Source organism: Myotis nattereri, assembly GCF_964212035.1.
Source record: "Myotis nattereri genome assembly, chromosome: 18".
Lineage (NCBI taxonomy): Eukaryota > Metazoa > Chordata > Mammalia > Chiroptera > Vespertilionidae > Myotis > Myotis nattereri.
Window position 1 is genome coordinate 34,145,723 of NC_138093.1, and position 111,819 is coordinate 34,257,541.

General features: G+C 45.9%; 3 protein-coding genes across 6 annotated transcripts; all 3 read left to right on the forward strand.

Annotated features, from left to right (window-relative positions):
• Positions 1-14,021: 14,021 nt before the first annotated feature.
• SLC41A1 (solute carrier family 41 member 1) lies at positions 14,022-37,413 on the forward strand. Its single transcript, XM_081112310.1, has 11 exons — positions 14,022-14,358; positions 16,009-17,038; positions 25,387-25,494; positions 26,559-26,630; positions 27,209-27,353; positions 27,510-27,656; positions 28,480-28,627; positions 29,925-30,004; positions 30,887-31,021; positions 31,316-31,464; positions 34,850-37,413. Exons 2-11 carry the CDS (start codon positions 16,664-16,666, stop codon positions 35,033-35,035), a joined length of 1,545 nt encoding a protein of 514 aa, XP_080968436.1. The 5' UTR covers positions 14,022-14,358; positions 16,009-16,663; the 3' UTR covers positions 35,036-37,413.
• An 11,027-nt stretch (positions 37,414-48,440) lies between these two features.
• Positions 48,441-55,607, forward strand: RAB29 (RAB29, member RAS oncogene family). The gene is made up of 5 exons (XM_081111828.1): positions 48,441-49,051; positions 51,604-51,675; positions 52,356-52,537; positions 53,308-53,429; positions 54,214-55,607. The coding sequence occupies exons 1-5, from the start codon at positions 48,928-48,930 to the stop codon at positions 54,323-54,325; spliced, it is 612 nt and encodes a 203-aa protein (XP_080967954.1). The 5' UTR covers positions 48,441-48,927; the 3' UTR covers positions 54,326-55,607.
• A 7,431-nt stretch (positions 55,608-63,038) lies between these two features.
• On the forward strand, positions 63,039-91,919 carry NUCKS1 (nuclear casein kinase and cyclin dependent kinase substrate 1). 4 transcript variants are annotated; one of them, XM_081112385.1, is made up of 7 exons: positions 63,039-63,428; positions 80,468-80,517; positions 83,185-83,290; positions 87,351-87,406; positions 87,792-87,944; positions 88,686-88,835; positions 90,855-91,919. In XM_081112385.1, the coding sequence occupies exons 1-7, from the start codon at positions 63,412-63,414 to the stop codon at positions 91,052-91,054; spliced, it is 732 nt and encodes a 243-aa protein (XP_080968511.1). In that variant the 5' UTR covers positions 63,039-63,411; the 3' UTR covers positions 91,055-91,919. The 4 variants fall into 4 exon arrangements, with proteins under 4 accessions (XP_080968511.1, XP_080968512.1, XP_080968510.1 ...); XM_081112386.1 differs by having other exon boundaries at positions 63,045-63,428; positions 88,689-88,835; XM_081112384.1 differs by lacking the exon at positions 63,039-63,428 and adding an exon at positions 64,026-64,577 and having other exon boundaries at positions 88,689-88,835.
• The last annotated feature ends 19,900 nt before the right edge of the window (positions 91,920-111,819 follow it).

Genomic DNA, 111,819 nt, shown 5'->3' on the forward strand with positions numbered 1-111,819 from the left:
TACTTAACAGCTCCACACTCCAGGCCTGACTTACCAAATGCAGATGTGAAAAGGCTTACCCAGGTTTTACCTGCTGAGAGTGCTTAATTTAGGGCATTCTTGCCAGGCTGCCTTCTCCGTGGCTTATCTGTTTCTTCATGCTGTAACTTCCTTTTCCTTTCCTTACCACACCCCCGGGCCCTTCTTGGATTATTTCACTGGCTCTTTGTCCTCTCTGGCCCCTGCATCTCTCCCTTTACCCTCCAATTTATTCTATATCTGGAGCAGAACTTAGTCAAATTGTGATACCATCATAATCACCACAACCGCTGGTCAAATCAAGTGTTCTAGGCAGCATCAACGGAGGCAGGGGGCTTTGGAGGAGCCCCAACCCTCCTGCTTCTGGAGCCTGGGGAAGAAAGTCTCTGTTCTTGGGTTTCTGCCAAGGGCTGCCCAGGCTTTGCTCCCTCCCCTGCCCTTTCCTGCCACCTGCTGCTGCTGCCCTACCTCAGGAAGCAGGCGAGTGTGGAAACATTTCCCTGGCACATCCTATGGGTTGAGCTGCTCAGGAAGGGCACTCATGGTCCAGCCTCTCAGAGAAGTCCGGGACCAGCAGGGCCCTGGCCCCGGGCATCAGGTCCTGGCTCTGACTTTTCAGGGGGAGTAGAGGGCAGGGGGGCAGGGGAGGCTGGCTTGTGGGGGCATGAGGAGGTGCAGGCTGCCTCCCATTAGGGGACGGCAGAGCTGTCTTCTGGAATCCAACCCTGAGCACATTTGAATCTGCTCAGTAGCTGCCGGGTGGGGGCCTTGGCGGGGGTGCGGGGGGGTGGGGGGGGTGGAATTTCTTGCCTCAAAGCTGGGAGCTGCGCTGTGCAGATCACAGGGGCTGGGGTCGCAGAGCGAGACACAAAGGGAGCTGGGACTTGAGAGACACACACACACACACCCCTCCCCCCCCCCCCCCGCCCCTGCTTTCCTTACCAGACAAGGACATTCCTGGGGTTTGACAGCAGTGGGCTCCTTTTTCCTCCTCACAACCCCTGATCCTCCTCCAGCCCCCATTCCTCACCTCCCTCCTGTGGATGCAGCTGTTTCTTGCAGCTTAAGCTTAATGGAAAGTGGCAAGAACAGGGCTGGGATTATTGGAGCTTCTTTGCTACTCGCCCTGATATTCACATTCCTTCCCTCACCCTCCCTTTTTCTGGCCAATTCCGTACTTATGCAGCCTTTGCTAGTGGGTGAGCTGAAGAACAAAAATAATCCTTCCCAGTGGTCCGGAGCTGTACAGAGAGCTTTCATGGTCCTTATCTCATCGGAGCCCCACAAACGCCCCGGGGGAAGAAGGTACCATTACCCCCTCATAGAGAGAAGGAGTTGGTTCTCAGAGAGGTTACATACCTGGCTGGGGGCTACACCTCTAACCCATGTCACCTGTCCCCAGACTCACCGTGACTCTGACCCTAAGTTACTGATGGAGCCTACTTCCCCTCCACGACCTTGTTTAATCCTGACAGCAACTCCAATGTGGTCTTACTCCTCCTTCACAGAGGAGGCACCGGAGACCCAGAGGTTAACTATTTGTCCAAGGTCATGCAGGTGTTAGGGGCGGAATCTATCTGAATCCAACTGGCGGTGCTAATAGCACCGAAAAGGAAACTGAGAAGTCCTCTGCCCAAGATCACACCATTCTTACGAGGCAGCCCCAGAATTCAAATGCAGGTCCGAAATCCCCAAGCCCTGTTTATTTTTTTCCAATTGCTCCACTGTCTGCCCCAAGAACCTGTGGTGTGTGACTCATTCATTCGGGTCCAGGGCGTTCTCAAGGACAAAAGCTGTCCTGCTGTTGGATTTAATTCTTCGCTCAAGCTGTGTTCCCCTGGCTGACCTCTCCCTATTCACACCTCTCCCTCTGTCTGCCACCATTTCCTGTCACCCCCTCCCCAGCTTCTGGGTTCAGCTCCTCTCCCTTCTCTGAGTTTGGGGACAGCCAGGTCTCTAATAACCCATGGGATGACTTGGAAAAGAATGAGCAGGGGGCCCTGTCCCCATCTGGTCTCACCACTCTCGTCCAGCATCAGAAAGGGTAGTCTTCTGAGCTCCTGGGGTGGGAAGGAAGGCCCTGGAGAGAAAACTGCTCCAATCCTGGGAGCACACAGGCATTGCTGCCCTGTGGCCCCTGAAGGCTTTTCTGAAGAGAGTGGCCTAAAGTGCTGGTTGGGCCGGGACAACATGAGCCCTAAGACTGAGCACGATGGGGCAAGGAACCTGGGTCTTTCATCTGCCCCTGCCCCCATTCATCTACTGCTCCCCAAATCCACCTTGGGTGGCTCTAGCAGATAATCACAGGTACATCAAGGACTTAGCTCACACTTATACTTACTTCCTAAGGTTGGAAGGAAGACAAAATATTCATAAGCAAAGAAAATGAGAAAGGAAAGGAGTAAAGTTTGGCTGAGTAAAGTTAATTTTGAACCTGGGTTGCTAGGAACTTGGCCATTCTAGATACAGTATTATTTTCTTCCGGAGTAGATAATAGAAAGAGACAGAGTCCCTACTGAAGAGCTGAACACTTCATCAATTTTTTTGAAAACTGAAATCTAATAAATATTTCATAAAACTATTCACAATTTTACTGTTCAATGTCCATGTAGTTGTGAATAAAGAGGATAAGTATGTTTCATGTATGTTATATCTAGACCCACAAATATAAAAAGAATAATATAAATTATTTAACACTACAAATGTCCCGCAGCTACCATGTACAATGTGCAAATACTATACTAATTCTTGAGTATCTCCAGTAATGGGAACTCAAAGAAGAGCAAGAAATGGGATGCCCAGCACTCCTGGGAAATACGCGGCATGCAGGAATCTATTGCGGTCATGGTGTCTGGGAGGAAGGATTTGACAAGTCCATTTTCTTTTCTCTTAGCTAAGCACTCTGACAACTCAGTTCCTCCCTCCACTCCAAAACCAGGTCTGTCTCCAAGTTCCCACTGACTCAATCCACAAAACTTCAGAGTGTTTAGATGTATTTTTTTTCTTCTGAAAGCATAGGGCAAGGTATATGGAGAAGTGTTTCTCTGGGGTAGTCTCAGGAGTATGTGTTTAGGGTGACCAGTTGTTCTGAGCCAGCACTGAGTGCTGAATCCCAGTGACAGAAACGCCCCTGAGTTTTTAATAGGTTTCGTTTTTTGTGATATATGGTACTTTCTAAAGCACGAAGCCCAGGGCAGGGGATTCTCTTGCCCAGGTCTAAGAGAGAAGATCTTATCTTATATACCCCACTAGAGGCCCGAAGCATGAAATTCGTGCAAGGGGCTCGGCCCTCACAGCCCCAGCTTCATCCAGAAGGTCACCGGGAAGGTCATCCAGAGGACATCCAGAAGGTCGTCAGCTGTTGGTCTAATTAGCATATTACGCTTTTATTATTATAAATGGTGCCTGGTCCAGGAAGTCAGGAAGGCCTCACAGATGTACACCTGAAACTAATATAATATTGAAGGTCAACTGTAATTGAAAAATAAATTTAAAAATAAAATTTAAAAATAATACCTGCCAAGTACAAGGCAGATAAAAATTACAATAAAAAATATAGTGGAAAGAACACAAACTTTGAGTTTACACAGAATTGAGTAAAATACCAATCCCAGCAGATATTTCATTTACCAAATGGAGAGTATAATAACTTGAGTAGATGATAAGAAGGGTTAACATTTTATGTAATGCCTGATACAAAGAAGGTTTTTAATAAATGACTATTATTATTGTTACTATGATTATTAAAATATAGAAGTTGAATATTTTCTCTGTATCTAACTTTTCCTTTAAAAGAACCTACGTTCTTTCCTCTTACAAAGTTATGCCAAAATTAGCTGTCAGTTACATAATTCAAAACTGAGTCTTAAGTCCTATTCTATGTAGAAACACTAGTACATATGAATTGCTACTTTAATAGATTTCCCAAATATGATTTTTGTTATGCAGATCGTTTAGGATTCATTGTGTCTGTTTTACCACATCCTATCACGTTTACAAAAATATATTTTTTTAATGCTTTCAGAGAGGAAGGGAGAGGGAGAGAGATAGAAACATCAATGATGAGAGAATCATTGATTGGCTGCCTCCTGCATGCTCCACACTGGGGATCAAGCCCACAACCCGGTCATGTGCCCTGACTGGGAATCGAACCGCAACCTCCTGGTTCATAGATCAACACTCAACCACTGAGCCGCGGGCCAGGCTCCTGTCACTTCTTTATTACACGTTCTGTGAGACAGCTTCCCTGTAGAGTGTCTTAACATGATACTGTCTATTGTTCTCTTGGCACCAATATATTATATACACATTTTTTAAATAAATAAATAATTTTTTTAAAGATTGAATAAGGCAAAGAGTTGGGGGAGGGAGGCTGCCAGATGAAGGGCATAGAATGTGCAGAGACAATGAGGCAAATGAGAGTGTGATATCTTCAGGAAACTAGAAGGAGACCTATTTGGGCCTTGTAAGTCAGCACTTAGTCTTAAGGACAATGGGAAAGAGAATAGTGAAGAGGTTGTTTTTTCCTTCTTTCCTTTCTTCCATCTTTCTGCCTCATTCTTCCTTCTTTCTAACACTCATACAGTGATTACTATATGCCAGGCACTGTTCTAAATGATATATATATATATAACTCGCATAATAAACTCATTTAATTCTAATAATTACCCTACAAAGTAGGCTGTTGCAATGTAACAGTTGAAAAATCAAGTCAGTGGACTGGAGAAAGGTTGGTGGATTAAAACATTATTTAGGTTAGTCACGGGGGAAATACAAATCAAAACTATAAAATACCATCCACTAGGTTGGCCATGATTTTTTTAAAAAGGGCAATGACAAGTGTTGGAATGTAAAATAGTGCAGTTGCAGCAAAAATAGTTTTTCCCCTCAAAAAGCTGAACGTAGAATTATATCACCTGGCAAATTCACAGTATATTCTCAAAAGAATTGAAAACAGGTAAAGTTTGTACAGAAATGCTCATAGCAACATTATTCACAGTTGACAAAAAGTGGAAACAAGGCAAATGTCCATGAGCAGATGAATGGATAAGCAAAATGTGGTGTATACATACTATAGGCCATTATTCAGCCCTAAAAACTGGTGAAGCCCTGATCCATGCTTCACCGTGGATGAGCCTTGAAAACAGTACGCTGAGTGAAAGAAGCCAGACACAAAAAGTCACAAACCAAACATTGCATGGTTCCATTATATGGAATGTTTAGAACAGGACAATCCATAGAGACAGAAAGCAGACTGGTGGTTGCCAGGAGCTAGGGAAAGGGAGGGATGGGGAATGACAGCCTAATGGGTAGGAGATTTCCTTTGGGGGTGATGACAGTGTCTTACAACTAAATAGAGGTGATGGTTGCACAACATTGTGAATATACTAAATGCCAATAGACTGTATGCTTTTAAATGTTTACTTTCATGTTATGTGAACTTTACTGCAATAAATAAAATCAAAAAAAGTTATTTAGGAGGCGGAGTCAATGGATGGCAATTGATGGCAATTGATCATTGGTGATTGATGTATAGTATGGTGGTCTGGTGGAGAAGTAGAAGAAGAAGTCAAAAATGACTCCCAGGTGGCTAACTTGAGCAAATGGAAGGTTGACTCCATTTACTGAGATGGGAAAGGCAGAAGAAGGAGCAGATAGCTAGGAGATGATGACCTCCATTTTGAATATAACAAATTGGAAGTGCTGAGACATTTAAGTCTGGAGTCAGAAAAAAAAAGTCCAAGACACAGATATTTGGGAGTCATCAACATAGCACCATAAATTGACACTATGAGAGTGAATCACACTCAATATCTAAGGGTTTGATCAAGGAAGAAGAACTAAATTTGTAAGTTTAAATTAACCATGTTAAAAAGATACATCTGGCCCAGTCCAAGTGGCTCAGTGGTTGAGCATCAACCTATAAACCAGGAGGTCATGGTTTGATTCCTGGCCAGGGCATGTGCCCAGGTTGTGGGCTCAATTCCCAGTAGGGGATGTGCAGGAAGCAGCCAATCAATGATTCTCTCTCATCATTGATGTTTCTGTCTCTCCCTCTCCCTTCCTCTCTGAAATCAATAAAAATATTTTTTTAAAGGTACATCTGATAAGGGGCTGTTATTCAAAACATACAAAAACTCTTAAAACTCAACAAGAAAATAATCTAATTTTAAAATGGGCCAAAGACCTTAACAGACACCTCACCAAACATATACAGATAACAAAAAAGCATATGAAAAGATGTTCCACATCATATGTCATCAGGCAAATGCAAATTAAAGCAATAATGTGATACTCTTACACACTTATTACAATGGCCAAAATCTGAAACACTGAAAACACCAAAATATAGCAAGGATGTGGAGCCACAGGAACTCTTACACATTGCTGGTTGAAATGCAGAATGGCACAGCCACTTTGGGTACTAAGAACTAAACACACCCTAGAGCCCCTTGATATTTACCCAAAGGCGTTGTAAGCTTACATTTACACATGAATAGCAGCCTTCTTCATAATTGCCAAAACTTGGAAGCAACGAAGACATCATTCAGTTAGTGAATAAAGTGTGGTACATCCAGGCAATGAATATTATTCAGCACTAAAAAGAAAGGAGCTATCAAGCCATGAAAAGACACGAAGGAGCCTTAAACGTAGATTGCTAAGTGAAGGAAGGCAATCTGAAAGGCTACATACTGTATGATTCTAACTGTATGACAGTCCAGAAAAGGCAAAACTATGGAGACAATAAAAAGATCTGTGACGGTGGGGGAGAAGGGTTATGAATAGGAGGAGCACAAAGGATTTTTAGGACAGTGAAAATACTCTGTATGATCTTATAATGATAAATATGTATATCATTATACATTTGTCCAAACCCACAGAATGCACAATATCAAGAGTGAACCCTAAGGTAAATTATGGACATTGGGTGGTTACAATATGTCAATGTTGGTTCACCCTTGGTGAAAAATGTACCACTCTTCTGAGTAATATTGACAATGGGGAGGCTATGCATGTATGGGGCAGGATAAATATGGGAAATCTCTGTATTATCCTTTCTGTATTATCCTCTCAATTTTTTAAAAATATGTGTTTTTATTGATTTTCTAGAGAGAGAGGAAGGGAGAGGGAGAGATTGAAACATCGATGACAGAGAACATCAACATCGATCAGCGGCCTCCTGCACACCCCCCGCTGGGGATCGAGCCTGCAACCTGGTCATGTGCCCTGACCAGAACTGAACTGGTGACCTCCTGGATCCTAGGTGGATGCTCAACCACTGCACCACACCAGCTGGGCCATCCTCTCGATTTCATTGTAAACCTGAAACTACACTACTAAAAAAAAATATTCTTAAAAGTTAGTATGTGTCAACAAATATCACAGAAATACAAGATATTTTAAAAATTAATATAAATTTAAAAATATGAAATCTCTGTGCTCAAGGATCTTGGAATCTAATTGGGAAAACAAAACTAACACATAAAACAATAAGCGCATGTACAATACCTCTCAAGATGTGTAACGTATTATGTCAAAAACCACCAATTCGCCTTTCACTTCTCTACATGCATCCAGCCACATGTTGAATCGGCTGCTGTTCCCTGAAAATGCCACATTCTCCCTTCTGTGCCTGCCATTTTGCTGTTTTATAGCCATTTCGCTGTTTTATGGCCAACCCAGTGAGTGAGAAGTGGCACCCCGTTGCGATTGTGACTTGCATTCTCTGCTGACTAACCTAAACGACTTAACTCTGACCTGTTATATTACAACAGCCTACTTCATAGGGTACAAATTGGGATGAAACAAGTTAATATGTAAATCCACACAGAAAGATTCGGTCGAAGCATCCCTATGTCATTGAAGAGTTCCGGTGCCTTCCCAGACAAAGTTCAGTGCTTCCTCCTATGGCAAAGGGATCCATTGCCTAAAGCGCCCCTGGAGGTTCCAGTACCAGCCATGGTTGAGAACCACCAGGTTGGGATCCCGGAGTCGTGTGGGGCACTAATTAAAACAGTGGGTTTGTCGGCCCAGCCCCAGATCTATGGAAACAGAATTTCCAGGAGAGAGGCCTGAAAATCTATATTCTAAAACAAGTACCCACAGGTGATTCCTATGACCAAGCCTGTTTAGGAAACCCCGATCTAGGGCAAATCAAAGGTCAGTAAACACAGGACAGTCTGAAACTAGATAATTTGGTTGCAAAACACAATTTTCTTGCAGCCTGACTCCGGAAAGATAAGCTTACCCATTTTTGGCTGATAACCCACGGCAGGGAGGCTGCTCCTGAGACCAGCTCCCCACTGGAATCCAGGAATCCATGGTGAGGTGTGGAGACTGCCCATCTGCCACCCTTTGCCGTTACAAGTGCCCTGACACTATGAAATCTAGACTTCGGTGTGAGTCCCAGAGACCCTGAGCTGCCCCTTCCATTAGTCGCTATTTGCGGCTCTTCCTTTTTGGTGAAATCATAATACTCCTACTAAGTGCAGGAAATGTTACAAATGCTATTTCACCACTAATCCTCACAGCATCTGTTGCTCAGAGACATAAGGAGCTTGTCCAAGGTCACACACCTTATACAGTGGGGCCTTGACTTAGAGTTTAATTCGTTCCAAGACCGAGCTCATTAAGGAGCTCGTTAACTCAAATTACTCTATCAATTCAATGCAAAAAATCGGCTGAGAGACAGCTGGTATCTCAAAAAACTCGTTAGTCGGGACTCTCGTAAGTCAAGGCCCCACTGTATTGGTGATTCAAACCCATGTGATTGCAAAGCTGTGGCACCTTCCATTCTGCCTCTCAAAACGTACTTCTCTACCTCCAGTTACAGTTCACCAGACTATTTGGCTTGTTGCTAAGCCTTCCTAGCCATATCCAGTAATTTCAGAACTGGAGCTCCACAATACCTGGGACCATTCTGCCTAGAGCAGGGGTGGGGAACGTGCAGGCCTGCGGGCGGTATAAGGCCAGAGCAATCATTTGGTCTGGCCCTGCCCAGGCCTTAGAGGTGAGTTAACTAAATGTTTGACCATTTAAAGCAGGTTAATTTTTAAGTTGGTAATTTTGTATGGCCCAAAAATGATGTTATAAATATCCAAATGGTCCTTGGCAGAAAAAAAGGTTCCCTACCTCTGGCCTAGAGGAATCCCAGGGAGAGAATCTGGGGGCCTTTGGGAAAGGGGAGTTCCATGAGACAGAAGCAAAGGGGATGATGCTAGCAGCTAGCTCTGAGCACAGATGGCCACACTTTCCCATTCCACCCCCGTCACTACATCCTCCTAGAACTGAATGAAGCTGGAAGAGGATATCACCTCAGCACTGGGTAGCAGGAAAGAAGTTGACCTCTGAGAGGGAGATAGCAGGGGAGGGGTTAGAGCCAGGGGAAAAATGGGAGGGGGTACCTGTCCCTAGCAGGAACAAAAGGCAGAAAAGTTTCCAGCCATTGCAGGCTAGTCTTATGACTCTACCATGCTGGCTAAGAGAGCCAGCGTTTACAGGGCTCCAGAAATTTATAATGTTTCGGGATGAGTATCTAGTTTGTCCACAGGGAAGCCATTGGTGGACAGAAGCTGACCCTGAAGGAAGGCCATGGGGCCTGGAGGACCTCAGGATGGAGGCTAAAAGAACTGTATGCTAGGAAAAGTGCCAAGCCAAGATGAAGAAGTCTGCCCCACGAGGTGCTTCCCTCACAGGCCTCTCCACAGGCCCCTGGCAGTGATCAACACCTCCCCTGCCCCAAATCTCCCACCTCCACCAGTAATCTCACATTCTAATTGAAAACATTGTGCTTGCACACAAAAGCCGTTTTATGGCACCTCATCTACACTGCTACCCCCAGCTCATCCTAGATAGAAAAGTGTGGAGCTACCACGAGCCCGGTTGTCTTCTGGAGGACGTGGAGAGGGATTCTGTGAGTTTCTTGGCGTGTTGCAAGGGAGAAATCTCTCTCCTATTGTGATGGGGGTCAGCCAGAGACTTCTGACCTGACATGGTACCAGCTATAGCTGAAGGAGGAGGAGAGGACAGTGACAAAAAAAACACTGTAGAATGCAACAGGCCTGGGAAAAGACTTCTTGGAAAAGAAGGGGCTGGCAGTGACTAATAGTCCTCCAGCTTCAGGATGGACATTACAGACCACGTGGAAGTTAAAACCAGATATGGTTAAAAAAAAAAAAAAAAAAGACTTCCCAATGGGGAGGTAGGAACCAAATGCTACAACTAACGTCACCTCCTCTGGAGAGGGGCGGGGGGAGGTATTTCTAAGGGGAAAAGAGCTCTTCGGCTAACAAGCCTTAAGAGAAGGCATGTCTTGAGGTAGGAGAAGGGCCTACATGAACTTTGAAGTTACTGTCACACGAAGGTCCACTATGATGCTCACTCTCACTGTCTCCTTGACACCACAACTCCCTCCACCCCAACTGAGTCTCTCCTTCTGAAGCACCTGGCTGGCTGGCTATCTGCTATTTCTGCTTTTTCGGGAGGGAAGAGCTGGGTGTCTTCCCCTTCTCAAGGTCACAGCTGTCTGGGCTGGAAGGAAATCTGCTCCTTCCCCCCCCCCCCCTTTTCTGGGTGTTTGACCCTAGGGATTAGCACAACACATGGCAAACTACCTAAATGAGTCTCATCTATCTCATCCATTCCGTGCCTTTATTGAGGACTACTAAATGTCAGAAGCTGGTAATACACTAGTGAGAACAATAGACATAAAGCATAGTCTTGTCCCAGTGGCCCTGAGGCTTCAGAAGACCCCAAAACGGAGGTCCTCTGTGTTTATACACTCATAGAAATATTTCCAATACCTATAACCAACAAAGGACTCATATTTTAAATATATGAAGAACTCCTTTCACATTTGTAATACCTTAACTAATAATAAAAAAAAAAAAGAACTCCTTCAAAGCAGTAAGACAGAAAACCTGAGAAAACTGACCCCCAAAATGGATAAAATACTTGAACAGATATCCAAGTGGCAAATAAATATATGAAAAGATGTTTAACGTCATTGGTTATCAGTTAAATGCAATTTAGACCACAATGAGATACCACTACACACCACCGTAATGGCTACAAATTTTTTTATCTTTTTAGCCTGACAATACAAAGTGTTGATGAGGATGTGGAGCAACTGGAACTCTAAGATACTACTGTCAGGAGTGTAAATTAACATGAGCACTTTGGGAAATTATTTGGTAGATTTACTAACACTTAAACATATGCCTACTCTATCACCCAATAAGTCTGTTCCTAGGTATATATCATAACAGAAATATAAGCATACATATACCAAAGGACACGAACACAATTGTTACAGCAGCACCCTATATAATAAAAGCCTAATATGCAAATTGTCCCCTCGGGTGGTCTTTCGACCAGGAGACCAACGGGGAGACTGGGAGTTCGGCCACTTGCTATGACATGCACTGACCACCAGGGGGCAGCACAGATCATGGTGGGCGTCAGCGATGTGGTGCTGGCAGCAGGTGGCAATGGAGGTGCTGCTGACCCCGATGGGCCCCAATGAGAGTGGGACCAGCGGGACTGTGGTGGGATGGTGGAGCAGGTGAGGGGGGCAGTGCCAGGCCAAGGCGAGGTGCCAGGCGGGGCTGTGGAGCTGTGAGGCTGGGGGTGCCAGCTGCGGCCCTATCTCCATAGACCACCCAGAGGGACCCCACCCGTGCACGAATTCATGCACCGGGCCTCTAGTTATTCATAAGAACCCAAACTGGGGACATCCCAAATGTCCATTAGTAGAATAACAGACGAATAAACTGTGGTATATTTACTTAATGACAAAATATACAGCGATGAAAATGAATTAGCTAATGCTGCCACAATGTTATGCATTAATTTTACAAACATAATAGTGAGAGAAGCCAGGCACAAAATAACACCGACTGAATGGTTTCATTTATATAAAGTTCAAAAGCACACAAAAGTAATCTATGGTGTTAGATGGGGATTACCTTTGGGAAGGAGGGTGGGGAGTGACTGGATATAATGGGATAGAAGGAGGGCTTCCAGGGTGCCAGTAAGATCTAATTCTGATCTGGGAGGCGGTTAGATGTGTATGTTCACTGTGTCATAACCTCTTGGCCTGTACACGAAGGCTTTGTGCACTTTCCCATGTCTGGTATACTTCAATTAATTCTTTTAAAAAATAACCCTAGCCGGTTTGATTCAGTGGATAGAGCATCAGCCCAAGGACTGATGAGTCTCAGGTTCGATTCCGGTCAAGGGCACGTAAGCAACCAATTGATGTGTCTCTCTCACATTGACATTTCTTTCTTTCTCCCCGCCCCCTTCTACTCTCTCTAAATATCAACGGTGAGGATTAACCAAAATAAATTTTAAAATTCTTTAAAAAAAGAAAACCCAGGAGACGGAACTGTTTTCAGTGTGTGTGTGGGGGGGGGGGGGGGATGGAAGGTGGGAAAGGAATGTGAGGGAAATCAAGATTACGTAGAGGTGGCTGAGCTGTGGCACCATTACAAGAGGGCATGAGGACGGTTGAAGGGAGAAGGGCAGGAATCGTCGCTAACACCTCACTGAAAAGTCTCCGGGTACATCAGCCCTAATTCCCCACCAACCCTACACCTCCTATTCAAAAACAGAACCTTTGGGGCAAAACCCAATGTTTCCCACTTCTATCTCCAGGCTGAGAGACCCAGTGTTTGAAGCCAAAAGTGCGGCTCTACGACTAGGTCCCGCGAAGACCGCAGGCCATTGGTGCGAATGTCCTAACAGCTAAACTGGAATGATCGCCAATACTGGAGTGGGAGGTTGTAGGTGTTGCTATCCTTGCCCAAAGGAATTACCTGGTGGCTGTGTTCTCTCTCGCTCTCTCTCCCTCTCTTTCTGAAAGGGATGCCAAAAGCGTCATACCCAGCCCTGCGTTCTCCTCCGCCCCCTCCCGCCCCGCACACCTCTACTCTAAGCCCCATCCAGAGGTCTGAAGTCACGCTCCCGTGGCCCCTGAGCCACTTTCCGGGAGGAAAAGGACAGGAAGGAACCACTGGTCACAGGTTCCACTGACCAGAGGGGAAAACCCGAGGGTGGCGGTTCCTTTTCGCAGGGTGGGGGGGGGGGGGGCACACCCCCTGCACAAAAACACCCCAGAGCACTGGTCCGGCATCTGCGTCGGAGAGGCGGAGCTGCCCCGGGGAGGAAGCGGCCCCAGGCTGGAGGGGAACACCCCTCTTTGATCCCACGAGGTGCGTCAGGGAAAGTTAGATTTCGTTTGGCCCGGGATGGAGACGCCTCTGCCCACGCTGCCACCGGGACCAGAGGAAGCCGGGCTCCGCTCCGCCCCGACCTCAGGTGGTGCGCGTGTGACCCCAGCCGAGAGCCTGACCTCTTTTCCCTCCCGCCCGCCCATCCCCACCCCTTTCAAGGCCGGGACTTTATTAAGGCCGGTTCCGTCCGGGCTGAGCCATCGGCTTAGAAGAAGGCGGGATCTGGCGGAAGCTCGCGGCGACCAGGCAGCCGGAGAGGAGCCGTGACCAAGAACGAGGTAGGGACGGTCCTCCCCGAGGACGGAGCGCGGGAGCTCCGCGGGAGTGTCCCCGTCTCCCCGCAGGCCGAAGCCCCGAGGAAGCGCTCGGGTAGCCAGAGCAGGCGCGCCCTGGGCGCACGCCTTTCGGGGGCGAGGGAGGCCCCGGGAGCGGTGGGCCGGCCCGAAGGAGATGGCACCGCGCGGCGATCGCCGGGCAGCGGGCACCGGGACCGTGGCCGAGGGGCGCAGGGACCCGCGCGAGCGCCGCGCGGCGGGGACCGCCCGCTCCCGGTTCCCGTCACCCGCGCCCCGGGTTCCCCGACGCCCCGCCTCCCGTTGCGCAGCGAAAGAGAGGGCCCGGGAGAGGCGGGGCCCGCCCCTCCTCCGTCCCTGATTGGTGGCTGCTGCTGTCCGTCCAGAATCTATTTTTGATGGAGTCGGGGGGGCCACCCAGGGTGCCCCAGATCACGTTTGCCACTAGCAGCCAACCAGTCGGGCCCGAGTCCGCGGGCCAAAAGCGATTGGGGGCGAGCGAGCTCGGCCTCACAGTCCCCCGTACGGCTGCCCCCCGCCCGAGCCCGAGGAGGTATATCCTGCCCCACCGGCCACCTCCCCTCGTGGAAGCGGAGCAGCGGCCTCGCTGTAGCGCAGAGGCGAGATGTAGCGAGCCGGGGGTCGCGGCTGGACGCTCGCCTTGGCTGGGAGTGTGGGGGGGCACGCCGGGGGCCGAGGAGGACGGCCGAGGAAGAGGAGTGATGAGAAGAGGGGGCACCCTGCCCTCCCCGAGACCACGGGCCCTTGCTGCCGCTCGCCAGGCGCCCCCCTTCCTCCTAAGCGAGGAGCAGGTCAGTCCCCTTGCGGGGTGGGGGGCGGAGGGCGGGAGTCCTGGCTCGCAGCGCATTTGCTGAGTCCGAATCGGGGAGAGGCGAGGGAGGACAGCCGTTTGCTTCTCCCCCTCCGTGGGTTTGGGGAACGGGGCTTTTGTGTCCCCTTCTCAGGGCATCCTGCTTCCGTTTTTGCTTCTTTCATCCCAGGGCCTAAGGCCTGTCCGGAGTCTCTTTACTGGAAGGAGTGGAGTTGGGGGCTGGCTTCTCTTCCTGCCCGGCTCCTTTCAGGTTAGGTGGCCTGCGTGGAAGACGGGACGAGGGAGGAGGGCCAAGTCTTAGCAGACTCAGAAAGTTTCCTGCCGCAGGAGCAGGGGACGCCCTCCTGCTCAGAGGTTTCCTCTCCGGTGAGGGTCTTTGAAAGGACCACAGCCTCGGTTAAAGGAGCCTGGGAAAGGGAGTCCTGACGGCTTGAGTTGACAGAGAGAAAACAATACTCATGGACCAGTTGCTGGAATTGACCCACCCTTTCCCAAGCCGGAGTTGACTAATTGTGTGTTTGGAATACTTAAGGACCTATTCTTCTGAACCTCGGGAAATTCTCTTTAAAAGTATTTTTTCACTTTGTAAAAGCTATTCTGGTGAAATGGAATAGGGTGGGATCAAGGCCTGGGACTCCTTTAGGGAAAAAAAAAAAAAAAAGTGGCTTCATTACAGCCAAAAAGACACACACTCGGGAGCAAGTACATTTTGGTTTATGCTGCTTTCTTTCTTGTTTTGCTTGGTTTTGTTGGGTTTTTTTAGTTGGTGCTTTTGTTTTTTAAGAATTCCACTATGTCCAACTCTCAGCAACCCTGGGGAACAGGGCGAACCGAGAGAATTGAAATGTGTGCATAACAACCAGTAGTTTTACCCTCTTTCTCTTCAAACTGCGATAACTCCCGTGTCCCTATCTGACAAGCTCACAGGGCCCAGAGCAGGGGGAGAGAAGCAGAGACAAGAGGCCTGGCTCCAAGTCAGCGTCTGAGCTTTTTGTAACACTGTTGACTCTCAAGGGCAGGAGTGGGGAGGCCTCTGGCTCTTGGCCTTGGGCTGGCAGGCTTGCCTCATTGCCCAGGGAGTCCTCCTATTTTTTTTTTTTCTCAGGGGCTCGGGCGCTTGGGAGTCTGGGGACCTTCGCTCAGTGATCAGATTCTCCCTGTTTAATGGCCCTGGGTGGCTGTCTTGTGATTGTAAACAATCATGTTCTACAGTGGGGTGTCTGTGTGGCAGAGAGTCTGTGCCTGAATGTGCAACTGACTCCCCTGGAAGACCACATCTAAATAACCCCAGGTTCTTCGTGAGCATCCAAGAAGGGGTGTCCCCCAGGACATCCCTGGCGCCCCCCCCCCCCCCCCGATTACTGAGAAGACAATGCAAGGTCCCCTGCACAGCGTCTTCCCCGTCCCAGGCTGCTCACCACTGTGGGTGAGCCCTGTGGAGCGGTGGGTTGCTGATTGGGAGGGTGGCGGGATGGTGCCTGCTGGGCCTCCAGATGTTGCCATGCAGGAATGGGTCATTTTAATGGCCAGAACAAACTCTTGGTCTTGTGCCTGCTTTTGTGCCTCCCAGTACGAGCTGCCCTTTGCTGGATCATAACATTCTCTTCTTCTTGTCTTCCTCCCACATAAGGTATTCCACGCAGTTTCTCGTGACTTGAAGGACCGGGGATTCTGGGAGGTGCCAGGTCTTCCCGGGAAGGAAGGAAATCGCTGGAAGAAAGGTGAAAGACGACAGGCACTGCCCCGGGACCAGCAGAACCTGAGAAGCTGTGGGAAGCTTAAGGACACCAGCCAGAGGCGTGGGAAGAAGCCGCAGCCCCAGACCCACGCTGCCTTCGGAAAGAACTGAACTCAAACCACTTTTCATGAAAGAAGGGCCGCCCCAGAGGTTACCCCACATTTGGCTGGGCTCTTCCACTCTGGACGTCCCCGCTCGGAGCAACCTGCTGCTGAGAACCAAAGAAGATAAGAGGCCTGATTCATTTCCCCCCAGCCCAGCGCTGGACAACAGGAGTCAGGCGTCTGCACCCCTAGTGGCTGGCTGCGGGGGCTGGTGAGGAGTTTCTGGTTCCCTCCAGCCTGCGGCTTCAGTGCTTGATGGGGCTGCCTGTTGGCCGATCAGCTTTTGCAGCACCTGGTAGGAGCGGCGAGCCGTGGGAGGAGGTCCTGCGGCACCCGAGCCTGGGTTCACCCCAGGACTAAGTTCTTTCCTGAGTTAGAGAGGGAGAGAGAAAGCGCAAAAGAAAAAGGAGAGAAGTTTCCCCTTCCTGTTTTCCCTTCCCGTCATGTCCTCTAAGTTGGAGCTGAAGGACATCCACCAGCTGAACGGGACTGGCCCTACCGCTTCGCCCTGCTCTTCCGATGGCCCCGGGCGAGAGCCCTTGGCCGGGACCTCCGAGTTCCTGGGGCCTGATGAGGCTGGGGTAGAGGTGGTGGTGATTGAGTCTCGGGCCAACGCCAAGGGGGTGCGGGAGGAGGACGCCCTGCTGGAGAACGGGAGCCAGAGCAATGAAAGTGACGACGTCAGCACAGACCGCGGCCCCGCACCACCCTCCCCGCTCAAGGAGACCTCCTTTTCCATTGGGCTGCAAGTGCTCTTTCCCTTCCTCCTGGCAGGCTTCGGGACTGTGGCTGCGGGCATGGTGCTGGACATCGTACAGGTAGGACCGGGGGAGGGCAGCTCTTGACCGTGAGTCCCGGGGCCACCTGTCCTCCTGAGAAACGGCCTCTTGGCGCTTTCTCTCCACCTCCAGTCGGAAGCAGTTGCTGCTTCCTAGAATACGGTTTCCTTTTGGATCAGAGCCTCAGTTTCTTCTTGGTCTAGTTACTACAGACGCCTCGAGGAAGCCCGGTAGCCCCAGGGAAGTGGTCAGGGCAGTGTTGCTTGACGGAAGCAGAACTGGTTCCAGAGCTCGGGCTTGGAAGAGGAGTGATGGAATGGGGCTGTTGCCTGCCATTCCTCCTGGGCATTCCTGCTAAGCCCGGCTCAGCAGGAGACATTTCCATGGGTCTCTACGCTTTCTTTTCCCTTCCCTTGAGGTTTCAAGGATACCCGTAGTAGAAAGCTCAGTTTCAAGTCTCCTTTCCATCCCCCTGCTGGGCAGGAATTTGCCTGGCTGCCAAGAGGGTCTCAAATGAAAAGGGAAGGTTCTTAAAGGCATTTTGTGTTGCTTATCTGCCTGTAACCTTGGCAGGATCTTGGGGCATGGGGTTGGGCACATGCTGTCAGTTGCATGGTTGGAGGGGGGTGGCGTGATAAGACATAGAAGTGCTAATTCTGTGACATAAATGGGGGTAAAATGTAACCAGGCTTGGGCAAAACTGTCTTTGCCCCTTATCTGTCTTCATGAACCTGCCTTGGACAAAGAACGCTCTTTTTTTTTTTCTTTATTGATTAAGGTATTACATATGTGTCCTTATCTCCCCATTGCCTCCCCACCCCCTAAAGAATGCTCTTTTTGAGGCTACTGGGTAGAATTATGGATAAGAATTGGTAGATCCTGGAAGAGCGAGGGATATGCTATATTAGTGTATTGTGGGTTAGGACTTACCCCAAACCTCCAGGTCCAAGAGATAGGTAATGTCTTCTTTCTAGATAAAAGTTTTTGAAGGACAATAAGGCACACAGAGCTTTCTGACGATGCCACATTTAACTAAATCAATCACTAGCAAATATTGCTGCTGAGTACTGGGCTTTGTCCTACGTATTCAGAGAAATACCAAATACTGCGGCTGAAGGAGATCTGGCCTTTGCTTTTGTTTTGTTTTTTAATATGTTTTTATTTATTTCAGAGAGGAAAGGAGAGAGAGAGAAACATCAGTGATGAGAGAGAATCATCCATCAGCTGCCTCCTGCACACCCCCTACTAGGGATCAAGCCCACAACCTGGGCGTGACTGAAATCAAACCCAGGACCCTTCAGTCCGCAGGCCGATGCTCTATCCACTGAGCAAAACCAGCTAGGGCTGCTCTTTAGGACCCATCAGTGTCTGTGACCGTGAAATCTCAGGAGGATATGGAGCTCAGCAGCCCTCTCCCGTGCCAAGCCAACCCTACAAATGACGCCTATGGTGATGTAGAGTCCTGCTGATGGGTCTCCCCATGCTCTTGTCCCAGGAAACTGAGGGTAGTTGGTTCTAGGTGGTTCCTTCTTTGACTTGAGCCCTTCAGGAGAACCCTGCACCTTCAGGGGCTAACAAGGAGGGTATTTATGTCATGCCAAAGTGCCTTGTACTGCCTCCTCACCCCAACCTGTTAACTTGAGAATTGTTCCCCATGCGGGTGAGGAAGCCAGCTTGGAGCTGGGAAGGTCAGCTTTGGATTCCCCCCAGGGGCTGCCCCTCCTCCTAGTGCGGTGAGAGTTGGGTAGCAGTTTCTCCACCTTTTCCAACCCTTTTCCTGTGTCCTTGGTTCTCCGTTTTTAGAGTTTTTGAGTTCTGATTTGGTATCTACAAAAGGGTCTAGAACCGGGGTCCAATGGTGAACTGGGAGAGGGTTGTCTTTATTTTCTAGATATTGGTATGGGGAGCATTTGCTGGGCTCCTCAAAATGCTAATCATCTCCATTTTGTAGATAGGGACGTATGGCTTAGAGCAGTTAGATAACTTGTCCTTGGTCATCTGACTCCGAGCCTGACCATTAACCTCTATGGCCTTCACCATGGCCATGATTCACCAGTTGATTTAAGAGTCTGGAAGGAGCCCTAATCGGTTTGGCTCAGTGGATAGAGCATCGGCCTGCGGACTGAAGGGTCCCAGGTTCGGTTCCGGTCAAGGGCATGTAGCTTGGTTTCAGGCACATCCCCAGTAGGAGGTGTGCAGGAGGCAGCTGATCGATATTTCTCGCTCATCGATGTTTCTAACTCTCTATCCCTCTCCCTTCCTCTCTGTAAAAAATCAATAAAATATATATTTTTTTAAAAAGAGTCTGGGAGGAGTCTGCTCTCTTTGTCTTCCCCTGAAAAACAGGGTGGACTGAAATCTGGAACAATTGGAGTTATATTCTAAAACAAGCAAGAACAAAAGTTCTTAGAGGGCCCCCTGCCTTCCCGTCCCACATACTCTGAGAGTTGCAGAGCTGGAAAAGGCTTCTGACATCTTGCCTCACCCCCACCCGACCCCCACAAGCCTGGGACATTGAGAGATCTAGGTAGGGAACCTCTGGAGCCTGCCCAACACACCCACGGAGGGCCGAATTTGTCCTTGGCGTGGCACCTCAGCTCGCTGCAGAATTAGGCCCAGTTGGTATGGATGACAATGGCTGGATTGTCCTAGTCGCCTTCCCCCAGCCTCCCTACCACAGCTGGGCTGGAGCAGGCCCTGCGGAGAGCTCAAGAGAGCATGGGAGAGAGTGGGTGCAAAAAGAAGAGGACATGAGACCGCAGGGAGATTCTTAATCCGTATCCAGGGGAGCGAGAGGGGGCACCTGACCATCGCAGATTCCGGAAGAGCAGGTGATGCCTAAGGATTCACACCTGTATTTCCCTTTCACAGGCTAAGATAGCCTTCAGTGGGGCCTCATCTGGGGGTTCCTAAAGACGGGGGCCATGGGGAGGAGGTGGCTGTAAAGTGTCCCCAGTGTCTCAGAGCCCATGTTGGTGCAGATGTTTCCTGGGCCCAGGGCCCCCCACCTTTCCCCACTGCTGGGGAAGACCCAGTCTCTTCCTCGAAGGCCCTTATCTGCCCTCCTCTCTACTCACTGTGTACAGCCAGCTCTGCTGTGAGATAGGGGCTGGCACACTGGCCAAAAGCAGGAAAAGGGTAAATGGACTGCTATTTGCTCCCACTTCCCACCGTGGCTGCATGTTCCTGCAGCACTTGGGAGCGAAACAGGACTGGGCCCAGTGCTGGAACTGAAGTGGATTGGGACATGGGAACCTCCCTGCTGCACAGGCCTTGGGCCCCACCCCCCAGCTTGGGCCTGGCTGCTGCAGGGCACCTCACTCCCTTGTTCCGTTAGCCTTTTGAGGAATGGGGGTGGCAGGAGGTGGTGTGCACACCTTCACTGGAATCCCCAGCTTTGTTAAGAGGTCCTTATTGTAACGTACTGCTCGCTCGCTGAGGACCCCAAGGAAAGGAGACCCCCTCCCCCAAGCACCGCCTTCTCTGGCTTCTCTACCTGCTGCGTATGTGGGAGCATCTACAAAGATGAGAGTGGATGGCAAGCATGGGCTTGGACGAGTGGATTGGGAAAGGCATTCTCTCCTGCCCGGCCTGTTCCCATGGTGGTGGGCACTCCTGGGCATGACACTCGGTTCCATCTCACTTGACCACCCCTTTCTCACAGTGTCCAGCTCTCTATCCTGGCATTGCCCTGAGGCCCTTCTTGGACAGCTAGAGGACACCTGCAGAGTTGTGTGTGTAGGTGGCTCAGACAGGTGAATACTGGGCTTACTCCCATCTGATCTGCAAGGGCAACTCCAGCCCTGCTTCCCAGAGTCTCCCCCAGCCCGTGCTTAGAGCTTATCTCTACCAATTTTAGTCTTAATGTTCTCACTCCTATTCTTCCTGGCTGTGACTTTCTTCCCCATTGCTACCCTCCAGGGGGGAGGAGGCTCAGGACAGAACACTCTAAGGCAGGCAGGGGGAGGGGAGGGGTGGAAGGACAGAGGAGAGGGACTGGCAGGGCCACTGAGGTGATTGCTCTGAATCAGGATTAGTTCTGAGTGTGGGACAGGCAGTCGCATCCCTCACCCCCAGAATATCAGGGACCCGTGAGCCCCACCTCCATAGGAAAGAACTGGAAAAGGAGTTGCATTTCTGAGAAGCAGTGAAATGTGTAGATCTCCCCCCCACCCCTCCGCAGTGGGGCCCTGCTTCCTGGAACGCACCCTTCTCCACCCCCAGCAGAGCAGGAAGGCGTGGGTGAAGGTTTGGCTGAAGGCTGGGCTGACAGGGCTGACGGGTTTGACTTCGTGGGCAGGCACTCCCAGCCAAGATGAACAGGATGGGCCTGAATTAGGCCCTGTCTGCCCTGCCACATACAGTACTATGGGCTCCCGACTGCTTCCAGGCTGCCCCACATCACCATCTCTTCCCAGAGCTCTGTGTGTGCGTGCCCTGAGCTGCGTCTTTGAGAGGGCTTTGTGGGTAAAGAAAGCAGGTGTGTAGGACTTGGCTGCTCTGACCCAAGGGCCAGCTTGGCTTCACCGGGCTGGGCTCAGGGTGCCTGAGGTTGCTGTATTCTGTGCGGATTAGGGGACTTGCATAGGGGCTGTTACTGTGGCTGCTTTTCTCCCCGCCTGCCTGTCTCTCCTCTTGGCACTATTAAAACCCTACATCTTCTCGGTCCTTGTGTAATTAAAAGGAGAGAGGTAGAGAGAGGGGGGGCATTTGGGGAATGCTGATAGTGGCTGCCAGGGGGACTTAGCTGAGCCTCATATATTATTTTTCTTAAATGATTATAAAGACAAACAATATTCCTTGGAAATGGTTCAGAAACTATTACTTGCAAACACTCAGAGCATTTCTTTCCGGGCTCTTTCCTCTTTCACCTGGCCAGTGCATATGCATTACATACACCTCTTGGAGAACAGAGCTGGGGGGGGGGGGGGGCGGGGTTGTTGAAGCTGTGCTTAGAGAGGCCTTTAAAAGCCCACAGTAGGCCACCCTCCTGAGGAGAGGGGAATTCTTCCCTCTCTGAACTGTTGTCCAGTTTAGGTGAGGAAAGAGGAGGTGAGCAGAGCAAGGCCGGGCCTGCAGGGACCTGGAACCCCAGGGTTATGCACAGCATCCAAAAGTGACAGCCCCGAGCTCCTCCCGGGCCCACACGGCTCACTGTGGCTGCCTCTCTCTCGGGCCCTGGGGTGAGAAGGGATTCGAACCCTTCCAGCATTTGGAGGGGGAGGCTCTTCTTGTGGGTGCCTGGAAGCTCAGCAACTGTTTCTGGGGGAGAGGGGGTGCAGGGAAGAGGGTTTCTGAGAGGGCTTCCCTAAAGAGAGTCCTTGGCCCTCCACCTGTGAGGGGCCAGGCCGAGAGCCCAGGTAAGGATAGATAAGCCCTAATGAGATGAGCGTGCACGCGGGCATGCACATACACACACACACGCGCACACACGTGCCCAGCCAGCATGGCTCAGTGGTTGAGTGTCAGTCTATGAACTGAGAAGCTGCAATTCGATTCCCTGTTGGGGTACATGCCTGGGTTGTGGGTTTGATCCCCAGTATGGGGCATGCAGGAGGCAGCCAATCGATGATTCTCTCTCATCATTGATGTTTCTGTCTCTCTCTCCCTCTCCCTTTCTCTGAAATCAATTAAAATATATGTTTTAGCCCTAGCCGATTTGGCTCAGTGGATAGAGCATTGGCCTGCGGCCTAAAGGGTCCCAGGTTCAATTTCGGTCAAGGGCACATGCCAGGTTGCAGGCTCAATCACCAGTAGGGGGTGTGCAGGAAGCACCGATCAATAATCCTCATCATTGATGTTTCTATCTCTCCCTTTCCATTCCTCTCTGAAATCAATAAAAATATATTTTGAAATATATATATATACAACACACACATATATATATATATAAACATATATATATGTTTTAATCCCTCCCCCCCCCCCTTCTCTCGGAGAGGTCCTTGCCTTATAGGACCCCCCGTGTCCAGCCTCACCTGGTCTCTAGTCCTGGCCCAGCCCTCTCTGATATCCTTGATCATTTTTTTGTTAATTGTGGCAAAAAAAACCCACATAGCATAAAGTTTACCATTTGAATGCACAGGTCAGTAGTATTAAGTACATTCACATTGTTATGCTACCATCACCACCATCCATCTCCAGAACATTGTCATCTTGCAAAACGAAAACTCTGTGCCCACGAACCACCAGCTCCCCTTTTCTCCCTGCTCCCACCCACTGGTACCGCCATCCTACTTTCTATTTCTATGAGTTTGACTTCTTTAGATACATACAGAAGTGTTTGTCTTTTTGTGTCTGGCTTATTTTACTTAGTACAATGTCCTTAAGGTTCATCAGTGTCGTCGCAGGTGACATGATACACCTCCTTTTTAAGGCCAGATAATATCCCATTGTATGTATATATTAAGGCCAGATAATATCCAATTGTATGTATATACCACATTTTATTTATCTATTCATCTACCAATGGGTTGTTTCCACTTTTTGGCTATTGTGACTAATGCTGCTATGAGCGTGGGTGTACAGAGGTCTGTTTGAGACTCTGCTTTCAACTCTTAGGGATATATTCCCAGCAGTGAGATGGCTGGGTCATGTGATAGATTCTATTCTAATTGTTAGAGGAATCGCCATACTACATTCCATAGTGATTGCATCATTTTACATTTCCACTAACAGTCATAAGGGTTCTAATTTCTCCACATCCTTGCTAACACTTGAGGTTTTAGTGTTTTATGTTTGTTTGTTTAATATATTTTTATTGATTTCAAAGAGGAAGGAAGAGGGAGAGAGCAATAGAAACATCAATGATGAGAGAGAATCATTGATTGGCTGCCTCCTGCAAGCCCCCCACTGGGGATCGAGCCCACAACCCAGGCATGTGCCCTTGACCGGAATCGAACCTGGGACCTTTCAGTTCACAGGCCAACGCTCTATCCACTGAGCCAAACTGGCTAGGTCTGGGGTTTTTTTTTAATAGTAGCCATCCTAATCGTTGTAGGTCCGATTTGCAACCTTGCTCGTCCTTAACTCTAGAGTGTTGGTGCTGGAATTGCCTTTAGAGACCCTTTGACCTGGTCCCTGAATTGTACATTTTATAGTCAGTAACTTGAGGTCCTTGTAACTTGCCTAAGGTCCCCCCTGGTCAATGTGGGGCGGATGTTGGAGAGACAGCGTGAGGCCCCTCCCTGGGGTGTCTTGTGGGAGATCTAAGGCTGTCTGTCGGTCCAGGACATGACAGCACGTTGCCTCAGCCTCTGTACTTCTGCCTGGTCACCTGCCCCCTCCTCCCTCCCCAGAGTTGAAGTCTTTCCATTCTCAAAACAAATAAAGGACCCACGTTGCTGCCAAGGCCAGGGAGGGAGCCGCAAGCCCAGCCTTTTTCACAAGTCTTCCGTTTCAGTTGCCACTAAAGTAGCTTTCAGATAGCCAGTCCTGGCTCCCACTTTTCCCCCTGAGCACTAATGGGTGCAGTGCCCTCTGAACCTGTTTCCTCATTTACCAAATGGGCTTAAAAATAGCCCCTACCTCACACGGCTGTTGATAGGGTGGAATGGAAAATGCATGGAGAGCGCTTGGCCTCGCACAGTCTGCGTGATAGATGTTTGCTGGAGGACCTGGGGGTGAGCCAGGCCTCACAGTGTCCGGCTAGAACCCGTGTCGCCTGCCTCCCAGCTCAGTCTCTCCCTGAAGGGGTGCACTCGCGTCTCCTCGCTGAGAGGTTGGGAGAAGTATGTAGGGTGAGAGAGTGCAGAGGCAAAATAAAACGCCTCTCACAGACCAGCATTTTGAGGTTTGGGGGCCACGGTCTTAATTCAGACCCTGTTCAGAAGGAAAACTGTGATGGCTGAGGCCCAAAGCCCTTAGAGATAGAAACCAAACAAACCCTAATCTCCTCAGCCCCGTGGAGCCCAGCTCTCAACAGCTGAGACAACACTACCCAAGGCTGAGGCCGCAGAGAAAACGGACTAAAGGCAGAGGGGTTGGGGATTGCAATTTGAGGGGGAATCTCAAAGGAACTTGGGGTGTCAGCCACCTGGGGTGACTCAGCTGTGTGGCTCTTCACCATTCTCTTCCCCCCGGCCTAATAGAAGGCAGTGGAAGTAGAGCCAGGCTAGGGTCTCCTGACCAGAGAAGCCTTTACATCTACGTCTCCCCTGTTCTGGGTGGTGGGGGGGCGGGGAAGGGAGGAATGGGGGTGACTGTGTTGTTTGGAGCACCATGGGCTTGGTTTGGTTCCAGGGTTCTTGGAGGAAGAGTGGCTGGTGTGCTCACTCCCTGCTGATCCCACTTCCTCCTCAAGCACTCCTGATTCCTGACTATCTGTTCAACCTCGAAGCCGGCCCCTTGGGGCACTGAAATTCCTGAGATCTGTTTTCACCTTGTAGCACTGGGAAGTCTTCCAGAAGGTGACAGAGGTCTTCATCCTGGTGCCTGCACTGCTGGGGCTGAAGGGGAACCTGGAAATGACCCTGGCATCGAGGCTGTCCACCGCAGTGAGTGTCCTGGCCGGGAGGACTGGGGCATGCAGGACTCTGGGCAGCACGGAGCCAGGCCGGGAGATCGCTACTGGCCTCCTCAGCCGCCCAGGCCTGGGGTGTGGGGCTGGGGTGGGCAGGTGTAGGGAGATCCCGGGCTGGGTGTCCTGCTCCTGGCAGGGGCTCCCTGCTCGAGTGGTTCCCAGGCTCGGTTTCTGGATGTCTCAGCCATCCCTGGACGCTTGCCCCCTCCCCCTCCTGTTTTGCAACCCGCCTCGTGACTGTTTATGCAGCTTTGACAGGCAAGCATCATGCTGGTCCCTCCACCTGCACAGATGGGGGCCGCCTCTGATCTCCAGCCCTACTCTGCAGCTGGGCCGGAGCAGAGCCAGGCCTGCCCCGCCTCTCCTATCCCATTCCCTTTCCCCCTTGGCTTTGAAGGAATAGCCGGGGAGGGGTGCTCATCACCCCCACCTCCCAAACCCCTTAGATCAGCCCTGACAGTTCAAAGGCTGGACCAGATACAGGACCAGGGGGTAGGAGGTAGGGGGCAGTAAAACTCAGGAGTCAGGGGTACCAGGTGGCAGAGATGTCCCTGCATGGCCGCCAGCCTGCTCTGCCCCAAGTTGCCGTGCTCCTGGCCTCCTGTGCCTCCTCACTCCTTCCCGAACACAATTGCGGCCACAGTCCTGCACCAGCAGATAACCTTTCCTTCCTTAGGACAGCAAGCGGGCTTCAGAGCTGGGGGTCCATCGGGCCATTCTCACCTGTGCAGGAATGGACTGTCCTGATGAGCGGGGCAGAGGGTGCAGTCTGGGGTGGGCAGGTGTCGGGAGCAGCTCTCCTGAGAGGAGGAGACTGCCTTAGGAGCCCCCTTCCTGCCACCACCCGCCACAGGAGCTCAAGGAGCCCCTTCCCTCTCACTCTAGCCCCCCGTTCCTGCTTCACTCTCCATGGGGTCATGTTCTAGTCCCAGAGTCTTAGGGCGCATGCACTGCTTCCTGAGCCAGTTGGATGCTAATGTTCTGAGCTGCAGGCCTTTTCCAGCCTGGAGTTCCAGCCCCCTGTCCTCCCTCTCCCAGGCCAACATCGGGCACATGGACACACCCAAGGAGCTCTGGCGGATGATCACTGGGAACATGGCCCTCATTCAGGTAAGACAGCAGGAACCAGAGAGACGGGGCTGGGCGTCCTCCTTGGTCAGGGATGAAAAGCTTGGGCAGCCTCAGCTGGGCCCCGAGTGAAGTTCCGGCGTCCTGCCGAGCTGGCTTCTCCGAAAGCAGCTTTAGGAGGGAACCAGGTTTCCCAGGAAAGCAGCCAAGAAACTGGGTATCTCAGTGTCAGTTCTGGGCTCCCACTGCTGCAGGGGGCTCATGTCCCCACAGATCAGACTCCGAACACCGGAGTGCTGAAATGTCCTTGACCGCCCTTGCTTCATGTCCCCTCGAGGCCCAAGCCTTGTCTCTGGGCTGAAGTCCTAGGCGCCATTGAACCTCACCCCAGTCCCCAGAGGAACACTCATTCCACCAGTAACATGTCCTGGACTCCTGCGGCGTGCACTGCACAGTACTAGCGTCTGGTGTGAAACTAAACAAACAAAGACATCATTCCCGCTTGGGAGGACTGGACGGTCCCGCCCCACCTACCTCCTGGGCTGCAGAGAGCCAGGACAAGGTCTCAGCTAAGAAGCTCTCTGCTCCCAGTGCTCTCCACGTACCACTCCCCCCCTCAGGTGCAGGCCACAGTGGTGGGCTTCCTGGCGTCCATTGCAGCTGTCGTCTTTGGCTGGATCCCTGACGGCCACTTCAGCATCCCGCATGCCTTTCTGCTGTGTGCCAGCAGTGTGGCCACAGCCTTCATTGCCTCCCTGGTACTAGGTGAGGAGGGAAGGGAAGGGGAGGAGGCTGCGAGGGGAAGGGAGTAGGGAGCGCTGCCCCAGAGGTGTCACCTGGGCCTGGCACCTCCAGTCTCTCTTTGTGTCGCGACCCCTCTACCTCTTCTTACCCTTCCTGGCTCCTCTCCTTCCTCCCCAGGTATGATCATGATTGGGGTCATCATTGGCTCTCGAAAGATTGGAATCAACCCAGACAACGTGGCCACTCCCATTGCTGCCAGCCTGGGTGACCTCATTACCTTGGCACTGCTTTCAGGCATCAGCTGGGGACTCTACCTGGAGCTGGGTGAGGATGAGGCTACCGAGGGTGTGAGCCAGGTGGACTCCTGGGTGGGGTTGGGAGAGATGGTTAGTGTATATGCAAATGTGTAAGCATTTCTTCTCCGTTCTTTATTTGATTGGAATACAGTTGTAATAACTCCCCACCTTAGAGAATTGAAGTTAAGTGCTTATCTCAAGTTCATGCAGGTAGCAGGGGCAGGATAGAAAGTATCAGACAAATATGTATATTCCTGCTGGATTATTGCTTCCCTTGGAGGGGTAAGGTGTACAGCAGGGGTCCTCAAACTTTTTAAACAGGGGGCCGGTTCACTGTCCCTCAGACCGTTGGAGGGCCGGACTATAGTTTAAAAAAAAACTGTGAACAAATTGCTATGCACACTGCACATATCTTATTTTGAAGTAAAAAAACAAAACGGGAACAAATACAATATTTGTATTTGCATGTGGCCCGCGGGCCGTAGTTTGAGGACCCCTGGTGTACAGGGTAAAGGAAGGGAACGGAAGGCTGGAATCTGCTTGCAAAATGGAGAAAGGGAGGGGAGAGAGTGATTTCTGGGGATCAAAGCAAGAAACCTAGAATCTGGCCTCTGCCCCTTATGAGTCCAGTGCTGGGGAAGCTTTCAGCCTTGGTTTTCTCATCTACAAAATGGGAAAGCCTGGCCCCACCTATCTCCTGGGCTTACAGTGAGAATCAAATGAGGTTATATATGTCCAGGCATTTAGTGTGGGGTGGCTGTTGATCTGTTGGGATATTTGCAGGATCAGCCAGGGGGAGGCTGGGAAGAGGGAGCCACAGTGCTCACCTCTATCTGATCTCTGCTTCTCAGAAAACTGGAAATACATCTACCCCCTGGTGTGTGCCTTCTTCGTGGCCCTGCTACCGGTCTGGGTGGTGCTGGCCCGGCGGAGCCCAGCCACAAGGGAGGTGCTGTACTCGGGCTGGGAGCCTGTCATCATTGCCATGGCCATCAGCAGGTAGGCTCAGGCCGTGGGTGCCTACCCCCACCCTCTCCACCCTGCCACAGACTCCCTTTTAACCCGGAAGAGAAGAAGCATGGCACAGACCCTGGAAATGCCTTCAATAGTGTGTCAGTCACTTGTCCTTCTATGATAAATGACAGAAACCATCTGAAGAGGGTTTCATTGAAAATCAGAATGCATTTGGCTCAGGGAACTAGAAAGGCACAGCTGGATTCAGGAGCAGAAATTATATCATCAGGGCCCCAGTATTCTCCATCTCTTGGCTCTGCTTTTCCCTGTCCTGGCCTGCAGTTCCGGGTTTATACTTTTCTACTTGTACTAATTCAGTGGTAAGAGAGATTCTTTCTCTCAACAATTTCACAAAGTCCCATTATAAAGTTTCATTGAGAAAAAATAATAATCTATACATATAAAAGCCTAAGCGACCGAACAACCGGTCGCTACGATGCGCACTGACCACCAGGGGACAGATGCTCAACGCAGGAGCTGCCTCCTGGTGATCAGCGCACTCCCACAGTGGGAGCGCCACTCAGCTGACCGACAGGTGCCAGATGCCAGGCTCACGGCTGGCCAGCGCAGCTGCGGTGGTGTGAGCCTCTCCCGCCTCCGCACAACGCTACTGAGCGGCAGTGGCAGGCACAGAAGGGCCAGGATGAGCAGGAGTGGCACGGTGCCTGGGCTGAGGCTCCTCCCCAGCCGCCTGTCACTGTGCGCACTACTACATCAAGGGGTCCCGGATTGCGGAAGGGCGCAGGCCAGGCTGAGGGACCCCACTGGTGTACAAATCCATGCACTGGGCCTCTAGAAATAATAATAAAATAAAATTTCATTGGCTCTCCTTCAGTCACATGATTATTCCTGAACCAATCACTGTGGCCTTGGGGATGCGATGCTTTGATTGGATGAGTTTGGAGCCTAGTCCTCATTGGAGTAATGTCATGTGAACCACAGCGATTGAGTTTGAGAGAGACCATCCCCTGAGGAAAGGGAAATAAATACTGAACAGGCAGAACAGCGAGGTCCTCACAAGCAGGTTGCCCTATGGATGGCGCCTCCAGCCAGCTTGGGAGGTGGGTGCCATCAGCTTGCTCAGGGAGCACTGTGACAGCCGAATGTTATGAGCAGCAGCTGGTTCTGGCAAAAGAAGCAAGGACTGGGAGAGCAGTGACTCCTGAGAGCCACCTTGCTTCCCTTCCTGCCCGCGGCCAGATGGGCCTGCCCCTCTCGTGCCAGGGGCTGGAACAGAACCCCTTAATGGCCTTTGTGTCATTTTGTCTTTGTGTCTTTGTAGCGTGGGAGGCCTCATTTTGGACAAGACTGTGTCAGACCCCAACTTTGCAGGGATGGCTGTCTTCACACCTGTGATTAACGGTGAGGTTTGGCCTCAGCTGCCCGGGGAAAGGAGAGGGCAGAAGAGGATTTGGGGGGCTTTGCCTCAGTCAGGGTTCTAGCAGGCAAGAGAACCCAGCTCAGTTAGTTCAAGAAGGGAGAGCCGGGTAGGACCAACAAGAGATGCTGAGGCATCCAGAGATAAGCAGCAACAGGAAGCCCTAGTTCTCAAGGGGCAAGGGGAGGAAATAGTGTGACAGAAGCCCAGAAAGAGCCCTCCTCTGCCCCCCGCAGGGATAAGCCATAGCCACAAAGCAGAGAGGAAACAGGAAAGAAATACCTGGCCCCTGTCTCTCCTCCCACCCTTTTTGATCACCTATGCATGCCTCCTGTTGAACCAATCTGATCAGAAGCACCATCATGGGAGGTTGGGTGATACAGTCTGTAGAGTCAGCCTCGCAGGGCTCACAGCAAGGCCGGGGGGAGCAGGGAATGGGTGGGGATGGGATGCCAAGGAGAGTAAGCATAGCTCCTGGGCGCCAGATTCCAGAGCGCAGAGCTCAGACCTGATCCTTGACATGGGTTACCAGAACCATTGGGTCCCTGGGTCTGCTCGGAGCTTTGGCGAGGGCCCGAGGCAAGCAGGGCCTCGTCCCCCGGGCTGTGTGCGACAGCAGGTGCACACACCACGCTGCTGGAGAAGTCAGGCTCCCTGAGTCGACAGATCCGCCTGTGTCCCTTCCTGCACACGCAGCTGCACCAGGGGCGCATGAGTCTGCCACATCTCCAGAGCGGGGGGATGGGAGGATTGGAAGACTCCTGGCATGGGGGTAGGGGGTTGTCTTCGTCTTTCTTCTCCATGTCTCACTCTCCTCCTGGGGACTCCTCCCGCCCCCCATGTCTAAGATCCTTTTGTCTCTGCAGGTGTCGGGGGCAATCTGGTGGCCGTGCAGGCCAGCCGCATCTCCACCTTCCTCCACATGAACGGAATGCCCGGGGAGAACTCTGAGCAGGCCCCTCGCCGCTGCCCCAGTCCTTGTACCACCTTCTTCAGTCCTGGTAACGGCAGCGTCCCCGCCGCCGGGGTCCACTCCAGCCCTGGAGGGAAGGGTCAGCAGTCAGTGAGCTTCACTTAGGAAACAGCTGGGCCCAGATGCCAGCTGTCGTAGTGGGCACAGGCCAGGCAGGAAGGCTCTCCTTTCCTGAGAACCCCTGGGGGCTGGGGACCACGGGATGGAGAGGTAGAGGCCGTCAGCTGCCTGCTGCCCTGGAAGTGTAGCGTGGTACCTCCTGGTGTTGAAAGACCTTCTGGGGCCAGGTTTCCTCCTCACCCCTTCTCTTCCTCGCTCCCAGATGTGAATTCTCGCTCGGCCCGGGTCCTCTTCCTTCTCGTGGTTCCAGGACACCTGGTCTTCCTCTACACCATCAGCTGTATGCAGGGAGGGCATACCACACTCACCCTCATCTTCATCGTCTTCTACATGACAGCCGCACTGCTCCAGGTACCGACTGGCAGGGGCCCAGGGGCCGGGCTGCCCTGCAGGGGTGGGAGGGGAGGCCCAGGCTTGGCCCATCAGACACTCTGCACCTCTTTCTCCGGGACTGGACGGCAGATAAACACTGGACAGGGGGCTCGGACGCACAGGCTGTAGTTCCAGCGCAGTCACGAACACACTGTGTGACTTCGGCCCAGTGGTAGAATGATCTCTGAGCCCAGTGATTGATGTGTTTGTAAGTTGAGAGGAATGAACCAGAGGTGGTGGTTTTCAGCAGGTGGTGGTAGGGCGCTGAGCAGGTGCGCTCTGGCCACAGAGCTCCCCGTGGCTCTGCTTGGCATACTGGGCTTCCTCGGGAGATTTCGTATGAATAAAGGCTTTCCTGGCTTGAGAAACTGTTGAAACCAGTGTGCTAGGTAATCTGTAGGATCCTGTCCAGCCTTGCCATTCTCTGACATTCTCCCCTGTTGTGTTATTACGTTTTTCAACATTTTATTTAGAAATAATTATATATTCACAGGGCAGTGGAAAAAAAATATACAGAGCGATCCCACGTACTGTCCACCAGTCTCCCCCAGCGGTACCCTCTTACATAAGGATAGCACGATGTCAAAAGCAGGAAATCAAAGCTGATACAATCCACAGAGCTTATTCAGGTTGCACCTGTTTTACATGCACGTGCGTGTGTTTAATTTTGTGCAGTGTTGTCACATGTGTAGCTTCATGTAACCACCAGCACGTCAAGACACAGAACTGGTCCATCAGCATAGGGCTCCCGCATGCTGCCTCTTTATAGCCACACTCACCCTAATTATTACATTTTAAACTTGTAGAGATTCGTTTGTGAATAGGTAATAACAGTCACATTACAGTTCAGACATTTCAAAGGTTCATAGTGAAACCTCGGTGAAAGGTCAACGCTGCCCCCACCCCCACCCCCACCCCCGGCCATCCAGTTCTCTTCCTCCCGGGCCGTTCGTGTATCCATTTCTTTCTTTTTAATATATTTTATTGATTTTTTACAGAGAGGAAGGGAGAGGGATAGAGAGTTAGAAACATCGGTGAGAGAGAAATATCGATCAGCTGCTTCCTGCACACCCCACACTGGGGATATGCCCGCAACCAAGGTACATGCCCCCGACCGGAATCGAACCTGGGATAGAGCAGGCCGATGCTCTGTCCAGTGAGCCAGACTGGTCAGGGCCGTGTGTCCATTTCTTATATGCCCTCCGAGCTGTTTCAAATGCATATAAGCAAACATACCTATTTTTCTTACTTTTCTCTTTCTTTTACACACAGGTAGCCCTGCCTTTTTCACATAACTATGTGTCTATCACAGAGATCATTCCACATCAACATGTAAAGAGAAGAGCACCCTGATATTTCACAGCTGCATTCTATTCTGTTCTAGAGAGGCTCCCTAAGTTCATTTAACCAGTCCCTATTGGCCATCGCTTATCCCTGCACCCCTTACCCCCACCTTGAGAAAGGCTGTGGGTTGGGACATCTTGACAAGGACCGGGCTGAGAACCCACCACATGCAGTTTCCCCGAAGCAGTCACCCAGGCCACCACGTTCCCTTGCAAGTGCACTTGGTGGGAAAGAGGAGTTGTCTGAGGCTGGAGGTTAGCCCTTGGCCTGCATTGGGAAGGATAAGCCTTAACTCACTATCCATCTCTGCCCTCTTCTCCAGGCCTATGGAGGGGCACGGCCTGGCACTGATCCCCAGAAAGGTTCTTCCTGATCCTTTGCTGCTTCCTCAGCCATGTGTCCCAGGGCCTGCTCGGGGCTGGAATGTAGGGACAGCTGCTGCCATTCCATTCCAGAGCGTGAAGTCCTCCTGCCACGCTCTTCATTTGGGGCTCTGCTGAAAAGGGTGTGAAGTTATGGGGGCGGGGAGGGGCTGGCCCTCACCCAGGGTCAGGGCCAGGGCCACAGGAGTACCGGGCAGCTGTGCAGGGGAGGGGGAATGTGAAGGGTGCTAGAACTGTAAGCACCGGCCCCCCTGGAGAGAAGACAGGAGAACAACCAAGTTTGCCTAAAAATAGGTATCAACTCTAGTTTCTTTCTCCTGCGAGAGTCTCTGCTTTCTGCATCTGCACCCCTTAGGACGGAATTTACATACCACAGCATTTGCAAAGTACCGTCAAGGGTAAAACCTCCCCAATGACTGTGCTGGAGCCTTCCCGTTAGAACCCATTTCATTCTCACCCGGGCGCAGTGATTTAGGGAGCCCACCTGTCAGGGAGGGCGCAGAGCAAATAGAAGATGTGGGCCTGCCCATCGCATCTAAATGCATTTCCCACTTAAACCTGCGTGTGAATCTTGTTTAAATGCAGATTCTGATTTAAGAGATTGAGGGTCCGGGGGGCTGAGACTGCATTCTAACAAGCTCCCAGCTGCTGCTGCTGGTCCTGGGCCCACTAGCAGGGTTCTAATCCAGATCCTTCTTAGCTGTGTGTAGTAATGGGGGGAACGCTAGGGCACAGAGAGACATTGGAGCAGCAGGTAATCCAAAGTGTCTTTCGAATTGCTGTGCACTGTCTGCTTTCTGTTTAGCAGACTTGTTCGTGATTCTGCTTTGCTAAGACTAACATTAAAACACACTTGCGCTCTTTGAGCCACAACAGCAGAATGGGGAGGGTCAGGAGGAAGCCAGCCTGGGACCATCAGCTGTGATGCAGACATCTGTGCGGACAGCCGTCTCCAGCACTGTTCTTTTTTTTTTTTTTTTTTAATACATTTTATTGATTTTTTACAGAGAGGAAGGGAGAGGGATAGAGAGAAACATCGATCAGCTGCCTCCTGCACACCCCCTACTGGGGATGTGCCCGCAACCAAGGTACATGCCCTTGACCGGAATCGAACCTGGGACCCTTCAGTCTGCAGGCCGATGCTCTATCCACTGAGCCAAACCGGTTAGAGCTCAAGCACTGTTCTTATTCCACTCGGCTCCGGGGAGAAATCCCGTTCTGAAAAGCTAACTCCTGCCCCTGCCCCTGCCCCCTGCCCCCTGCCAAGCTCCTGGAGACGCCAGCATGGCGGGAATTGGAGTGACCCGAGAATAGGGTGACCTAGAATTAGAGGCGAGAGGGCTGAATTCCTGTGGCACGTAGCGTTTCCGTCAGGGAGCGGGACGTAATGCTGACGTGGGTGACCCCGGAGAGCAGAGCGTCTTCCTCTCTAAAGGGCTCACGTTGTGCCTGTCGTCTCTTCAAGGTGGTAACTGCGGGGTGAGAACAGAGAGACCACCGTGTGGAGAGATGAACTGCCCCCGCACCAGGACTGCGGAGAGCCAGGCCTTGTGGTGCAATGAATGGGTCCGATCCAGTGGCCTTTGGCTCCCCCTGGAGAGAGGGAGGGCCTTAGCCGAACCCTTCTGTCTCCCCAGGTGCTGATTCTCCTGTACATCGCTGACTGGATGGTGCACTGGATGTGGGGCCGGGGCCTGGACCCCGACAACTTCTCCATCCCGTACTTGACAGCTCTGGGGGACCTGCTGGGCACTGGGCTCCTAGCACTCAGCTTCCATGTCCTCTGGCTCATTGGGGACCGAGACACGGACGTCGGGGACTAGCCTGGTCACTCAACCTTCTCCCCACCCTCTGCACTTTCTTTATGGATTTTGTCTTTTGTTCCCCTCCCCCCACCGTACTCCACACTCCCACCTCTTTCTAGGACTTCACTTTGATACCGAATTCTCATTATTTTCAATGGGAATTTTTATACATTGAGCCAAGTTTGTACAGCAAAAATTCAGGCAGGACAGAGGGACTGAGGCAAGCAGTACAAGTAGATTTTTGAGACAGTCACCAAGTGCAATTTCATGGTGGGTGCCTCCAGGTGAGCTGGATTGGGGCAGGGTTTTCGTCTGGGATCTGGGATCATGTTTTGGCAAACTTAGCTTTGGCCCCAATGAGAAACCCTTCGTGAGTTGGCTCTGGTGTTTTTTCTTTCTTTCTTTTTTTTTTTTTTGGTTGAACAGAGGGATAAATATATCCATATCCTCCCCCCCTCCCCCCTCACACACACGTATACACTTTTTCTAGAAATGGACCAACTTCAAGGCAGGAGACAACTGCTCTTGGCTCCATATAATCCTAGCCCTGCTCTCCGCCCTCTGGACTGGGCCCTTCTCTCTCTGGGAGACTGAGGTGGCCCGACTATTCAGACTGTGCACGTGCCCCTGGCCCAGCGGCTGGTAAGCACCACCAGCCCCTGCCAGTGATCTTTTTGCAATCGATTGTCACATTCAGGAAGAAATGAGCAGTGGCCTGGTTTCCTTGTTGACTCATATTCACCCATAGGTTTGCCAAGATCTGTATCCTCTCTGGGCCCAGAGGACCAATTCTTTATCTCTGTTCAACCTTCGTCTCTAATTGTCTCTAAGCACTACCTTCCCCCAGAGTTGGCCAGATTGGGTTCCAAGATTAGGGGCAGGGATGGGTACGTGGAGAAGGGTTGGGAGGTGGAGGGCCACAGGGATGTCTCACTGCTGCTGTTTCTCCTGAAGACACATGGTCACGTGGCCACCTTAAGGCTGTCACTTTGCAAAATCCCTCATTCTGTCACGCCGTGGCAATCAGCTGTCCTCTCACTTGAATTCTGCCCACGTTCACCATTCATTCATTTACTCGTTCAACAAGTACACGGCCTCCCTCGAGGAGTGCTGCCGCAGGCATGGTCTGAAACATCCATTGAGCAGTATTGATTGCGTGCCTACTGCGTGCTAGGTACTGTGCCAGGCACTGACCAGCCTGTGGGAAGAGAAGTACACCTCCAGCCTCACCTCATTCCCCAGATAAAGGCCACGTGCTCCTTTCGTTTCCGCGCTGTGTCTGCATGTGTATCACCACGCCAGGTTCTGCCTCTGGATCTCCCTCCTAGATGCCACCTGTGTAAAATGCTGACCCCAGCTACAGCTCCCAGCCCCGTGGCTCAACCAGTGTCCATTTCTCTAAATGTCCCTTCCTCACCTTCCCTACCCTCTACCTCTCTTCACCAGCCACCCAAAAAAAGGATTCAGAACTAGTAGACTAGACATCAACTAGCTGCCTCTACTTTTCTCTGCCTAGCACAAGGTTGGGAGAACACTGGAGTCCCTCTCTTACCGACATGTTACTCTGAACAGATTGGAAATCTGTCCACACACATGTACAAAGTCTGGGCGTTTTGGATGCAGGTTTTTTTCTAGCCTCTCTATCCACAGCCTTCCCAGAAACCCTCCCCTCTGTCACCTGAAGGACCCACCTCCAGGGAAAGGCGAAGGAATGGCCTTGTCTCTTACCAACACCATGCCTTACCCAGGAACTTGCCCTATACCTCCAGACTCTGTCTTCTCTCTCCCTCCGTTCCCACCCAGGCCACCTAGTGGAGCTAGAACCTTAGAATCGGAAGGAATCGTAGAGGTTGTCTAGTTGGAATTGTGTCCAACAGAGTTCATTAACACCAGCCTGGGCTTGTCTCTGCTCCTCAGGCCTTGCGTCTTGTCCCCCGTCTCCAAACACATTTGTACACACTCTTCTTGTACAGGCACCAAAACCAGCTCCTCTGCCCCTGAAGCTGTGCCCTGTGCTCCCCAGTCACCTCCGCCCTGTCGCTCTCCCCTTCCTCATCTCGGCCAGGCTGCCCTGGAAGGCTCTGGAGCTTCTTTGCTGAAAAGGCAGGGAGGTAGGCGCGCCCCCAGTCCTGAGTGTGTGAGCGGAGGGAGGACTGTGGGGTGAGACGGCACGAAAATGAAGTTGGCTTTCATGGGAGATTCGTTTATGTTCCCTGATGGCACAAACCGCATGTACTTTCAGCCTGGCTGCAAGGAGCGACATTGGTTTACTCTTGTATCCTTAAAAAGTTACAGAACTGTGTCTTAAGAGAATTATTTATAGTTACTATAACTGATTTGACAAATGTCAACATAACTGATAAATTATATTTGGTAAATAAAGAGGACGTTTATTTAGGTGGTTGGTTCTTGTGTGTCTCGTCAAAAAGCAGCTTCAAAAGAAAAAAGACAAATAAAATCAGCTTCAGCTATTGTTTTTGGGCCCCTCTGTTGTCCCACCTCCCTCAGACTTGGAAAAGGGCCAAAGTGTGACAGGAAATGAAGCATCTCGCCCTGGCTGGTGTTGCTCAGGGGTTAGAGTATGGGCCCACACACCGAAGGGTCCTGGCTTTGATTCCTGGTCAAGGGCTTGTATGTGGGTTGCAGATTCCATCCCAAGCCCTGGTTGGGGCGCAGGCGGGAGGCAACCGATCGATGTCTCTCACACGGATGTTTCTCCTCCCTCTTCCCCTCCCTTCGCTCTCTTCCACTCTCTCTAAAAATCAATGGAAAAATATCTTCGGGTGAGGATTAACAGAAAAAGAAACAACTCTGAAATACAGAGATGTGTGATAGAAAACACATCAGTCATTATTGAAAACACACATGGTCTATTCAAGGTGGTGCCTGTGGGGTGGAGACCACAGGTGTGCGGTGGTGGCCTTGGTTGCAGTATTGTGCCAAGAGGTGAAGATTCCTTCCTGCAGAGGTACCATTTGGTTGGGTCAAAATAATAATAGCTGTTACCTGTTGAATATTTACTATCTGCCTTCACTCTAAGCCCTTAGGAAATTCACAGTGGATTGCAAAGGGTTTGGAGTCAGGCCTTGGTTCAAATCCCAGCTCTTCTGTCTGTGTTTGTGTGAGCTCAGGCAAGTTATTTGCCCTCTCTGAACTTTAGTGTCCCCATCTGTACGAAAACCTATTTCCTCGGATTATTAGGAGACGTCAATGAGATAATATACATATAATACTAAGAATGCCCAGCACTTAGTAAACCCGGAAATGCTAGTCAATGGTCAAGGGGGAGGGAGGCCAAGGACTAGTCAGTAGGCAATGTCAGCACGTGACCATAGGTGTCGATCGAAGGCGGCTACAAGAGCAGGCAGGTGGAAAGGACACTCGGCCAGGTCTGGAGGGTCAGGGAACTCTTGGAGGAAGCCTGGAGAACCAGGGTTGGAAAGTGGGTAAAGAGCCACCTGTAGGGAACAATAAGCAGGGAGTGAGCCTGGTTTTTTTGGAAACTACAAGCAGTTCTGTGTCACTGGAATTTGGAGGACAGAGGTGACAACACCAGACCTTCTGAGGCAGATACACATGTTTGTGACAAAGCAGAGTCACAGGGGAGCCCCACTCAGGCTGTCTGACTCCAAAGATTATGCTGGAACCGCTGGACCCAGGACACGTCCCCACAGGAGGTGGCAGTATTATCTGTATTATAAAAGGCCTGTGGCCCTAACACCTCATCGACCAAAGACCGGAGAGGGTGGGCGGGGCTGTGCACGCGGTGGGCAGGGCTTCGCCCGTGCTGCGGCGGTGGGCAGGTGGGTGGGGCCTGCGCGATTTTGCACACTGGGCTTCTAGTATAGTATATACCAGCCGTGGGCAAACTACGGCCCACAGGCCAGATCCGGCCCATTTGAAATGAATAAAACTAAAAAAAAAAAAAAGACCGTACCCTTTTATGTAATGATGTTTACTTTGAATTTATATTAGTTCACACACACACTCCATCCATGCTTTTGTTCCGGCCCTCCGGTCCAGTTTAAGAACCCATTGTGGCCCTCGAGTCAAAAAGTTCCACCCCCCCCCCCCCCCCCATATACTGAATGCTGAGCGTTAGCCATCTCAGTAGTCAGCCTTTTTTCCCCAGGTTTATTGAGATATAATTGACAAATAAAATTACAACCTATTTAAAGTGTATAAGGTGATGATTTGATAGACATTGTGAAAGGATTCCCCCGTTGAGTAAATAAACACATCCATTACTTTACATAGTTACTCCCTCTCCTTATTTTTGATGACGTTTAAGAAATCGGCATTTTGTAACCAGCCTGAGCTCCAGCCCTAACTCTTCAAAGCAGCAATATGAATAAGGCTACTAAGGGTTAATGGAAAGAGGACAATTGCATGTTGGTTATTATTCATATAATATTTTTATTTGTATAATGTTTTAATACAGCATATTACGGTGTACTGTACAGTATCCTTTTAAACAATAGCCTCATTTACAACTTCAAAAGTATCTCTAATAATTGCAAAGCAGATATTATCGCCATTTTATGAGGGAGATACTGAGGCTCAGAGGGGTTAAATGTCTTGCCCCAGGACCTGTATTCACACCCAGGTTTCTCTCAGCCTGGGGCCTTCCCTCCATGCCTCAAGCCCAATGAACCAGCTGACCAAGTTGCCCTGGGAACACAAAAACACTCCTGAAATGATCAGAAACATGGTGCCTCTTGGTTTTGTTCATGAGACACCTAGAATTACGGCAACATGTTCATTGTCTACTGACATAGTATCTTCCAGGGGACATTTAAAAACATGCCTCCCCCATGCCCGCCGATCTCTGAGGATATTTTTGCAACATAATTACAGGCAACGCAGCCAGCCCTGAGATCAGCCAGCTGACAGTCTCCTCAAGCTTGCTGTCTTCTTCAGCTAAAATTCAGAAGCTGAATAAAGCACAGCACAGTACTGTTTACTGCACGAAACTGTATTCTATTACATTAATTAAATAAGCTCCCAGCCGAAACCGGTTTGGCTCAGTGGATAGTGTGGGCCTGCGGACTGAAAGGTCCCAGGTTCGATTCCGGTCAAGGGCATGTACCTGGGTTGCGGGCACATCCCCAGTAGGAGATGTGCAGGAGGCAGCTGATCGATGTTTCTCTCTCATCAATGTTTCTAACTCTCTATTTCTCTGCCTTCCTCTCTGTAAAAAATCAATAAAATATATTTAAAAAAAAAAATAAGCTCCCAGGAAAATGTCTGCCTTGGAAAATTAAAAAAAAAAAAAAGACAAAATACCTAAAACTAGGAAACAGAAATTCCAAAAAAGTAAGGACAGTTTGGCCAGCCAGAAAAGAATTTGTAAACACCATTTGAAAGACTTTCTGGCTATATTCATGTTTAGTTCAGTGTGGATAACTAATACTACCTAGCTATTGTTGACTTTTTAAGCTAAATGAAAAATAATTCTAAAGTAAGTTTAAATGTCATGTCATTCAGTGTGTGGTATGAATTCCTTATTTTGCACATACTAGAACAAATGCCTTGTTTTGATCACTATAGAAATTATTTTCTCTTTGTTCCTATCAAAGAAATGTGGAACAAGTAGATAGAGAGCATTGCTTTAAAGGAGCTCCAAACTCTGGCCTGCCTGGGACATCCACATGTTTATCGGTCCTTGACTACCACAGACTGTCACCTGTGTGACTTTCACGTACATACCTAAGTTGTTGAGTACCTCAATTGCTCAGAAACGAAGTATTTGGTATTTAGGCGTTAGAAATCCATGGAAAGAGAAACTAAAGCTTTCAGAGAATAAATGACCTGTCAGAAGGGTCAAATATGGAATATTAACTAAGATCTCCCCATTGCCAGGCAAAAAAAATACAAAAAATCATCCTCCCATACAGGGTCAGGGAGGTAGGGGAAGATGTTACCATTGCCTGAGGTACGTGGGGGAACCACTCCCAAGCCAGGGCGTGCAGCCACTGATCCTTCTCCCTTATAACTGCCACGCTATGGAGGACAGACTGTGTGTCACGTTCTCACCCCCCCCCCCTCCTGCCACCCCCCACCCCCCAACACACACTTCTATGTTCTCTCTTGCTTTGCTTAGCATCTAGGTTAGTTTTTTCTGTATCAGAGTCAAAGCTGAAACCTCTGGGACCCCCCAGGGCCTTGCTAGAATTCTACTCCAACCAGACACACTGCCAGGCTGCCTTCTCCAATCAAGGCAGATTGTTTTTTGGGTTATATTTTTAATCAATAAATAAAAATCCTGTTGTCCACTTTCGGAATGTGGAAACACAGAAAACACACTGAGGATGCTATACTCTTGTTCTCGGAAGTCTCCCGAGTCTCTTCATGCAGCTTAATTTTTCAAATAACAATTAAGCACAAGCTTTAGAGGTGGACAGGCATAGATTTGAATCCCAGCTCCCTCAGCTGGAGGCCGTAATTAGCCTCTTCTGATCCCCAATTGTCCCATCTACAGAATGGGTCAATAATGCCTTCTCAGTTGGGGATGTTGGGCTTACAGAAGTTTCAATAAATAGAAGTTATTATTATTATTATTATTATTATTATTATTATTATTATTACTAGAGGCCCAGTGCACAGATTCATGCACCAGTGGAGTCCCTAGGCCTGGCCCGCGCCCTCTCGCAATCTAGGACCCTCCAGGGGCTGTTGGAGAACCAGTTTCAGCCCGATCCCCACAGGCCAGGCTGAGGGACTCCAACGGTGCATGAATCCATGCACCGGTCCTCTAGTATGCATATAAGATCTTTGGTTAATCTCTTCCCACCCTTCCCCCTCCTCTCTTCCCTCTGAGATTCATCAGTCTGTTCCATGTTCCCATGCCTATGCATTGAACGTCTGCCCCCTGGTGGTCAGTGTACACCATAGCTACTGGTGGAACAGTCTGACAGTCACTTAGGCTTTTATATGTAGAGATGATTATTATTATATAATGTTGATTGAATTGGTGTTGGTAGCAAAATGAGAAGAGAAATACTCAGACTATACAGTTTGGGATGATATGAAGGAGCTAGTGAATGAAGAACTGACTAGACCTGGACCTGCCTTGGGTTTTACTCATTGCTGACAAGGGTGCAGTTGAAGGTGGACAAAGCTGTGCAGAGAAAGACCAGCCGGCTTCACAGACAGGTCTCCTTTGGGTGAGTGCACTGTGACCCTGAGCCTGGCCTCATCCTCAGAGCTCAGAAACTGAACCCCACCCCAAAATCATCTCAGGGAGCTGACCTGGACCCATGAACTCACAGAGACCTGCGAGGAAGACCAGATGGTGAATGGGCCCCACACACACGCGTCCTGAGCAGCACATGCACTGCCTGGAAGGAAGCTGATCAGGAAGGAAGATGAGCAGAAGGTACCCGGAGAGTTTGGGATCCTAACAAAGAAATCCGTTTTATAACTTGCAAATAGAATGGCATCAGGCCTTGTTAGTCGGCTGCGTGAGTCTCCATGATTCCCCAGAAGACTCTGGTCTTTGCCAAACAGAGCCCAAAAGTATGGCCAGTAGTTTCTTTCCTTCTTTAGATATGTTTCTACATTCAGTCCGTCTAGTCTCCTGCCTGGGAACCTCTCGTTACACGTCTATTAAGAGTTTAACTCTGAGAAGGTTTGGAAAACGATGGTATTTCCAAGTTGTAACTAAGATGGCCTTTAGATGCATCTTTGCCTTCCTCACCTTTTACAAAGTTGAAAAGACATAGGAAATTAGAACAGACTCATCTGTGTTCAAAGGGGACACCTTCACTTTACAGATGCGGCTTTCCCAGTGCCACATGGACCGTGGGACCACACCCTGTTTTTTGTTTTTGTTTTTTAAAATATTTGTATTGATTTCAGAGAGGAAGGGAGAGAGAAAGAAACATTAATGATGAGAGAGAGTCACTGATGGGCTGCCTCCTGCATGCCTCACACTGGGTCTCTCTCACATCAATCTCTCTCTCTCTCTCTCTCTCTCTCTCATTCTCTCTCTCTCCTCTCCCACTCATCCCTTCCTCCTGGGTATGTGCCCTGACCAGGAATCGAACCGTGACCTCCTGGTTCATAGGTCGACACTTAACCACTGAGCCGTGCCAGCCAAGTTACACTCAGTTTTTTAAACCAAAATTTCCCCTCTAGCTTCCACCCTTCTCCTGTCTTGTTTCCCTGGTCCTTATTTCAGGTGGGAAGGAGGTTTTCCATGCAAGGAGACAAATGTGGTAACAAAAGCAGTAAAAACTAGTTTGGTGCTTTCCCTATCAGGGATGGGGAACCAGGGCCATACAAAATGATCAACTGAACAATTAGCCAGCTCTATGTGGTCAAACATTTAATTAATTCACCCCTACTGCCTTGGCAGGGCCGACCAAATGATTTTGGGGTCCTTACACCGTGGGCGGATGTTCCCCAGCCCGAACTGTGGCTGCATATGGTCCCAGGCTCAGAGCTAGTCCCTGACGCTTGGGCACGAGCCTGCCAGCCTCTCTCTGTCTCTGGAGCGTTTCCTAGGGCACCTCGCGGCCGAGCCTTCCAGCTGAATGCTTAGCTGGGTCACAAGCTTCTCACCAAACGGCCTCCTGAGCCCGAAACAATCACCAGAAAGTTGAGATTATTTAAATGAGCCTGGAGTTTGGGGCCGAGAGACAGCTGGAGCCCCATGGTCTCCCCCTTCGCTGGCTTCATCCTTCTCCAGGCTGCCAGGCCACTTCCTGTGTCACTTCAGTCTCGTTTCATGCTACAAAGCATTTTCTGCTCAGTTAGCAGACAGGGGTGGACCCTCTGCAGATCGTAGATGCTCTTTCTCTTCTATTTGAAGTCAAGCTCCCAAGTTCTTCGAAGACTGCTGGTGCTGGGTCACTCCTTCAGAAACTATGTATTGAATTCATACTGTAGCATCACAAACAGCACGTATATGGGTTGTGGGTTCAACTCAGCCCCGGTCGGGGCATGTTAGGGAGGCAACCAATCGATGTGTCTCTCTCACATCGATGTCTCTCTCTCTCTCTCTCTCTCCCTCTCTCTCTCTCCCTCTCCCTCCCCCACTCAGCCCTCATCTCCCACTCACTCTAAAAATCAATGGGCCGAAACCGGTTTGGCTCAGTGGATAGAGCGTCAGCCTGCGGACTGAGGGGTCCCAGGTTCGATTCCGGTCAGGGGCATGTACCTGGGTTGCGGACACATCCCCGGTGGGGGATGTGCAGGAGGCAGCTGGTCGGTGTTTCTCTCTCATCGATGTTTCTGACTATCTCTCTCCCTTCCTCTCTGTAGAGAATCAATAAAATATATTTAAAAAAAAAATCAATGGGAAAAATATCCTGGGGTGAGGATTAAAAAAAAATTAATCCTACCCTCGAGGGCTACCCTCTCTCTCGGTAGCGGTGGGGTGCCTTTCTGTTAGGGGCAAAAATAGAATATGGGGGGCTAGCTATGGTTATGGGAAATATTAATCATGCTCAGTTAACCATGATGCCTTGTGTTGGTTAAAGAAAGGACATTCTGACCTGGCTGGGAGTTGTATGCCCCCAGGACCTGGGAGTCAACCTTGGACCTGGGACTCACTCAACCTTGGAACCATTCTCATTTAAGAACTGCCTATTATCATGGAAGGATGAACAACCCTGTTGCCCAAACAACCTAGTCCCACCTCGGCCGCCTACTTCCCCACATAATCTTTGTCCTACTCTATGTAAGCAGCTGGCTTATGGGGGGCTGCAGAGGAGATTTCTGTGGATGACCGGCTGCTCTTCCGTGCTGCCGGCAATATTGGAATAAAGGCTCCCATATGATTCAACTCTGTCTCTGCTGAATTGGCTCAGTAGTGACAGGCAGCATGGACCCATTGATTGTCTGGTTACATTTCCCTGCCCCCTTTGATATCCCCCAGGTGAGTCACCTTTGCCTCGCTCCTAAGCTCCAAAGGCCCTTCTGTGCCTCTGTAACTTGTTTCCTTAGCCCATTTCTTCTATGGCTCACTTTTACTACCTCTGTAACTTCCTAAATAAACTTTCTCTAATTATTTTTGTTAACGTAAAAACATTCAAACCTGTAAAGAATTTTTGTGAGTTTATCTGAGCCAAACAGTGGACAATTGCCAGATAGCAGAATCTCAACGGGTTGGGATAATGCTCCAGAGAGTGGTGGTTTTTCATCTATTTTTATACATTGCAATCAAAGGAGGGGACGTTGTCTGGCCGATGTGGTTCAGTGTTTGAATGTTGACCTATGAACTAGGAGGTCATGATTCGATTCCCGGTTAGGGCACATGCCCGTGCTGCGGGCTGGATCCCCAGTGTGGGGCATGCAGGAGGCAGCCAATCCATGATTCTCTCATTATTGATGTTTCTATCTCTCTTCCTCTCTCTTCCTCTCTGAAAGCAATAAAAAAAATATTTATTTTTTTTTTTAAAAAGGAGGGGACGTAGGTGGGTTACATAAAATCCATTGGTGATAGATTAGAGAGGCTGGAGAAAGCGAAGTGGGGAAACCTCTGGGATCGGATGAAGAGTAAAATGATAGACACATAACCGTCAACAATTAACATGACAACAATAACAATGAAGGAATCTGTGGTATCTGTCCTGGTACCCAGGCACATTAGGTTGTGCCCCAAGGGGTTTGGAAAAAGGGAAGTTACAAGTTACCCAGACATTTCAAGGGTGTGTTATCACAGATGCAAAAAGACAGACAGGCTCAGTGAAGGTAAAGGCTGATCTTGTCAGTGAAGATACCAGCCTAGGAGGTGACTACCCACCATAACTGCTTTTAGTTAAAGTTTAATTTCAGACCATCTTTTGTGGTTACTTTAGATCTTTCAGTTTGCAAGACTGCCATGCAGGCCTTCCCTAAGCTTGTCAGGTTAGCATGTGGCCCCTTTCGTCCACATTTGAAACAAATAAAATAATAAAATAGTCAAATTTATAGAATCAAAGAGTGGAACAGTGGTTGTTAAGAGCTGGGGAGGGAGAAATAGAGTTCCTCATCAAGAGGCATAAGCTTCAGTTAAGCAAGATGAATCAAGTCTGGAGAACTGTTGTACAACATTATACTCATATTGCACATTTTAAAATTTGTATCTTTCTGTATTTATATTGCACACTTTAAATTTTGTTAAGAATGTAGATCTTATGTTAAGTGTCTCCTACAATAAAATAATTTTTTAAAGAATGTTTGAGGTCTGAAGTCTGAGTAGAGGAAAGAAATAATGAGAACAGAAATAGGGAAGCTGAGAAAAGGAGCTGTTTTTGTGGTGATGTAGTGAGAGGGAGGACTTCTAAGTGGATGTACCTTTATGGCAGTTGAACATCATTGATTGGAAATAAAGATATAAAGTCGAGACTCCGAGAGATGTTTGAGGCCAACTGCAAATTACTAAATGAAGACTTTAAAGGACAATCAGCTCAGGGACATAGAATTGAGCCTAAGGAATACATATTTAGGGGGTGATGGTGAAGTATGGTAGCAACCATCTCAGGTAGAAACTGTAGTTTAATTCTAATCCTGTTGTTTGGCTTAACAATAGAAAAGTTACCTTGATTTTCTGAATTGTATAAATCATCCCATTCGATTAAATGCCTTATTGATTGTAATATGAATATCCCATGGGTTGTGGTCATACTGGTCTTAGAAAGCCCATTTTCCGTTACCTGGGAAGGACAGCACAGTTATCCCAAGGTCAGAGGGCTCTAGACCCAAAACTGTAATTTAGATAACATGCCTAAGTTTAACCCAGGTTACCCAAGGGCTCTAGACCCAAAACTGTAATTTAGATAACATGCTTAATTCTGCTTCTGTAAACTGCTTTTTTGCGAATCAGGTTCCTCATTTCAAACTCTGGGATGTAATCAATACCTTTGTGACTTTTGCCTATATAACCTTGGAGCTGCGACCACCTTGTTGCTATGAGATTTGGGGAATGGCCCCTGGTAGTCCCAGATTGCAATAAATGTGACTCTTTAATTCGACTTCTTGAGGCGTCCTTCTGTGATTCACGGGGTACATTACAACAATGGGATGAGAAGAAACCATGAAGGAAAAAAAGATGATCAGAAAAATAGAGGGTAAACGAGAAAGAATAGTGTCACGAAGCCATGTGAGAAACAAATTTAAGAGAGTGGGCACCCAGCCAGTGTGGCTCAGTGGTTGAGCATCGATCATGAACCAGGAGGTCATGGTTCAATTCAGGTCAAGGCACATGCCCAGGTTTCAGGCTTTATCCCAAGGAGGTGTGCAAGAGGCAGCTGGTCAATGATTCTCTCTCATCATTGATGTTTCTGTCTCTCTCCCTCTTCCTTCCTCTCAACTACGTTTCAATAAAAACATACTTTTAAAAAAACATATTCAAATAAAAACATTTAAGAAAAGAAATGGGTCAACTATGGAAAAGCCAATGAGAATTGAGAAAAGACCGTTTAAGAGGTCTGAGATACCCTGGAATATGAGTAGCCCAGCCCGACCTCCCCTACCTAGGTAACAAACATTTGGGGCTAAATAAGTTGTGAACGACACTGATGTTCCTTCTTCGTAGAAGGTAAGTGGCGGCCTCCCTGTCAGGAAACCTGGCAGGCCTGTTTTCCCATGGCCCTGCTGCTTTCTCTAACATTCCCGAGAAAAGCATAGGAAAGGGGCTTATTTTGCTTGTCATGAAACTCATTATCCCCTTAACTCTTACCAAAAGAGTTACAGGTTGAAAAACTAAAATTGTTTGCAAAACTTTAGTTTAATTATTATCCCTGAGCAACAGAGGCAACAAAAGGAGGATTCGCAGTGTCCTCCAATTAGCTTCCAGCTCAAAAGTTATACGAGTCGTGTAGCTAGACTAGGGCTTGTGGAAGTGAGAATGACGAACTGCCTCTTGGTTTCTATCTATCTTTACTGTTCTGACTAGTTAAATGTTAATAACTTACACTAACAGCATGGGCTTTTGTAAGGGTCAGTCTCTTGATCAAGTGTCCCTGAACTTGAATGATATGATATTGGGATCCAGAGGGAAATGTAGGAGTTGGCTTTTATCATGTTCACAAGATTCTGGGTTTGTCTACCGAAGTGAAAGAACAGGAAATGGATTTCACTTGAGCTTTTATTAGTGGAAAATTTTATGAACTCTATGGAATACTTTTTAATCTTTGCTGCATAAAACCTGTCAAGATAATGAGGAACCTGAGGACTGATTCAGGCAGATGAGATCACGCCGAACAAATCCCTCTTAAGAATCTTTTCTATTCCAGAATGATTTTTAAAATAGCATTCCGAAAGTTGGAGGAGTTCGCAAGCCTTGGAGCTTGTGTTAAGTTTTTAAAAAACCAATACTGCGTAAACTACACTTCCCAGGAGGCCTCGCGGGCGTGTCTCCGCACTCCACTATTATTTTCACCGCGAGAGAAGCTGGGAAATGTAGTTCTCCAAACAACCAGCACGTGACGCGTGCGGAGTAGACCCGAGGAACCGCGCCTGCCGTGTCCGGGGAGCAGAGGAGTGAGCCGCTCCTTCCGCAGAGTTTGTTTTGTTCAGTGGAGGGAGGGCGCCCATCTGCTGGTCCAACCCGGGAAGTGAGCTGGCCCGGTTTAGTCGCTCGCTGGAGCCGCTCGGGGGAAGTCCGGGCGGGTGCGGCACCGCCCAGCTTCATTCCGTTTCTCGGCAGCGGGGCGGGCAGGGGGAGAAGGTGCGATCAGCCGGGGGCTCGGAGGTCGCGCCCAGCGCCCGGCGCCCCTTGCGCTCCACCCAAGCTGCGGCCGCGCGCGGAGGAAGCGCGCAAAGGTTAAGTGTAGTTTCCCTTTTTGCTTTCTCGTCAGTGCAGCCCCAACAGGCGGTGGGCGGAATGCCGAACCTCAGTTCGAAGGGGGCCGGGAGCCACAGAGGTTAAAACCAGCGGTTCCCCGGCTTCCCGCCTCCCTGAAACGTCCACCGCGCTCGCCATGGGCAGCCGCGATCACCTGTTCAAAGTGCTGGTGGTGGGGGACGCCGCGGTGGGCAAGACGTCCCTGGTGCAGCGGTACTCCCAGGACAGCTTCAGCAAACACTACAAGTCCACGGTGGGAGGTGAGCCGTGCAGGGGGCGGGGCGGGCCGACCTGGGCCGGGACCGCGGGCTCCCGCTGGGGCCTCCAGCGGGGTGGGAGCTGGGGATCTCGCGTCGTTGGGTCCTTCCTCGGGTCAGGAAGTAGGTGTCTGGGATCCTGCAGCGGTTCTCAGCCTGTGGGTCGCGACCCCTTTGGCGGTCGCACGACCCTTTCACAGGGGTCTCCCAAGACCATCCTGCATATCAGATATTTACATGACGATTCATAACAGTATCCACATTACAGTGATGAAGTAGCCACGAAAATAATTTGATGGTTGGGTCACAACATGAGGAACTGTATTTAAAGGGCCAGAAGGTTGAGAACCACTGTTAGAGGGAATAAGGGCTGGGTGTTTGATTGGCATGCCTGTTTGGGGTCGTGTCCCCCCCCCCCCCCCAGGTTTTCTGACCTGAGCTGACTGCCTGGAAAGAAATGGGGCGGAGGTGTGAAGATGAGACGTGGGGAGGGGAGGGGAGGAAGAAAATGAGCAATTGCTGCGTCCGCGAGGGAATTCTGTGCTCAGGTCTCTTCCTGCGGGCAGCCGGCCAAGCGGTCAGGGGCAGGTCTCCGAGCCCAGCAGAGGCAGCTGAGACCCCGCGCGGGGCCTGTGAGGGGTCCTGCCTCTCACGGGCGGTCCAGGCAGCTATTGCAGGAGCAGAAAGGCATTGACCCCAGCCTAGCTTTGTTTGCGGGATGCCTGCGGGGGAGAGTCCGGAGGCCACGCAGTCAGACGCTTATCAGGGCAGATGAGCTATGTGTTTGTTGTCCATTGATTGCTTAAAGAAAGGCAACCTAGCCCTAACTGGTTTGGCTCAGTGGATAGAGTGTCGGCCTGTGGACTGAAAGGTCCCAGGTTCGATTCCGGTCAAGGGCATGTACCTTGGTTGTGGGCACATCCCCAGTAGGGGGTGTGCAGGAGGCAGCTGATCATTGATGTTTCTAACTCTCTACCCCTCTCCCTTCCTCTCTGTAAAAAAATCAATAAAATATATTTAAAAAGAAAGGCAACTTAGGAATTCTTCAAGGATCTAAAATATACCACTTCTTGGCCTATTTTCCCACCCCTTTTCCTCTCAACCTGGGCTATGGAGGAAGGAAGAGAACACCTTAAGAGTTAATTCATTTCTTTCTAGGTGTGATCTTTGGACTGGTTTTTCAGGAGTAGAAATGCCTTTTTGTTAAATAGAAGGTGCTTAGCTGGGCAGAGCTGGTGAAGTGGAGAGGAACAAACATTGATTTATCTCCATTTAGAAAAAAAACTACACACATTTTTGTCAAACACCCTTCCTCCTGCTTCTCCCGCTGGGCGCCCTCATCCCCTCCCCAACACGCCCTATCCCACCCACCCACCCACGCTCCCCTCCCCCTGCACATCTGGGGGCGGGGTGGTGCGAAGGGAACCTGGGGAAACCCTGCCCCTTCCCTACTCACACCCCACTCAGTGCCTCCTGGAGACACACCTGGGAAGGGATTGAAGGGTGTGAATTTTCTCTCAAGTGGTTTGGGGGCCTGGATCTTGGGCTGGAGAGGGTTCCCAGATGGGGAGGTTGGGGGGGAGGGGAGAGGAGGGGAGAGGCGGTGGAAGAAGAAAACACATTTTTTAAATGAAAAAAAATTTACACCAATGTAAATTTTGAAAATGTGTGCTGGTATTCATTATGGAATTTTAAAACGTTAACAAGCATTTAAATATGTTTTTATTGATTTCAGAGAGAGGAGGAGAGGGATAGAAACATCAATGATGAGACAGAATTAGAAATTATCTTGGGCAGGCATGGGATAGAGTGACAAGGTCCCAGAAGATTACTAGAAAGAATATGGTTGCAATGAGAGAGAATCACTGATGGGCTGCCTCCTGCATGCCCCCTACTGGGGATCAAGCTAGCAACCCAGGCATGTGCCTTGATGGGGGAATCTAAACCTGACCTCCTGGTTCATGGGTGGATGCTCAACCACTGAGCCACACTGTCGGAGCTACCCATTGTCTTCTTTCTAGGAATCCTCTGGGACCTTGTCACTGTATCGCATTTCTGCCCAAGATAATTCCTACAGCCTTATGGAAGATGTAGAATTCCCCAGAGTGTGTTTGTATCATAATACGATTGGATGAGGAGCCAAGAGTGAAATTGAATGTGAAAGAGGCAAAAGCCACCACACTTACTTCATTTCCCCTTTGCCCCCTATCATCTCCTCTCTGAGAAAACTCCCTAAGTCTCCCAGAAGCTGTTTAACCTGAGATTAGTAATTGTTTTCATAATTACTCCCACCCTCCTAGTTCCAGCCTTGGTTTGACAAGAGAGTAAAAGCTAAAGACTCCCTTCTAAGAGTATGCATGAGCTGTTCCATACGTAATACCTGAGTGTGGGCTCAGCTCAGCTCACTGAGGGCTTAAAAATTACATGAATGAATAAGTAAATAAATAAATAGGAGTTGTGTCTCCCTGGTGTTGAAACTGCAGATTTGATCTGAGGTTTTCTGTGGATTGTTTAAAGGTACATTTTATTCAACTCCATTACACGTATATTTTCAGTGGATTTCGCTCTGAAGGTTCTCCAGTGGTCTGACTCCGAGATGGTGAGGCTGCAGCTGTGGGACATTGCAGGTAGGCTGGGAAGACTGAATAGGAACAAAGGGAGAAGTTTTGGGGTAACCAGCCAGCTCCCAGAGAAAAGGGGGGGCAGGAAAACCAGGAGTGTGTTCCCGAAGCTGGGACGATGGAGCTGCGCGGAGGATGTAGGAGCTGAATAGACACAGGACTTTGGTAGATGTTTCTGCCGATGTCCTGCCCTGTAAATGTCAAGCAGGCTCTGTGGAGAGGGGCTGGCAAGGCGGTGGATGGTCCAGGCCACAGGTGGATGGTCCCACAGCAGGGGGAGGGTGCTCGTTCCAGCTGATGTTGGTGAGAAACAAGATGCTCGAAAAAACAGAGACAATAATGATAGCTAACCCTTGTTATGTGTCAGGCACTTTTCTAAACATTTTTTTATTCACTGACTCATGAATCCTGGCAATGACCCTATGATAAAGCTACTGCTCTGCTTCTGTCCCCACTTTTCAGATGGGAAATACTTAGCCTTGAAAGCTTGAGTTGTCCAAAGTCACATAGATAGTCAATGACAGAGCAGGGATTTGGACTTGGGCGATCTGGGTACAGAATCTGGACTCAACCACCATGCATACTGCCTTCTCTCCCACAACAGAGGCAGAAAGGATAGGATGTAAGAGGGGGTTCTGGGACTGGTTCTCAGGATCACCTTCCAGGGGCCTCTCCTCTCCTCCCAGGGCAGGAGCGCTTCACATCTATGACACGACTGTACTATCGAGATGCCTCTGCCTGTGTTATTATGTTTGATGTTACCAATGCCACTACCTTCAGCAACAGCCAGAGATGGAAACAGGACCTGGACAGCAAGCTCACACTGCCCAATGGAGAGCCTGTGCCCTGCCTGCTCTTGGCCAATAAGGTACATGGTCAATCTAAGAAAATGGTTCCTGGCCTCAATCGGTGGTGAGAGGGCAAGCTATCTAAAATGCTCTTCCAGCCCCAGCTGGTTTGGCTCAGTGGATAGAGCATCGGCCTATAGACTGAAGGGTCCCGGGTTCGATTCCTGTCAAGGGTACATGCCGGGAATGTGGGCTCGGTCCACAGTGGGGCGTGCAGGAGGCAGCCAATCAATGATTCTCATCATTGATGTTTCTGTCTCTCTCTCCCCCTCCCTTCAACTTTGAAATCAATAAAAATATATATTTTTTTTTTAATAAAATAAGCCCTGGCTGGTTTGGCTCAGTGGATAGAGCATTGGCCTGTGGACTGAAGGGTCCCAGGTTTGATTCTGGGCAAGGGCATGTACCTTGGTTGCGGGCACATCCCCAGTAGGGAGTGTGCAGGAGGCAGCTGATCAATGTTTCTCTCTCATCAGTGTTTCTAACTCTCTGTCCCTGTACCTCTCCCTTCCTCTCTATAAAAAAAATCAATAAAATATATTTAAAAAATAAAATAAAATAAAATGTTCTTCCATTCTTGTGATCCACTTTCCCTTCTCAAGTTGGCAAAATCATCTCTACCTCCTTTCAAGGGATATTGAGACTTTCTCGGGGAAGAACGTTGAATGTAGATTTTAGATGCTGCTGTTCTTCGCCATTGGGGGAAAGGTTTTAAATCCACAGGTATCTGAGCTGTGTCCCTAATCCCAGGAAGTTTATGGTGTTGCCTTTTATTTATTCTCTTTGCCAGTGTGATCTGTCCCCTTGGGCAGTGAGCCGAGACCAGGTTGACCGTTTCAGTAAGGAGAACGGTTTCACAGGTTGGACAGAAACATCCGTCAAGGAGAACAAGAATGTTAATGAGGCCATGAGGTGAGTAGCTTATGGGCACACAGATGTACCTATCTTCTACTGCAGCCCATTATACCTTCTTTTCTTTTTTTTTAAATCAAGAGCATATTCTTGATTTATATTTATACTCTCAGAACCTCAAACAGTGCCTGACAAACAGCAAGTCTTAATAAATGTTTCTTGAACAGAATTCTGTTTCTTGACAGCAAAAGTAATTCTGGGTTCATCTTCTGAAATACCAAACTGGAGATCTTACTCCATCTTTTGATCACTAAACCTCACAGTGGGATTCTGGCAGGTACTTAGAAACGAAGTTTTGTTCCAGAAACCTCAAGTACAAATCAACTAGACACTGAAATAACACAGATCAGGATTCAGCTTGCTTCTGTGTTCCAAACAAAAGATAAGCTCTTCCTTTTCAGACAAATAAATCACATTAAATTTACTATGTTATGGTATCAATCACAAATACCGGGTGGATGGCCAACAAGAAACATGTAGCTCTTGTTTATTTAATCTATCCACTCTGCACAGATTTCTGATAAAAGTAAATAGATTTAATAGATATACCCATCTTCCACTGCAGCCCATTGTACCTGTTTTCTTGTTTCTGAGCAAATAAGAACAGACTGGGCCACTTGAATGCCAGCTTCTGAAGTCAGAGATGCTGTCCTCTCTTCTGAGATTACTGGGGACAAACCTGGTGGCTTTATTGAACGCCATCTGGCGATAAGACAGACAATGTCTGCTGTTTCTCCCTTCCCTCAGTTCAGCTTTTCAGGCTTATTTTTTATTTGTTTTTTAGAGTACTCGTTGAAAAGATGATGAGCAATTCCAAAGAAGATATGTCTTTGTCCACCCAAGGGGACTACATCAACCTACAAGCCAAGCCTTCCTATACTTGGGGCTGCTGCTAGTCGTGTTACGCCTGATTTCCCTCCGGGCTCCAATTCCTCCCCTTTGGTGGCCCACCCAGCAGTTTTATTAAGTACATTTGAACTGTCTCCTGCTGACTGTCCAGTAAGGAGGGCCATCATCACCAAGAAAAGACACCTGGGACCCATGTGCATTTCTGCATCTCCTGAAATTTAGTTCCCACTTGCTGCTGACTCATGTGGTCCAGTTAGTGCCTTCCCACTCTTCCCCTTGATATTGAATTTATTGGGGTGACACTGGTTATCAAAATTATATAGGTATCATGTGTACAATTCTACAATACGTCATCTGTACAGTTAGTGCCTTTTGTATAAGAAAAATCATCTCATCACTCAATTTGTGATCTGGGATTTTGTGGGTAGGATTAGAAATCAGTGCCTGGACATATGAAAACATGCTCAAAGGACTAGTCATCCGAGAGATGCAAATCAAAGCCATCCCACATCTGTCAGAATGGCTATCATCAACAAATCAACAAACGACAAGTGCTGGAGAGGATGTGGAGAAAAAGGAACCCTCCTCCTGCTGGTGGGAATGCAGACTGGTGCAGCCACTGTGGAAAACAGGATGGCGTTTCCTCAAAAAACTAAAAGTGGAACTGCCATTTGACCCAGTACCACTTCTAGGAATATACCCCAAGAAAATAGAAACACCAATCAGAAAGGATATATGCACCCCTATGTTCATAGCAGCACAATTTACAATAGCTAAGATTTGGAAACAGCCTAAGTGCCCATCAGCAGATGAGTGGATTAGAAAACTGTGGTACATCTACACAATGGAATACTATGCTGATGTAAAAAAGAAGGAACTCTTACCATTTGCAACAGCATGGATGGAACTGGAGAGCATTATGCTAAGTGAAATAAGCCAGTCAGTGAAAGATAAATACCACATGATCTCATTTATGGAATATAAAGAGCATTAGAAACTGTTGAACAAAAATAGAGGCAAAGAAGCATCGAACAGACTGTCAAACTACAGGGGGAAGGTAGGGGAGGGTTGGCAGGAGTGGTAAGAGATCAACCGAAGGACTTGTATGCATGCATATAAGCACAACCAATAGATGCAAGACATTGAGGGGCGGGGGGTGAGGGCAAGTACTAGGGGGTAGGGGAGGCCAGGGGGAAGTTAATGGGGGGGGGGGGGCGAGGAGACATATGTACTACTATTTGTTATACCTTAAACAATAAATTTAAAAAAATAAAAAGCAATTCAAGAGGAAAAAAGCTACATAGTTTGTTCAATAAATGCTGATAAATGAAAAAAAAAACACACAAGAAATCAGTGTCTGTGTTTTAAGGATGACAATTCTCAGCTGCTTTTGAGCTTATTTTTCCATCTGATGTATGTTGAGGTATCAATCTGATATGACTTCAGATTGAGAAGATGAGATCAAAGGTCATGACTTTCAGATACTTTCTGTCTTGGACTTTTAATTTAAAGATCTGATTCAGAGATACAGTAAGAGTGGGGCTTGATATCTTTGGGTTTGGGGCTACTGGGAGTGACCCAAAAGTCACTATTTTTGAAGCTTCTAAAGTCATAATTAGCTTTCAAATTATCTATCTTGTGTAATGCCAACATTTCTTTCTGAAAAGAAATGACTTCTCACATTAGGGTGTGGTCTAATTGTCTTCCTACCAGTAGGGTAAGGGAGGGGTTTGTAGTTTCTGCGGGTTTCTGGGTTGATGTCTTGATGCATAATGCTTCATGTGGAGCTTAGTTGTCTGTTCCTCGAAGCTCTGGGAATCTGAATGGAAGAAGAGGGAGAGGTTAATAGAACAAAACCCTGTGAGCAACTCGCTTATGAGCAATCTGAGTGGCTAGCACTTAACAGCCACAGGAACTAAATATTATGTACAGATCTTTGCCTGGGAGTGGGAGTAGATAGACAGGAAATCATTAGCTAATTTAAGTGCTAAATCAGGGAGAGTTTTTAGTATCAAATCACTTCTAAGCAGTATAATTTGTTAAATTCTCACAGGATAGTGATTTATAACCTACCCAGAATTATGAATATTCTTAGTGAGCCCAAAGGCCCACAGTTCTTTGAGAGAGACTTGTCTAAATGCATCCTAAGTCAGTGTTTCCCAAGTCTGACTGGTCAGATGTAACTTATATGTGGAATCGAATGAACAAAATAAACTGACCAACAAAATAGATCCAGAGGCATGGAACAGACTGACAGACCTCAGTCTGTTTGTTTTTAATACCAATTATAACTTCTGCACAAGGTCTGGAGACCTTGAAGGTCTCTTTTCTATCACCCTTTTCAGGTAGGGTTTTTATTACAATGATTCTGAAGGTAATAGTGGGTTAACAAATTCTTTTTATTTGAGGAGAACATTGATTTGTAGGCACTGGTTTCAACCCCAGCAATATCAAATAAGTGGGAAATAAGTCTTGTATTCATGATAGCTATTGGCCTTTAATGTGAGTTTGTTAAAATGTTAGTCTATCTCACCCTAGCTGGTTTGGTTCAATGGATAGAGCATTGGCCTTGAGATTTGGCCTAGGTTCAATTCTGGTCAAGGGCATGTACATGTGCGGGAGGCAACCAATGTGTCTCTCACATCGATGTTTCTCTCTGTCTCTCCCTCTCCCTTCCACTCTCTCTAAAAATCAATGGAAAAATATCCTCCGATAATCCTCCAGGAAGGATTAACAAAACAAAACAAAAAGTTAGTCTATGCTGATTAATCAAGAGTATTGTGGAAGTAGAGACTTTATTTTTTAAATACCTTCTTTAAAAACAAAGGCAAATGTTTTCCTGTTTATCTGTTAATTTATTGGTACCAGTCGCCTAATACCAATACAGTACTTGATGTAACATCCCAAATGCTGCTCGGAAATGTGACCATTTTAAAAAATAGAATATCCTTTCTTTTCCCATTTGCTGACTCAAAATCTACCTGCCTTTCAAGCATTGCTAGAAGCTGGCCTGCCAGCCCTTATGGATTTTCTCTCCTAATTGGTGAAAATTATAGGCCTGAAACTAATTAAAGAAGAAATTGAAATACAACTAATTTCTCTCTATGTCCCTATCCATAAAGAAAAGGGAAAACAATTAAGGAAGAAGAAAATATTTACAGGACTTGAAATATGATTATATTAAAATTATTAGATCTTATCATTTGGATGCCACCTCTCGGGTACAATTGTTTGGAACACGGGTACCGTTGTAGCCCTTCCCTAGAGAAGTTTCCGTATTTGAGACAAGATGTCCCTCCAACCACAGCTGGTCTGTGGCCCAAAAGAAAACAAGCATTCCCTGCAGTATGTTCTAAGAGACGCAAGGAAGGGCTGAAAACTGGGCTGTGGGATTGCGCCCTGCCAGGCTTTCTACTCAAGAGGCCACAGGCCAAGCAAGGCCCCTCAGCGGTAAGTGCGGTCTGCTCTTTTGTCACTACCAGTCAGCCAAAGTCACTCCAAGAGATGTCCCTAATTCCCTTTCCGTAGCTATTGCCAAAGTATGTTTGGGTTCCTCATTATTTCCAGATTTAACTCTTTTCTTTATGTGGTCTGTCTGCTGTCCTCAAGACAATGCCCCATCTTCCGTGAGGCTTTCCTGCCCTTCGTCGTCCTTCCGTAGGCAGTGTGGCCTGCTTTTGACATGATCTAAGGCCACGGTTAAAAGATGTAAAAATCTCCATGGTATTCTATACACTCCATTGACCAGATTGCCCAAGGAAGTTTCCCCTCTGCCCGTTTTGGTTCACTATGTGTGAAGAGTCCTCAGCTGTATAAGTGACTCATTTATTACAGCCAAACAACCCCCCAAGATGCAAGTTGGATTAGGAAGGAAACCACTAGGACAGTGGTTCTCAACCTTCCTAATGCCGCAACCCTTTAATACAGTTCCTCATGTTGTGGTGACCCCCAACCATAACATTATTTTCGTTGCTACTTCATAACTGTAATGTTGCTACTGTTATGAATCACAATGTAAATATCTGCTGTGCAGGATGTATTTTCATTGTTACAAATTGAACATAATTAAAGCATAGTGATTAATCACAAAAACAATATGTAATTATATATGTGTTTTCCGATGGTCTTAGGTGACCCCTGTGAAAGGGTCATTCGACCCCCAAAGGGGTTGCAACCCACAGGTTGAGAACCGCTGCACTAGGAAAAGATGTGTTCTAAAGAACTATACGCACCAAAATCGGTTTGGCTCAGTGGATGGAGCATCGGCTTGCGGACTGGGGGGTCCCGGGTTCGATTCCGGTCAAGGGCATGTACCTGGGTTGCAGGCACATCCCCAGTGGGAGATGTGCAGGAGGCAGCTGATCGATGTTTCTCTCTCATTGATGTTTCTAGCTCTCTGCCTCTCTCCCTTCCTCTCTGTGAAAAATCAATAAAATATATTTAAAAAAAAAAAAAGAACTATACGCATCTTTTTAGTTCCGCCATAAATACCAAAGACTTAAAAATACCAGCATATCCACCTATGACTTTCATTGTTATTAGAAAAACCCTACCTTCTCTTTGGCTTTCAAGCATAATCTGAATTCTTTCAAATTTTATCTGCAGAGTTTCAGTATAATAATAGTATTGCTCTATATCAGGGAAAGAGACTAATAGGAGAATATATATGTAAAGGGATTTACTATTTCAATGGCTTATGGAATTATGGAGGCTAACAGATCCAAAAATCTGCAAGTCCTGACATCCCCGTTAAAGTCCCACAGCAGGCAGGCTGATACTTCAGTTCGAAAGCCATCAGGCGGGAGAATTCTTGCTTACTGAGCAGAAAGTCAACCTTTTCTTCTATTTAGGCCTTCAACTGATTGGATGAGACCTACCCACACTGGGGAGAGCAATCTGCTTTACTCAGACTACTGACTTAAGTATTAATTTCATCCAAAAACACCGTCACGGAAACACCCAGAATAATATTTGATCAAATATCTGGGTACCCCAGGGTCTAGTCAAGTTGATACATAAAATTAACCACCATGCCCTAGCTGGCTTGGCTCAGTGGATAGAGCATCTGCCTGCGGACTGAAGGGTCCCAGGTTCGATTCCGGCCAAGGGCCCATGCCTGGGTTGCGGGCTCAATCCCCAGTGCAGGGTGTGCAGGAGGCAGTCAATCAATGATTCTCTCTCATCATTGATGTTTCTATCTCTCTCCTTCTCCCTTCCTCTCTGAAATCAATAAAGAAATATATTTATAAAAAAAAATTAACCACCACATGCACTTCATAGTAGTACTTTACTATATAATGGTGCTTTTGATACCTTTCCTTTCCATTCTAACTTGACCCATACTCAAAGTCCATCTGATCAGGAGCTCAGTGGGAATAAAGAGGAGAAAGCAAATAGGAAAGGGAGACAGGTAGGCTTTTATGATTTGTCGTGAGAGGAGAAGGGTAGCTCTGGACACCAATGTCTGCTTTAGTATTAAACTCTTTCCTCAGATATGTAAGTTGTTTGTGTTTATTACACTATCTCGGAAATAAAGCAAACAATTCTTCCCATTTTATGGCTGAGGGAACAAATTCCTCTAAATCTGACTGTCTGAAAGGCAGCTGGTTGAATTTGTAATGAAGCCAAGACATCACTGCAAGTCGTCTAATTCCCCATCTTCATGCTGCCCTTCAGGCTTCTGGGGAACATTTAACCTGAAAAACCTATTTTAGAAAATAAGCTCAGGCAGTTAGAGGAACAGAACTGACCCCTTTTGGGTTTGAAACTCTTGGTTTGTGTTAGATTTTGAGACCATGTTCATGTGTGGAATAGAGAATGAGTAATTGAATTTGGAGCCAAATTAGTGCCGTTTGAATAGCAGGCACTACAGATATAATATGCTTAACTGACAAGTTCCACTTATTAACATATGTCACCAAAATGCAGTGACTATCATTTAATTTTCAGTATTAGCTCTCTTGTTGGAAAGTACAGGGATTTTAGCAGCCATTACATTTTCACCTGTTGCTGCCAGCAGCTAACATCTGAATGTTGCCATAAACCAAATAGTCTGAGCACTTCACATAGATCATTTTTACAAAGACCCTATGATATATATAAATAAGGAAACTGAGGCACAAAAAAACAAGACTGCTCAAGGTTAGATAGCTAGCAAGTGGCACAACTGATTTTTAAGCTTAAGTAGTGTGACTTCAGAAACTGAGCCTTTTACTATCATACACTGCCTCCCCTTTTACATGTGTGTGTTTGGTGGTGGCATCCTTTAAGTTTTTCCATATGATTTTTCAGTATGGTGGAAACAAAAGAGTTTATTAAATGGGCATACAGGTATTCTAATCTAATCTAATAATAGACAAACAGGGTAATTGACCGTACCTTTGCAATGCCTCCCACTGGCTAATCAGTGAGATATGCAAATCAACCGCCAACAAAGATGGCAGTTAATTTGCATACATAGGCACAAAGCGACTGAGCCAAGACTGAAGGCGGCTCTGGCCGGAGCAGTGAAGGCCTGGGTGCCGGCAGCCAGGGGAAGGGAAGGCCTATTGCACGAATCTTTTCGTACAACAGGCCTCTAGTACCTTTATAATGAAAACTTTTAAATCTACTTATTAAGGGAGATGGAGGAAAGAAGAAAAGTCCAAACCACCATCAATTTACATATTGATAAGTTTGTTTCCCATCAATTTGTTAAAGCAAGGATTTTTTTCACATAATTGTATAATCATTTTATTTTATTTATTTATTTTTTACTTATTTATTTATTTATTTTTACGGAGAAGAAGGGAGAGGGATAGAGAGTTAGAAACGTTGATGAGAGAGAAACATAGATCAGCTGCCTCTTGCACATCTTCTACTGGGAATGTGCCTGCAACCAAGGTACATGCCCTTGACCAGAATCGAACCTGGGACCTTTCAGTCTGCAGGCTGACGCTCTGTCCACTGAGCCAAACTGATCAGGGCTGTATAATCATTTTAGATTACATACCTTTTATGTGTCTAGTATTATCATAGGAGTTGTGGGGATATAAAGATCGGTGCCATAGAAGTTCAAAGAAGAAAGAGATCGAGAAAGATTTCTTAAAGGAAAGTAGGACTTGGATACAAATTGAGAAAGAGGTGGGGAGAAAGGGAGTTTAGCATTTCAGGTTGGGAAGAAACAGAGTTTAGAATTCTTACACAAGTTTGAGACGTAGCCAGTAGACCAGAAGGTAGACTAGTAGGTGCCAGGGGCTGGGAAAAGAGATCATGGGGAATTCGTGTTTAATGGGGAGAGTTTCCATTGGGTTTTATGAAAAAGTCCTGGAGATGGTTGGTGGTGATGGTTGCACCACAATGTAAATGCACTTCATGTCACTGAACTATGCATTTCAAGTGGTTAAAATGGTGAATTTTGTGTTATGAGTCTTTTTACAACAACAAAAGAAACATTCAAAGGAGGAAGAGTGGAGTGGTGCAGAAGAGGCAGAAGATAACGTTAATGCTTCGCTGGTTCCCTGCGCTGGTCTTTCCCCTTAGAATAGCAGAGCCCATGACGGACACTTTAGGGGGCAGACAGTGGGGGTTTGTTTGGTATGGCGTATATCTGCAGCTGGTTATCAACAGGCTGCCTGTGTCTACTTTGCAATGGTGGGGTACACCTTGCTGTTCCCACAGGGATCCTGAGCTCTGCCTCCGAGAGTTCAGGCATCCAACACATGTTCATGGATTTTAGTGGGGTGACCGGAGTTACCCTAAGTTATTTGACTTGAGTCTTGAGTCAGTCCCCCCTATCTTCATCTAGGGATCAGGTCACCTTTTAAAAATTGCACTTTGCCGAAACCGGTTTGGCTCAGTGGATAGAGCGGCGGCCTGCGGACTGAAGGGTCCCCGTTCGACTCCGGTCAAGGGCATGTACCTTGGTTGCGGGCACATTCCCAGTAAGGGGGTGTGCAGGAGGCAGCTGATCAATGTTGCTCTCTCATCGATGTTTCTAACTCTCTATCCCTCTCCCTTCCTCTCTGTAAAAAATCGATTAAAAATATTTTTTAAAAATTGCACTTAACAATTTTAAGCGCTTAATGTTTATTGTGCGCCAGAGACTGTCCTAAACGTTTTCCATGTATCAAGTTATTTAATCCGAATAACCCTATAAGGTATTACTGCTTCCCATTTTACACATAAGAAAAGTGAGGCTGTTAAGCTGTGGACCTTCACACCAAAACACCTTGTGGCCCCAGAGTTCATACTCCTGGTCATTAGGCCCCCCCGAAGTAATGTCCAAGATCGGGGCTTGGTGACCCTGAGGTGTCTCCCAAGGTCCAGAATGGAGAATGGAAACTGGGGGTGAAGTTTTCCCTTCGTTATGATCCTGCGTTTCTACTCCAGCAGCGGGATTGGACCCCTGAGGGCTAAATACTAAATCCAGGGCAAGGGGCTTACCGGTCTAAGATCAAATTTTTTGAACCTATGGAATTTCCCTCCAATTCTGAAACAGCGCTTTAGTGACGAATCAGCAGCCTATCCCATAGGTTTTGCTGTTGGTGTGGTTTCAGATGATCAAGCAGGCGAAATAAAAGATAGTGACACTAACAGTAAATGACATTATCTCCTATATAAATCTTTTTTCCGAGTCCTTCCAAGGCGCGACCCAAGACGAATCTGCAACTCTGGAGTGGAAACCAGGGGGCGGGCTGCGCAGCGACCATTTTTGTTTTGCAGCCGTGCGCTCTCAGAGCAGCTTGACTAACAGGACCCAGTGGAGGAGGCGGGGCCTATGAAAGCGCGGGGCGGGGCCTAGGAGACGTGATGATTCAAATGGACTAATGAGCTCGGCGCAGCTGGCACCAGCCGCCAATGACCGGGCGTTTGGGGGCGGCGTCCATCAGCCCCAGCGTGTTTGGTTGCACGGCGGCTTTGGCGCATTTTCGGCTGGTTTGATTCATCCATTTTGAAGAGACGGGGGAACGGGGGCTTCGTCTGATTACGGGCCTCTGAACCGAGGAGCGGCGTTGTTTGAGAAGCCAGCAGCTCGGGGTTCTGCGGTATCGGCCCCCTCGGCCAAAGTTGGGGGGGGTGGGGCGCCGAGCGCGCGGGGTGGGGGGGGTCCTGGTCTTTGGCTTCTCAACTCGGTCCTGATTCGACAGCGAACATGTCTCGGCCTGTCAGGTCAGTGCGGAGTCTGAGGCCCGGAGCGGGTGGGAGAGGTGGGGGGTGGGGGTGAACCGCGAAGGAGTGGGGGACACAGACCTGGAGTCTGCTCCCTCCCCTGCCACCCGCGGCCTCCGCCTTGGGGGCCCCCGCGCGCCCTTGAGCGTGGGGGGCCTCGCTGGCGCGCGGTGCTGCGTGGGGGTGGCGGCCGTGCGCCCATGCGCGCTCCTCCCCTCCCCGCTCCGCGGCAGGGCTCCGGGCTGCCCGGCTGCCTCCCCCACCCGCCGCACTCGCGCGGGCGGGGTGCTCCCTGCACCGCCAGCGGCCGGAGGGGGAGGGGTGTGGAGTCAGTGCCCCCACCCAGGCCCCACCTCCTCGGGGCCGGCCCCCGGGAGCCCGCCGCGGGGGCTGCGGCGGAGCCGGGCTGGGGCCCCCCACCTTCCGCGAGGAGGAGCGCTGACACCCGTCTCGCCCCTTGCCCGCCTCTGCTCGCGTTGGGGGCTGGGGCGCACGGCACTTTTTCCAGCGGCCCGGAGTGTTCCACGCCGAGGAGGAGGGCCGCTCCGCCGCGGGCCCCGCCTCCGGCATCGGGCGTGGGCGGGGCCCGTCCTGTGCCCCCTCCGGCCCGTGTGAGTTCCGAGCCGGTCGCTGGGGAATGACTGCTGCGGCTCCTCCGACTCGGAGCTCGGAGCGGGTGGGAGCCCCCGAGGTCGCCCTGACCCTCCGCCTCGCTGTGCCCGCCCTCGGGGAAGCGCCCTTCCTCCGGGAGGTGCGGGTTGGCAGCGCGACCCAGATCCCGGGCGGCTCTCGTGGCCGCTAGCTCCCGACTCCCAGCGGCGTACACGTCGCGCGGTTTTTGTAACCCTCTCTTTACCCCGGTAACTTTAATAATGAAGGGCTTCTGTTCGGTTCGCCGTTGGACTTTATTCTGAGAATTTCAACAAGTTCGCTGTCCCCCCGCGGACGGTGGGCTCGTCCTTCGCCGCCCTCCCGGCGGCGGTATGGAATGTGCCATTTGTGGAGGGGTGTGGCTGAAGGCCGTCCGCGGGGCCTGGGGAAGGAGGAAGGAGAGCGGGTGCCAGTACGACTTTGCATGCGATGTCCGGGACGTTTTCGATGTAAGGAGTTGGCTACTTTGCATAGTGTTTTCTGGATCAGTGCGGAAAGGTACGGTTTGAACGTGTGTAAGAGTTGCTTCCCCTCTTCCAAGTGTTGTGAGAAACGGAAGTGCTCCGACCTGGCGCTGTGAGGAGGTTTGCAACCCCCGGAGCGGGGTTTGTTCTCCTCTGTCCCGTTTCCCGACTAGGCCGTCCGTCTCCAGCTGGCGGTGGTGTGGCCCTGCGTGCCCCGCGCTCGGGGAGGTGCCCCGCGCTCGGGGAGGTGCCCCGCGCTCGGGGAGGTGCCCCGCGCTCGGGACGGGCGCGAGGCGAGTGCTAACTACCTGACTCGCTTTCCTGCCTTCTCATTTCAACCCCCGTCTCTGATAACTCACCATCACCACCGGGAAGAGTTTAGCCAACTTTTTGCAAGGAGTCTGAATAGGTATTTCAGGTTACCGTATGCATACCTTTTTGGGGGCATAAAACTTACCTATGTACCCCATCCATTTATGTAGAATATTTTCTTGAGGATCAGGTCAAAGAGATTATCAAATATTTGTTTCATCCGCGTTGGACCTTCTGTCTTCCTCAAAGTAAATTACTACTGTGTGGTGAAATTGTACCGTTATTTTTTCTCTGCTTTTTAACTTAAGTCCACTAGGCTTTGATGGGTTTAATGTGACGTTCTTACATGCCTGAATGTGTTTCCAGATTTAAATACTGGAACACAAGCAGAACTTTATTTTACTTGAAAACTGGATTTTTAATATCACCAGGTGGAGACAAATATATTAAGCATGCTCTATAAGTTTTTTGGAGGCGTTGGGATTTCTGCATAACCTTTTTCTTGCTCAGTATGTGTTAACAATAATTTTAACTCTGTATTTGCTCCTAAATGACGCATGAAGTTAATATATTGTGGGCTTTTTTGGGATCACTTTAAAATTATTTCAAGGCAACTTGGTTTTTTATTATATATTTTAGTGATAAAGTCTCTGTAACTAGTTTTTGAAATCTTTAATATACTCAAGACCAATAATAATGCAGAAATAACTAAATTTGAATTTGGTGGTTTGTTAAAACTTGCAATTTAAAAAGTCCTCTTAGGGAAGTGCTTTTGCTTCAAGGTGTAATTGAAGATCTATGTACCTGAGGGCGTTTAATAAAAAATTAATAGTCGACATTGATTCAGAATAATCAGCCTTGTTTAAAAACAGAAAAAATCATTTTGGAAAATAATAGTATCAGCGCATCTTGTTTTGGAGTATGTTTCTTCCCTTAGGCCTATATGTAATTTTGAGGTTTATTTGGTTTTCAGAATACTGTAAATATTATTCATTTTCACATTAACCTAAGCATTTAAAGAAGATTTATTAATAGCTGCTTTCACTAGTTTTCAAATGGGGATAAACTACAGCAGGGATTTCCACAGATGTGTGTAACATATAGTATTATTATCCTTACCTTTTACAGTGTCTGACTCATATAAATGAGCGCAAATATTTTAGGCCTTGGATTCAAATTTATAGCATAAAATTACAGTCTTGAAGTTAGAAAAGAATTTAAGCTAATTTATTTTTCAAGGGACTTAATGGGAACCTGAACAAATGAAGTGCCTTGTATCACACACTAGTGGGTGCCAGATTGGGTCTAGATTAGAACCTAGATTTCTCATTCAGTCTTGCTCATCCTTCCCCTCCCCCTTTCTGTATAGTTATCACTTTATCACCTTCTTCCTGATAAATATTGACATAATTGTAGTGTATGGAACTTTTTTTGAATATATATTTTTCTTATTGACTTCAGAGAGCGAGAGGTAGAAACATCAGTGATTAGAGAGAATCACTGATTGGCTGTCTCCTGCACGCCCCCTACTGGGGACTGAGTCTGCAACCCAGACATGTGCCCTTTGCCAGAATGGAACCTGGGACCCTTCAATCCACAGGCTGATGCTCTATCCATTGAGCCAAACCAGCTAGAGCTGTATGGAACTTAACTTTTCAAAGTGCTTCCATGGCTCCTAACTGTGAGGTAGGAAGAAAAATGCTATTGCTTGTAAAAGATGAGAAAGTCCAGAGAGATTTACGACTTGCTCAGACTAGAAACCAGGTTTCTTGAAATTCAGCTTGTACATGATCCAAGTTACTCAGATCAATTTCTTTGCTCCTTTCTTTGTAGGGTAAGTGTACTTGATATCTTGTCTTTTTTTTTTGTTTTTTAATTGACTTTTAGGAAGAGAGAGTGAAACATCGATCCGTTGCATCCCAACCAGGCATGGAACCCACAAACTGGGTATGTGCCCTGACTGGTAATCGAACCCACCACCTTTTTGTGTACCTGACGATGCTCCAACCAACTGAGCCACACAGGCCAGGGCGATATCTTGTCTTTTGTTTAGTACAGTGGTCGGCAAACTGCGCCTCGCGAGCCACATGCGGCTCTTTGGCCCCTTGAGTGTGGCCACGAAGTTTCATTTGCACTGTACGTGTGCGCCCGCACGTGGTATTTTGTGGAAAAGCCACACTCAAGGGGCCACAGTTTGCCGACCACTGGTTTAGTACTTCAGATTGCAGGGAACCTTTAACATTGAAAGTTTATATGTGAAATTATAGGCTCTTGCAGATTAATATAAAATAACTTTTATGTTTATAATTATGCTGAGAATTAACAGCTTTCCCAAGATTCCAGATTTCTTTTCCAAGGAAATTCTGTTTGAGATATGTCTAGATTCTAAAAATTGATACTCTCACCAGAATATTAGTTTCAAAAAGTTAAAGGGTAAACTGGAAATTCCTGATAGCTTGGGATTTATGATACCAAGTATGCACAGGAAGACATGAAAAGTTTAGTAGCCTAGTAAATGTGGTTTAGACTGATTCCTTTATATCTCTTATTCTCTACATCCAGATTTTGGGGGTGGGGGGGGGTTAACTGTGGATCTGTACATTTTATTACTATTTACATATCATTTTCCTCTAAGACAGTGGTTCTTAACCTTCTGGCCCTTTAAATACAGTTCCTCATGTGACCCAACCATAAAATTATTTTCGTTGCCACTTCATAACTGTCATGTTGCTACTGTTATGAATTGTAATGTAAATATCTGATATGCAGGATGGTCTTAGGCGACCCCTGTGAAAGGGTCATTCTACTGTCAAAGGGGCCGCGACGCACAGGTTGAGAACCGCTGCTCTAAGAAGATGTAAACTCTTCTGTAGACTTTACTTTCAAAAATAACTCAAGCCCTAACCGGTTTGGCTCAGTGGATAGAGCGTCGGCCTGCGGACTGAAAGGTCCCAGGTTCAATTCCGGCCAAGGGCATGTACCTTGGTTGCGGGCACATCCCAGGTGGAGGGTGTGCAGGAGGCAGCTGATCGATGTTTCTCTCTCATTGATGTTTCTAACTCTATCCCTCTCCCTTCCTCTCTGTGAAAAATCAATAAAATATATTTTTTAAAAAAAACCTCACATAATTGACAAAGCCTGAATAATAGGGGGAGTTAATTGTTCAACATTTCAGAGTAGTTTACTGAAAATAGAGTCACTTTACTAGAGGCTTTCCCTCTAACTTGTTTTATCCTCATTACAACCCTGTATGGTAGGATTTTTTAAAAATTCCTACATAACAGATGATGAAATAAGCTTAAAGATTATGTTACTTGAGGTCATAGACTATTAAAAGCACGGCCAAGATTTGAACTCAAGTTTTCTGAATGCAAACCTGGCGTTCTTTCCATGGCACCAGTTTTTCCTTCCTAGTATTTGGCATGAAGATGGTCAGACTTCTTAAGTTTAGTAATCTCTTCAGTGGCAAGTATTTTCTGCATGCATAGGTTTTTTTTATTCTTTATAGAAAATATTTTACAGAAAATGTGCCTGTGTTGTGTTTTTGTTTTTCATTTTTAGAGAGAGAGAGGAAGAGAGAGAAACATTAATGTGAGAGTGAAATATCTATCGACTGCCTCCTGCATGCACCCTCCCGGGGATCAAGCCTGCAACCAGGCATGTGCCCTGACCGAATTGAACTCATGATCTCATTGTTTAAGTCAAATCCGGTTTACCAAAATACTCTGCCAGGTACGTTAACATATTTCAAAATCTTGAAATAACTCTTAAGGCAAGGTATACTGGTATATTATCTCCATTTCATATGTGAGGTAGCTGAGGCTTGACGAAATTACATGACAGGTCCCGTTCACCTAACTATTATGAAGTGAAGGAGGAATTCAAATCCCAGGTGTGGCCAACCCAAAGCCAATATGGTCTTTCCTGTGAGATACTGCCATGAAGCGTTACTCTTTTCATGATAGTAGTGCACTTTGCTGTCTCTGGAGGGGGCTACAGTTCATAATAGGGCTTTTGTGTAGGGAAGATCAACTTTAAAAGTGAGCTGCGGGATGGGAGGGGTGGCCTGTGTGCTTAGTGGTTGAGTGTCAACCCATGCACCTAGAGGCCTCTGGTTCGATTCCTGGACAGGGCACACGTCTAGGTAGTGGGCTTCATCCATTGGGAGGTGTGCAGGAGACAGCCAATCAATGTTTCTCATCCATGTTTCTATCTCTTTAGAAATCAATAAATATATTTTAAAAAAATTAAGTGAGTTTGGGAGGAGGGAGGGTGGTGGAGAAAAAGTTGTTTTGGAAGGAGTGGAAGAATATGTGAAGGGATTAAAAAAAGATACCTGAATGTAGAGGGAAATATGAAGTGTAGTGTGAAGCTTTTGTAGGAAGAAATGTGAATGTTAGGTAAGTGGTATTGCTTTAAGTTTATACATTTTATAATACAAGGACATTTCCTCGTGACTAAAGGGAATAGATTCCAAATCCACCTAAAGAATATGCTAAGACAATTAATGGGTTCATTTTAGTGTAAGTATAGATGCAAAAATGCCAAACAGGGTATTAGCTAACTGAATACAATGTGTATTAAAATATATATGATTAATTAGTATTTGTCCCAGGAATAAAACTTAAAATCTATCAGATTCATCATAAAAAAAAAGACTAAACGAGAAAAACTATGGCATTTGAAAAGATTCAACACCTATAACACCCATTAGTACATTGTAATTAGAAGAAAATTAAGATTAAAAATGGAATTGTTTGAGCTTGACAAAAGTTATAAAGTAAGGTAAGTTGTTGCATTTTTAGTGTTTTAAATCAATTAGCAGTGGAACTGTTGTGGAAAGTAACATGGTCCAGCAAAAGAAACCCAACCTCTGCTTAGGCTTATATAATGGAAATGGTGAACTCCATTTGAATACTAGCACCTTGCATTTATAAAGCATTTTATAATTTTTAACTTTGTCTCATAGGTTTCTTTCAGGTCTAAAAACTAGTATGAAGAGAAAGCAATTTTGAATGAAGGGAGATTGGTTTTATTTACTCCCAGAAATAAAAACTAGGCCGCCATATTGTGTATCTCCGCGACATCATCCATATTACATCTACATTATAGTCCATGTGAATGGTGCCCTTCTGGAGTTAATAAGATTTAGAGTCTGTCAAGATGGGTTGCATTGCAAAATTGGTTGCTTAAACTTAATAACAAAGAAGTTACTGAGTATAACATTTTCAGATGCTTTTTAGTGCATATCTATTTTTTGAATTGTGCACCTGTTCAGTTACCTGCTAAACAAGGGTAAATGACCCAGAAGATGAACTGCTTGAGAAACTAAAAATTAGCTTTACTGAGAAGTAAAATTCCACCTGCTTTTCATTGGGTCAGGAGAATAGACACAGCTCTCTGAATTCCACAGACATGCTGCATCTATAAAGATTTATAATGATTCTCTAAAATCAGACTATTAGGAACTTGTCTGATTGAAATTAGATCAATAAGAATGAAACATCACACATTTGTCAGAAAGAGCAAAGTCCTTTTGACATGGAGAACCAGCCACAATTTACAATTTCAGAGCTTCAGAGGAGGGGATTCTGGACACAAAGGCCACGTCTACCTTGCTTACAAATACGATGAGTGGTCCACTTTGCAGTCCAGACTTAATGTTAACCCCTTTACACACAGTCCTATTGTCCTATTGAGCCTACCAAGGCACTGCTTCATTTAAATTTCACCTAAATTCTACCTTTCCCTAAATCCTGTTATTTTCCCAGTTTGGTGAGATGCTCCACACTTGATGTCATTGCCTTCATTGTATGAATCCATAAACCTGACTTTGTAGAGCTACAGATTTGTCCCTGGGGATAGGGTTAATACAACAGGGGAAATATTCCTCTGAGGTTTCAGACACCCTCTCTACTACAGACAGGCCTCTGCTTGGTAATGTGCACATCTGGTACCCCTTCAGTTTCATTTGCTTGAGGTTTCTCTGTCCCTAATTGTATATGGTTTGCACTAAATTCTGTTGGTAAAAATCAAGCCCACTTTACTTATGTAATACTTGATCTCATACTCACTGAAATTTGTATGACTTAAAACATTTTCCTGCCAGGCCCATGTGGTTTAGCGGTTGAGTGTGGACCTATGAACCAGTAGGTTTGATGATTCCCTGTTAGGGCACATGCCCAGGTTTTGGGCACAGTCGCCAGTAGGAGGCTGCCAATCAGTGATTCTCTCCCATCACTGATGTTTCCTATCTCTCCTTCTCCCTTTCTCTCTGAAATAAAAAAATATATATTAAAAACATATTTTCTTATATGGAGATAATTTGATTATTTTGGAAATAAGGGGTGCTGTACAAGAGTTAATATTTTTCATCTGGACTAAGACATTATGTTGATTTTTAAAAGAAGGTTTAGTAAGGGATTTGGACAATTATTTAATAAACAGATATGCCTAGTTCATCATTCAGAACTTTACACTGTTCCCTTTTCTGCAGAAAATAGAAACTTGATTTTTCCATTTGAAAACTTATAGGAGCTCTTTGCTATAATTTTCTTGTTGTTGTTTAATATGTTTTACTTTTTGCCTTATGTCCTGTGACTATTTTTAAATTTTGTTTAATAGTAAATAGCAAATTATATGAGATGCAGTGAGAACAATATATCATAGCCAAAAGGAACTTAAAGCTCAAAATAAATGAAGCATTTGTAAGAAATTACCCTGAATTCAGTTCAAGTATCCTGGCTTCTATGAAATAATCCAATCTAATAAAAAAGGGATGTGTTAATTTGACTGTCATGCTGTCACAAAGATGGTGGCGCCCACAGCCAATGAGGGAATATGCTAATTGACTGTCACACCCTCAAAGATGATGGCAGCGCCCAGTCCCCTCAGCCCAGCCTTGCCACGCCTGCCTCTGGAGTCCCCTCAGCCCCCCAGCCCCCCAGGGCCTGCACAAGGTGTGGGCAAGCCTCTGATGGCAGCCGCCCAGCCGCCCAGGGCCAGCCAAGGCTTGCTCTGCCCGCAGTGGCAACAGCAGAGGTGTGATGGGACATTGCCTTCCCCTGATCGCCAGGTCACCTCCCACCCCTGAGGGCTCCCGGACTGTGAGAGGTGGCAGGTCAGGCTGAGGGCCACCACCTCCCTTCCAGTGCATGAATTTTTGTGCACTGGGCCTCTAGTATTCTTATATGCTGAGAATATTTGGCATATGAGTAATCTTTGAGGGATAGAAGAATGGAGAAAGATAATGTCCTAAGTTTTAAAAGCGGGGGCGGGGGGAATCTATATAAAAGCCTAAGCAACCCTTTGCCTGTTCAGTAGCTATGATGCACACTGACCACCAGAGAGCAGATTCCCAATGCACAGGAATGGTAACATGGAACAGACTGATGAATCTCAGAGGGGATGGGGGAGGGTGGGAAGAGATTAACCAAAGATCTTCTATGCATACTAGAGGCTCGGTGCATGGATTTGTGCACTGGTTGGGGGGTCCCTCGGCCTGGCCTGCGGGGATTGGGCCAAAACCAGCAGTCCGACATCCCCTGAGGGGTCCTGGGTTGCAAGAGGGCGCAGGCCGGGCCGAGGGTTATGCACCAGGCCTCTAGTAGTTAATATGCAGAAACTTCAGTGACATCAGTTCTATAGGGTAGTTAGATTTGTGTGAATGTATAGGGAGTTTTGAGAGGCAGCAAGTATCATCAGTACCCTGTGGGGTTTAGAGTTGGAAAATTGACTACCATTTTGAGGCTTGTGCTGTAGTCATGTTACTTAGCCTTTCTGAGCTTTAGGTTCTTCGATAAAATTAAATTGATAGTAATTAGCTCCTCGGGAGATTATTGTGAGAATTAAGTTAGGATTTTAAGTTTATTTTAAAAGTTAAAGAGGTAGGTAGTAGAAGTGAGCCAGATAGGCATTGTAGGCTCAGGAAACAAGTTACAGAGGCAGAATAAGGGCCCTTGGAGTTTAGGAGAGAGAAAGGCAAAGGTAATGAGCCTGGGGGCAAGAAGAGGTTGAAAGGATGGGGGTAGGTATGCTACCAGGAGGAAAGCACTCTTAAATTAGAATTTAGGTGAAATATCTGGCACATAGTAACTGCTGGTGTAATGATTGATAAAAGTCAACATTGGTTCACAAAAAAAACCGAGTCTCATAGGTCAGTGTTTTTCGCTTTCAGGGATATCTCAGGCATTTGATTCAAATTTTGTTTTTACAACATAGGTAATTTAGTATGTTTCTTTAATGCAAATCTTTCAAAGCTTGAACATTTAAACATTTAAACCTTCTTAAACGAAGGTGATAATATCTAAATTGATCTGACCAGGAAGCCTTTAGAAAACCTATCTTTACAGAACATAAGTTGGAAAATTTAAATAAATTTATGTTCTTAAAATTATTTAAATTAAACATTGTGTGTTTAATTTTTGTGGTTCCTGGGAATATTTTGTTTGAACAAAAAAGATTTATTCCTAAAATGTTTTAACTATCATTAAACAACCTCATTTGCTTTTTAAAAATTTTATTAGACGCCCTAGCCAGTTTTGTTCAATGGATGGAGCATGGGCCTGTGGATGGAAGGGTCCCGGGTTCGATTCAGGTCAAGGGCACATACCCGGTTGCTGGCTTGATCCCCAATAGGGGCTGTGCAGGAGGCAGCCAATCAGTGACTCTCATCATTGATGTTTCTATCTCTCCCTATCCCTTCCTTTCTGAAACCAATAAAAATATATTTAAATTTTTTTTTAAATTTTATTAGAGTAAAAGAATATTATTAAAAATGGGGTTCTCTTTCAACAGGAATTTTGACAGCGCTTCACATGAGGTCCTTGTGGGGAAAATGAAGAAATGTGGGGTAGAATGATAGTTTTCTGTGATGGACTTGGGCCTCAGTAGCCATACCCAGAGAAGGCCGATTAACAGTTTGGTATCAACCTGGAAGAATATTTCCACTGATGCCTTAAAAGGCCTGTGCTGATTAAGTTTGCGGATAATATGAATTTGAGAAAGATAAAAATATGTAGAAGTATTGGAATACAAAAAGGTCTTAGATTTTGAGGAAAGAAGGTTTTAGTCATTTTAATTGCAATATCCAGTCCATTGTATGATATAACATCCCCAAAAGGCAACTGAGATCTTGGATTGCATTAGTACAAATGGGAAGAGTAAGGTCATAATTCTGATCTGCTCCCCCTCCTCCACACACCTTTTTAAAACCATCTTATGTTTAGATTGGGGCACTACTTGCATAGATTTTAATCTGAAGTGGTGTAGAGGAAAGCAACTAGGTTGTGAGGATGCTTGGAATATGTTGTAAGGAAGAGTTAAAGGGAACTCTCTTACTATTTAGCCTTGAAGGAAAAAGTGGAAACTGTCATATGTATTTTTTAAGGGAGGAGGGGTTAGATTTAGACATGGTAAATCTCAGAAGGTAGACAAGATAGAATTGGTGAGTGGACTTCAGATGCAGATTCCACCTCATTGAGAATTGTTTCATTATTAGAATTTTTTTAGAACAGGCAGCCTTGGGAGATCAAGGGAGGTTCTCAGTTATTCCCTTGGTAGGATAAGTTATGGATAAGGTTGGATTAGATTGTCTAAAGTCCAATAGCCTAGTACAGCAGTTGCCAGCCATTGGTCTGCGTACCACTGGTGGTCCATGAGGTCAGAAAGGTTGGGGACTGCTGGCCTAGTACATATAATACACACGGCAGCAACATCATATCCACACACACACTGGCCACCAAACTTTGATAGATTTTGTGAGTGCTTAAGCTTGAAAAAATGATTTTATTTTCGTGGTTTTAAAAAAAATCTTTATTGTTAAAAGTATTATATATGTCCCCTTTTTCCCTCCCATGACCGCTTCTATCTGTGTCCATGGGTTGTGCACATACGCATACAAGTTCTTTTTTTTTTTTAATTCTTTATTGTTCAGATTATTACATTTGTTCCTCTTCCCCCCCCCCCATAACTCCCCTCCTCCCAGTTCCCGCCCCACCCTCTGCCCTCACTCCCCACCCACTGTCCTCTTCCATAGGTGCACGATTTTTGTCCACTCTCTTTCCGCATCTCCCACACCCCTTTCCCCCCCAAGAATAGTCAGTCCATTCCCTTTCTATGTCCCTGATTCTATTATGATCACCAGATTATTTATTCACTTCATTCTTAGATTCACTTGTTGATAGATGCATATTTGTTGTTCATAATTTGTATCATTACCTTTTTCTTCTTCTTCCTCTTCTTAAAGGATACCTTTCAGCATTTCATATAATACTGGTTTGGTGGTGATGAACTCCTTTAGCTTTTCCTTATCTGTGAAGCTCTTTATCTGACCTTCTGTTCTGAATGATAGCTTTGCTGGATAAAGTAATCTTGGTTGTAGGTTCTTGGTATTCATCACTTTGAATATTTCTTGCCATTCCCTTCTGGCCTGCAAAGTTTCTGTTGAGAAATCAGCTGACAGTCGTATGGGTATTCCCTTGTAGGTAACTGGGTTTCTTTCTCTTGCTGCTTTTAAGATTCTCTCTTTGTCTTTTGCTCTTGGCATTTTAATTATGATGTGTCTTGGTGTGGTCCTCTTTGGATTCCTTTTGTTTGGGGTTCTCTGCGCTTCCTGGACCTGTAAGTCTATTTCTTTCACCAGGTGGGGGAAGTTTTCTGTCATTATTTCTTCAAATAGGTTTTCAATATCTTGCTCTCTCTCATCTTCTGGCACCCCTATAATTCTGATGTTGGTACTCTTGAAGCTGTCCCAGAGGCTCCTTACACTATCTTTGTATTTTCGGATTCTTTTTTCATTTTGCTTTTCCAGTTGGGTGTTTTTTGCTTCTTCGCGTTTTGAATCTTTGACTTGATTCTTGCGCTCCTCTGGTCTGCTGTTGGGTGTCTGTATAATATTCTTTATTTCAGTCAGTGTATGCTTAATTTCTAGTTGGTTCTTTATCACAACATCGAGGGTCTCATTAGATTTCTTGAGGATCTCACTACATTTATCAGCGGTCTCACCAGTCTTTTCGAGGGCCTTACTAAGTTTATCGGCAGCTTCTAGACAGTTCTTGAGAGACCTTAAAAGTGTGGTTTTGAGCTCTGTATCTTCCATTTCTGACATTTGCATCCTGTTTCTTTGTCTCCGCATTTTTTTGTCTTTTCTTGGTGCACCCCCTAGTGGTCTTTGTGCGCAGTCTTGTTGTAATTAAGCCTTGATTGTTGTCGGTAATACCAGGGGTGATTTCAAGTTCTTTGGTTGATAACTGCAACCCCCCTCCCAGCCTTCCCTCTGAGATTCCACAGTCTGCTCTGTGCTTCTATGTCTCTGGATATATTTTGTTCATCAGTTTATTTTGTTCATTAGATTGCACATAATGAGTGAGATCACATGATACTTGTCTTTCTCTGACTGGCTTGTTGTGCTTAGCATAATACTCTCCAGGTCTCTCTATGTTGTCTCGAAGGGTAAGAGATCCTTCTTATTTACTGCTGCATAATATTCCATGATATAAATGTACCACAGCTATTTTTTTTTAACCATAGCTTCTTTATCCACTCACCTACTGATGGACATTTGGGCTGTTTCCAGATATTAGCTGTTGTAAAGTGTGCTGCTATGAACATAGGGGTGCATACATTCTTTCTGATTGATGTTTCAGATTTCTTAGAATATATTCCCAGAAGTGGGATCACTGAGTCAAATGGCAGTTCCATATTTAATCTTTTGAGGAAACTCCATACTGTTTTCCATAATGGTTGCACCAGTCTGCATTCCCACTAGCAGGGTTCCCTTTTTTTCACATCCTCACCAGCACTTGTCATTTGTTGATGGTAGCCATTCTGACAGATGTGAGGTGATACCTCATTGTTGTTTTAATTTGCATCTTCCTGATGATCAGTGACTGAGCATCCTATATTATAAAAGGCCAGCAACCATAATGGCGTAATGACCAGAACGACCAATAGACCGGTTGCTATGAGGTGCATTTACCACTTCTTGGTCCCTTCCCCTGGCCTGCAGGCTCCGATCGCTGGATGGCGAACAGGGAACCATGGGGAACCGTGGTGGGACTGGGGACTGGTGAGCAGGCGGAAGGCAGACCTCTTGGTCCCTCCCCCTCGCCCGCAGGCTCCGATTGCTGGGTGGCAAATGGGGAACTGGGGTGGGTGGCAGCGGAGCAGGACTGGGGACTGACAAGTGGGCAGAAGATGGCCCTGATCGCAGGCTAGGCCTAGGGCAATGATGGCGAACCTTTTGAGCTCGGCATGTCAACATTTTGAAAAACCCTAACTTAGCTCTGGTGCCGTGTCACATATGGAAATTTTTTGATATTTGCAACCATAGTAAAACAAAGACTTATATTTTTGATATTTATTTTATATATTTAAATACCATTAACAAAGAAAAATCAACCAAAAAAATGAGTTCGCGTGTCACCTCTGACACGCGTGTCATAGGTTCGCCATCACTGGCCTAGGGACCCTACCCATGCCCAATTTTGTGCACTGAACCTCTAGTTTTTGTATGTCTCTTGGCCATCTGTATGTCTACTTTGGAGAAGTCTATTTAGATCCTTTCCTTTTGTTAAGTTGTATGCCCATTTCCTTATATGTTTTGGACATTAACCCTTTATCAGATGTATCATTGCCAAATAAGTTCTTCCGTCATTTTTGTTTTTCTTTTAATTGAGCATTTTTTAAAATTGATTTCAGAGAGGAGGGGAGATGGAGAGAAAGATAGAAACATCAATGATAAGAGAGAACCATTCATCGGCTGCCTCCTGCACGCCCCCTACTGGGGATCAAGCCTGCAATCCCAAAAATGTGTCTTGACTGGAATTGAACCTGGGACCCTTCAGTCTGCAGGCAGCTGCTCTCTATCCACTGAGCCAAACAGTTTTGTTGATGGTTTCTTTTGTTGTGCAGAAGCTTATTATTTTGATGTAGTCCCATTATGTATCTGTAAACATATTGCTATGAGAGATGTCTGAGATTTTGCTGCCTATAGTTTCTTCTAGGATTTTTATGGTTTCACAACTTAATTTAAATTTAAGTCTTATATCCATTTTGAGTGTATGGTCTAAGTTGGTAGTCTAGCTTCATTTTTTTCCCGTCTGTCCAATTTACCCAACACCACTTATTGAAGGACTCTCTTGACTCCATTTTATGCTTTTGCTTCCTTTGACAAATATTAATTGAGCATAATGGCTTGGGTCTATTTTGGGGGTCTCTGTTTTGTTCCATTGATCTATATGCCTGTTCTTGTGCAGTTACTAGGCTGTTTAGATTGCGGGGCTTTGTAGTATAACTTGATATCCGGTATTATGATCCCTCCAACTTTGTTCTTCTTTCTCAAGATTGCTGGGGCTATTTAGAGTCTTTCTTTGGTTCCATTTAAATTTTTGGAGTATTTGTTCTAGATCTGTGAAATATGCTGTTGGTATTTTATTAGGGATTTCATTGAATCTATAGATTGTTTTGGGCGGTATGGACATTTTAATGATGTTAATTCTCTCCATGAACATGGTATATTCTTCCCCTTGTTTATATCTTCCTCAATCTCTTTTTCCAATGTCCTGTATTGTAATTTTCCAAGTACAAGTCTTTTACTTCCTTGGTTAAGTTTATTCCTAAGTATTTTACTTTTTTTGTTGCAATGATAAATGGGATTGCTTGTTTAGTTTCTCTTTCTGAGAATTCATTATTGGTGTATTAAAAAGCCATCGATTTTTGGGTGTTGATTTTGTATCCTACTGCATTGCCAAATTCATTTATTAAATCTAGTAGTTTTTTGATGGGGTCTTTAGGGTTTTCTATGTACAATATTATGTCATTGCAAATAATGAGTGTTTTATTTCCTCATTTTCTATTTGGATGCCTTTTATTTCTTCTTGTCTGATTGCTGTGACTAGGACTTCCGGTACTATGTTGAATAAGAGTGGTGAAAGTGCACATCCCTGTCTTGTTCCTGTTCTTAGAGGAAATGGTTTTAGCTTTTCCCATTGAGTATAATGTTGGCTGTAGTTTCGTCATATATGGTCTTTATTATGTTGAGGTATGCTCCCTCTATTCCCACTTTGCTGAGAATTTTTATCAAAAATGGGTGTTGAATTTTGTCAAATGCTTATTCTGCATCTATTGCTATAATCATGTGATTTTTGTAAGCTAGAGAAAGATATTATTAAAATAGTAAGGAAGAGAAAATACATTTACAGCACTGTACTATATTTATTAATACAGTAAATTTATGTCATCTGTTTAGAAGATAAAAAATGTTATAAGTGGACTCATGCACTTCAAAGGCTCAACTGTAATTGGAACATATTTTTAAATTTTGCATCTTGACCCATTGAGGCAGTAAATTGAGAAGGTTCATTGTTGGTAGAATAAAGAAAAACAAAAGGCAACATTCCTTAAGAGCCTTTCTTTTTTCTCTAAAGCCAAGCGTGTGTCTATACCAGGGGTGGGCAAACTTTTTGACTCGAGGGCCACAATGGGTTCTTAAACTGGACCGGAGGGCTGGATGGAGTGTTTGTGTGAACTAATATAAATTCAAAGTAAACATCATTACATAAAAGGGTATGGTCTTTTTAGTTTTATTCATTTCAAACGGGCCGGCCCGCGGGCTGTAGTTTGCCCATGGCTGGTCTATACCATTGAACATCACTCCAAGTATGTTCTCAGAATTCATTCCTACGCCTGTCATTTTTGCATATTATATAGTAGTTCTACCAGTCCTTGGATTCTGACCATCCTGTCTTTGAATTTAAGTGGTGTCTTAATCTTTATTATAAAACCCTCTCCTCAGTGTTGGTGGTTTGTTTCTCTTAATCTTTTCGGGTCACTTGTTCAGTATCATTTAGTTACAGTGCCTCTAAGGCTCTCTGAAAGCCAGGCTATCTGGATATTTACATGGACACTTTTAGACAGAGTGGAATGAAAGTTGGTTTACAATTGTTTGTATGGAAAATAATAATACACTGTAAATACACTGTAAATAATAGACTGTATTGAGTATTCACAACTGTAAACCTACTTTTGCCCCACTCTGTATATAAAGTAGGGAAATACAAATTAAGGTTTGTTTGAGATTATAAAAATCTTGAATGAGTCCATTTTTTTCTTCCCCTTCATAAGGCTTAAAACTTACTGTCACTAGGATTTATATCTTATAATGTAATTGTATTATAGTATTTAAAAATCACTTCATCTTGAAAAAACTCATTAATAACCTTGTTTATCAGGTATACATACATACGTGTATATAGCAGTAAGAAAAACATTTATGTCCTGGCCAGGTAGCTCAGTTGGTTAGAGCATCCTATATGTCCAAGTTTTGGGTTCAATCCTTGGTCAGGACATATACAAAAAATCAATCAGTGAATATATAAATAAGTGGAACAATAAGTCCATGTTTCTCTCCCCCACCCCCTTCCTCTCTCTTTCTAAAATCAATTAATAAAAACAAAAAAATATATATGAAGTCTTTTGGATGAGATGGAAATTTGTTGAGAAATTTTTTTCAGAGATATAGTTCTAATTGTTTTAGGAAAAAGAAATGTGTATGCTAATATCTTGGAAAGTCCTACATTTTTATTATCTTAATTAGAATTTTTTTTTCTACAGAAATAGGAAGGTCGTTGATTATTCACAGTTTCAGGAATCTGATGATGCTGGTAAGTTTTGTGATTTCAATAAATTATGAGTTGAACCCTAGTAGTGGAAGAATCACTAGTTTATGTACTTTTTATAAGGCTTTTGGAATAAGTTTTTAATTTTTCATATTTAGACTATTTATGTATCTAAATTACATTAAGATCTGTGTCACCCAAAATAAACCTTGAACTTGCATGGATTTTAAGTTTTCCTTAGTAAATTACTCATGTAAACATTAAATAATTTTTTCTTGGTTTTGCAGTCCAAAGTTTAAGTGTGCAATAATTCTCATGCAGTGTTTATTTTATTAGTTAATGTATCCTGCTATAATCCCATTTTAAACTTGTACCTTTTAATAGAGAGTATTTTCGTTTTTGTGTAATAAAGTAAGATGAGAGTATTTTGTGAAACAACTTTGATTTGTGAACTGACTCATTATAGAATGAGTAGTGTATCTTAAATCTTAGCCAGAACAGGTTTCTATAGAATATGATGTTTCTGCCCTGACCGGTTTGGCTCAGTGGATAGAGCATCGGCCTGCGGACTGAAAGGTCCCAGGTTCGATTCCGGTCAAGGGCATGTAACTTGGTTGCGGGCACATCCCCAGTGGGAGGTGTGCAGGAGGCAGCTGATCAATGTTTCTCTCTCTCTCTCATTGATGTTTCTAGCTCTCTCTCTCTCTCTCTCTCTCCTTTCCTCTCTGTAAAAAATCAATAAAAATATATTTTAAAAGAAGAATAAGATGTTTCTAATTTTATTATTTTCCAGATGCATCTACTATTTTTTTCTTTTTTTAAATCTAATTTTACTTTATATAAAGATAATATGTGCACTTTGGGAAAACTTAAAAAATGCATAAGGAAGAGTTTTTTGTTGTTGTTTTTTTTAAAAAAACCCCACATAATCCAGCCTCTCAGGGAATACTAACATTTACACCTTTGTACGCCATAAGTGTCTATAGACGCAAGCAAGATAAAAGCGTTTTTGGATGCGTAGCAGTTAACTAGTTATTAAATGCTTGCTGAATGTTTGCATTTATAAATTTAATCCCAGAACAATGCTATTAAAATAGGATATATATTACTATTTCCATTTTGCAGATACCGCAACTGAAGCAAAGATATTACTCAAGATCCATTAGCCAGCAAATGGCCATTTTAACCATTTGTTGAAAAAGGTTTTGACTTTTTCCGCTTAAATGTTTTTATTGATATTTGAGAGAGAGGAAGGAAGAGGGAGAGAATGAGACATGGATAAGAGAGAAAAATTATTGACTGGCTGCCTCCTGCCATTGAACCATGCTTGCTGGGGATTGATCCAGCAACCCAGGCATCGTATCCTGACCAGGAATCGAACCAGAGACCTGTTGGATGGGTCAATGCTCAACCACTGAGCCACACCGACCCCTTTAAAAATCTAGTTGAAGTCTTGCTGTGGGATTTTTGGGTTCTCTCCCTTTACCATATCACACTTACTTATTATACCACCCCTACTTAGTATCTGCCTCCTGTTATTAGAAGTTACTTGAAAAGTTCCTATTAATGGTTTTATGATATTCCATAATGGAATTTATAATGTAGCCAACTTTTTAATAATTGCTGAAGCTCCGTGTATAATGATGTAGTAAACACATTTGGAAATAATCACCTTTTAAGGTGGGGTAATTTTCTTTAATAGGGTTTTTGAAACTGAAGTTATTTTGCATAAATAAGTGGAACAACAAACCGATGGTTCTCTCTCCCTTTCTTCCACTCTCTCTAAGATCAAAATTTTAAAAATATTTTTATTGATTTCAGAGAGGAAGGGAGGGAGGGATGGAAACATCAATGATGAAAGAGAATCATTGATTGGCTGCCTCCTGCACGCCCCCTACTGGGGATTAAGCCTGCAACCCATGCATGTGCCCTAATTGGGAATAGAACTGTGACCTCCTGATTATAAGTCAACACTCAATCACTGAGCCATGCCAGTTGGGCTAAATCACATTTTTTTAAAAAGGAAGAAATTGGAGGTATTTTTCTTAAGTGCCAGAATATACTATAGTTATTACTTTAATTTAAAAGTAATTTACTTGATAGCAGGAATTGTATTAGCATTGTAGAATCATGGGTTCTTTACATTCTAAAATGCTTATATTACTATAATAGTTTTCAAATAAATATAAAGGTATGGGAAAATCTTTAATAAAAAGGGTAAGATATACAAATGATGAGATATTTGGCTAAGGATATATTAAAACATACACATGAGGACTAGAGGGTAATATACAGAAATGGAAATGATAAGGTGGTGAGACTGGGAAAGAAGAATTTTATTTATTTTTAAAATATGTGTGTGTGTGTGTGTATGTTTTTTAAATTGATTTCAGAGAGGAAGGGAGAGAGAGATAGAAACATTAATGATGAAAGAGAATCATTGATCAGCTGCCTCCTTCATGGCCTACACCAGGGTTTGGGCCCTCGATCTGGGCATGTGAACCGTGAACTTCTGGTTCATTGATCTACGCTCAACCACTGAGCCACACCTGCCAGGCTATTTTATTTTTTAATGAAAAAATAATTATTTGGAAAATCTTGCCCCTCATTATTTAAATAGCATGAGAGATAATTATCTAAGAAAATGCAGTGGTAATTTCTACAAGTACAAATCATAATATAGTTTATTGATTTTTGAAAAATGCTGTGTAGATGAAGATTATGGAAGAGATTCGGGTCCTCCAGCTAAGAAAATTCGATCATCTCCACGAGAAGCTAAAAGTAAAAGGCGATCTGGAAAGAATTCACAGGAAGATAGGTAAAGCATTGTTTTTGTTTTGTTTTGTTTTTGGCAAGAAGCATTGTTAATTTGTTCCTGATTACTCTGTCAGCCACTCTGATAGGGTAATTTCTGATCTCTAAATTTGGAGAATCTTCATTTCTTTTGGGAAGGCACTTGCGGGTTCGCTTAATATTATTTTTGCATATTTTATCTTAACTTAGGCAGGGCTTCTGTCTAGACATTGACACGTGGCTTGTTTGAACTCAATCTGGAATCCAAGGTGGTCTCCGGGAATGTCTGCGTTTAGACCTCTGAATATAGCAGAAAGATTGTTTTAAGTATATAATTTGTTACCTAAGGTTAGTATTGACATTTTCATTGTAGTAATAGCAAAGAATGAGTGACCTTTCACATTCAGTCACAAATCACTGGTAGAATCATAACTAAAGCTTACAGAATTTAAAGTGTATATAGCCTGCCGAGTTTTACTGACTATAATCCTCCTTTATTTAGATAATATAATAATTTGGGACCGCTTCCCTTCCCTTAGTTTTATAAATGAGTTCAGATGAGTTGTAATTTTAACTAAAATTGCGTGATGAGACCAGGATGCTGTAGCTTTCTCCTCTGTTCTTATAAGTATACACATACATTCTCATACTCACTGTGGCAAGAATTCCTTGATGATGGTGATGATGATAGCTACCGTTGATGATTGTCATGTGTTAGTCTCTATTATGTGCTAATTTATATTTATTATCATTTAATTTTCACAACACCTCTGATTAGGCAAAGTAATATTAACACATTGTTTGCGGGTAGTTTTTATCGCGCGCTAACAGGTGGCGCGGGCCATTTTTGCTAATTTTTTGCGCAAATGGCAACGTTCAGTAAAATTACGATAACTTTAGTTTACGTATTTATACGTTACCCACATTCTACCACTAGTCTATAAAAAACGTATTAATATGTGTCCCGCGCTCTACTACACTGGTAGAACGTATAAATACGTAAAATGTGTAAACACATTTCCCGCATACAATGTGTTAACTTAAGCGGCGGGGTTCAATGATTTGTCCAAGGTTACCCTGCAAATGGGCCAACAAAGGGTTTTGTTTGTTTAGTTTTTGTTTTTGGACCAACAGGTTTTGAAACCATGTTTATTGGACTCCGGAGTCTATTTTTTAACCTAGTTATTCAAAGATATTTACCGTCAAGCCTAAAGTCACTATAATAAAGCCATAGGCAGAAGTCTTCCCATTCTGAATTTACAGGATGCTAAATTTGCAAGAATAACGATACTATGTATATACATTTACCTAGTATTTTATGTTTGCTTGCATTGCTAACATCTAATATTTCCTTTTCTGGAGAATTTCAGAAATTTGATTTTGAGGAAAAATAAGACAGTTGCACTGCGGGGAAACAAGTCTTCCATAGTTTCATAGTATATCTCTCTAATCCTGTTTTATGTGGCAGCCTAATTTAGAGCTATCTTTTATTATATGTATTTTTATTTTTAATTTTTTTTTTTATTGATTTTTTACAGAGAGGAAGGGAGAGTGATAGAGAGTTAGAAACATCGATGAGAGAGAAACACCGATCAGCTGCCTCCTGCACACTCCCCACTGGGGATGTGCCCGCAACCAAGGTACATGCCCTTGACCAGAATCGAACTTGGGACCCTTCAGTCCGTAGGACGACGCTCTATCCACTGAGCCAAACCGGTTAGGGCTATCTTTTATTATATTGATTGTATTTCTCCAAAGGAATAAGCTTTTTTCTTTTAAAATACATTTTTATTGATTTCAAAGGGGGAGGGAGAGATAGAGATAGAAACATCAGTGATGAGAGAGAACCATTGATTGGCTGCCTCCTGCATACCACTGCTGGAGATCGAACCCGTAACCCCAACATATGCCCTTGACCGGAATCAAACCCAGGACCCTTCAGTCCGCAGGCCAATGCTCTGTCCACTGAGCCAAACCAGCGGGAGCTGAGCTTTTTTGCAGCCTGTTACTATGTCCCTTCGATGTAATTAATATATAGCCTAAATTTTTGTTGTTGTAGTCATTTAGTATTCTCTCCAATGTCAGGAGTGGTTGAAATAAATACAGGTCTGATTGCCATTTGTATTAAGTGACTTATATGTTTATTCCCTAGGACTATATATATATTTTTTAAAATATATTTTTATTGATTTCAGAGAGGAAGGGAGGAGAGAGAGAAACATCAGTGATGAGAGAGAATCATTGATTGGCTACCCCCTGCATGCCCCACACTGGGGATTGAGCCCACAACCTGGGCATGTGCCCTTGACTGGAATTGAACCCGGGACCCTTCAGTCCACAAGTCAACACTTTATCCACTGAGCCCAACTGGGTAGGGCCCCTCAGACCATATTGTGTTGATTTTTCTATTGGTCTCTATGTAAAAGTTTAGCTTTTACTTGGCTTTGCTCTAATGGGACTCAAGGATCAATGGTTTCTATAAACTCAATAATAAAAGAACTAGAGAAAAGTGACTTAATTATCGTTGTCATAGACTTGGAGATTAAATGCTTATTTTGCATAAAAACATTTATATAGAAAAATCACAGGTTTCAGAATTAGTGTTTCTTGGATCAGATTGCTTTAATAAAGAAATATGTTTGTTTTTTCTCTTTGCTTAGGAATCTTGGGTTCGGTAGCTTGTCTTTTGAATGTGGTCTAGACTATGGGAAATATCAAAAGAGATTTGCAAGACCTGCTATTTAAGAAAGAAAAGCTTATGTATGACTTTTTGTCTTTGTTTGTCAGAATTTCTCATAGAATCATAAAATTTCAGCACTGTAGAGTACCGAGTGATTTTCTTGAGATCATAAAACTAGTTAATGACAAAGACAGGACACTAAAACCCATATTCCTGAGCTAAAATTTGTGAGGACATAAAATGTGCATTTTTGTGACTTTAAAATTGTTTTATAAAACTTTTCACTGAGCTTTTTTAAAAATCCTCACCAGACGATATCTTTTTATTGATTTTAGAGAGAGAGGGAAGGGACAGAAAGTGAAACATCGAGATACATCAGTCATTCTCTCTCTCTCTCTCTCTCTCTCTCTCTCTCTCTCTCTCTCTCTCTCGCTCTCTCTCACCCCCCCATTTTTTTTTGGGAGGCAACCTAATTTTTGGAGGCCTTGTTTTGGCAAGGCTAAAAAAAGGTGCGGGGGGAGATACGTCAGTTGCCTCCGTATGTGCCCCAGCCAGAAATCGAACCCACAACCTTTGGGTGTATGGGACGATGCTCCAACCAACTGAACCACCTGGCCTGGGCTCTTTGTACTTTGCAATTTTTAATTTTATTTTGCAGTGATCTTGAGCTCACTTTTATTTTCTCCAGGATACAAGGCAGACCCATGTGCTCATGTTTCTGATGTATAGAAATATTAGAGGCAAAAAATATATATAGTTAATATTTTGTTTTAGATAAATATTAAGGCATATTATAATTTATATAAAATTGTATTTTTATATTCTTCCTCTAATAACAGAATTTTTGTTTGTTTTTGTTAATCCTCACTCAAGGATATTTTTCCATTATTTTTAAGGAGAGTAGAAGAGAGAGGGAAAGACAGAGAGAAACATTGATGTAAGAGAAACACATCAATTGGTTGCCTCTTGCACGAGTCCCAACCAGGGCCCAGACCAGGGAGCAGCCTGCAACCAAGGTACGTGCCCTTGATCGGAATTGAACCCAGGACCTTTTGGTCCACAGGCCAAGCTCTATCCACTGAGCCAAACTGGCTAGGGCACAACAGAATTTTTTTATTTAATATTTTTTGAACTAGGCATTATCTACAGGTGAAAGATTTTCAGCCTGTGTTGAGATGCTTTCCTTTTTCTCTTTGGGTTTTTGGAAACTATTTTCCAAAAGTAGATAAAAATTGTGCTTACCAGCATCCCTGTAAAGTAGGGAAATAATGGAAACTCCTTAGCATCGTTATAATTTTATATATAAAGGAGGTTTTCTTCAGTGTTTTTAAGTCAGATACCAGAGATCTATATTCACTTAGATTTTGATCTAATAACTTAAATGTCTTATTCCTTCCCCTTGTAGTGAAGACTCAGAAGAAAAAGATGTGAAGACCAAGAAGGATGATTCTCACTCAGCAGGTAATAAATAGTATTTCTTTTTATGTACTTATTTAGTGGACATTTTAGTAAGTAGTTTTATAGTAATGCCTGGCATTGTTGTAAATATTGGCATTACAAAGATGCTTCCGTCTCTGAAGAGCTCATAGTGATTTTTCAATCCGGGTGGATTAGAGTCACCTGTGAAGGTGGGTTTTTTTTGTTGTTGGGGGGTGTGGGGCATTGATCCTTACAGCATCCTCTGCTCGCAGAATAAAATCACACTTGACCACATGCATTTATTTTCTTTTGGGCTTTGTGTTTTCTGGCAGATATTCTCCTAATCAGAGCTAGTTTGCATTGGCTTTTTTAAGGTAGTCGTCAAACACAACTCTTAGATCAGTGCATCATAATTTTGATATTGCAGAGGACAGTGAGGATGAAAAGGAAGATCATAAAAATGTGCGCCAGCAACGGCAGGCAGCCTCTAAAGCAGCTTCTAAACAGAGAGAGATGCTCTTGGAAGATGTGGGCAGTGAAGAAGAACAGGAAGAAGAGGACGAGGCACAGTTCCAGGAGAGTGCGTAACGTTGGCTTGTTGCTTTGGTCATGATTGCAGTATGTGATCTTGATTATTTTGGGGTGGGGGGTGGGGGGATGCTAGATGTTACAAACAGTCCCTTAAATGACTCACTGTTAGATGAGATGATGGTCTTTGATATCTGTTGATTTTGTAAAGGTTCAAAGATTATCATGACTGCTGTCCATTGTTTGTATTCAAATAATAAACAGTTGTTAGAATAATAGTTCCATGTGGAATAATGGCAGGTGTTGTGATTAAGATTTGCATTTTGGCCTGGTGGAGAAGGGTGTAGACCTCCTCCCCTGACAAAAAGTGTTAGTAACAGAATTCAGATGTTTCACAGGTTACTCAGGTGAATAGTTTTCTTGTTTCATTTATTCATAGTTGGACCAAACACACTAAGCTGATTCCATTTCATTTCCCTGGTCTCTGTATGGGAATGATATAATTGCCAAAAGTTACTGGATGGCTTCAGTTTTCATTCAGATTAAGTTTTATCCCTTCCTGTTTTCAACCTACTCTCCAAATCAGTCATGTATCCCTCATGTGGTGCTAAACCCAATTTACAGATGGGGCCAGTGACAACTCCAACCAAACGGGTAGTATAGCTGTAAATAGAGTCCAAGAGTGTTTGACTCCCAGATCCCATCCTCCAGTCATTCTTAGCGTTCTCTCCCTTTGTTCACTTGGAAGGATATATACATTAAGTTGGACGTTGAAATTCTTCTTTCCTCTCAGAAGATTCCGGCAGCGATGAAGATTTTCTAATGGAAGATGATGATGATAGTGACTATGGCAGTTCAAAAAAGAAAAACAAAAAGATGGTTAAGAAGTCCAAACCTGAGAGAAAAGAAAAGAAAATGCCCAAACCCAGGCTAAAGGCTACAGGTGAGGTCTGCAGAATTAAATTAAATTATTGCTTTGAAAAATGTCATGAGCTAATAAACTTTCTCTACAGAAATTCTTCATTAAGGCTTGACATTGGCCACATAGTTAATTAAGAATAAATGAATTTGGAAAGGATTCTGTTTTCTACTCCTAGAAGTGTCATTTATTAATAAGGACTCCAGACTTTCGAAGAGTCTGGTGGCTTAGCCCTGTTCATATGTGTGTGTGTGTGTGTGTGTGTGTGTATTATTGATTTCAGAGAGGAAGGGATAGAGAGAGGGAAACATCAACGATGAGAGAGAATCATTGATCAGCTGTTTCCTGCATGCCTCCCCCTGGGGACTGAGCCCACAACCTGGGCATGTGCCCTGACCGGGAATTGAACCGTGACCTCCTGGTTCGTAGGTTGAGGCTCAACCACTAAGGTGTGCCACTAAGGGCTGGGCTTAGCCCTGTTCTTTAAAAATGGCTGAACATAAGCAAGATTTAGGAATGACCTATATGTGTCAGGCACTGTGTTAGAAATACTGCGTCAACACAGCTATTACTGCCCTTTTCCCACCAGTATCCCAACTCCAGCAGCTAGTAAAGACTTGAAATTGTGGAAATGTACATCTACAGTAATTCATTTAAGTTCTGTGTTTTGATCCTACACCATCCTCTGTGCTCCCAAAATAAAACCACAGTTGACCACATATTTATGTTCCTTGCGGCCTTGCGGTTTCTGGCAAATGTTCTAATCAGAGCTAGTTTATTATTAAACCAGAAAACTAAATTTGCTTTTTTTTTTTTTTAACTTATATTTTGTTGAGAATATGATTATGAGCTTTTGCTTTGTTTTCTAATGTTGTTGTTGTTATTTTTTAATCCTCACCCGAGGACATGCTTAGAGAAAGGGGGGAATATCGAGAGAGAAACCCTGATTGGTTGCCTTCTACTTGCTTCCTGACTAGGAATCGAACCAGCAACCCTTCAATGCATGGGACAACACTGAACCAACTGAGCCACCCCAGCCAGGCTAGATTTACTTTTTTTTTATTCTGGCTAATGGAACTGGTGATTTTTAAACCTTTTACTCATCACTTCTTACTGTTGGGATTTCTGGACTTATCAAAAGTTACTTAATAGCTTCAGTTTCTACTCAGGTTATCATAATCTTCTTAGCCCACTTTTTAAACTTAAGCACCATTTAGTTCACAAGCCACTAAGGATGATGTATAGCAAGCATATGAAACTCAAAGACTAACACGGGACAAATAAACAAGGTTTAAGTTTATATGGGCCGCAAAAAAACAAAAAGCTTCAATTTTCATAGAAGCTTAGGTTTATTTCGATAGAGACCATGCTGAATACAAAGGGCTGAAATAAATGAGTAATAGTTAACATAAAATGATAGAACATCTTAATAAAAATTAATATTTTTTCTTGAACACTAACTTACCAGACACTGAGTAACTGCACAAATTAATAAGCATCATGCAAATAAATCTATTTTTCTTGTTCTCCGAAAGCAAAATATTTCCTTATTGCACACACCAAACACGTCAGTCCAAGACTAATGACATGGCAGTCGGCTGCGAAAATATTTGCTGCTAGTATTAGTGGAGAGAAATGGTGCACTTGCGCGTAAGGCACCTAAGGGAAATCAATGCAACATGATTATAGTAATCAGTCATTAGCAAACGTAGTTTGTTATTAATAATTATGTGTAACAGGATATTAAAAAATTAAGTTATGGAATTTTTATTAAAGCGTTTCTTACATACCGTTATATTGGCTGGGCTGCAAAAATATTCGTTGTGAACCCCGCGAGTTTGACATGCTTGATGTACGGTATCCTGTATATTATAAGCATTACTGCTAACGTAACATTATAGTGCTGGTAAAAGTATTGGAAACCAGCAAGTTGGGAGTGTTGTCTTTATAGATCTTATTCTTGTAGATTGTCTTGTTTCTAGCTAGTTTTTATAAAGATATTTTCTTCTCTTCCCTTCCCAAAATTGGTGTTTTTCTTCTCAGTGACGCCAAGTCCTGTGAAAGGCAAAGGGAAAGTGGGTCGCCCCACAGCTTCAAAGGTATCAAAGGAAAAGACTCCTTCTCCCAAAGAAGAAGATGAGGAGCCGGAAAGCCCTCCAGAGAAGAAAGCCGCTGCCAGCCCTCCGCCCGAGAAGTCTGGGGATGAAGGGTCCGAAGATGAAGCCCAATCTGGGGAGGATTAAAAGTGATGGTGGTTTGGGAGAGATTTTATTTAAAAAAAGAAAAGAAAAAAAAAAGGAAAAAGAAAACTACATAAGATAGAACATGGTTTTGGCTATGGCTTTGACTCATGGGCTTTCAGTGCTTCTTTCCCTTTTGTTGAAAATAACTTCCTCTTTTTTTAATTTTTTTTTTAAAGAAAATCTTTGTATGCTTAATTTACCTTTTTGTCTATTGGTCTTTTCTTTTCTACCACCCTCTTCTCTCTCCCTTTTTCAATGAAAGCCATGTCAAATTAATCACTGGATTGACTGCTTCATCTTTTTATTTTTAAAGGATGGTATACCACAGTTGTAAAGCAATAAGATTTGAGATGAACACTATGGAAATGTTGCTTTTTGCTAAACAGTAGCAAGTTGAACAGTAATCAAAAAACATAGAAGGATTTTAGTTAAAAATGATTGCTTCTTTCTCTAGTTGGACTTAAAAAAAATCAGTTGTCATCTAATACAAGTTTATTTTTTACCTTGCGGGCAGGGCAGGGAGTGGGTAACCTGACCTTGTGTAGAGTGTGGGTTTTTTTTTAAATTTCATCACTTGTTATCTCAAAGAGATTCAGAGCCAGTGATCCTTTTATTCTACTACAAAAAAGAAAAGGAAAAAACAAGGAGCGCCAAAACTTAAATCACGCTTAATTTCCTATTTTACTCTCCGATGGTTCATGTTTTAAAATATATATGTATCCTGTTTCTTGGATAAATTTTTACCAAGGGTAAAAAAAAACACAAAACCTAGAATTTAACTGGCAAGATCTATATATCATAGTGGATTTCTTCTCAAACTGACAATGTTTAGTTATAAGCAAATAAACTACCGGTTAATGTGAAACTTGTTCACAAAGACTTGAGATTTTTTTTTCCTTTATGAGAACAATTGAAATTCTTTTATGCCATAAATGTGTGTGCATTCAGATTCCATGAACTGTGATCTGTTTTTATTTGCAGATAGAACTTTTCTTTTTCATACACTTATCTTCCCATTTCTCCATAGAACCATGGTATGAAGTGCATCTCTCGGCTTCCTGCCACCATGTAGGATGCCACTGCAGACCCACCCCCAGTGCCTACCAGCCCTGCTGGAGGACATGATTTCTCCTGGCTCTGTCTCTTCACCTACTTCACGTCCTGTGTTTGATGGGAGTGTGTTAAGTGGTGCTCCCACGCGTTTAATTTGCTTTTTTTCTTTTTACTGGTGTGTCTGCTTGCTGCTCATGTTGCTTGTTTGGAGTGTAAGGGGTTCCGCAGGGCTAGAGACAGGATGCATTCAGGAGACCTGCATGCGGTTAACAGACTTGACATGCCTTATGGAAGCAGTCAGGAGATAGACCTGTGCGTTCCATCCTCCACATCCTGACACCATGAGCTTCTGGAAGGAAGGGTTAGGGGCCTTAGTGTGCTGAGAAGTTGAAAATCAGTGAAATTTAACCTCTGCCTTTTTATCTAGATTTGCTTCCTCAGTATTTTACTTATTCAATTTTCTTTCTTTTAATTACAGCATATTTTACTCTCGGACAACATAGCTTTCTTACAGATGTTCCTAGAACAAAAGGTTATTTAAGGAATAGTTTTACTCTGATTATTAAGACACTTTAAGAAGTATTCTGTGTGATTTAAAAAAAAACAACATCACCTAGTGACAGTCGCTTCGCTGTTGCACTGTGTGTTAAAGAATGAATTTGAAGATTTTAGTACTTGGCCAAAAATGCAAAGCTTGAATATAAATAGCAGTTGGATTGTTATCTAAAGGTTATTCTGTTTGCTTTAGTGGGTTTGTTTAGGTACCCAATTTTAACAAGGTGTGTGTTCTTCTAGCAAGAGACCTCTCAGTGTTTCCACCATGCACTTCTATACTTAGGGGTTTATAACTTTGTCTTACATTCCTAGTAACATTTGGGCTTTCTTAGATTATGTTTTGTGAAAATCAGTGGTGGGGAGGGGGTCTTTTAAACCTTTAGCCTCGGTATTTGATGTAACAGTCTCTAATATATTAATCTGCACTAACATCTATGTGATACAGGCACATATTTTAGAGGTAATTTTGTCTTCTAAGTTCCTTGTGTGCATTTGGTTGGGCTTTTTGTTTGCAATCCCTTTTTTAAAATTTAATTCATGAGATTGAAAAACATATATATTTCTACTAGACTGGACAAAAGGATCTGTGTCCCCAAGTGAGAGACAGGCTCTGAATGACCTTTGTTTTCTCCACTTCTTATTGATTTAAAACACTCTAGTCTTCCCCTCAAATCATGCATGCACGTAGGAGGGTAGCTGTGGTGTCTGAACTGGAAACCGGTGCTCAATAGTCAGGCTTGATGTGATGTGAGGCTGGGTTACAAGCTACAAGCTGATAGTGGCTGGCCATTGGCACCACCCTTGACTAATCTCCCTCTTTTTCCCTGGCGTGCCTATGGTGAGATGGCAGTAGCTTTCACGGCCTTGTTTGCAGTGCTCAGGAAGTGGGACATTAACCTCGAAGGTGCTTGTTTGTGCTAACTTAATTCTCTGTGTTAGCTCTGTTAGGTTTACCTCTGAAACATGGATTTCGGCAGCTATGCTGACTGACACTACATTCTAGTTCTTACGATTTTTTTTCTAGACTTCTCTCCACACACACACACACACAACTTGACATGGGTAGTTTACATATTAAGTCTGTCTGTAACTTGCTGCTGCTTTTAGCCCTCCCCACCTTGGAATCAATGGACTAGACCCAAAGGATACATTTTAATTTTAGTAATGGTAGATTTGTCCTGCTTTCCACAAACCTGCCTTTCATATCTCCACTCCTTATTGAGTCCATAAAGGAAAGCTAATGGGTGAGTCCTCCTTTGGGGAGGTAATGAGTGGAAATCCTTTTATCTCGAATAGTAGTTGATTTCCCATAAAGGAGGTTTACTGTCTTTTTTTCTTTTCCACAGTAACTGTTTGCCCCAGGTTGAATCCTCAATTCAATACTTATTCTCGGTACTGATTCAAGTAGCTTTTTCTTCTTATAGGTAACTAATCAAGAGGAATTGGAAGTTATAATCCAGTAAGGTTTTTGACACTTTTCCCCCCAAACATTTCTTTTTTTAACCATGACCATTCAGGTAACAAGTGAATTTTAGAGTACTGGTTGGAGAAAGGGAATAGTTCTTTAAAGAAACCAGTTTAGAAGATGCTTTGAGAGTGTTAGGCAAGGGCAGAAGTTAACACCTGGAGCAACAGAGAAAGCTTTATGAAAGGCCACGTGCCCTTGTCACTGTTGTGAAGAAGGGGCGTTCGAATGGTTCTGTACCCGCTTCCCCTGTGGCTGCGCTAGAAGCAGAAACGTTACCTCAGGAGTTGGCAAAGGGAGAGCCTGGGCTCTGGGCTCCATGGCGCTCAGGCGTAGATGCTGGAGCAGACGAATACACGTTTCCTACCAAGGGAAAGAGAAAAGCTAAAAATCTGGTTGCTCTTGAGGTTAGAAAATTGTCCTTTTCTCTGTGCTAGACGCTGGGTTTATTTGGAAAAGGTGTTAGTTTATTTGAATATTGGGACAGCAAGCTATCTACAACCACATTTCAATCTGCAACCCATTTTCCCTTGGTCTTGGGATAAACTTGATACAAAATGACTTTTTGAATCCCAAATCCCTAAGTCACACTTCTTTTTTTTCAAAGCCTAGTTCACAAAATTCACAGTGGTGCTGACTGTGTATTAACCACTATTGACAAAAGTCCCCTCAACCTGCCTGTTGCCATGCCAACGGAGTGACTGAACTGGTGACATCTGTTGGAGCATGCTTTGTGTGGCTGGTGGAATGCCACCATTGTGCATACACTTTGTACATCAGGGGTGAAGGGGGGCGTTTTCTAGATTTATGGGGGGGAGGGTAAAACTTTTTTTTGTTTTTTTTTGATGGGAGTGGGTATAGTACTTAGCTTACCCCTAAATAACATGTATAAAAACCCCTGAAGTATTGTGTGGGTGTGTGTGTGAGTGTGTGTATATGTCTGGCAATTAAACCGTTGTCTTCTGGAAATTAGTGAATTCTTTTTTCCCTCCAGAAGTATTTGTTACAAGATTTGTAAATAAGAGCTCTACTTAGTTTGTTTACCATGACCATGTTGCAGCAAACCTTAAATACCTAATTCCTGTAAGATTTAAGGAAAGACTTGAAGACGTGTCAGGTTAAGCAGCGGCCACGTTCTCAGAAATTGTTTGCCTTGATTCATCTTTCAGACTTCATTTGCCAGCTCTAAAATTCCCAGTCTTCCTTAATTTTAGTCCTTAATCTTTTACGTTCTGAGCAGGAAGGGTAAAAGAGGAACCTGCGTAAATATGTTTAATTGTAAGTCCATGGGCTGAGACCGGGGCATCCCTTTCTTAATACTGCAATGTTGCTAGATATGTGATCAGACACCAGAGGGTTGGGCGTTCTTGCAATACCTTAACAGTGCTGAGATCTGCAGCATGGTACTAAGGAAGTTAAAGTTTGAATGTAACCACTTTATTTAAAAGTTGTTTTTTATTTAAATGAAATGGGGTTGAAATGAACATGATTTTGTTCGTGAATTATAGATGCAACATACATTGGTAGACGTGTGATGGTCTTTTGTGATACTTAATTTTTACATATCCCAGTCTCTGTATGTACCTGCATAGACAAAAAAAACAAATTTCTGCTTTCTTTATGGAAGGGTTTCCAGGACTGCGTGTCTGCTCCTGAGCTCTGTTTTAAGTATGTGTATCCTTTGCTTGTATTTTGTATTAAAAAATAAGAAAAAGAACCCTTTATTGTTGAGCATGTTGGCATTGTCCCCTTTACTTTTTTTTTTTTTCTTTTTGGGACATGAAGCAAGTTATTCTTTTTCTGTATCTTTTTTTTTCTTTTGTAAACTTTGTTTTGTTTAAAAATGGCTTTATAAAAGGGCTTTTATAACCCAGATATGTGCTCTGTGTACTTCTTGGAATACTCACACAAATACACTGACAGAGAGCTGATCGCCTGGGCCTATCAGCTCCCAGGCCAGCCTATTGGGGAAAACCTGCTTCCCGTATGAATTGTTTAGGCTCTAACAGTCGCTCTTGCTGGTAACAAGAAAAGCATGTCTTGTCTCAAGTCAAAGGGTTACAAAGTGTGAAGGGCAAAATTCTTAATTTAGGATAATTATACTCACAAAACATTTGCATTCAATTTTAAGTACCCATAGGAACTACATTATATTGCAATTTTAGAATAAAATACTACTTAGGTGGTGAATATGGTAGAGTGTCCTATTTAGAATTGGGCTGATATTGTAGCTAATCGGGTTTTATTCTTTCCAGCCTTGCCCCTTACTTACTACATTCTTGCCTCGTCATGCAAATATTTAACATATATACTAAGCTTGGCTTTGAAATTTAGTGTTTTTTGCATTCTCTTGTCCCTCTGGCTAATTTCTTATAGAGTTATTTGTCCCAGGTGAAAGTTGACTTTGGAAGAATGTAACCAGACACTTCCTCATAGTATGTGGGTGTTTTATGATTAACGTACCAGATTTCTGTGTCAGTACAATGCTGAAGAAATGCAATCTGTTTAAAGGATTTCAGAACCCAGGGGACAAACAGGTTTGGTAAAATAGGTTTGGAACTCCCTCAACTCTTATTCGTGAGCATTACTATACAGTAATTTAAGACTGGCTGTTCAGTGCTTTGTAATTCATAAAGTGCAATTTACATACTACCTCAGTCAGTTTTCCCAACAACTGTGAGACTGGCCAGATGTTTGTTCCTCCAATTTTGTTGGTTGGGGGGGAAAAAACTGGTTCGGGTAGGATGTGCTTTGATGTGGCAGGTATGGTCCAAGGGTTTGAATCAGGCCGTTTGTTTTGTGTGCTTGAAGTTGTCACAGCTCCCATTATCTTGTATAAATGGGTCCCTTGAATCTTCTTTCTAATAACCTTTTGAGCATTTTGCTGTTCTTCAGCATCTCTTGAGTAACATGCTTGAACCAGCTCAATGACTTGCATCAAAGACAATGGGGAAAATTCTTTTCAGTGAGATATAAAAATTCTCATTAAATACTTAAACTTACTTGGAAATTCCTGTCGTCCCTAGATAGGAAACTTTAACTTATTTAAAGCTTTTATTTTCGGATGTCTTAATATAGTGACTCTACAGGAAAATCTTGTTTATACAGCCCTTATCCTCTGCCAGTAGAGGGCAGTGTTTGTCCTCCATATACTTAACTGGTGACCCTGATGCTCACCCCATCTCATTTTTAGATACTTTCCCCTGGGCTCGGTGTCCACTGTATCCTACTTGGGCACCCTACTTGGGTTAGAGCAGCGGTTCTCAACCTGTGGGTCACAACCACTTTGGGGGTCGAACGACCCTTTCACAAGGGTTGCCTAAGACCATCGGAAAACACATACATAATTACATATTGTTTTTTGTGACTAATCACTATGCTTTAATTATGTTCAATTTGTAACCATGAAATTGGGGGTCACCACAACATGAGGAACTGTATTAAAGGGTCATGGCATTAGGAAGGTTGAGAACCACTGGGTTAGAGGTACTGTGCTCAGTGGGCCCTCTCAACATCCTAGTGTATGCAGCAGCAATATTTTCTGGATTTTAAGTGCAAAATAGGATCTTGTGGTTCATGCACATCTGTCTGCTTATGTTCTCTTTATACTCCCAAATCCTACATGGATAACATCCCAAAACTAAAGTACACATATGTTGATATTTCAAAATGCAGCTGTAAATTCTTGGCCCTAGTTTGGAACAGGTGTTGCCTTTTGAAATTGCCTTCCAGCTCAAAAAGCCTTGTCTCTTGCACAAGCAGCACTGATACATGGTCACGTACAGTGAATACGGAGACTTGTTGTCAAGGTAACGTGGTAGCTTGTGTTCCTTTATCTTGATGGCATGCTTCCCTTTCCCTCGATAACTTGATAGAATGGACAGGTACTCATTTGACATGTTTTGGCTGGGCCACCACCAGGAGAAATAATTATTTGCAGGTGTGCCCCCTGTTTCAATATTAAAGTCCTGGACAAATATTGTGAAATAAATGCTGTGTTCATTCTGGGGTCAGAGAGTGAGAGAGTGCAGCAAGAATTTCCATCTTAGTAAAGCAAATAATTACTTAAAAACATGATAACAAAATGTTGGAAGTAATAGTTTGCTTTAACTTAGGTCTAAGCTGGCATTCAGAAATGAGTTGTTTAAAAATGTACAGAATAAGTAGACCAAGGAAGATTACACACACAGAAACTATTGGTAATGTTTTAGCTATTCAGTGAAATATATATGTGTGTATGTACACACACGTCCTTTTATTAGAATGTATGGGATCATATCCTTGGCCAACATGGAATGTAACATATCTAATAGAAACATTTTTCCACTTTGGGTACGAACAAGAATATGTACTCTGTGTCCTCAGGACTCTTCTGACTAGAAGAGATTAGGGTGGATGGGTTAGGTAAGGCTCTGAAGGAGGTAGGAAGGCATTTGGAACAAGAAAAATGATGGCCTAAATTTAAGGATAACTACCAGTTTGGTAACTCTGGTTGGTTATGTACTAAGAAATGATTCTCACTGCCCCACCAGTGTAACTCTGCTTGAGTGTCAACCAGTGAATCAAGAAGTTACCATTAGCCGAAGCCGGTTTGGCTCAGTGGATAGAGCGTCGGCCTGCGGACTGAAGCGTCCCGGGTTTGATTCCGGTCAAGGGCATGTACCTGGGTTGCGGGCACATCCCCAGTGGGGGGTGTGCAGGAGGCAGCTGATCGATGTTTCTCTCTCATCGATGTTTCTAGCTCTCTATCTCTCTCCCTTCCTCTCTATAAAAAATCAATAAAATATATTTAAAAATAAAAAAAAGTTACCAGTTTAATTCCCAGTCAGGGCACATGCCTGGGTTGTGGGCTCAATCCCCAGTAGGGGGCGTGCAGGAGGCAGCCAATCGATAATTCTTTTTCATGGATGTTCCTATCCCTCTCCCTCTAAAAAAAGTCAATAAAAACTTTTTTTTAAGATGTAAACAAAATTTTAAAAAATGATTCTCACTAACAAGCTGAATTTATAGTAATTAATGTAAAATAGATTGTGAAACACTTGTCTTTACCCAAAAAGTGCAGAGACGGTGACATACACTGGATTCTCACTTGTGACTATAAATTGGTTCTCTTATACACTAATTTAGCCTATGGGTTAGAATATTAAGCATTTTTAAAATACGGCTTTACTTGCCCTGATTGGTTTGGCTCAGTGGATAGAGCGTCGGCCTAGGGACCGAGGGGTCCCAGGTTTGATTTCGGTCAAGGGCATGTGCCTTGGTTGTGGGCACATCCCCAGTGGGAGGTGTGCAGGAGGCAGCTCATCGATGTTTCTCTCTCATCGATGTTTCTAACTCTCTATCCCTCTCCCTTCCTCTCTGTAAAAAAAAAACACCAATAAAATATATTTTAAAAATATATATATACAGTGGGGCCTTGACTTAATGAGCGTCCCGACTAACGAGTTTTTCGAGATACGAGCCGTCTCCCGGCCGATTTTTTTGCTTTGAGTTGCAAGCTAAAATTTGGGTTACGAGCCAGCTTCAGATACCCCACCACTAGTTGGCACAGCGAACGTCACAGTGAACGCCACAACATCAGCCCAGCATCACGTGTCTCACTCGTTCACTTTTGATTTGACATACGAGTAATTTGAGTTACTAGCTCCGTCACGGAACGAATTAAACTCGTAAGTCAAGGCCCCACTGTATATGGCTTTACTGCCTGGCCGGTGTGGTTCAGTGGTTGAGCATTGACCATGAACCAGGAGATCGAGGTTCAATTCCCTGTTAGGGCATATACCCAACTTGCGGGCTTGATCCCCAGTATGGGGCACAGGAGACAGCCAGTCGATGATTCTCTCTCATCACTGATGTTTCTCTCTCTCCCTCTCCCTCTCTGAAATCAATAAGAATAAATTCCAAAATATATATGGCTTTACTTCTAAAGTATAATGATACAGTAAAGCTCTTTTATAAGAACCTAAGTGTCTTTAGGAGTCACAGAGAACTCAGTTGATACTCTGTTTAGATCTTGGAACATAATCTGGGGCTTCGGTATCCTCACTTCATATCTAATGCATGCCACATCTCAGTTACGCCCCGCTCCCCGTTGAGTCTTTTCCTCCTGCCCCCGACCTAATTTAACACTATCTCTCTTTTCCTCTCCTCCTCCTCTCGCTCCCTTTGTGAACAGTTCCCATGAGGTTAGTGTTTTTGAGGCAAATATATTGTTCATACATGAACCAGGGAGTCCTAGAAGTGCTTGGGGAACCAGCTGTCCTACAGAGAGCCACACCGTTGGCCCAGGTACAAGGTAAACAGCATTTCTTGGTAAAGTGGGAACAATGCAGGGCTTATTCCAATGCTCCCTTGTAGGGAAGGGCTGGTGTGGCTTCAGGTAGACAGGATGTACACAGCAGCAGTGAAAGAGAGTGGTTGTTGTCCTGGGCCTTGCACAATGGGCCAGTCTTGGGCTATCAGCAAAGCGTTCTTTCTTTCCTTCTCCTGCATTTCTCTCATTCTCTTCCCACACCCTCCAGTGAAGCAAGAAGACCTAGTATTTGTCTCCTGGGTCACTAACTGTTCTTTAGAAGTCCACGCCAGTGAGCAGCCACTGGGAACCGGATGCCCGCTCGGGGAGATTTAAGTCTAAGTGGGGACACACTACTCATGCCAGACGGCAGAAGGGGGAATGCCTAGCACATGTGTTGCTTTTAGAGTTCATCTCGGAACCATCCAGCTGTATTTATTGACAATGAAAATCCTGGGGCCTGTGTAGCATGAAGAGTTTTGTCCAGCTCCCCAAGAGGAAAAACTGTGTAAATAGAGTTTGGATCTGAGAATGTTGCCATTTCTGGGATACCCTTATGGCTGAAGGAACTACAGCATGACATACTTAAAACTGGATTATCCCTGGAAATGGATGTGACAAGAATGAGAAGTTCAGCAGGTGTTCCGCGGCAGCGTTGCTCACTACAGCCACCGCCGGTCATTTCAGTGAAACCCCGCTCGCCTCCTCATGGCGTGACCTGCTTTAGCCGAGCTCTGGTGGATGAGGCAGATCCGTTTACAGGGTGGTCTTGGGCTCTGGCACCCGCCTCGCCATCTCCCCCCTCCTCTTGCCCGGTTCTCCTTTTTATATACTGGGAATAATAAGCTGATGATTCCCCGCGTCAAAGGGGGAGGGCACCTCACGCCCAGGAGAGAAGCTCTGCACCGCGGTGCTGCTGGCACGGCGGCCCAGGGGCCAAGTGTTCCCTGGGCAGGGTCCATGCCGGACTGAAATCCCTTCCGCTTTGTCTCTGAAGCACAAACGAGTTATTTATTAGTAAGAGCACTCTTGCAAAAGGGTAAACTTTAACCAGCCACAGTTTAGGGTGGCTTTCGAGGGGAGGGGAGGGTAGCAGTAACTCCCAGGTCACCTGCACTAAGGAAGGGGTCTTTGAAGAGTGTAACTGCACAGGACTGGTTGGGGTTTGACTCTTCAGCTTCTCATGGGAAAATGTATTTTCATCCAGTGGTTACAAACAGTATTCCTAGTTACGGGACATACATTTCAAATGAGGGAACACTCACTGGGACAACAAAACGGATTAGAAATAGTTGCTGGGGGCACATTCTTGGTATATGAAATCATTATATTTTTGTGTCTTTGGTCTTTTAAATTTAGTAGCAGAAAGGAAGCCACGAAACTATCGATTGGAGCCCTCATCAGGGACTGAACCCAGGGGCTCAACTGAAATGTCTGGCTGGTGCCAGGCCACTGCCCCTGGACACTGGAGCCCCTGTCAGGAGACCCTGTTACAGACAAACAGCGTCGTGACAACTGCACCCCAGGGACGAGCTACGAGATGGATGCCTCCTCCCCCACAAATTCTCTTGAGTCTTTAGGGAAGAACGACCCATTTCAGCAGATAGTGAGGAGGCCTTTTTAAAAAAAAGTTTGATTTATGTAAGTTGAGTAACGGCCAGGCTATATAAATACCGAAATTCTGGTCAGGAGCCTGTTATCTTGTAATTCCTCTTCCATCTGATCTTAGGAACATCCTGTGTGCTTCTTGTGAGATAAGATAACTCCCAGGAGGCGAAAGTCCCTCTTGTCATGTAATCTCCCTTGAGGAGATAAAACTGGTCATGTGTCTGTAGTAAAATTTTCACTTTCTCAACCCAATTACCATCAGTTCTGTTAATGTGCATGACACATGCTTCCCCTTCATTAAACATTGCAGATAAGTGAGGTCGTGAGAACTGGGTTTTTGTTCCCTCTTAAGAGTGTGGTATTAAAAGAAAACTTCGCTTAAAAACTAGGATAGCCTTCTTCCCGGGCTTGGCTTTCATATTTTCGGAGTCAAAATGCTAGCTGGTTCGCACACAGGCAAAAGCATCCACTGGTGAAGGACCAACAGGAGGAATAAGGATAAGGGGGGCCCTTTCTCCGCTCATTTGACAGGCCGTCAGTTCTGCCGTGTGGCCATCACACTTTAAAAAGAGATTGACTTGGGGTGTTTGTTTTTGTTTGTTCGTTTTCTGTTTTCAATATAAAATTCTTAATTGAGAATACACGTCAATTTCCAATCGATGTGATAAAAGAGAGGAAAAGGCTAATAATTCAATGCAACTGTTCTATGTATTGGAAAGCAAGGACCTGCATTAAGGTTTGTATTTGATACACCTGGGCTGGCCATAGAGGAGTTTCAACCAGTGGTTCTCAAAATGTGATCCCTGGTCCAACAGCTGGGAACTTGTTCAAAACATGCACCATTGAATGCATTCTCTTCGGCCCCATCCCAGTCCTATTGGATCAGAAACTCTGGGGGTGGGGCCCAGCAGCTTGGGTATAACAAGCCTCCTGTTTGGTTCCAATGGACACTGAAGTTGGAGAACCACTGCTAGTTTATCTCAGGCCAAAGGGTCCGCTGGACCCAACCCGCACCCTGTTTTTCCTATTGGAGACGATAACTTGGCCTCGGTGATGTTGAGACCGACCCGTCATGGCACCCATCTGTCTGGCACGACAGCACCGATGAGATCCTGGGGTGGGAGCCTTCTTTGCCTTTCCCGGAAATCATTTCCTTCGCTCTTGGGTGCCTCATCCCTGTGCGGGAGTCACCGGCGAAAACACGGACCCTTTCCTCCTCGATGAGCCCCACGGTCCCTTACCTCCTCTGACGCGTCCGCCCTTCATCCTGTGGCTTCGGATAAGCATCCTGCCTGCTAGTGAACCTCGCACAGATTCAGGTCTGGGTTCTGAGTTTTGTTTTGTTTTTCTTTTCATTCCCTTTCTGGAAAAACAACTGGACCCTGCAAATGTCTTTGACAAACCACAGATGTTCGTGTTAAGACTGGAGCAAAGAGGTCCAGCTGGTGTGGCTCAGAGGGTGAGCGTCGACCTATGAACCAGGAGGTCATGATTAGATTCCCGGTCAGGGCCCAGGCCCAGGTTTCGGGTTCGAGCCACAGTGTGGGGTGTGCAGGAGGCAGTCGATCAATAATTCTCTCTAATCATTGATGTTTCTATCTCTCCCCTTTTCTCTCGGATATCAATAAAAATAAATCTATTTTTTAAAAAGACTGGAGCAAAGAGAACATGCATATAGCTCCTTTAATGGCCTGCATTTCACCCTGGATAACTCATTTCACTAACTTGTACTTCTTCCAATGTTGTCTTGCTAATGACAGTAGCTTCTCTTTTTGAGTGCTTCTGTTTGAGGGATGGAGGAATCCTCTTGGCCGTTTCCCATGCCTTCTACCATTAAATCCTCCCAATAGTTCCATGAGGGACCGGCAACATCACGATACCCAGTCACAGAAGAAACTGAGGTGGAGACAGTCGAACAGCGCGCTCCAGATCCCATAGCCTGACAGCCACCACCCCGGCAACCTTTTTATTGACACCGACCAATTGCCTTTTGGTTCCCTGCACTTGCTTCCCAGAATATCCAGCCTCTAGCAGGAGCTTGGGGAGCAGTGACTTGACCGAAAATAGATGAAAAGAGAGATATGATGAAAACAAAAAAATGCAAACCTCTTGACAGAAAGTCCTGGACCTGGTTTTGAGCTCTGGTTCTCACTAACCAGCAAGGCCCTTGGCAAGACGCTTCCCTCCCTGCGTCTCAGCTTCTCAGATTGTTCACAATGTCCGTAACCCACGCGGCTCAGAGCTGTGAGGAGCAGAGGTGACACTGCCCAGAGAGGCCTCCCGCAGTCACTCCCCGCGGGGACGAGGAGGAATAAGGCCTCCACAGCCTCAGGAGGAGCAGCCTCAGCTGCTGGACCACAGGGCCTGTCATGCCCGTTGCTGAGGGAAATTGCATTTCTTTTTTTTTTTTTTAATATATTTTTATTGATTTCAGAGAGGAAAGGAGAGGAAGAGAAAGAAACACCAATGATGAGAGAGAATCATGGGTCGGCTGCCTCCTGCATGCCCCCTACTGGGGATCGAGCCAGCAACCCTGGCATGTGCCCTTGACCGGAATCGAACCCAGGACCCTTCAGTCCACAGGATGATGCTCTATCCACTGAGCCAAACCAGCCAGGGCGAAATTGCATTTCTGACTGTTTTGTCTTGAGGGTGGGGTGATGGTGCAATGTAGGTAAATGAGGGGATGGGAAGAAGGGCTGGGAACCGCCCCGCCACCTGGTCTCCATGCTCCTGGCTGCCCCCTCTCTGCGCCTCTCCAAGCGCCTGCTTCAGGCACTATCTGCTCATTTATACTTTCCTGTGAAATAGCTGCTCTACAGGTTCCTGATGCGCGTTAGGGTACTTGTGGGTGTAGCCAGGCATCAGGAAGGGCACAGACCCGCCTGCCTCAGAGCAACACGCTCCCTGCTGGTCGCATCTCCCTGGGCAGGTGGTGGGGGTAGTGCTTGGTGGCAACGATAGGTAACCAGCATCCCTCAGGAAGCATTTAATATGGGAGCGTTGCCTAGGAAATAGAACTATAACAGGGTGGACTGGGGAGGAGAGGGGTCGAGAGTGGTGTGGACTCCCTCCTAAGGCTGCAGTGGATTCCTATAGAGGAGGTGGCGGGGGTGGTTAGGAGAGGCCTGGAATTTACACCCCACCTGGGTGGATAGACTCCAACTGCCAGCCTAGGACAGGCCTATGGCGGCTCAGCCTCGGGGAGGGCGGACAGCTGATGGTGAGTGGAAAGTGAATGTGAAATATCAATAGGGAAAAAAGGGTGCCAAGCTAGTTCCTCGAGGAAGTGGCTCCTGGCTAGGGGTGGTCCTGCACCTGAGTCCACAAGATTGCAAAGCTCTTCCATATACGCTCAGACTCCTAGTGTTTCTCTTTCTTTTTTTTTTACAGCAGGATTGTCTTTTTAATCCTCAGCTGAGGATATGTTTTTAAATTGATTTTGAGAGAGAGAGAGAAGGTAGAGAGACATATCGATGTCAGAGAGAAACGTACGTCGGTTGCCTCCCATACGCGCCCCAACCAGGGATCAAACCCACAGCTTAGGTGTGTGTCCCGACTGGGAATCGAACCTGACACTTGTTGGTGTTCGGGACGATGCTCTAAGCCACGGAGCCGCCTGGCCAGGGAAGTGTTTCTTTCCTGAATGCGGCTGTGCTCGCGTGTAAGAGAGAGACGGGCAGAGCATCGAGTGTTTGTGTGCCTTGGAGGCTGGGGGGCAGGACGGGGGGGCTTCTCTCGGGAGCTCTGCTCATCAACGCAGCCCAAGACCGTGTTCCCCTCTGGCTGTCCCGTTGCCCCAGCTGACGACATGCTCTTCACGAGAGGAAATAGTCTCTCCGCTGAGCTGGGACGCCCAGTGCCTGGTGTCACCCCAGGTCGTGGGTATCATGGGAAGGACAAGAAAGGAGCTGCTCGGGCTCCTGGCCTCCCCTGCCCTTCCCGGGAGTGCCCGCCCGCTCTGGAGGGAACGTGCCCTCCTCCCAGCAGGAGCCTGCCAGCCTGCGCCGGGCACGGCTGTGGCACGGATGCTGTGAGAAAAGCAAGGCCGGGCTGAGATTAGGTGGTGGAAAGAGGCCGGTGTCACCAGGGCCCTGGGGAAGCTGAGCTGTTTATTCACTGCCCCTCAGCTGCTGCCGGGGAGTGGGAGGGAGTGTGGCCGCCCCACCCCTGCTGTGTCCAGCTGCTGGGGACCAGCCACGGAGCCGGCTGCTGCAAGCTTGGCTGGAGGGGGGCTGGGACACGGGGGAGCGAAGGGGGGCATTGGCTGAGGTCCTGGGACAGGGCTGCCAAGCCCTCCTCTCCCCCAGGGCCTCCCTCAGTCAGCAGAGTCCCTGGGACGTGGCTTTAGAAAACAGTCCCAAGAGGGGCTACAGGTGAGGGGGGCAGGAGGGAGCGTTCATGGGGCAGGAAACAGCTGGCTGCCGCTTCCCCAGAAAAGTTACTCATGAAGCAATTTCAGGATGATGTGCGGGCTATGGGCACCTCTCCTCTTTCCACGATGGGAGCGGGGGGGAGGGGGGAGGAGAGGGAGAGACAGAGCGAGAGGAAGAGAGAGGACACACCCCACCGTGGCTCAGCCGTCTCTTCAGTCCCTACAGGGACTCGGTGCCGGGCGGCCGGGAGGGAGCGGGCAGCTCTGTTGCTTTCTCTGACCCCTGACCTCGGCTACTCCAAGGTTCTTAGTTCCCCCTCCCACTTCTCCTTTAAAAAACTGCCCGGGCGCCCTGGCCGGTTTGGCTTAGTGGATGGAGTGTTGGCCTGCGGACTGAAGGGTCCCAGGTTCGATTCCGGTCAAGGGCACGCGCCTGGGTTGCAGGCTTGACCCCCCAGTGGGGGATGTGCAGGAGGCAGCCAATCAATGATTTTCTATCTCTACCTCTCCCTTCCTCTCTGAAATCAATAAAGATACATTTTTTAAAAATGCCCAAGTTGAGGAGATTGGGATTGGAAAAGCAGGCAGAGCTTATGGTCCTTTGCTGCCCACTCGGCAGTTTCTTCCCAGGAGAACCCCTTACCCTGCTTCAGCTGCATCCAGCCTGGAGTTAGATGAAGAGGCCGAGAAAAGAGACGGGGCGCGTGGAGACGCTAAGCCTCTTGAGCACAGGGGATCTCTTAAGTCTTTGTCTTCACAATTGAATTTTTTATTGAGATCATCATAAATTCACAGGCAGTTAAAATAATAATAACACAGAGATCCCTTGTGTGCGTTGCCCAGTTTTCCCCTGTAACAAAGTTTTGCAAAACTATAGCACAACGTCACAGCCAGGGTGTCGACTCCAGTACAACCCCCTGACCTTATTCCGAATCCCCACTTTGCTTTGCGTCCGTGCGCACGCGCAGTGCATGTGTGCAGTGAGGTCTGTGCGGTGCTATCACCTGCGTGTGCTGCACGGTCACATCCCGATGCTGAACAGTGACCTCACGGCAGCGAACGGGGACCCCTCCGGTTGCCCTTTAAAACCACAGCCTCCTCACTCATCCCTAGTCCTTGGCAACCACTATTCTGTGCCTCATTTCTGAAGCTTTATTTCAGACACGTTATATGGAAGGAACCCCATAGCACACGGTTCTTTGGGTCTGGCTGTTCTCTCCGCATCATGCTGCCAACGTGCCCTGAGCGGCGGCAGCTCCTCCCTCTGTGTTGGGGGGTCGGCACTCGCGGTGCTAGGACCCGAGCGTGTTAACTGTCCACCTGTCAAAGACGTTCAGGTTGTTTCCACTTTGGGGCGATTACACATACGGCCGCTATGGCCATTCACGTCTAGGTTTTGTGTGATCATCAAGGGGTCCGTTTATCCAGTAACCGCATCGTGCGGGCCCACAGTGGACCCTCGGCCCCTGTTCCTCGGTAGTGACTGAGCACCATCGCCCTGGCACTGCTGTCCGGCTCGGGGTGAGGGAAGAGGAGAGAATGAATGGTGGGTGACGGTGGTTACCTCCAACCACCAGCCAAGCATCAAGGCGCCGTCTGAAGAAAGGATTGACCAAAGGATTGATCAACAGACGCACGTTCATCATTGGCCCTAAGCAGTCGGGATGACGGGGCAGCAGGTTGTAGTGGAAACAAGAGGCAGGGCAGGGTTCAAAATCCAGGTGAGAGGGAAGAGGGCAAGGGACACAGCATGGCGGTGTGAAGTGACTCCCAGGGCCTCGCGGGAAGCCGGCCTGAGCCGTATCTCGCCTCCATCACTTCTTAGCTGTGTGTTCCGGGCAAGGCACTCAGATCTCTGAGACGCCACTTCCTCATCTGTCAATGAAGATAAATCTCTTTCTCAGAAGAGTCCCAGGGAATCAAGAAAACAGAATATATGAAGTTCTTCCCTCAAAGGAGCTCCTGAATAAACGCCTTTCCTTCCTCCCTCCCCTCCCGCTGGGAGCGAGGCTGGCCGGGAGTCTGGTCTAAGGGAGCCTAGAGCCACAGGGTGGATTGAGCGCAGGCAGGGAGGTGGGCCTCAGCCGTGGGGGGGTGAGATGCAGGCTGCCCCTCTGCAGCGTACGTGTTGCCTCAAAGCACAGCGGGACCAGGCAAAGGGGCCTAGGAGACCCCGGTCCCGCGGCCACTTGGCTCTTCTGCATTCAAGGGGAGCGTCTCCTGGCTTTCTTAGAGGCCTGAGATGGACAGTTGGGCATCCCTCTTTGGATTGGTTATCGGGGTGTGCTGGGCTGGGTGCCTTCCCCTCCAAACACATGCAAACTGTCCACAAACCACCCCTCCCTTCAAATTCTAAACCCCAAGGAGCCAAAGCCCTGGGTGCCTCCAACACCTTCCAGAAACGGCCTGGCTCCAACTCTGCCCTCTCCCAGCCTCGCCTTTGGTCTGACAAAGATGTTTAACCTTCTGATCCTATCACGGAACTTTCTCCAGCTGTAGCCGCTGGAAAAGGAGAAATCGAATCCCCCTCTCCTTGTTCCCAAGAATGGCCTCCCTTTGGGTCTCTCCTCTGGAAGAGAAGGGGATGCAGGCTCTTGACACCCTGCTCCCTGTTCTCATCTGCTCATCCCGCCTCTGGCGCCTCCCAGGTCCAGGCTGGGGCCAGAGCTGGGGCTGGGAAGAGCCCAGAGGGCAGCAGGCCACCACCTCCCAAATGCCTTGGCTTCTCACTCTGCCGGTTCTCTCTCCCGTGGCTCTTTGGGTGTCAGAGGGCTTGTTTCCTCTAGTGTGGGGGCGGCTGCAGGGGAGATAAGAGAAGGAAGAGGGAGACAGAGTTCCCCTTGCATGCAACCAATCGGAAGGAGCCTCCCACCCTGCTTAGGGCCCTCCATGCCACAATCGTGGTCACAGAAAAAGTCCTGTTCTATTCTGTTCCGAACTCCTTTGTGTCCATCATCACTTTTTTCACTGATTTTATTCATACTTCCCTCTGCCAAGCTTATACCTCCCAAAGTGATGTTTATTTTCTTTTATTAAAATTTGTTTTTATTGATTTAGAGAGAGAGAAACATCCATTTGTTGTTCCAAATAACAAATTGATGCATTCTTTGATTGATGCATGCATGTGCCTGCCCAGGATCGAACTCAACACCTTAGCATATTGGGACGATGCTCCAACCAACGGAGCTACCTGGCCAGGGCCCAAAATGGTCTTTAAAAACATAAATTAGATCATGTCACTGCTCTGCTTGACTCCTTCTAGAGTCTTCCTGTTGCACAAGAATAAAATTCTCACAGTCCGGTTTCTGCTCACTTATCCAGCCCCATCTCTGCCGTCTCCTCCTCCTCCTCTTGCTCTGGCTTTCTTTCCATTCCTGGCGCTCATCTTTCTTACTGGCTGGTCCGGCCTCAGGACCTTTGCATCTGCTGTTCCATTTTCCTGTGCTTTCCTCTCAGATCTTGCTGGGGTGGGCTCCTTAATTTTCACAATCCAGCTCAAGTGTCACCTCCTCAGAGGGTCCTGTTTTTCTTGACTTCCTCCCTAGCCCCTCCCACAGGCCCTCTAACTCATCATCTTGTCTTTCTTCCTTCATAGCTATCTGGAGTTATTTAGTTATGAGTGCGGTCTCCCTACTAAAATGTATACTTCAAGATGTAAGGGCCTTGTCTGTCCCATTTACCAGTGTATCCCCCGCATCTGGGAGGGGCTTACCTAATATTTTGTTGGATGTTAGTGAACCTGCCTGAGGTTGCAGTGGGGCAGGTAAGAGCCACAATGAGGGCAGGATGCTGGCCCCAGAGACTAGAAAACCAAGCATAGGTTTGGACCTCAGCTTAGCCAGATGGTAATTGTGCAGCCCCAGAGAAATGGCTTTACCTCTTTGCTTTTATTTTCCTCAGATGACAAGGAGAAGTGCTTGCAGTTGGCTTCCTGAGATTGTGGGGAGAATGAGAGAATTATGCGAAAGCACAAAATAAAGATGGAATAAGCGCTGGTTTGAAGAGTAAATCCAGCCTGGATGGCGAGGCTCAGTAGTTGAGCATTGATCTCTGAACCAGGAGGTCACGATTCAATTCCTGGTTAGGCCATATGCCTGGGTTGCAGGTTCGATCCCCAGTAGGGGGCGTGCAGAAGGCAGCTGATCAATGATTCTCATTGTTGATGTTTCTATTTCTCTCTCCCTCTCCCGTACTCTCTGAAATCAATAAAAATACATTTAAAAGAAAGTAAATCCACAGGGTTATCCAAAGATAGCAAAATAGAGCCTGGGTACTGTTACACTCCTTTAATCTTTTTATTTAAGGAGGCCGATAGCTAAGGCTGCTCTGATGGAGAGATACACAGAAAACTGCCTCCCCCAGGCCAAATCCAGACTACCACTGGTTTTCACAGGGCCCATGAGTAATAAGGGTTTTCACATTTTAAAAAAATATATATATTTTTATTGATTTCAAAGAGGAAGGCAGAGGGAGAGAGAGATAGAAACATCAATGATGAGAGCGAATCATTGATAGGCTGCCTCCTGCATACCCCCTCCTGGGGATCGAACCTGCAACCCAGGCATATGGCCTGACTGGGGATTGAACCGTGACCTCCTGGTTCGTAGGTCGATGTTCAACCACTGAGCCATACCGTCCAGGCAAGGTTTTCATATTTTTTTAAAATACATTTTTATTGATTTCAGAGAGGAAGGGAGAGGGAGAGAGAGAGACAAACATCAATGATGAGAGAGAATCATTGATCGGCTGCCTCCTATACACTCCATACTGGGGATCGAGCCCCCAACACAGGCATGTGTCCTTGACTAGAATCGAACCTGGGACCCTTCCGTCTGCAGGCCGACGCTCTGTCCACTGAGCCAAACCATCTAGGGCAGTGGTTCTCAACCTTCCTAATGCCTTGACCCTTTAATACAGTTCCTCATGTTGTGGTAATTCCCAACCATAAAATTATTTTCGTTGCTACTTCATAACTGTAATTTTGCTACTGTTATGAATCATAATGTAAATATCTGATATGCAGGATATATTTTCATTGTTACAAATTGAGCATAATTAAAGCATAGTGATTAATCACAAAAACAATATGTAATTATATATGTGTTTTCCGATGGTCTTAGGTGACCCCTGTGAAAGGGTCGTCCGACCCCCAAAGGGGTCGCGACCCACAGGTTGAGAACCGCTGATCTAGGGCAAGGGTTCTCACATTTTTAAGTGGTTGAAAAAAAAAAAATCAAAAGAAGACTGCTTCATGACGTGTGAAAATTGTATGAAATTCAAATTCCAGGGCCCATCCATAAAGCTTTATTGGAACACAGCCTTGCCCATCCGCATCCGTGTGCACTGTGTCCGTGCCTGCTTTTGTGTTACGAGGGCAGAGTTGAGTGGTTGTGACAGAGACGACGTGGCCTCTAAAG

Excerpts from the sequence above, each read along its gene's own strand:
- RAB29 (XM_081111828.1), top strand. The coding sequence starts at position 48,928 with ATGGGCAGCCGCGATCACCTGTTCAAAGTGCTGGTGGTGGGGGACGCC. Across the intron at positions 49,052-51,603 it reads CTACAAGTCCACGGTGGGAG|TGGATTTCGCTCTGAAGGTT; the intron begins GTGAGCCGTGCA and ends GTATATTTTCAG. Across the intron at positions 53,430-54,213 it reads AATGTTAATGAGGCCATGAG|AGTACTCGTTGAAAAGATGA; the intron begins GTGAGTAGCTTA and ends TTTGTTTTTTAG.
- NUCKS1 (XM_081112383.1), top strand. The coding sequence starts at position 64,417 with ATGTGCCATTTGTGGAGGGGTGTGGCTGAAGGCCGTCCGCGGGGCCTG. Across the intron at positions 64,578-80,467 it reads TTCTGGATCAGTGCGGAAAG|AAATAGGAAGGTCGTTGATT; the intron begins GTACGGTTTGAA and ends TTTTTTCTACAG. Across the intron at positions 87,945-88,685 it reads CGAGGCACAGTTCCAGGAGA|AAGATTCCGGCAGCGATGAA; the intron begins GTGCGTAACGTT and ends CTTTCCTCTCAG.
- SLC41A1 (XM_081112310.1), top strand. The coding sequence starts at position 16,664 with ATGTCCTCTAAGTTGGAGCTGAAGGACATCCACCAGCTGAACGGGACT. Across the intron at positions 30,005-30,886 it reads CTTCACACCTGTGATTAACG|GTGTCGGGGGCAATCTGGTG; the intron begins GTGAGGTTTGGC and ends TTGTCTCTGCAG. Across the intron at positions 31,022-31,315 it reads TACCACCTTCTTCAGTCCTG|ATGTGAATTCTCGCTCGGCC; the intron begins GTAACGGCAGCG and ends CCTCGCTCCCAG.